The sequence below is a fragment of the Pongo pygmaeus genome, chromosome 22, assembly GCF_028885625.2.
Source record: "Pongo pygmaeus isolate AG05252 chromosome 22, NHGRI_mPonPyg2-v2.0_pri, whole genome shotgun sequence".
Lineage (NCBI taxonomy): Eukaryota > Metazoa > Chordata > Mammalia > Primates > Hominidae > Pongo > Pongo pygmaeus.
The window spans coordinates 39160360-39304538 of record NC_072395.2 but is presented as its reverse complement, the minus strand read 5'-3'; the positions used below and the strand labels follow the sequence as shown (position 1 = coordinate 39304538).

Below are 144179 nucleotides of genomic sequence, written 5' to 3'. Positions count from 1 at the left end.
AAAGTTTACTACTTCCCACGTTAACCTAACAGTACAGGTTTGTAACTTTTCTTGGATTTTGTAGGCTAAGCCTTTACGTTTTTGGAAAGCAGATTCCCAGTGAGATGTTCCAAATGCCGTGAAAACTCTAAATTGGTGGTGGTGGGGGTGTATTGTTAGCACAATAAAATGGTAATGTTCTTGATGGGAAGAGGTCAACAAACACGGTTAAAATAGCTCAGCTGACAGCAAAAAAATATAGGAATGTATGGATTTAGTCACATAAGGAGAAGATTACACAGAGGTACAGTTTCTCAGTTCCCAGAAATATCATGGAAAGAGCTAGGGAAACACAGCTGTTCATGCTTCCATCTGTGAAGAGAGAGAATACAACCAGATGCGAGAAGTTTCCCATGCATTTATTTAGAGGTTTTAGGTCACACACACACACACACACACACACACCACCCCTTCTTCTCATCACTGAATTTTTGGAAAAATTCAGACTTTTGGAAAGAGTCTACAAGCCCAACTAGTGCATAAATCAAGTGTAAAGTAACCACATAATGTTTCTAATGTTTCCTGACAGGCAGGGGTCAATATTCTGGGCTCTTTCCTAAACCCATCCAAGTTTAAGGCCTGCTTGAGTTTTACTCCTGAAGGCAGATTCACACTTTGTGGCAAGATTAAGATTTTAAATAACATGGAAAATACTGTGATTAAACCAGAGTTTTTGTCTTGTGTCTCATTACCTTTAGCTCAGCACACCAGCAACCGATAGTCATTAAGCGATGGTGTTTAATACGCAAACTTTTTCTTTAACCTCAGCTGAGACCTAGAAAGAGGATCCCAACTTTCTTTTTTTTTTAAAGTAAAACAGGATGAAAGCCTGTACCATGTGGTTTTACAAGATTCTTTTCCAACCCAATGCCCCAGCACTGAGGACATCCTTGGGAAGAGGAGCGAATGTTGGATTGAGAACTTTAGGGACCATATTCTTACCAATAACATTACTATGTCAGCTTCTTTGTTAAAGAATTAATATCAGATAAGTTTCTAAAATTTTCATTGGGAGTGTTCTGTAGCTGGCTAATGGTAAATATTGTTACATATATGGCTTTTTGAAAAACTTCAATTATTGCCACAGTGCCATAAAAATAAATCTTGCTGTTCTCACTGTTTAATAATAGATTTTTAATTACTGCTTATTTTTTCCTTGGGATTTGGGGTTTGTTTCACTTTCTGCCTACTTTATGAAGAAATAATATACTTGTGAATTATTTTTTCAAGGATTTATAAACACATTCAAGAATTTATTTCTTAAGTTGGTTCTAGGATCTCCCCAGCTATCAAGGCTATAAGGCATGTTTAATGCAAATAGTAATGCAAATAGTAATGCAAAAGAGAGCTGCTTTAGTATTTTTTCTCATTTTTATGCCCTCAACTAAAATGCCTTTTAAAATGTATTGTTTCAAAAATCTAAACTCTAATTCAAAATACTGTCTTAGGGACATCTGTTTAAGAATGGCAGATTGCACAGATATATTTTCCCATGCTGCCTTCAGAAATCTAACCATAATGACATCAAAGAGATTTAAAAAAAAGTAAAAGTCAGAATCTCACATAGATAAAGAGAGCAGTAAAGAGACAAGTGCAGACAGGTCAACACAATTTTAGAAGCGGGAGAACAGACAGATGAGTAATAATGGATTTAGCTGGCCAAAGAAAGATGAAAGCTACCTGACTGCCCAGAAAGCAAACCTGCTGGCCCTGCTGAACTGCTAAAAAAGTTAAGGAATTGAACATGATGGGCAGATTGAGCTCCAAACGTGAAGGATGCTTGAGATTCCCTATAAGAAGCAATTTAATAATCAATCTCTCCCAAACCCCATGCCCCAGTATTGAGCACATCCTTGAGAAGATGAGTGAATGTTGGATTGGGAATAGTGAGAACCATATTCTTACCATACTCCCTCCCAGACTCAGACAAGAAGGAGGAAGGGGGAGGAGGGAGAAAAATTTTACTTCCTTTTATACCACCCCATGGTGTAATAATGAAGCACTGAGGTCAGTAGTTGGATTTAAACAGGCATCTCTCTTGGGAGGCTGTGGCACATAACTCAAATGAGCATATAATTAAAAATCATTTTCTATTTAGCTTTGAACTGCATTATGAGGATTTCAGCTTTTTAATTTTTTACACATTTTCTTAATTATGTTTTGCCTTGCATAATATTAAAATTAGTTTTAATTTCCTGTTCACTTTCTGATGGAGAGAATGAGGAGACGCAGTCTAAAAGTAGAATGGGTGCTTAAAAACATATCCGCAAGGATGGACGTTGGCAAACACATACTTGCCTACAATGTCAATTAACTTAAATTTATACAGGGCCACTAAAATGAGCTAATAAAATCTCAGCCATCTTAAGAACCGATAACAGTCAGTTACGATTCTTGGAATCAAGATGATCATTAAGGGTAATGTTTATTCTAAGTGCATTTACTGAACAAAAGGCACATAACTTGAATCCAGAGCAAAATAGTCACAGAAAAACTTAAATGCAAGGAATGACTCATCTAAGCCAGCTTTGTTTCCTAGAATGGTGGCAGAAAGCACGAATGTAGTCAGCAATGTATGCAAAATATGTTATCCCCCGTCCTATTATTTGACAGATTAAAATATGCATATCCCTACACATTAATTTTGCACCATTGGTTTGATGTGAATATTTCTTATTAAAAAAACAAACAAACAAACAAATGCAGGTCACAGACTTTTACTGAATTTGCAGTAACAATCACTTGCCCCAGCTGGATCTTCAGCACGTTTTTGTGAATCGCCAGAGTGATTGGTCGTCTGAATTTTCCATGAGCTATTCTCATATTCTCTTTGCTGATTTATAAAACGTACCCTTTCACAAAATGTTTTATCCCAAACCAGCTTATGCCCAGAGAAAAACCACCACTCTCTTTCTCCTTGCCTCACTTTTTATTTATTTATTTATTTATTTATTTTAATTTGACGGAGTGGTGGGTTACTTCCGTTGGTGAGATGTCAACCACCATGAAAATAATTAAAACTACCATGGAAATAGATTGAGTTCCCCATCACACAGGGTTGCACTGACATTTGACTTCTGTCAAATATCTTCCTTTCAAACCTAATTCTTTATGTTTATTGTAAATTAATGGAGGAATAGAGTGTTTATAGAGAAAGATGTTATAATGTTTATTTAAATAAAGTAAATATGCTTTTCTTGACATTTTAATGATCAACCTATCAATGATTTAGAGATCATCTTTCTTGTTATACTCATAGATGTTAATGACTTTCAGTTAGGGTCGCTATTTACTTATTTGATGACTGGATTTATGTCAGAAACTCTAATGAAAGGATTACCGATAAACTAGGCCAGGTCATTTCATAAATCACAAACTTGAGTCTTACCACTGACCACATAGGAGAAAAAGAGACCCAAAAGACAACAGTGCCAGGGTTCCAGAGGGATGGCCATTCCAGTCTCAGTGGAGAACAAACACAACTAATTTTACCAAAAGATCTCAAGGAGAAAAGAAACTCAGTTCAGCTGGGTGAAGGAGCTCCTCCTGTAGGCATGAATCTATTGTAGTGCATCTCTTTTTGCCACCGGGGATAAGGGACAGAAGACAGAGCCATGACCATCTGTGCACCCATCTGTGCACAAGGTCACCTGCCCACTTGCAGAAGTGCCCCCAAGTAAGGTCTCATATTAACAGTCCATCTTCCTTGAGTGAGGAAGAAGCTTCCTCTCCATCCCCACCACTCTCAACTCAAAAAAAAACCTCTTAACCTCACTCAGGGCTGAAACCCAGCAGAGAACCGTTTATGCTTTTGAGATGAACAGAAATTTGGTCTTCACTAAAAAACTTCTTCCTTTTGCCATTGAGGATACTGACGGTCAAAGAGACTAAGCAACATCCCCAAAGGTACGGCTCTTTTCTACCAGTATAATCTCATATTAACACACGGGTAGTCATTTCTATGGTACTTTATATCACAACCTAAATATTCCTAAATTGTCCTCTCTTCATGCGGGTTCAAATAAAATCTTGGACTTTGATTATAATAAATGAATCAATGTTTTTAATATTTCATATTTTAATGTCATGAATTATGCCTTTATAATAGAGAATCAATCACAGCCAACATGTTCACACCTGGATTGAAGCTAAGTATTTTTTATGAATCAATAATTTTCTCTAATTATACCGTATCCAGAAAGAAAATGAGTGAATGGGCTAATTATTCTTCTGGTTGCCATTAGCTGGCATTAGGTTTCTGATTTGTCACTATACATTATTAATATACTTTAGGTTTTGCTAATTTGTTCAGCCTTAGAAAATTGTCTTATGATGTTGTTGTGGACCAAATGGTGTCCCTTCCAAAATTTATGTGTTGTAGGCCTAAACCCTCAATGTGTGTTTGGAGATAGGGCCTTTAAAGAGTAGTTAAAATTAAATCAGGTCATAGCATGGGATCTTAAGTCAATATGACTTGTGTCCTTATAAGAAGAGAAAGAGATGCCGGAGATGTGCACATGGTGGAAAGGCCGTGAGGGGACACAGTGAGAAGGCAGCCATCTGAAAGCCAAGGAGAGAGGCCTCAGGAGAGCCCAACCCTGCCAACATCTAAATCGTGGACTTCCAGCATCCAGAACTGTGAAAGTAAACACATTTGTGTTATTTAAGCTATCCAGTCTATGGCATTTGTTACAACAGCCCTAGCAGGCTAATGCAGATGGCTATTTTCATATATTTGCGACTACCTTCCAAACAAAAATTCTTTGCTCTGAAATTTTACCTTTTGCCAGACAGATGATTCCATATACACTTTATTATAGTGTGGCTAAGAAAATCCAGTAAAGGAATATGGAGCTGCAGCAATTGATGAACTGAAAATGCTTCTTTCTATAGATGACAATGCTTATTATTATTTTGTCTAAGTTCTCCAGGATAATAATATTGATTGCATAAAGTTTTAATTCTGGATTTTAAAAACCAAATGTACAATTGAAAATATTTTTATTCTAGTGTCTCAATATAATATGGAAAACGGCACATTAATTACTATTAATAGTTTTAAATATTTCTATATATGTCTAGCTTTCACAGAGTCAGGAATCATGATTTAAAGGGATGTAAGAGGCCATTGAGTGGTAGAAATAATAACATACGTGTGTATATCTTTTGCATATATCATTTAATTATTCTTACTATGATACCAGCAGAGAAGATATAAGTGTTGTCTTTGCACTATCAAAGAAATAAAAACTCAGAATGGTAAAATAATAGAAGAATCCACTGTTAGTGGGAAACTCTGTTTCCACTGTTAATGGGAAACTCTACTGTTTCCCATTATTGTAACCTGACTCACTATTTTTTCCGCTTTCATTCTAACCAAAATTTACCTAAAAATTGCTTTCTCAAATGTGGTCAAAAATCAACATCCAACTTACCACTTATAATTCCTGGGTTTATTTTTTAATTGATCACTCTTTCCCTGCCATTCCTCTGGCAGTTTCATCATCCCTCAGAGGTTACAAAGAGTACAATAATTATTTTTTCACTGCATATTTTCAGGGTTAGAGGCAATAGGTATTTTTTATTGTGAGGCAGGAGGGGAAATGAAGGACTATTGAAGATACTGTTGTGTTCTCTAATCTAAAAGGTAACGTGCCTGTGAATGCCATGACTCTGAGTCCATTTACTAATCTTCCAATTATATCTCTAAGTTTCCCAGGAGCCTTTTTCACATGTGCTGGCCTTCTCATGGAGTTGGTCACTGCTGCACTGACACTCTGCCAGGCCCAGCCTACCTGGACTGGTGCCCATCACTGCTATCATCATCCTAGGCACATCTGCCTATATTTTCAGTCATAGAGCCAAGAAAAGACTGAATATTTTAAGGCCTTACTGGAGTTTCAATGAAATTACAACACAGAGATTAACTATCAACTTCTGCTGTATACAGATGATCTCAGAGTTCCCAGGTTCAGGCCCATTCTCAGGGTCATACAATCTTTCTAGCCATATGGGATACACGGACTTATAGCCCCTTGATCATAAAATCCATGTCTCATATCATATATGTAAAGACTAGACAATCTTCAGTAAGAAACATGGCAATGCCAGGTCATACCTCTACAGAGTGCCATGACTATATCATACCCTTGAGTTTAATCTTCACTGCCCCAAGACCCTAAATGGGAAAAAAAAGTCTTCCTTTCACTACACCATGAGCTCTGACTTCTTGTTACAGGATGTTCATTTTTCCTAGTTGAATAGATGAAGAAATATCTTCTCCCTTAAAGAGAGACCTCACCTTCACAGAGATGTGGCTTTTCCTCTGGCCCCACCAGGACAGTCATATCTGAACACAACAGTTCTCAACAGAGTCATTTCCCAGCATCTAGGTCATTTCATCTTAGACAATGCCACTGGTAAGAAATCAAGAATTCCCTAAAATGTTCATACACACATGAAAATGTCCTTCCTTTTATGAGTTCTTTTCAGTATCAATTTAAAACTGTGCCTATATCTCTTTATTAAAGCCCTCTTCATTTGAGATCCTCATTCCAGAAAACAGCTGCTCAAGCAAGAATACATGCAATCTCAAAGAATAAATTACAGTATACAAGCAGACTACATTATAAGTATATTCATAAAACTGAAACATATCTCTCAAAGAAGCAACAAAATCTGTGGAGATATAGCTTTGCCAAAAACTTATGCACAACAGTTAAAATTACCAAAGATACTACATAGCTTCTCAGTTTATAACATCTGCAATCATGTTTACATACTGAAGAAAAGAGCCAAAGAAGAAAAAAAAGTGTAAAATATGGAATAAGAGATACATATATGGAAAAATATCTTAACGGGATAATAATTAAGAGATAGAAGGAGGTAGAAGTCAAAACAAAAGTGTATGGACCAACCTTGGATCATAAGAAAAGCTGATCTTGGTTTGGGAGTAGAAACCTGGGAGAAGATTCTACACTAAAACTGAAATCTCTAGTAAGATGTGGGAAATAGGCAGGATAATACATTAATTTTTCTAAGACAGAGTTTTGCTCTTGTTGCCCACACTGGAGTGCAATGGCATGCTCTCGACTCACTGCAACCTCTGCCTCCTGGCTTCAAGCTGTTCTCCTGCCTCAGCTTCCCACGTAGCTGGGATTACAGGCACATGCCACCATGCCCAGACAATTTTTTTTATTTTTAGTAGAGATGGGGTTTCACCACATTGGCCAGGCTGGCCTCAAACTCCTGAACCCTGGTGATCCACACTCCCTGGCCTCCCAAAGTGCTGGGATTATAGGTGTGAGCCACCGTACCCGGCCTAATATATTAAATTTGTTTGTTTCACAATTAACTTCTAAGTGGTTAGTAAACAAGCCACTTCACATCTCTAGGTTTGAATTTTCTTTATAAGAGAGAAGTGTTGCATCCCTGCTTACTTCTCACTTTAGGATACAGAAATATAAAATGTTTGATCATAGATAAATAGAAAATGGCAAACTCACATTAAGTTACATAATATCTTGTTCATAATCAAGATGAGATATATAAGAGAAGATTTATATGTTTATTTGATAACTATGGAGCAGAGGCATTAATATCAGTAGATAGGAGGTGAGTTCTTCCTTATCAGCTTGAACATCTTGTATTGAAGGTAGGTTGATCATTAGTCCTATGATATGAAACATCGATTGTATCAAATGTTATGAATAAGAGGCTCTTCATCCACTAAAGCAGAATATCGCCACATCTGGAACGTTCATTTGTAAAGGCTGCCATATCTCAGAATTGGCACGATGGGTTGCAGTGGAAAGAGAGTAAGTTTTGAAGTCCTCCGATCTTGCTTAACATTCTGGCTCTACTGTTTATTAGCTATGAGTAGGGAAGTCTATAATCCCGTTTAGTAAGATAGTAATACAAGCAGCGCCTCACGAGTCTGCTGTCCTTTTTATCTCTTCTCTCAGTAAGGCAGCAATGGTATGAGTCATTGTAAAAGACATAAGCACAAGGACAATACCAGGTGTGTTAGACCATCTGTGCATTGCTAGAAAGGAATATCTGAGACTGGGTAAGTTATAAAGAAAATAGGTTTAGTTGACTCACGGTTTTGCAGGCTGTACAAACATGGCACCAACATCTGCTCAGCTTCTGGGGCGGCCTCAGGGAGCTTTTACTTATGGCCGAAGGTAAAGGGGAAACCAGGGTCCTGGTGAGGATGGGAGCAATAGAGAGAGTGGAGGTTGCAGGGAGATGCCACACATTTTTAAGCAACCAGATCTTATGAGAATTGACTGACTATGGCAAGGACAGCACCAATGCAATAGTGCCAAACCATCCATTATTTATGAGCATGAAATTCTTCTTGAAACTCTCAGTATCTTCCTGCCATATTTGGAATGAATTTTGAGCTTCTCATCACGGTCTACCAGGACTAACAAGGCTTTAGTGCAATATCACCATCTCATACCACAACTCCCTCTGCTTACATTAGTGCAGTCATGCTTCCAGTCACTGATTTCAGAAAGTCTCTTGTTCAAATTATCCAGAGTCTAAACATGAGGTACTCATGGTGGTCAGAGAGAATTAGGAGTGGAGAAGGAGGGAGAGGAAAAGGGAAGCAACGTAATTGGCATTTCATGGCAGAGGAGATCTGGAATCTACCCACTTTTATATACCCATTTTAAATCGGTCCTTCTCTTTTCAGTCCCAATTCTTATTGCTGCCTTCCATTTTACCTGGTACCGCCAAGCTCTGAGCATTGCAATTGAAATACGTTTCACAAGTACTCAGATTAAATTCTCCATTCTTTTTTCTAGGTCAGGTACTATACCTTGACTGACTTTCTAGCTTCCAAAATTCACAGCAATCTCTCGTCAATAGTTTTCTTTTTCTCTCCTATTTCTTTGACCTTATGAACTGATACATTTTTAATTCTTCATTCTTATTCAGTGAAGTTCGGGAAAGTAGATATATGTATATTGTCGATCAGCCCAGTTAATAGGAAGTATCCTGTCTTAGATCATTCGTGCTGTGATAACAAAATACCTAAGACTATGTAATTTATAAAGAGAAGACATTTATTTTTCGCGGTTCTCAAGGCTGAGAAATCTGACATCAATTTGCCAGGAGGTTCCGTGTCTGGCCAGGGCACTGTCTCTTCTTCTAAGATGGCATTTTATTGTTGCATCCCCTGGATAAGACAAACATTGTGTCTTCACATGGCGGAAGGAACGAAAGAGCAAATAAGCCTAGCTAGCTCCCTCTCTTTTTTTTTTTTTTTTTTTTTTTTTTTGACAGGGTCTCACTCTGTCACCCAGACTGGAGTACAGTGGCAGGATCATGGCTCACTGCAATCTCAAACTCCTGGTCTCAAGTGATCCTCACCTCTCACCCTCCCAAGTAGTTAGGATTATAGGTGCGTGCCATCACTAATTTTTTAGCTCGGCTATTTTTTTATTTTTTGCAGAGACAAGGTCTCACTATGTTGCCCAGGCTGACCTCAAATTCCTGGCCTCAAGCAATCATCCTGCCTTAGCCTCCCAAAGTGCTGGGATCACAGGTGTAAACCACCATGCTTGGCCTGCCCTAGCTCTTTTAAAAGGCACTAACCCCATCCCTGAGAGCAGAGCCCTCATGTCCTAATCAACTTCCGAAGGCCCCACCTCTCAATATTGTTGCCCTCGGGATGCAGTTTTAACATGAATTTTAGAAGAGACCCAAACATTCAACCCATCGCACATCCCTAGGATTAACTTGATTTCTCCCAACGCTTCTATTATAAGTTGCAGAAAACCCTGGGACTTGAGGGCAAATCCTATATGAAATCCTATATCTGATACTATATCATCTGCTTAAGAACAATGATAGTTTAGTCAGTTTAGACAGCATGACACTTTAAAACAGGGTTTCTCAACCTCGGCGCTATTGATGTTTGGGACTGCAAAACTCTTTATTGTGGGGAGCTTTGCTGTGCATTGTAGAATAATCAGCAGCATCCTTGGTCCCTACCTCCTCTTCCCCGCCCAAGTTGTAACAACCAAAACATTCCCAGACATAGTCAAACGTGTCCTGGGGAGAAAGTGCCCCTGGTTGAGAACCAATGATTTAGAACTTGAGAGTATCGTTACCAGAGTGAGGAGGGGGGCAGGTGGCCAAAGCAAGAAATGTCTCTATTTTATTTGATCAACAAAAATATAACTTGCAAAACCTTACGGCAAGACACAGCCTAATACTTTTGACCCTGAATTACTACATAATCCCAGGAAAAAGAAATCATACTCCCAGGACAAGTGGAAAATGGAGTGAGCCAATGTGGTGCTAAGGAACTCAGTAGTAGAATTCTGTGATTAACTGTTTACAGCCTCACCGGCTTTGCAGCTCTTGGTATTTTTTTTTCAGTCTACCAATTTTCTGTTTCCTATGTCATCTGCAAATTTATATTTATTACATATTCTTTTAACAGATATTTCCCACTGAAAGTACATCAGGCACCACTGGAGACACTGCACATAGAGTGCTGTATGTGAGATATACTCTCCTAATTTCATGCTGTTTATATTCATGTGGGAGCAATTGACAGTAAATCATAAACCAATCAATACAAAAGTTAACTCAGATAGTGATAAGTGCTATATAGACAATAAGAATAATTGTGTTAGAAATGAAGGATGGGGCCAGGTACAGTGGCTGATGCCTATAATCCCAGCACTTTGGGAGGCCAAGGTGGGTGGGAGCTCCAGACCAGCCTGGTCAACATGGTGAAACCCCGGCTCTACTAAAAGTACAAAAATTAGCTCCGCATGGTTGCGGGCACCTGTAGTCCCAGCTACTCGGGGAGGCTAAGGCAGGAGAATTGCTTGAACCTGGGAGGCGGGGGTTGCAGTGAGCTGAGATCACACCACTGCGCTCCAGCCAAAGAAATAAAGGTTGGAGGGGAAGAGGTTGAGAAGGCAAGATTAGACTAGGAAGTTAGGGAAGACTCACTAAAAAGGAGACATCTGACCCAAAGCCAAAAACAAAAGTAGAAGACGTAATTAAAAGTTTCCCATATGAAAATTTAGAAATACAACTCCAGGAAAAGGGAACATTCAGTGCTGTGTGTGTGTATACATATATGTGTGTGCATGTGTATGGATACATATTTACATTTAAATTGACATTTTTCTCTACTTCCTTGTTTCTGTTTACCCATCGCCACTCCTCCCTCATTAATTTAGGCCAAAAATGGCTCGGTACAGCTGCATGCTCTCCCCTCTCTCACACGCTGCATTTTCAGCCCCCACTGTCACCTGCCTCATTATTTTGTTTTTTCCTAATTTTAATTCTCAACTATTCTAATATGATGGGCCAAGCTTATTGCTTTGTTCCAAGTAATGCTGTAAACTGCTTGCTAGTCTAAGGATTGACTACTCTGGGATCAGATGCCCTTCCCTAATCTAATCAACAAGGCTACAAGAGAAAAAGGTCATTTGGTACCAAAACATCTGCCTGCAGTTTCCCTTCGGTATGACTGCAGTCAAGTCAATTTTCCTTTAAAGAACGAGGGTAAGCAAGCTTCCTGATTGACATATCTTGTGAAATCACCAGCTGAATCATCCTTTGCTATGTACTCAAGGTCATCTTGCCCTTCAGCTCCGCTACCATTCATGTTTCATTTTTAATTTATCGTCCAGAGAAATCCCTGGAAGATATCAGAAAAATAGTCTTGGCAGTAGCAGAGGTTAAAAGCAAATAGATAAGTATATGTCTTCTCCACAACAGTGTAAGATTGAAACTAATTTTCCCCAGACACTGAAACGAACATATGTTTTATATTACTTAGTTCACTTTCCCTGGTGTAAATCATACATTCATTTATTAAAGCAAAAATCATTGCACGCTCATAGAAGCCAAACCATGTTTAAAGCTCTTGATAAAACAGCCATGAACAGAATGAATCCAGTCCTTGCCTTTGAAGGCTTACAAAATAGTAGGCACATACAGTGGATATAGGAAATATGTCTCTGAGTACCCAGCACTTTTTGAGTTTTTTTTTTTCCTGTGTTTTGCAAATTTTCCATGTAAGGAGGACTGCCACCCCCGTGAAGATTCCAGAAGCTCCTCATCTCAGAGTTCCAGTCAGAGCTCAGGCATGATTTTGGCTTTTCCTATCCAATGCATTGTTACAATATTAAGTGCAAATGAAAGGGCCATGAAGATGAAAGCATAAAGAGTTTACTTTTTGTGAGTGTGGAGTGGCATGGCGAAAAGTCATCTAGGCCCAAGAGGGAGGAGCAATAGGCATTCCCGTAATGATCTTTGGTACCTAAGATGTGGAGTCCTCACTTGAGCAGCCTCATGGCATAATCTTAGTATTACCTAGATTTGTACTGTCCAATATGGTCACTACTAGCCACATGCATCTTAAAATATGGCTTAAATCATGGCTACTTAAAATACGACTAGTGCAACTAATAAACTAAATTTTTCATTTTATTTCATTTTAATTAATTTAAATTTTAATTTAAAAATACTTCAGTTACTGGAAAACTGAAGTAGAATTGAAGCAATTTTGATATGTGAATCTACTTCTTCAACTGTACATTTTTTGAAATGTAAATATAGGTCAGGTATCTTTGATAAACATTTAGTGCCAAGTTGAGATGGGTTGTAAGTGTAAAAAGCACACAGGAGGGCCGGGAGCGGTGGCTCACGCCTGTAATCCCAGCGCTTTGGGAGGCTGAGATGGACACATCACGAGGTCAGGAGATTGAGACCATCCTGGTTAACATGGTGAAATTCCGTCTCTCCTAAAAATACAAAAAATTAGCCGGGCGTGGTGGTGGGCACCTGTAGTCCCAGCTACTTGGGAGGCTGAGGCAGGAGAATGGTGTGAACCTGAGAGGCGGAGCTTGCAGTGAGCCAAGATTGCGCCACTGCACTCCAGCCTGGGCGGCAGAGCGAGACCCCGTCTCAAAACAAACAAACAAACAAAAACAACAACAACAACAACAACAACAAACCCCCACAGGATTTTGAAGACTTTGTGTTAAAAAGCATGTAATATATTTCATCAATAATTATTTATATTAATTATATGTTGAAACTTGTTCCTCATTGGATCAGTAAAAAAAAGAAAGAAAAAAATTAATTACATGTTGAAATATTTCAGATTAATCAAGGTAAATACAAGACATTGTTAAATTAACTTCACTTCTTTTACCCTTTTAACGTGGCTATGAAAAATTTTAAATTACCTATGTGGCTCACATATTTTTATTAGACAGCAATTTTCTAGACTAGTGGTTCTCAAATTCTCATCAGAATTACCTAGAAGGCACGTTAAACCAATATAATGTTTTGATTGAGAATGAGAGAGCGTGAGCCAGGAAGTGATCTCTGACAAAAAGTGATAATTAAGATGAAATCTAAAGGTGAAGATTTGTGGGGAGGATTGCTACAGAGAAATGAAATAGCATGTGGCAAGGAAATGATCAGTACTTCTGAAAGGCTTTTGTGGTCAGATTTAGGGGGAAAAGAACTCAGAAAGGCAGAAGGGAACCAAATCATGTGTGACTCTTTAGGCCTTGGTAAAAAGTTTGAATTTTATTCAAAGTCTAATGAGAATGTTTGAAAAAGTTTCAGTCAGTGGAGGATTGGAATACATTTTCATTTTTAAGAGATTACACAAGTAATGTCTGGAAAACTATTTGGATATGAGCAAGAATGGAAATTGAGAGATAAGTAAGAAGGCTATTTCAACAGTGAAGGGGAGCTAAGCAAAATACTCTAAAACGACTTGGTGGAATACTAAGCAGCTATGGAAAATAGTAACTATGGAGTCTTCACAGATATGGGAAATGCTTAGGATACAATATTAACTTTAAAAAGAAGATAAAATTATACAAATATTATGTAAGCTTCAATTATGTGAAGTTATGTATGCATATAAAGTCTAAATAAGAAAGTAACCCACCTCCCTCAAAAAAGAAAAGAAAAATAGTGGTAAGATGGATGATACTTTTCCTTTTGCAAAATTCAAATTAATATAGTGTTATTTTACAAACATATAGAGTGGGAGACTTGCTTTAATTAAAGAGAGAATGTTTCCCGTTTTTTTCTTTTTGTATGGTGAAATACTTGTATGATCCAAAAAGACAAAATTGTCATAATATGAATGACATTTATATTTGTTTATTACTACAGAATAAATTTCCATTTTTTAAACAAACAGGCATTCCATTAGTTTTTCCATGTCCTTCTCTGTACTGCAAGCATAAATAAGATAGCATCCACTTGAAGAATTTCCAGTTGTATTAAAATCAATGCATCAGACCTTCAATTGGAAAACAATGATAGTCATCAGATTTCAAATCTCCATATAGAACCTCTCACCAACAAAAGAAACATATCTTTACCTAGTTATAATTCATCTATTTAAATGGTATTTGTTGTTACATGCTAATGTATATCCTGCTACCCTACTGAGTTATGCATCTAACAACACAGAAATCTAAATATATAATATGAAACTGCATAAGTATTATTATTGAGGGTAAGTTCCTCCACAATCTGAGAGTAGAAAAATACTTTCAAAAGTTTTAGAAAAAACTTCAAAACCCAGACACCACAAAAAGAAAATTATTACATTTGACCTCTTTAAAATTAAATCCTTTGTATGGCATGAACACCATAAGTGAAAGAAATTGCAACATATACCACTTTAAAAAATCCAACATCCCTAGGTGTATTGTTTAGTGTATTATTAAGAAAGATAGAATTCATCTATTATTCTACCACAATAATAGATCACGTTAATATTTTTCTTTCTCTTCTCATTTGCCTCACATATATATATTTTATAAGGCTGTAACTGTAAGATACATGCAATTTGTATTTGGTAATTTTTAACTTCACATTATACTCTATGTATTTCCAATGTTTCCATACAGTATTCACAATGAAAAAAAAAAAAAGAAATTTTTAAAATTGAGGGAAAAACACCAAAATCCTAAAGAAAAATGGGCAAAGATTTGAATAAGTAACTCACAAAAAGATTATAACAGTCCTGTGATGTTCAATTTCACTCATAATAAGAGAAATGCAAGAAAAATCAACTCTTCCATCAAATTGGCAATAAAGAAAAAACCAAAAGCTCAGCAATATATTATGTAGGCAAAGTTGTAAGGAATACATTATTGCTGGGAATGCAAAATGTCACAGTCCCTCTAGAGCAGGATTTGGCAATATTTAGCAAAATGCATTACCACTTCTGCAAATTTACCCTGAGATATAGCTCCAACAACAAGAAAATACATATTTTCAAGGTTATTAAGGTTATTCATTGCAGCATTATTTGCTATTGCAAATACCGATAAGTAAATATTCAAACATATGAGAAAACAATGGTACACATTTCGTGTAATACTATGGAGCAATAATAGATGAATGAGGACAATCTCTAGGAACTGATATGGAATGATCTCCTGGATATATCATTCAGTACAAACAAAAAACAAAAATAGTGCAGAAGAACATATACAGTATGCTATCTTCCGTGTAAGAAGGAAAGGGAAATAATGAAATCTATACCAATAACTCTAATTTCAATCCATCACCACGAGGTTCTTCCTTGCTGTTACCCATTCCACAATCCTATAATACATCTAAAATAATTTCAGAATTGCTTTGCATATATCACCACAAAAAGCTACCAAAAAATCTACTTATCTTTATTAAAAAAGAAACACATTAGAGAGAAACTAGAAAATCATGACCACTGGTTATGTTATAGGAATGGGGAGACTGGAATGGAGGCATACGCGAAGGATTAACACTTCCCTGAATATAGCCTTTGATTTTTTTTTTTTACTTTTAGAAGCTCTCTAATGGTCTACATATTCAAAAAACAAATCAAAAATGATGGGAAGAGAAAACAAAGCAAACAATAGCAGCACCAATAGCAGCAACCTAAGTAAAACCGAAAGCAAATGGAAATAAATGAGCCCAAATGCATTTCAAGTGAATTAAAGTTGGCAGGGGTAGGGGAGCACTAACTCAAGTAGGTGATGAACACAGTAATTGACTATATGCCCTCAGTCTTGGGTGAAGTTGGGGGGAGAATTAATTGAAAGCACAACCTAAATTCTTTTTAGTGTTTTTTTTTTTTGTATTGTTATTTTATGTTGTGGTATGGACAGAGCAATTCAATTCTGAAACTGTTTTAGATGTATTACAGGAGTGAGTGAAGAAACAGCAAGTATAAAAAGAGTTACAAATATGGAGTAAGAGAACTCAAGGAACAGCCCTATGGTGATGATATATATATATATATATATATATATATATACACACACATATATATATACACATCTACATATATACATATATATACATCTACATATATACATATATATCTACATATATACATATATATGATGATATATATATATCATCACCATATATATATCATCACTATATATATATATATCATCACTATATATATATATATATATCTCTGAGTGCCCGTGTGTGTGTGTGTGTGTGTAAAAACATGCATATATTTCTGAGCTCTTATACTGAAAGAGAAAAGATACAAAGGCACTCCAGCAGTAACTGCACTTTGATTTCTTTCTTTTCCCCATTCTTTTTTATTATTATTATTATTATTATTATTATTATTATACTTTAAGTTCTAGGGTACTTTGATTTCTAAGACCATTATCCACTAAAAGGAGCCAGAATTCCTCAGAGAAATGACTGATTTCAGGGCTGGAGCAGAGAAGGTTCAAAATGAACCTGGGATATCTTTTATGTCAAAAAGTTAAGAAATTCCCAAAACACTTGTGGAGTTGTGTCACAAGGACACAATAGCTAGCTTGAAGATGCTCCACTGGCCCAAAATGGGACATTTTAAGATTAGTGAATTATAAACTCTTGAAAAACTAGGAATTCTTAAGTCCATACTCATAATCAATCAATCATTGAGGGAGAGGCATTCTTATTTTGAATGACGAGCAACAATTGGTGAATAGAGAGAGGGAAAGCTGGAGTTCAAAACATGATAATTTGCATCCATAACAGTAAAGATTGCTTCAAGCAAAAATTACTAATGTGTGTTAAACCTAAAGGAGGAAAATTTGCTGAAGAGCAGGATATTTGCATGGCTTAATGTCTCCCTGTAGATTGCATATTGGTAGGAAAGGAAAAATTAGCAAATATAGGTTGGAAGTTTCCAACAGATTAACACACATACTGAAACATTTAGGGGGAAAGAGCTACAATGTGTGCAACTTACTCTTGAATGATTCAGAAAAACAGTAATATGTGCACAGATAGAGAAAAAGAACAAATGGCAAAAGAGACAAAACACTAATAGGTAAAATGGAGTAAAAAATATGTGAGTGCTTTATACCACTCTTTCAAATTTTGTATTTGAGATTTCCAAATAAAAAGTAATAAACAAAATAAAAAAACAAGCTTATACAAATGCCATTGTTTCATTGTCCTTGGAGCAAATGCAAATGTCACAATTAATAGGATACACAGAAAAATATTCTAACAGTGAAGCTTCCATCTTGTCCTTTTTCTTTGAATTAGGGACAGATTTTGGAGTGTTTTTCCAGAAGCAAACAAACAAACAAAAAATGATGAAGCAGCTGATTAAAATAATTAAATAAAATAGGACACATCATATACTTAGTAGTAATTGTAGTATATTTCCTGAAAAAATATGAAGTTCTTAAGCTAAAATCTTTAAGAGCATTTATGCCACCAAGATTGATAATGAAAACAAAATTATTTCCCTATAGATAGACTTTTTCAACAAAATTAATATATCAAAGCACATGGTTTGAATATGAACTATCTCCCAAATTTCCTTTGAAAAGCTAATATGGCCATATTTAAAAGAAAAAGTAGCCACAAACTCAAAGCCACCTTTTGATTTTAAGATCATCATCATAAATCCTTGTTAGGCTTAGGACATTGAGAGGATAATTTTAAGAACAATTTTGAGGCCTTAAGAGCAAAACCTTGGTGAAAAGGCAAAGGTGAGAAACAGTGGTATGCTAAAGTGGACATGAGATCTAAATAAATAAATAAGTAAAACCTGGATTTAAAAGTTGCTTTTTCCTCTTAGCAGTAGCTAGAGACAAGGGATAATATTCCCAAAGTCAGAATTTTCTAAATCAGTGGTTCTCATTACGGTACTTGGCCAGCAGCATCTGCATCAACTGATAATTTATTAGAAATGCAAATTATTTGGTGCCAACTGAATCAGGGACAGGGTCTGGTGATCTCTATTTTAACACACCCCACAGGTGATTTTGATGTACACTAAACTTTCAGAATGATACTTCCAACCATAGTGTAACAACAATGGTAATATAGCACATTTTAGGATTGTTAGAATGATTAAGAATATTACACATGTGAAGATGATTTTTCTAAACTGTATTTAAAAATCATTGTTAATGGTTGATTGTTGTGTGACATAGAGTTGTGGGAGAAAAAATGCTAAATCAATAGTTACTTTGTGATTTTATCAAAACCATCTTCAAAGAAACTTTAAAGAAGTTTATTTCAAATGAAAAAAGAGACACTACATACCAAAATCTCCTGGATGCAGCAAAAGCAGCGTTAAGAGGAACATTTATAGCACCTAATACCTACCTCAAAAAGTTAGAGCGATCTCAAATTAACGATCTAACATCACACCTAGAGGAACTAGAAAAACAAGAACAAACCAACCCAAAGCTAGCAGAAGAAAAAGAAATAACTAAAATTAGATCAGGACTAAATGAAATTGAGACCCAAAAATCCGTACAAAGAATCAATGAAACCAAAAGTTGGTTTTTTAAAGGATAAATAAGATCAATAGACCACTAGCTAAGTTAAAGAAAAAGAGAAGATCCAAATAAGCACAATCAGAAATGACAAAGGTAACATTACAACTGATCCCACAGAAATACAAAAGATTCTTGGAGACTATTATGAACAAAAATGGATAAACTTCTGGAAACACACAACCATCCAAGATTGAATTAGGAAGAAATCAAAACCCTGAACACGCCTATATCAAGTTCTGAAATTGAATCAGTAATAAAAAATTTGCCAAACAAACAAACAAAAAACCCCTGGTGTATTAGTCTATTCTCACGCTGCTAATAAAGACATACCCAAGACTGGGTAACTTATAAAAGAAAGAGGTTTAATGTACTCACAGTTCCACATGGCTAGGGGGTGGGGTCTCACAATCATGGTGGAAGGCAAAGGAGAAGCAAAAGCATGTCTTATGTGGTGGCTGGCAAGAGAGCTTGTGCAGGGGAACTCCCATTTCTAAAACCATCAGATCTCCTGAGACTTATTCACTACCACGAGAATGGTATGAGGAAAACTGCTCTCATGATTCAATTATCTCCACTAGGCCCCACCCACCCTTGACACATCGGGATTATTACAATTCAAAGTGAGATTTGAGTGGGGAAACAGCCAAACCATATCACCTGGACCAGACGAATTCACAGCCAAATTCTACCAGATGTGCAAAGAAGAGCTGGTACCAATTGTACTGAAACAATTCAAAAAAATCCAGGAGGAGAGACTCCTCCCTATCTCATTCTGTGAAGCCAATATCACCCTGATACTAAAACCAGGCAAAGACACAATGAAAAAAGAAAACTATAGGTCACACTCTCTCTGATGAACATAGATACAAGAATCCACAACAAAATAGTAGAAAACCACATGGAGCAGCACATCAAAAAGTTAATTCACCACAATCAAGTAGGCTTCATTCCTGGGAAGCAAGGATGGGTCTATGTATGCAAATCAATAACTATGATTCACTGCATAAACAGAACTAAAAACAAAAACCATATGAGCAGCTCAACAGGGGTGAAAAAAGCCTTCAATGAAATCCAACATCCCTTTGTGATAAAAACCCTCAACAAACTAGGGATCAAGGGAATATATCTCAAAATAAGAGCCATATATAACAAATCCATGGCCAATATCACTGAATTGGCAAAAGCTGGAAGCATACCCCTTGACAACTGGAACAAGGCAAGGATGCCCATTCTCACCAATCTTATCCAACATACTACTGGAAGTCCTTGCCAGAGCAATCAAGCAAGAGAAAGAAATAAAAGACATCCAAAGAGAAAAAGAAGTCAAACTACCTCTCTTCACTGATGATATGATTCTATACTTTAAAAAGCCTAAAGACTCCACCAAAACGTTCCTAGAACTAACTGATAAATGACTTCAACAAAGTTTCAGGATACAAAATCAATGTATGAAAATCAGTAGCATTTCTGTACACCAATTAAGTTCAAGCTGAGAGCCAAATCAAGAACATAATCCAAATTACCATAGTGACAAAAGGAATAAAATGCCTAGGAATACATCTAACCAAGGAGGTGAAGAATCTCTACAAGGAGAACTACAAAACGTTGCTGAAAGAAATCATAGATGACACGAGCAAATGGGAACACATTCTGTGTTCATGGTTTGGAAGACTCAATACCAGTAAAATGACGATTCTCCCCAAAACAATCTGCAGATTCAATCCTATTTCTACCAAACTACCAATGTCATTTTTCGCAGAATTAGAAAGAAACTATTGTCAAATTCATATGGAACCAAAAAAGAACCCAAACAGCCAAAATAATTCTAAGAAAAAAGAACAAAGCCAGAGGCCTCACATTACCGAACTTCAAACTACACTATAAGGCTACCAGTAGCCAAAACAGCATGGTACCAGTACAAAGACAGACACATAGACCAATGAAACAGCATAGAGAACCCAGAAATAAAGCTGCATAGCTACAGCCATCTGATCGTTGACAAAGTCAACACAAATAGGCAATGGGGAAATGACTCCCTATTCAATATATGGGGCTGAGATAACTGGCTAGCCATATGCAGAAGACACAAACAGACACTTCTCAAAAGATGACACACAAGCAGCAAAAAAGCATATAAAAAATGCTCAACGTCACTAACCACCACAGGAATGCAAGTCAACACCATAATGAGATATCATCTTACACCAGTCAGAAGGGCTATTACTGAAAAATCAAAAAACAACATTGTGATGAGACTGCAGAGAAAAAGGAACACTTATACACTGTTGATGGGAATGAAATTAGTTCAGTCCCTGTGGAAAGCAATTTGGAGATTTCTCAAAGGACTTAAAAAATAAGCCAGGTGCAGTGGCTTACACCTGTAATCCCAGCACTTTGGGAGGCCGAGGTGGGCAGATCACCTGAGGTCAGCCTGGCCAACACGGTGAAACCTCGTCTCTACTAAAAATACAAAAATTAGCCAGGCGTGGTGATGGGCACCTGTAGTCCCAGCTACTCTGGAGGCTGAGGCAGGAGAATCGCATGAACCTGGGAGGCAGAGGTTGCAGTGAGCTGACATTGTGCCACTGCACTCCAGCCTGGGTGACAAGAGCAAGACTCCATCTCAAAAGAAAAAAAAAAAAGACTTAAAACATAACTACCATTGACCCAGCAATCTCATTACTGGGAATATATACAAGCCAAAAGAAAATAAATCATTTTACCAAAAGACACATGCATTCATATGTTCATTGCAGCATTATTCACCATAGCAAAGTCATGAAATAAACGTAGGTGCCCTTCAATGGACGATTGGAAAAACAAAATGTGGAACTTATACACCATGGATTACTACACAGCCATAAAAAATTGAAAAAGAACAAAATCATGTCCTTTGCAGCAACATGGATGTCTCTGGAGGCCATAATTAAAAGTGAATCAATGCAGGAATAGAAAACCAAACAGCACATAGTCTCACTTATAAGTGGGAGGTAAATATTGGGTACTCATGAACATAAAGATGGCAACAATGGACTCTGGGGACTTATAGAAGGTGGAGGCAAGGGGTGAAAAATATGAGTACTTTGTTCACTACTACCTGGGTGATGGGATCACTCATATCCCAAACCTCAGCACCATACAATATACCCATTTAACAAACCTGCACATGTACCCACTGAATCTAAAATAAAAGTTGAAATCACTTTTTAAAAAGAAAGTTATTTCCTCAAACCATCCCACACTTGATGCTAGGTCTTGCACAGAGGAGGTGCCTCAGTAAAGCATTATTGATGCTAATAAAAACATTGCTGTTGAGAAAGGTCATAGGAACGTATTATCTTGTTTTTTACATAGTCAAAACCAAGCAAAGCTATTTTGAAAAACAGTTTACATTTGATGGGTGCAGGTAGAAGCTCTGCTCTGGAGACACACTCTCATGGCACTTAGATGTGTGACCTTGGGCAGAGTTACTTAACCACTCTCAATCTCAATACCTTTATTCATCCAAATAGAGGTGATAATAATAGTATCTACCTCACTGAGATTTTGGGAGTATTCATGAATAAACTTAAAGAACTTAGAAATGGACTTGGTACATAATAAGCATTTAATATTCCTTCCATACCTTAAATGCAACACTTAAATCATCTCCCCTTTTCTTCATAGTTTTTCTTCTTGTTTTCTTCTGGGGTTTTTGCATGTTTCTGTATAAGCACCTTTTTTTCCTTGGCATTCACACATCATCAAATGAAGATGAAGAACAGACACAAGTAGAGCCCTTGTGTGTACATAAAATGTTTTTGTTGTATTTATTAAAAGGTAATTAATTGTAAGACATTATACTAATCTGTTTGATTCTATGGTGAAATAAATTATTGGAAGAGAGAAATGTGGGTCAGGGAACTCCAAAGGTGATTATCATCAAACTTGAACACACTCTATCACATCAAGGCAAAATCTGCTATGTGGCCTCTTGCCATGGGATGTAGCCTGCCTCTAACTGACTTGGTAATTTGGCCTTAGTCTTCTTACGTAAGAAACTGGGAAACTGACCTAGACAATCTGTGGAGTCCTGTCCTATTCTAACTTTTTGGTCCTAAATAAAACTATAAGTTAAAACTACTTACTTGTCATATTTCACCTATAGCTTTTTAATCATCTTCAAGCATTTAAAATTTCAGCATATACATCATTCAGAGGTACTTTTTTTTTTTTTTAAAGAGATACCCAGGAAGAAAGTGGGGAAAAAGAAAGTTCAATAAAAGATTAAAACATTAGCTGCATTTTTCCACTGTTGAGATCATTTTGTATTCCATTTCTTATTTAACTATATATCTTAAAGATCTTTTCAATAATTTTAAACATTAGATATGAGTTCATCATGTGCCTATACCCTAATTTACTTAACTGTTTTACCTCTGTTGTACATGTAAACTATTTTTTAAAATTGTAATAAACATTGTTCTAGATGTCATAGTGGATCAGAAATATTAATAAAATCTGATTTAGAAGAGGATTCTTGGATTGCATTCTTTACCTTTCAGTGGGTTAAAAATAGTTTCACTCTCTTCAATTCCAGGGTTGCAGATGAGAAGTCTGATGCCTGTCAGATTCTCTTTTTCAAGGAAACATAAAAATTATATATGAAAATGTATATGATTTTAAATTTATACTTGTTGAAATTGGTCTCTAAGATATGTACATATTTGTGCTTCTTTTCAAAAAAAATTTCTCGGAACTAACTCACCATTTTAAATCTGAAAATTCAAATTTTATTACAGCTCAGAATTTTAAAACATTATTTCTTTGATGTTTGCTTTTTCACTTTTTGTTCCTCTGGAAACTATTAGCCTGCACATTATTCCCATTCTTTGGGTTTTTATATTTTTATTCGTGGTTTCTATTTCTTTGTGTTTTTTTTCCCTCTGTTATATGAAAAATACTCCTTATTTGATCTAACAATTTTTTTTCTTTTTTTGAGACAGACTCTCACTCTGGAGTGCAGTGGCATGATCTTACCTCACTGTAACCTCTGCCTCCTGATTCTCCTGCCTCAGCTACCCAAATAGCTGAGAGCTGAGAATACTGGTGCGCACCACCACACCCAGTTAATTTTTTGTATTTTTAGTACAGACAAAGTTTCACCATGTTGGCTAGGCTGCTCTTGAACTCTTAGCCTCAAGTGATACCCACCTCGGCCTCCCAAAGTGCTGGGATTACAGGCGTGATCCACCGCACCTGGCCTGATCTAACAATCTAAGTTGTTTTTTTTCTTTATGTGACTATTTTATAATTTTTTTCTGTAAATTTTAAAACCTCAAATCACATTTATTTTAATTTCCAGAAACTCTTTTAATTCCTCTGATGTCGTATTCTTAAGGTTTCTCATTCCATACATATTTGTGTATACATTTTTTTTTCCTTCAAGTCCTTTCTTTTAACTACCACAATTTCTTAAATGGCTTGCCATCTTTCTTTGCCTTTCCATGTCAGTTGAGTTTGGTTTCCTGAGCATCTGCATACTTCAAGGTAGCAGCTCTGGAAGGCAGACTTGCAGGCAAGCTTGCTCGACCAATCTGTTGAACTGTATGAGAAGTCTTTCTGTTCTCAAAAGTAAGCTGAAAGAGACTATCCTGACCAACACTGCAACTTCCTACGGGCCTCAATGGCAACAGCCAGCCTCTTCCGGATCTGTGTCAACAAGTGGGCGGGAGAAGTCCCTTCTTCTATCACAGCTATCAGCCTCCCATCAAGGATCTGTATTCAGTCTCATCTGCAAAGACAATCATTTTTCTATTCCAAGCAGGCTGGATACCATTCTTCAGCTCTGCAAACGCTGACTTCCATCTGTATCTTCTTCCTTCAAGACTCAAAGGGCTTGTATGCCTGGGATTTTCTCTAGGTTCCAACCGTTGTCCCAGTTATTTAGAAATTGTGCTTCCTGGTGGAATGTTTTGATCAGGCTACAAAAATGACAGGACCTAGTGAAGAAGTTCTTGAACACCCTGGATTAAATGTTTGAATTTTAACCTAAGGGCAACAGGATGCTACTGAGTGAGTGAACATGATTAAAACTGTAGTTTAAGAAGAAATATTCCAGCTTCAGTCTGGCAAACATCTCTGAAGGCAGGGAGGCTGAATATAATAAAGACTATAAAAGTCTAGATTAGGGCAGAAATAGAGGATAATTTAAAATGCATTTGAGTGGTGTTTAGGTGGACAGATTAGGTGAACTTGGTGATAGATTGGCCAGTGAGGATGAGAAAAAAGGTGGAACTGATCAGCTTTCTTTAGAATGTGGTGGATGGTTGGGCCTTCACCAACGTGTAAAACACAGTAAAGAGCTTAGCTTATGTTTATTTTGGGGGTGAAGTTTCCTCCCACTCTCTTAGGCCCTTGCAGCAGTGCATTTATAGGAAAAAATTCCTGGAAGAGAACTGACTAAATTAAGTACATGTGTATTTGAATTTTCGTACATATAACCACATTGCTTCCCTTAAGAGTTCATTTGGTTTTGTGTTTGGTTGGTTTGATACATGAAAAGTGATGTCTTGCTGTCAATTTGATTTCTGTATTTATATTTATATTTATATTTATTTGTTTTGTATGAAGTGTCTATTAATATCCTTCCTCAGTTATCTCTTGGTTGTTTTTCCTATTGATTTTTTTAAGCTCAGTATAATAATGAGATTAGGACTTTGCATTGCAAATATTTTTGCCAGTTAAATGTTTGCCAACTGGAAGTATAAATTCTTATTTAGTCAAGTTGGTCAATATTTTCTTTTACGGTTTCTGGGTTTTTTATAATGCTTAGAAAAGGCTTCCCTATTCCACAATTATTTGAATGTTATCCTCTTATTCTTTAATCTAATATTTTCATAGTTGTATCTTAAATATGTAATTCATATAGAACTGATTTTGATGTAAAAAGATAAGGCTCCACAGATGGCTATTCATGGCCTCAACACTTTTCACTGAGTAACTCATCATTTCCCCTACTACTTTATATTGATACTTCTTTAAACCATAAATTAAATTGTTGTACATACTCATGTCTACTTTTAGGTTACCTTTTCTCTTTCATTGAGCCTATCTATTCCAATGTTAATCTAAACTGTTTTAATTATTGTGATATTATATGTAATATCCCATTCATTATTCCCACTCATTATTCTTGTTTTAAATAGATATTCTTACATATTTATTTTCCACATAAACTTTAGAATCAGATTGGTTTGAAAAAAATCATGTTATTTTTAAAATTGAGATCAATTTTATTTCCAATGTATATAATAATTTGGGGAATCTTGTTGTCTTTATCCTACTAAATTTTCTTAGTGAAAAAGAGTATCTCTTTACTTATTCGTATCTTTTTTTTTCCTTCATGCATAACATTGAGAACTTTCTGATTTTTCTTAGCAGGAAAGAAAACTATTGGTTTTCTAAACAAGAGCTTTATAGTTGATTAACTTTGATTTTCCACGTATACACGTATTTCATTTGCTAATGACAATTTAGCTTTCATTTTTTATAAATCTTTTTCTTTCTCTTGTTTAATTGCCTAGGCCAGTAACTCCAAAACATTGTCAAAATCATAACGATAGTGTGCACTGTTGTGTTGTGTTTTTTTTCTGAATTTACAGGAAAAAATAATAAACATTTTATCAGCTTTCAGCAGAGATGCCATACATTTTCTGTACTTCCCAATCCTGAGTTTTCTTCACTGTCACTCTTTGTCCAATACCTTCAACCCTGAAAATTCCTTCCCTTTGTTTAAAGATAAAAAGCAAAGTTGTTCATCCATTGCTTAGAAAGGAAAAATTGTAGTGAGGGCAAGGCTAAAAAGGAGCAGGCTGAACTCCGTAGCAATCGCCAAAGCAAGGGGTTAGGAAAAGTTTCTTGGTTCCCTAGTCACTCTTTAGAAGGAAGAACACCGGCGTGGGGAGGAGTCGGGGCCACCCCCGCCCCCTGCCCGCAGCCGTTGCCACCCGCGGAGATGAAATGTGAGCCTGGGTGGCCAAGGACGCCGGAGTGGCCGCCTTCCCCGCGCCTGAGCGCAGTGGGGCGAGACAAAGAGACCTGGGCCCTCAGCGCACCCCGTCTCGGGCTAGGGGCGCCCCAGCTCCGCGGAGTCCCGCACTCGCTGGCCCGGGACGCGCCCGGCCCGGGCTCCCTTGGAAGGCTCCCTAGGCAATGGCCGGGTCTCTGCTCCACCCGGCTCTCAGGAGCGCTGCTCTCTCCATCTGATCGCCCTCCATCCTCCCCATTCCCTCTGGTTCCGGGCTCTCCCTTCGCTCCAAGCCTCTCTCTGGCGCGCAACCTCAGGCCACCGGCTTGGATGGACGCTCCGAGGCTGCCCGTGAGTCCAGGGGTCTTGCTTCCGAAGTTGGTCCTGCTCTTTGTCTACGCAGGTCAGTGACAGAGGGCGGCGGAGAGGGTCAGAGGCTCGGGACTGCTCTTGGGTCACGGTCCGGGCTAACGTGGGTTGAGCTGGACGGACCGGGACCTTTGCAGAAGGACATTTGCAGACGCTTCTGCCTTTTCCGCGAGGCGACGGCAGAAACCCGCGCACTTCCACCCGCGCGCGGTTTTGTTTTGTTCCTTTTCCTTTAACTTTTACTTTTTGCATTTCTTTTCTTTCCCTTTCCACCTTGGAAATAGCAGTCTCGTGTTTAGGGGATTTGACTCTCTGGATAAACTATATCCAAATAAACTTATCTGGATAGGCTAGGCAGTGGCCTCTCCATCTTCTGCTTTCTAAACAGTCCTGGTTTTCCCTCTTATGAATGAAAAAAACTTAGAGCTTTGTTTTTGTTCTTTGGGAGATTCACAAGTGTGGTAGACTGAGCTATTGGATTGAAGTCAAACACAAGGTTTTTGAGAAGCATGAATTCACCCAGGGTCTAATCTGTGTTCGCTGATTTAGATAGACACTTGTTTATAAGAGAAGGGCATCTCATTTCCCTTCTAATTATTCGTAGTGAGAACTGCTAATAATTAATGAAGCAAAGTGGGTTTTCTTGTTCTGTGATTAATATGGAGCCCCAAATGGCCTTTCATTGGTTATTCAAGTATAAAGTGTCTTACACATGTGGTCTTTGCATCAGTTCATATTCACAAAACAATGCAAGCTAAAAGCAAAGTTCTTTGTAAAATGTTTTTGTGTCTCTAACGTCCTATGACAAAAATCGCAGGCTCACCCATGAGCCTCCAATACTAAATGTACATATAGCACTGAAATTTACCTTTGATACTCAAAAAGGTGTTGCAACTGAAATGATGTTCTTCAGTGTTGCACCTGAGTATTAAAAGAATTGAATTTCTCATTCAACCTTGCTAGAAAAGAGCCACCATAACTTCTGTAGACATTTTTAGTCTGTTTATTGAAATGCAAATTAGTGGCTGTCTAGGAGTTACCATTTTAAAGATGTTTTATGGCAGGAAGAATGCTGACTTTCTAATATGAAAATTCGTAAAAGTAGGATAAGTTCTTCCTATTTAATGAAGAGAATTTACATTTAATCTGTTTACAACATTTATTTCTTTTATTAAATTTATATAAGGTTTTCAGAATTTGAGGGATTAACAGAGTCAATTGCATTAATATTCATTTTCTATTGAAAAAATCTCTTTATTAGTTCTTTCGAAGCAATTATGCTTTTCACCTCCTCTGCTCGACAATGTTTAATACTTTCACTGACACTTACTCAACCACTCCATTGAACCACAATTTTGTTTGTTTGTTTATTATATTCCCTGTGGTAAACTGAAAGCTTCTGCTTTACACATCGGCCCCCTCCTCCTGTTTCCCCAGTGCTAGGTGCCCAGCTCCTCAGGACTCAGGAAATCAACGAAGCTGGCCAGCAACAAGGGTGGTTAGTTTAGAAAGTTTTCAGTCCATTCATTTCTCTTCTTTGGAATCCCTCTCTCGTAAGCTACAAAGTAGTTGTAAGCCAGTGTGCTAAGTTGACTTATTATCTTTGCTAAGAAGTGTTTAGCTAATAAGCTCTTTGGTGTCAGTTCCTGGACTTCTTATTCAGAGGCCTTTTTATGCTTTTCATATTCATTCAACTATTACTTACTGAGTGAGATATGTTGAGCCATAAGAGGTCATGTTCTTATCAGTCTTCTCTGGGAACTACGGTATGATCATAAATTACTTTAAGATATAAAAGGTTGTGTCATAGGAGAGGTAAAATCATGTGCTATAGATGTTCAAAGAAGAAAATCTTACTGCTGGCTTAAAAGAGTAAGCTTCATGAGGACAATGTCTATTTTGTTCAGCAAAAAGATCAATCAATATTTGCTCAGGAAAACTGAATTGAAGAAGACTTGAAGGAACTAGACGTTTGAAAAATAGAGACGCCCTGAACCCAACGAGGCGGAGTGGGATATAGCAGGATATCGTGTGATCAAAGGCAAAAATCAAGATCTGTACATGCAACAAAGGATATTTCAGTTTGGTTGGAACTAAGAGGTATGGCTAGAAGTAAGGGTTGAGGTTAGATGCTGGAACACCACAGAAGTCAAAATAGTTCATACTATTAAATGAATTGCCAGCTTTATGGGACAAAAATCTAAGTAGATGCACTGCTCATAATCTAAATTATTTTCCCCAAAGCAAATGCATTCGATTCACATTTCATTTGGCTAAACAAGTAAGAACAAGGTTTCTATACCTGAAGCATCATGTTGTACTACAGAGTTACTTTTGGAAGGAGACCCAGTGAAGTGTTGATATTATTGTCTGACTCCCACTGCAGGCTACAAAGACAGGATTCGGTCAAGGTTTTACCTTCCGGGCCTCAGCCAGTAACTTCTGTCCCCTCCCTTTCCTTCCTCTCTTATCTTAGCTATAGCTTGCAAGGGCCATTTCTAAGCAAGTGCTTCAAGCCAGATACTGCTTTTCCTGTTCTGCACATTCCTTAAGGTGGGAGGCAGGGTGAGTTGGGAGGCAGGGGTGAGTTGGGGAACCTTCTTCCAGACCACACCTTTCAGCAAAAAGTCATTGAAGAAAGTTTAAGTTGGCTGATTTTCAGGGATACTAACTTGGACATTAGAAGTAATATTATTTATCTTCTGAAGACAAATTGGAATGATCTGTTCTTTCTCCAGTGAGAAAAAGCTCCTGTATGGCGCAAACACTGTTCTTTGTCAAATTATTCTCAAATATCCCAGAGAAAGCAACCAACATAAAAAAGGCTTTGAAGTGTGGTTGAAATTTCATTTTGGAGAGGTTGTGATTGTAAATGTATTTGCCATTCTGTTAAATCTCCCCTTTTGGGTAGTTTAATTCTGGGAAGTAGACAAGAGCACTGGAAAATGCCATAAAAACAATGACCAATGTGTAACATGATCCAGATGTTTGCTGCAGGTATAATCCAGCTTCTTGGCTACAAGATTTTGGGCTTGGTTTCCTGTAACGTTGGCTCAAAATGTTTTGATAACACCATGTCTTTATAACAGTAGTCACCGGAATGCAATGGTAGCAATTGAATATTTGATATTGATGGAGAGTTTAATAAGATATCACTGTCCTGGACATGGCTCAAAAGGCACCCATGAAGTTGCTTACACATTGGTTGTCCTACTCTAACAGAAGAGTGGGGACATTAGCTCTCTCACGATCAGAATGGCTTTTATTTATTTATTTTTTAAATAATTTCAACTTCTTTAATTTTAGACTCAGGGAGTACGTGTGCAGATTTGTTATCCGGGTATATTTTGTGATGCTGAGGGTTGAGGTACAATCGATCCCGTCACCCAGGTATTGAATATAGTACCCAATAGTTGGTTTTTCAACCCCTCCCCACTCCCTTTCCTCCCTGCTCTAGAAGTCCCCAGTGTCTATTGTTGCCATCTTTATGTTCGTGAGTACCCAGTGTTTAGCTCCCACTTGTAAGTGAGAACATGCGGTATTTGGTTTTCTGTTCCTGAATTAATTTGTATAGGATGATGGCCTCCAGCTTCATCCATGTTGCTGCAGAGGACATGATTTTATTCTTTTTTTTCTGGCTGCATAGTATTCCATGGTGTATATGTACCACATTTTCTTTACTGAGTCCACTGTTAATGAACACTTAGGATGAATCAGTCTCTTTACTATTTTGAATAGTGCTGTGACGAATGTACAACTGCATTTGTCTTTTTGATGGAATGATTTATTTCCCTTTAGATAGATACCCCAGCAATGGGATCACTGAGTCAAATGGTAGTTTAGATTTAAATTCTTTGAGAAATCTCCAAACTGCTTTCCACAGTGGTTGAACTAATTTACATCTCCAATAACAGTGTATAAGTATTCCCTTTTCTCCACAGGCTCACCAGCATCTGTTGTTTTTTTGACTTTTCAATAATAGCCTTCTATTTTGATTTGCATTTCTCTGATGATTGGTGACTTGTTGAACATTTTTTTGTTGTATTTGTTGGCTGCTTGTACGTCTTCTTTTGAGAAGTGTCTGGTTCATGTCCTTTGCCCATTTTTTAATGAGATTATTTGGTTTTTGCTTGTTCAATTATTTAAGTTCCTTATAGATTCTGAATATTAGGCTTTTGTCAGATGCATAGCTTACACATATTTTCTCCCATTCTGTAGATTGTTTACTCTGTTGATAGTTTATTTTGCTGTGCAGAAGCTCTTTAGTTTAATTAAATCCCGCTTGTCAACTGCTTTTGTTGCAATTGCTATTGAGGACTTAGTTATAAATTCCTTCCCAAGGCTGATGTCAGGAGTGGTGTTTCCTAGCTTTTCTTCACGAGCCTTACAGTTTGAGGTCTTTCATTTAAATCTTTAATCCATTTTCAGTTAATTTTTGTATGTGGTAAAAGATAGGAGTCCAGTTTCATTCTTCTGTGTATGGCTAACTGGTTATCCAGCACCATTTATTGAATAGGGAGTCCTTTCCCCATTGCTTATTTTTGCTGACTTTGTCAAAGATCAGATGGCTGTAGGTGTACATTGAATGGCTTTTAAGAACATGAAGCAAAACATCCCCACTAAGCCCTTCGGATAACTGACCAGTCTAAATATTTGAACAAATTAAACAGCACTAAAAATGAGAGCTATGGAAATTCACCAAGAAAACTGTAAAATAAATAGCCTTTAAAAGTCTGTTGTACTCTGCAAAAAGCATCTATTGTCAATATATTGGCTTCTCCCTTGTGTCTAAATCATTAGATTTTGTTTCTGTTTTCAAATTTTAAAAGTGGACTTAAGTACTTACTGAATCTCACAAAGGTAATTATTTTTCGCTTTCATTCCTTCATACCACAATCCAGAGGTAAGCCTCAAGGGTCATGTTTGACAATCTATAATGTAAAAATAAAATTGAGGAGAAGAAAATATGAACTTTTCCATTTGTTCCACAAAAGCCATGCATAATTGTTAATGGTGACTGAACTTTGCTACCTTTTAATCACATCTCTTTGTAAAGTATCATCTTAGCAGGGAAGTGATTTAAAAGCAATGTAAAATTTCCTTTCTGGATAAATCAATTACATGGACATGCAGACATAAATATAATATTTTGTACTTTTAATGTTATAGCTTTGATAGGGAAACAAAAGTTTTATATAATTTATATAATAATTAATATTACCTTCAGGAATTGAGCTGCAAATGGATTATTTTGTGACTCTTAAATGTACAACCTAAATTATCAGACTGCACTTAATGTTTTCCTAATCATGTGTCTGAAACTATATACCCATCATAACTTATATGACTAACTCAGTGACAACCTTTGCTTGTTAAACATAAATCATTTAGGTGGAATAAAGAATACTTAAAAGCTAGAGTAATTTTTATCCAACATTTTTAGTATAATTTTTCTTGCTGCAAAATATATGGAAAAAATAGTAATTTCTGATCCTTTATGCAGAAAATAACTCTTCCGCCTTCACGTAGTACTGTTTTATGTCTTACTGATTCCTCAATCTGACATTAAGTAAACTCTTAATTATTTACAAAATAATTGTCTATGGAGATTTCTTCCCATAACCAATAATCTTTTAATCCAGATGAATTTACAGGATGCAGACTCATTGTGTTACCACACATATGCAAACCGTAATTATACAGGTAAAAAAAGTCACAAAAGGAAAAGCATACAATGTACTATCATGGAAAATATACATCATTTTTGAAATTATTCCTTTTTGGTATTATCCATGCCACTAAACCTTCTATTGATTGAGCTCAGTTGAGAATACAAGACCCTGAAGTTAGAAGACTCTTTTTTTTTTTTTTTGAGACAGAGCCTCACTGTGTCGCCCAGGCTGGAGTGCAGTGGCATGATCTCGGCTCATTGCAACCTCCATCTCCTGGGTTCAAGCAATTCTCCTGCCTCAGCCTCCTGAGTAGCTGAGATTACAGGTGTGCACCACCACACCCAGCTACTTTTTGTATTTTTAGTAGATACGGGATTTTATCATGTTGGCCAGCCTGGTCTCGGACTCCTGACCTCAAGTGATCCACCCGCCTCAGCCTCCCAAAGTGCTGGGATTACATGCGTGAGCTATTTTGCCTGGCCAAGAAGACTTTATCATTTAAAAATTATTATAAAAACTCTATGGACAAATCCAGTGACTGAGTAGTTTAAGTTCTTTCATTCCTTCCTTCATTATCTCATTCAACTAACCCTGACTAGCAATTATGGTGCTTAGTGTAGAAGATTCAAGAATTGTCTTTGTCATTACAGCTTAGAGTCTAATGGGGAAGAGAGGCTGATTTAGATCCTTACAAATGTTTTTGAATTCTGAGGACAAAAATGAAGATTTAAAACCACTAAAGGGTGGTCATTGGCTGATTAAGATGTGAAATAGAATAATTTTTCCCTGAAACTTTGATTTTACAACTGTAACTGCTCACAAGTGGTTTTTGTTTTGTAGATGATTGCCTTGCTCAGTGTGGCAAAGATTGCAAATCTTACTGCTGTGATGGAACCACGCCCTACTGTTGCTCCTACTATGCTTATATTGGGAATATCCTCTCGTGAGTATTAGTCAAATTTGGCAATATTGATGCTCTTCCTCTTGTCCAGTTGTCCAGTTATGTCTTTTAAAAGTACTAAGTGATAGCTGTGGGCAAGAGATTTCAAGATTGATTATTAACATGAAATCTTTACTGGAGATATTAACACATCGCTATCTAATGGACTATATTGTTTGACAAAATATGCAAAATAATATACAAAATAAATTGCCTTCATTATAAAGGAACTAAAAAGAGTTATTCTTTTATTGTTTTACTTTGTGTACTATAATAATGTTTTAAGTAGCCATCATTTTATTGATAATTTTATAACATCATCAGTGATATGGTTTCATCCGTTTTGTGCAAGTTAAGATTTGTTGTTTAATTACAGCCAGTTTATTTTGTCATCATGTATTAATTTAATACATTCAGTAGATGTCAGGAAAAAGAGAGTTATGAATAAAAAACAGTTGAGACATGAAATGTCAGTTCTCACATAATACACATACAGCAACTTCAGGAAACAAGTTTAGAGCCTAAGACAAGCTAGGTATGAGTAATGCAAAGTGATAAACAACAAGGCACAAAAACACAAATGAAATATATACATGTAGACTCTGTGAAGCATTTCCTTGTAACAAATTAGAATTTATTTTAGAGCCGATTCTGGACAAAGGGAAATATAGAAGCTGGACCTGCCTCCAGGGCTGTGTGGCTGGAAAAGTGTGCACTTGTCAGTTCCTCAAGAGAGGAACCCACAACTGAGAAATAAGGGTTGAGAATTGGGAACATAAGAATTTCTTGAGTCAAAATCCCCATGGCTTTCAGAGAGCAGCAACGGTTGTGCCTCTGTCTTCTGTTCTTGTTTTTCAAGTCAGTATCATGATGATTTGGGAAATGTTCTGTTTAACTCATGCCCTACAAAGGCTCAAGTGGAAACGGGAAACATTAGGTGCTAAGTCATATGTGCCCGGCTGTTTTAGGGACATGTCCATTGAGACGGCTTGTTACACATCCTCCATTTCCCGAGAATAGAAAACCTGGCACCACATAAACTTTCTAGAATCAGTGTGGAGGCTCCTATTAGAGATCATGACTCTGAGAATACAAAATAAAAAATCATACATTGGGATACTCTTGAACACTATAATAGATGTGAAAGAAATGTCAAGCTATAATAAAAAAACATGTATGGAATTTAAGCCTTCTTTGAAATGCAAATAAGCTCCAATGAAATGTTTGAATTTTTCTTCATGGATGGTTTGGTAGAAAAGAGATTAAGCCCACTTTTTACGTTAGAAACCTGTCAGGATGATTTTTTACAGTAACTTATCAGCTCAAATATAAATATATAATGATGTTTACGGTGGCATATTAATTTGCAGTATTTAAAGTAACAAAATATATTATTAATAAATTTACATTTTTTTTTTCTCAAACGGTCTCCACATGCCAGATGCTGCTGTCCCAGGTAGAGGTGTGAGTATAGATTTGGAGAATGTGAAGTCAAACTAATTCTGTGGTTCCTTGGTCATCTGACTCCTAGCTTATTTCTTGATTCGCTAACTATATCATGGAGTGTGCTGTGCCCTTTTTCTTATTCCATAGCTACCTCTACCCTGGTAAATACATATGACTCATAACTACTTATTAATCAGAATATTTTTAAATATTTGAATTTATAGATGTACTTGATATGATTTACATTTGCAATGAAGTTCACATTTTTATGGTACATGTTCTATATCTTTAATTTCACCGCTGGTTAAGTGAAGAATTGGTTGAGTTGATACATGTATCTAGGTTTTTAGGACCAGGTACTTGTTATGTTTGGGGGAAAAAATCGTGTTTCAGAAGGGAAAATAAACACAGATGGCATCATATTTCAGGCAGTTATAACTGAACTTTCTGTTCAAAATAGAAACCACTGAGTAAATATCACGCTAAACAATTCTTAGCAAAAAGAAAGGTGGCAGTGGTGGGGGGAGACTTTAAAGTGTTTTCCCACTTGATAAAAGAGAATACATTTTCAGGATTTCCAGTTATTGTTTAACATTTGAAAAGAGTTCTTAACTCCACCCAAAGTGTTTTGTTTTGTTTTTTCTAATTGGTGGTCGGGGATGCAGGAGGTAGGAAAAAAATTAATTCCAAGAATGCTTACAAGGGTTTCTTCATATACAGGTTGTCAAATATTTCTGTTTTGAAATTCATAAATGATGTTTCCTCTTTTTCAAGCATCCAGGCACATTCTTAGTGAAATCATTTTAATAGTTGTAACAGAAAGTTAAACCCTTGTGGTTATTAGAAAAATAATAAGGAACAAAGCAGTAACACAATGAAATATTAGGTAAGTTAAATGAATATTTTTATAATTTGGTTTATATTTTTGTTTGTTTTTAAAATAAAAATATTTGCTCAGTTTAAAATGAGCTAAAAAGAGAGCAAAATATAATTTGGGCATTTTAGAGTGTTTGTAAATTGGTTGGGTTAGGGCCACTTGACTGTCCTTGCTGAGGTCTTCCTCTAGTCACCCACTGAAATAATCAGAGTTGCTGTTTAGCCCTTAATTCTGCTAACTTCAATTGCCCTTGCTGTTTTGCAAGCTAACCATTAAGATTTGTTTATAAAGCAGTCACAGGAGCTAATTTAGTTGAAAAGTCTTATTTTATTCAGTTTGCTCTCCTTATTTATTTATTTATTTATTTTTGAGACAGAGTCTCATTCTGTCACCCAGGCTGGAGTGCTGTGGCACAATCCCAGCTCACTGCAGCCTCCGCCTCCTGAGTTCAAGCAATTCTCATGCCTCAACCTCCCAAGTAGCTGGGATTACAGGCAGGCACCACCATGCTTGGCTAATTTTTGTATTTTTAGTAGAGAGCGGTTTTCACCATGTTGTCCAGGCGGGTGTTAGACTCCTGGCCTCAAGTGATCTGCCCAACTCGGCTTTCCAAAGTGCTGACAGGCAAAAGCCACTGTGCCCTGCCCTCTCATTTTTTTTTTTTTTTTTTTTAGATTCTTTCTATTCTAAATATGAGTGAATTTTGGCAAATAAATTTAGGTGCCCTTTTTCTTTCTTGCTTCTGTTAGGAATTTTAAGATTTACTTCTGTCTTATGAAAAACTTTAAAATTGAACTTAAAACATAGCCTATCTACTTCTGGTCATTATAGTCACAGATACTGGCTTCAGTATAGGAGAACCAGGATTTAATAATAATTTTTACAGTATTCAGCAAGTTTAATTCAATCGATTATTTATAAATGCACATTGAGTGCCTGCTACCATGGCAGTGGCAGCTTAGGTCCTGGGATCCAAAGATGAAAAAACGATGGACTCTGACTTCCAAGACCTCAAAATCTGATAAGAAAAGAGAGCATAGACAAATAATTCTAATTCAAAGAGCTAATCTCCAAAGTATTATTGGAGGACTGGAAAGCTAAGTCTGTCCGTGTGTGTGTGTCTGTGTGTGTGTCTGTGTGTGTGTGTGTGTGTGTGTTTAGGAGGAGATGTTTAGGGAACACATCATCAACATGGAATCTGATCAGAGTTTTGAAGGAAAAGTAGACATTTACATAAATAGTGAAGAAAGGGACATGCTTTTTAGACAGACTCTTGCATACAAAGTCAAAGATACAAGAACGGAAATGATCCAGTTGAGAAAGTCCTTATTGTTCAGTGTGGCTAGGGGGGAAAGGGGACCTTTGAATATAATGTAGAAATAAGTAGGTCAGACAAAAGACAGATCCTTTAATGATGTGCTTTTGTTGGTCATGCCTAGCAAAACTGAAACAAAATAATTCAATACTTTTCTGGAAATCAGATATCTGATTTTATAAAGAACAGACACATTCTTACGCATCATTAAGACAATAGACAAAGATAAGAAGGCTCCAAATGAAGTGTCTTTTTATTTATTCCATAAATGAAATATTTGGAATGCAAACTTTGAGATGTTACACTATTTGAAACCATTTATGACAAATTATGTGACCTTGTAATTATTTCTCCATTTAAGAGATTTTTGACCATGAGGGCAACTACCTGAAGATAGAAGCCTCAGAATATTTAAAAATGAGAATTGGGCCAATTCGAGAAATAAACAATTTCCCACCAGATTGATTCTCAAACACTTGATTCAGCAACTCTGCTTCATGGGAGATAGATCTGTGATGAATATGGAAAAGGATGTTTGAACTTTTTGCTGCTAATGAAATTTAATTGGCATTCCCCAGAAAGTAGATCCAGTGTAAAAATGTGGTTTATAGAGTCCTCTCTGGAGTTGGTAGAATTTAAGGGAATAGAGGGTGCAATTAAGTGGCTAATTACTGTTATCCAGTAGAACAAGCTAAACACAGAACTGAAGTAAAGTTGAGGAAAATGAAGGTATTCTCTTTTGTAAGAGAATAATTGTTCAATACTGAATATGAACAAAATATTGACTAGTTTGGACATAGTGAGCTAGATGACAATATATCGCATTTAATTTCCTAACTCAAAAATAGATTTTGCTTTTCTACTTTGCCATTGTAAAGCACTCATCGGTCTGTGGATTCTTCAGAGCCCCATCTGGCCAACATAAAATCCCCACAGGAAAAAAAACCAAGAGGGAGAACTAATAATGGAGATCCTGGTGAGATTAAATTTCTTTTCTTCTCAATGAAATGTGAAAGATGTATTACCCGCAGTTTGGCAAAGACAGCTAATAAATATCACAACTGTGATTTGAGAGCTATGCTGTGCATGAAAGCAAAACTGAGTTAAAAGATAAAGGTTTCATATTTTCAAATGGCATTTGAGGTCCTATGATCATTAAGTATCTTAGTGTTCTAGATTAATCAGGTAAGGCTATTCAAACACTGACAAACGTAATGCATTTAAAAAGGCCTTTGGCGTTAGTAAAAAAAAGCCATTTAAATTAATTAAGTTAAAATAATCTTAGTAATTAGATATGAAAAGACCTCTAGGAAATACATACTGAACAAATCAAAGTTTGTGGGAGTCTTATTTTTGTTTTAATAATGACACAGATAAGTGACTAATATGATGTTAAAATAAATATGAATTTGAGTTAGAATGTAGCAACAACTTATGTTTGCTATAAGAAGTCAGTGATTTTCAAATGTATATTTGCATTCTATGAGTTATTGTATTAAAAGAAAATATAAATGTGTAGATAACTAAAACTTTTCTCAGTCCAATTTCTATGCTGTTATAATTGTCTTTGTAAATTAAGCCTAATTGTCAGAAACAGAATTGGTTTTGAGGAAGGAAAAATAAAGTTTCTAGAACATGTTTTCCACAATCTATCTTGTAGCTATGTACAGTTTTTAGTGATCTACATCAGGTGCCGGAAGATATAGCCATGAATCAAACCTCAGGTTCCTGCCCTTGAGTTGCTTAGAAGCTACTGAGGAACACAGACACATCAGCAGATGAACTTGCCGCTGGAAGCACAAAATGTAGTGGGATCAGAGATGAGGAGCTTTTATTCCAACTTTAGATTGCTGGAAAGGCCTCTTAAAGCAGGGTAATTCTAAGATCAGTTTTAAAAGGAAAAGCAATTAAAGTCTCACTCAGAGTTAAAACGCTTAGCAAACCAGGGATATAGAAGAAAAATGTTTAACCTAATAAATATATATTGTAAAAACCATCACCCTGTCTCAGGCACCATAATCAATGGTATGTTGTTATAACCCTTGCCTTTAAAGGCAAAAATATGACAAATTAGTGCCTTCTACCACTTCTAGTCAGTATTGTACTGGAAGTCCTGGCCAGTGCAATCAGCAAGACACATTTTCAAAAAGGTAATAAAAATTGGAAAGGAAGAAAGTAAATTGCTCTATTTACAAATGAGATGATTGTCAGTATTTCTCAGACTATAAAAAATAACGGAATTCACCAAAATTGCAGGATAGAAGATCAGTGTCCAAAGTGGTTTATTCCTACATACCATCAACAATCAATAAGAAAATGTAATAGATATGTGCATAAATAAATCTAAAATACAATATTTAAAACTATAATGTATCCAGTAAGAAATCCAGTAATAATATATGCATTTAGTGAGTATTATAACCATGTAAAAATTACAAGGGATAAAGAGAGACCTAATGAAATTAAGAGACATATCAAATTGTGGATGCAAGTATTGTAAAGATGTCAATATTTGAATATGGCAGTTCTTCCTGAACTATCTGTAAATTCAGTGCAATTCCAATCAGAACCCACAAGAACATTTTATGCTGAATTTGAAAGAATGGGCCTAAAATTCATGTGGGACAGTGAAGATCGTGGGAAGAGAAGAGAGTTATGAAAAAGAATAAGGTCAGAAGATATGCCTTACAGACACCAAGATTTATTATAAAGTTACAAAAAATAAATTGTGTGATACTGGTTCATGGATAAACCAAAAGAATATGGAGCTTAGAAACTGACTGATGTATATATGGAAACTTGATGGATAACAGAAATGGCATTACAAACTAGCGGAGGTGGATAGATTATGTAACAAATGTTGCTAAAATAACTAGCTATCCATATGCATAAACATTAAATGAGATCAATTCATCACTCCACAATAAAAAATCCACTCTTATCAGACTAAATACGTAAAAACAAAAAGCAAACAATTACATTTTTTTAATGGGAGGAGAATAGCGTTTATGGTATCAGGATAGAAAAAATGTCTAAAATAAAAGATTAAAAAACACAAGAGAAAAGATTACTAAAAAACACTGATCTGTACACTTTAAAATGGTGAGTTTTATGGGACGTGAATTATATCTTGATTTTTAAAATTTTTAATATAGAGAGCAACAGAATTCCTAGATAAAAATGTAAGGCAAATCCTCACTTGGAGAAGATATTTGCAATTCATATGATTCACAGGAGATTAGTATCCACAATGCCTGAATAGGATAATGGGCAATGTGTGTGCACAAAAAAAGGCATAGAGCAGAAAACTGGATGGTCCATACACAAGTGAAAGATGATCCACCTGGCTAACTAAAGCAGGACAAACCAACTTAAAACATTGAAATACTGTCTCATACCCATTGGGCTCGAATACTGCGTAAGTCTGATAGTGCCAAGCAATGTGAGCAAAGATAAAAGGGCTCTCACATTGTTGATGGGAGAACAACAACTGTTCCACATAGAGAGCAATCAGACCCCATGTAGTAAAGCTGAAGATAGACATACTTTAGGATTTAGCAGTAACACCTCTTCAAGATATATTCCCTAGGAAATTTCCAGATATGCCCAAGGAGACATTTTACTGTTGGTTGACGTATTATTTAAAAAATAACAAAACATTGGAAGCAACCCACACCTCCATCAGAAGACCAAGTGGATAGAGTATATTTGTGCAAAGGATACAGCAATTAAAATAACTCAATTCATGTTAACATAACATTAGAGTAAATCTCAAAACAAATAATGCTGTGTGAAGAGCTAACTGAAGAGCAATGTGTACTACATGATGCTATTTGCATAAACACATAAAATAATTCTGTGTATTATTTATGAAAACAAACACATGTCATGAATGTGTAAATATCTGAGGGAGAGAAGAGTACCAGTGAATTTCAGGATTGCCCAGGACTGAGAAATTTCCGGGGATTCAAGACTTTCAATGCAGCAATCTGGATGGTCCCTGGCAAACTGAGACACATTGGTCACCCTAGGGAGGAGTGTTGGGAAGTGGCCTTCAACTCTGACATTTCATTGCTTAATCATGGTGAAGTGCATCTGCATTCATAGCTACACGGGAGGCTGAGGTGGGAAGATTGCCTGAGCCAAGGAATTTGAGACCAGCCTGGACAACATAGCAAGACCCTGTCTCAAAAAATTGTTTTAAATTAAATATCTCAAGAAAGTATAATTATTAACAGGTAATAAATCCAGGTAGTGGCATATGGGTGTTTTATATTATCTATGATTCTTATATGTTTGAAAATTCTTATAATTAAAAAAAGGCAATGAAAAAGTTTGATCATAGTTGTAATGGAGTCTCCCAGACACCTTTTTAACATGCTGATTTGGATTTGGTAGGTCTGGATGGGGCCTGAAATTCTGCACTTGTAACCAACTCCCAGGCATTACTGCCACTACCAGTACACCTGGAAAGTGAAGGTTGGTGGTATTTGACAGTGTCTTGTGCTACAGGATGAAAGGACAGAAGAGATTAGTACTTGAGGACTGATAGGATGTGGGCCTAAGGATTGGGGCTAAATGAGAGGAACATGTCTGAATTAATTCTGAAGTTTCTGCTTTGGATAAGAGGCTGGATGATGTGCTGGGAACTAATGGGGAATATTCAGGAAGGTTCAGAAATGGGAATGAATTCTACTTTTAGTACATTAAACAAGGAAAAGCCTATAGGGTATGAACCAAACTCAGTGAGCTTCAGATGGTAGAATGTTCCATTCTGAAGCCCAGTGGAGAGCATGAAGCATCACATATAGGTCTGGGAGTAAAAAGCCTGGAGATGCTGGGGTTGAAAGGTGTGTGGGAATGAATGAGATATTCTGAAGAGAGGTATAAGAAATAGAACAGCAAGCCAACAACGGAGCCTTAGGGAAATTCAGGAATACACTGAGATTTCTCCCCTCTTTACATTCGGATGCTATTTTAGCCCTCTTTACCTCTATCAAAACTGATCTGTCCTTCACTAATCAACCTGAATACACTCCTTGTGGTGGTGGGGACAATGAATGCCTTTATTTTCTTCTATTTGCTTCTTGCGTTTTATGTTATATAAAATATAGGATTTGTGATATTTCAGTTCATTCTGAATTGAATATGTTACCATAACAAAGCAGTCTATGTGAGCGCCCATTTTTATTGACTTGGATTGTATCCAAATCAGATTACCTCATATCTGTTCATATAATCTAGGTTTAGGAGCTGCCTTAATTAGATAGACATCACAGTTGGATATTATAAAAGAAAGTGTGTTTGGTGGCAGCAGGAATTGTTGGAAGAAAGAGAACTACCATTTATTTAATGCGTTCTCTGTCACCGATGTTTAAAACATATAAGTTAATTAACCTTCAGAATAGTCCTTGTGACCTATGTATTATTCCTGTCTGTTCAGATGAGGAGGATGAGGCTCAGAATAAGTCATTTCATATAGGTGCTAAGTAAAGGGCTGGCATTTAAAATGAGACATACTTGGCCTGTTTCTGCTAGTCCTCACTGGCTCTTGAAGATCTGAAGAAGGTTTCAAGATGCCATGAGTGAAAATGATTCATTGCTATCCTTATGAAGACCTAAACGGTATATTTTGGAGGGAACCTTTTCTTACCCACTATATCTGGATTTGATTCCCTGCTGTTTGCTGCTGTAGCATTATCCCTTCTCTATTTGAGAGGTTTGGATTTGTGTCTCTACCCAAATTTCATGTCGAATTGCAATCGTCAGTGTTGTAGGAGGGGGCTGGTGGAAGGTGAATGGGTCATGGGCGTGGATTTCTCCCTTGCTGTTCTTGTGATAGTGAGTGAGTCCTCATGAGATCTGGTTGTTTAAAAGTGTGTAGCCCGTCCCCCTTCACTCTCTTTCCTGCTCCGGCCGTGTGAGGATGTGCCTGATTCCCCTTCACCTTCTGCCATGATTGAAAGTTTTCTGAGGTCTCCCCAGTCATGCTACCTCTACAACCTATGGAACCATGAGTCAATTAAGCCTCTTTTCTTTATAAATTACCCAGTCTCAGGTATTTCTCCCTAGCAGTGTGAAGACAGACTAATACACTATCCTGTTACTATTTATCAGTTTATTTATGTTCCTTAATTATCTATCTGCCCTTCCACATTCCAGACCTAAGAGGATGAGAAGCTAGTCTGCCAACTCACTATCAAAGCCACAGGGCCTAATAGATCGAAGGATCCAGAATAGATTATTTAAACACAGATCAATTCTTCGTTTAAACATGAAAAATCTGACATTTTGTGGGTTCTATACTAATATGCATCATCTGGAAAAATATTTGCTTAGCAAAATCAAACCATCATTTGAATGTGCTATTGGTTTCAAATAATATCTTTTCATGGAATACAGATTAGGTGTCATTACAGAGTAAAAGGAATGATAGAATCAATTGTTACTTTCTAATCACACTGTTTATGATAAATTATAATCAGATGATAGAGACTAGAATTGAAAAGCCAATTTGATTGTAATAATTTAACCTCCTGTCATGTTTCTGGGTTGAATGTGCTCTATCAATGAGGCAATATGATCTGCCAGCCTATGACTGTTAAGACAACAGGCTCCTGTGCAACTCACCTTCATAATTTTTGGAGACAAAATGTTTTGTTGATAAAATTGAGGAGGGAAGAATTACACACACCCAGTGATTTTTATTCCGTTATATTGGAAGAATTCTGATGGGCAGCTGCAACCCAGAACACAGTGTCTCCCAGCTGTCTCCCAACTGCAAAATGTTAGGATGTACACACCCATAACTAATGAAAATTTCAGAGGGTGATGATAACCTCATAAGGTGTAATATAAGATTCCATCTGAAAGTGCTATGGGTGAAAGCCTCAGCTATTTAGCCGATGGTAACTCTGTGACTCAGAAACAAAGAGAATTTTTAATTTCAATATTCATGGTTACAGAAAGGAGAGGAAGAAAAAGACCCTACAGTAATAAAAAAAATTTATGCCTTTGCATAAATCTGGCAAAAATAGAGAAAAACATGACAAATTACTTTAAACATATTTCCGTATAAATTCACACTGTCAAAAACATAAGCAAAACTATATCTTTCTATGCTGCATTTTGCAAAAAATAAGAGCTACCTGTGGTTGCAAATAGCCAACTCTACTGCGTGGATACAACACTTTTTTTTTAACAAACATCAGGCATAAGGTAGGATCAGCCTCTGAAGTATTACACATAGAAATATATTAGAATTTAAGTTTATCAAATAAATGCTGAAAACTCTGAGTTTGCAGTCTCAAGTAATATTCATTCTTATATTAAGTAAATAGACCCTCTTGGCCTTTGCCAAGTAGAATTAAACAGGAAACAATGCTTTGTAATTCTATTCTTGATTAACAGTAGTTTTAGTGATAGGAAGTTGTAGGAGAAAGACCACAAATGTTTGGATTCAGAAAAATCGGGCTTGGGTTCCTGATGCTGTGTGAACTTAGATCTCCTAATATCACCGAGCCTCAGTTTGTTCATGTGTAAACAGGGAATAGTAACTTGCCCCTCTGACATATATATTTATACAAAGGAGCACTTAGAAGGGCTTTACAAATTTTTCCTGTCATTAATGAAAACATTGGGCTTTGAAAACATCTAGGTTTTAAGCCGGGCATGGAAATGCATGCCTTTCATCCCAGCTACTTGGAAGGTTGAGGTGGGAAGATTGCTTGAGTCCAGGAGTTCAAGTCCAGCCTGAGCAACAGAGTGATCAAAAAGAATCATAATAATAATTTTAAAAATAAAATAAATGAAACATGATGGGGAGAAAAATGACTTCTGCAAGGGCATTTGGAAAGTCTGTGACTGAGCTGCAGAGTGTCACTTCTGGTGACAGGCTCTCTCTCTGGCTCTCTGGACTTCATCAACAGGAGAGTACCACCTGCCTCTCCCCAGGAGAGCACTCTCGGCCTTGAGTGAAATAAATGGTGCCCTTAATCAAATGTGATTGCAGTCTGATAACTGCAAAAGCAGCTAATTAAGTATGGTGTCCTGCTGCCCAGTGGTTGCTGAAGGCATAATACTGCCTGAAAAGTCATGTACATTAGATACACAAGTCTGCCATGTTACCCTAGGCTGGCTCGTGAATTAATTAGAGGGAGAAACCCACTCAGAAACTAGGAAATCAAATCTAAATAAAAATATATAAACCTGATTTATAGAAAAAAATTACATATATAATATCAAAAATCAGTGGGTAATGATTTGCTTTAAAAATGATTCACTAAAGAATTCCAGTGGCTCATCTCCATTGATAATATGTCAATAAATAATGCACACAATGGTGTTCTAACTGCCGGCTCTTTTGGCAGAGTGATCCTAGTGCTGTATAGATTGAGTGTTCCTTTGTATGTAACAGTTGAGAATTTCCCTGATTAAGCTCTTTAAAAAATTGTGTTAATCAGCAGTTCTCTCCATTTAAGTCAAGACTTGTAAGACTTAAAAGAACAAAAAGCACAACAACTTGCCTCCGATGATATTGTGCATAACCTACATTTGGAACAATCTCCAGACGGAATGTATTTTCAGTGGAAGCAAATAAATGCCAGATGGCATGCCAAATAAAAAGTCATTGATCATAGTGAGGATCAGCTGAGGTCTATCAATTCTAAAATGAGTTTCTTTTTATTCAGCCTGTTGGCTTTACACCACCAGCTTAATATACATGTTATATATTTTATTTAGTGTTTGTGGTAAAATAGCTTTTGTCTCATTATATTTAGTTGGGAGGGTTGGTTCCAGTTCTGAGTAAGATGAAGAAAACAAGCTCCATGCTCTGCCTCCCACTGAGCATAACTATGGAGCGTGGACAGAATGCATGAAGCAGCTACTTCAGGACTGTGGAAAGTAAATACTAGCAGGTGGATTGGGGAACCAGACAACATTGGAAATCCTGCCCAACTAGCCATAAATTTACCAGTTGTTTCCTTCTGTTACTCGACTCTGGACTAAATGCTGCCCAAAACATAGAAATAGGCTTCAGGACATGGACAGAGAGCTGCAGGAGAAGCCCTCTAGTTCTGTCTAAGTAAGCAAGCATAATATTGACAGGGTTTAGCATCTGTGCCATCAGAATCCCAGAAGAAAGGAGAAAGAGTATGGGGCTAAAAAATCCCAAGTTTGATGAAAGAAATAAATTATAGATCTAAGAAGCTGAGGAAATTCCAAACTGGATAAACCCAATTAAATTCACACCCAGATACATCATAATCAAATTGGTTAAAAGCTAAAGAAAAAAAAACTTGGAAGCAGCCAGAGAAAAACAAAACATTACCTATAGGGGAGCTGTGATTTGAATGACTTCATTTTCTCATCAGAAACTTTAGAGGCCAGGAAAGTGGCATATTTTTTAAGTGCCAAAAGAATAGAATTGTCAACCTCTATATCAAGTAAAAAATATTCTCCAAGAATAGAGATAAAATAAAGACATTCTTAAATTAAGAAAAATTAAGAAAATATTAATCCAGCAGACCTGATGTAAAAGTTCTTCAGAAAGAAAGCAAATGATACCAGAGAAAACTTGGAATATCATAAAGGGAAAAGAAGAGTAAAAAATCAAAGTCCTGCCCAACTAGCAGTACTAGTTGGTAAATATGGTAGGCTGTTTTTCTCCTCTTGAGTTTGTTAAAATGCAGTCAACTATTTAATGCGAAAACATATGATATGTATGATAGCACATTCAATGGTTTAGATGTAATATTTAACATGACTAGCATAGGAGCGGAAAGGTTAATGGATCAATAAGATGATAAGGTTTCTATATTCCAACTAAAATGATACAAAATTGATTCTAGGTGATGATGAAGAGTTAAGTATATATCCTGTAATCCCTAGAGCACCCACTAAAAAGAACAATAAAGAACTACAGAGTAATATAGTCAAAATCATAGTAGATAAATTAAAATGGATACTAATAAATATTCTTATAACTGAAAAGAAGGCAGAAAAGGGAAGTTGAAGGAATGAAAAACAGAGGGAACAAACAGAAAGCAAATCATAAAATGATATACCTAAATTCAAACCTATCAATAATTACATTAATGGTCTAAACATACCAGTAAAAACAGCAAATGGATTTTGTTTTGAACTTACTCAAATATATGTTATTCATTTCAACTGTACTGAAACAGGTAACTTAAGTAAAACGATGGAAAAAGATATACCATGCAAATATTAACCAAAAGAAAGCTGGAGTGGCTGACAAAGTACAGTTACACCTTGCAGACATTGTAGGTTCCATTCTGGACTACCAAAATAAGTCACATATGGCAACAAAGCGAGTCACATGAATTTTTTGGTTTCTTGGTACATATAAAAGTTGTTTATAGTGTAGTCTATTAAGGGTGCAGTAGCATTACACCCAAAAAACAATGTACATACCTTAATTTTAAAATAGTTTGTTGCTAAAAATCATCCGAGCCTTCAGCAAGTTGTTGTAATTTTTTGCTGGAAGAGGGTCTTCCTTTGATGCTGATGGCTGCTGACTGATCAAGGTGGTGGTTGCTGAAAATTGGGGTGGCTGTGGAAATTTTTAAAAATAAGACAACAGTGAAGTCGGCTACATCAGTTGACTCCTCCTTTCATGAAAGATTTCTCTATAGCATGCAACGCTCTTTGGTAGCATTTGACCCACCGTAGAACTTCTTTCAAAATTGGAGTCAATCCTTCTAAACCCTACTGCTGCTTTATCAACTAAGTTTATGTAATATTCTAAATCCTTTGTTGTCATTTCCACAGTGTTCACAGCATTTTCATCAGGAATAGAGTCCATCTCACAAAACCACTTTTTTGCTAATCCATAGGAATTAACTCCCGTTATGTTCAAGTTTTATTATGAGACTGAAGCAATTCAGTCACATCTTCAGGCTCCACTTTTAGTTCTAGTTTCCTTGATATTATCACTATATCTGCAGTTACTTCCTCTACCAAAGTCTTGAACCCATCAAAGTCATCCACGAGGGCTGGAATAAATTTCTTTCAAACTTCTATTAATGTTGATAATTTAATCTCCTCCCATGAATCACAAATGTTCTTAGTGACATCTAGAATGGTGAATCTTTTCTAGGTTTTCAATTTACTTTGCCCGGATCCATCACAGGAATAACTATGTGTGGCAGCTATAGCCTTACAAAATTTATTTCTCAAATAAGACTTGAAAGTCAAAATTACTCTGTGATGCATGGAGTACAGAATGGATGTTGTGTTAGCAGGCATGAACACAGTGTTAATCTCCTTGCACACCTCCATCAGAGCTCTTGGGTGACCAGGTCCATTGTCAAAAAGCAGTAATATTTTGAAAAGTATCTTTTTTCCTGAGCAGTAGTTCTCAGTAGTAGGCTTCAAATATTCAGTAAATGATATTGTAAACAGACATGCTGCCGTAAGGGCTTTGTTGCGCATAGGCAGAGTAGATTTAGCACAGTTCTTAAGGATCCTTAAGTTTTCAGAATGTGCAGTGAGCACTGGCTTCAACTTCAAGTCAGCAGCTGTATTAGTGCCTGACAAGAGAGTCACCCTGTTCTTTGAAGCTTTGAAGCCAGACATTGACTTTTCCCTGTAGCTATGAAAGTCCTAGATGGTGTCTTCTTCCAATAGGACTCTGTTTCATCCACATTGAAAATATGTTGTTTAATGTAGCCACGTTTATCAATGATCTGAGCTAGCTCTTCTGGAAAACTTGCCACAGCTTCTACATCAGCATTTGCTGCTTCGCGTTGTATGTTTATTTGTGGAGATGGTTTTTTCCTTAAACCTCATGAACCGGCTCTTCTAGCATTTAACTTTCCTTCTGCACTTTCCTTACCTCTCTCAGTCTTCACAAACTTGAAAAGACTTAAAGCCTTGCTCTGGATTAGGCTTTGGCTTAAGGGCATGTTGTGGCTGGTTTGATCTTCTATCCAGATCACTTTTGCTTTCTTATCATTCATGTGTCCACTGGAGCAGCACTTTTAATTTCCTTCAAGAACTTTTCCTTTGCCTGCACAACTTGGCTTCCTGGTGCAGAAGTCAGCTTTTGGCTGTCTCAGCTTTCAACTTGCCTTCCTTACGAAGCTTAATCATTTCTAGCTTTTGATTTCAAGTGAGAAACGTTTTACACTTCCTTTCATTTTAACTCTTAGAGGCCATTGTAGAGTGATTAATTGGCCTAATTTCAATATTTTTGTGTTTCAGGGAAGAGGGAGGCCTGAGGGGAGAGAGAAAGATTGGGAACAGCTGGTCAATGGAGCAGTGAGAACACACACAACATTTATCAATTAAGTTCACCATCTTATACAGGTGCAGTTTGTGGTGGCCGAAAATAATTACAATAGTAACATCGTCAAAGATCACTGATCACAATTACCATAACAGATGTAATGAAAAAGATATAGTGAAAAACAGATATAATGAAAAAGTTTGAAATATGGTGAAAATTACCAGAATGTGACACAGAAACACAAAGTGAGCATATGCTGTTGGAAAAATTGTGCCAATAGACTTGCTCAGTGAAGGGTTGCCACAGATCTTCAATTTATAAATAACATAATATCTGTGAGACTCAATAAAGAAAATACAATAAAATGAGGTATGCCTGTAGTTTCTTGAAACTCACCTGACAAGGGAAAATGAACAATCTGTTTATATTGACTTACATAGAGGGTAAAATGAAGTTATTTGCATTTTTTCTTATTCTTTTTAAATTTTATTTATGAGGCGTGTCAGTGGATTACAAATAATACCATGGAAGCTTAGATTTACTTTACTGTAATTCTAAATCATTTAAAAGCTTGACAGTCCCTGGCATTTTGTACATGTATAAACACCACAATTCGGATTTGAGATCTTTGAGGATCTGGCCCACACTTTACGCTTTTCTGTAGCGCATCAAATACGCACTGCAGCAATGTTAGAAATATTAATTTAACATACAGCATACAGAATGTGCCCTGTTGGTGACATGACATGAAAACAAAGACACAGAAATAGAAAATTAAGAAGGTTGATCATTAAATTTTGTGATGAAAATGACTAAAATAATTCATTTTAAATTAGGTTTACTAAGAGAAATGTACAGTCGGATGAGGTGTGGGAAAGAATTTGGGAAGGGAAAAGAATGTAATATTAAAATGAACACTCTTTAATCACTGGCAGGCTTCCCAACAATGTTCATACATTTAAAAAAATTCATTAAACTTTTTAAAAGAATGATCCTGGCTCTTTTCTTCTAGTCTAAATATTTATGAGACGGGAGTGCTCACATAGAACTGCAGAACCCCAAAATTTATTGTTTTCTAGGTACACGAAAAAAGTAGCACATGAGAGAAAAGAGCTTATCCTGGAACGATTTATCCTAAGCCAGTAAAACCTGCTCTATTTTTCAGATTATGCCTCTAGGAAGGCTAACCCCTATGTGTTTCAGTTAGTCAACGGTCTGATTTAAAGGTCTGTAAAACTTGTAGTTTCTTTTTTTTTTCTTTTACTGCATCATTTGTTTCAAACAACACTTTTAAGCCTATATTTGCACACAAGGAACAAAAACATATTTATCATGTATTCCTGTCTTAAATCACATTCAAGCTTTTAAATGTCTTGCAGTTGTAAACACTAGACCTTAATTATGTCTATTCAGTGAAAAGTAGAGATTTCACAGAATTTAAATTTGTTTAAATTAGAGATTCTCAAACTTTATTATGCACTAAAATCACCTAGGAGTACTTTCTAAAAATAACACTTTTCCAGAATCTAATCTAGAAATTCAGATCCAGTGGGTAGAAAATTAGGGTAGAAAATCTATATTATTATTAATTATCCCTCACTGGGAGATTCTGTAACAAATGGCCCTTTGACCACACTGGTCTAAATAACCCATACTGGCTGGGCTTGGTGGCTCATGCCTGTAATCCCAGCACTTTGGGATGTTGAGGTGGGAGGGTAGTTTGAGGCTAGACGTTTTTAAGACCAACCTGGACAACATAGCAAGACTTCATCTCTATAAAAAATGAGAAAATTAGCCAGATGTGATGACACACGTCTGTAATCTCAACTACTCAGGAGGCTGAGACAGGAGAATTGCTTGAGCCCAGGAGTTCGAGGCTGTAATGAGCCATACTCATGCCACTGCACTGCATCCTGGGCACAGAGCACAACCCTGTCTCTTAAAAATAATAATCATTAGACAAATAAATAAACCTTACCAAAAAACATTTGTCTACTCCTATTATCCTATGTAATTATCAATTAAAGGATGTAATCAAACCATCATTTCATAAACGAATTTCTTCACACTTATATAGACTTACATAAAGGGTTACTTTAAATTACCATGGTTAATATATTCAGAAGTATTGAAAATAAAATGCTATAAAATTCATTTTTGTTTGATCAAAGTGATGGAATAGCTAACAGAGACCCATGGGTTCTCAGTAAGACCACAAACAAATTTACAAAGATTTGCCTGTGCCAAAAATAAGTGATAAAATAGTGTAATGTAATAGATGTAAAATAGTGATAACAGTAGAATCTGCCCGATAGGTTGCTACAAGGTTTAAATGAATTAATACTTATGAAACACTGAGAACATCAGCTGGTACTCAGTAATGTTTAGCTACTTTCTATTCTCAACGTATGCTTCCGTTATTCAGACATGATGGGTAAATCAGGGAATGGTATTAGTATAACAGGAAAGGTGTATTGGTTGAAATCGAGTTTTCCTTGGCAATGGGAGCCAGAAAAAAAGAAAAAAAAAGTAGAAATAGAATTACAACTTTCAGCAGGAAGGAACAAAACCCGTAACCTGAATGCTGCTCTAGGTGCCAAGGAAAAGCTTTTCCTTTGCCCTCTGAAGGTTCGTTGAAAATCATCTGACAAAAGTCACATTAATAGATGGCATATAAAATTATTAATGTGAATGAAAGAGAATCATAGAGTGGTTGCCCCACCACACATTGGGGTACAGATAGTTATATACCCTTATTTTCAGGGGAAAGGGAGATGGGGAAGTGTGGATGATCTTAGGGGGATAGCAAATTGTTTTCAGGCAAATTAAATGGGCTTGAAGAACATACAATGGCCTGGGACAAAGTCTCTTGGGCCCACAGAACAGACAATGGTTTGTGACAAGTCTGTCCAGGTGTGTTGACAGACTTCAGTCTTTGTTCCTCCCATATGACCTCAGTTAGTGAAAAATCAGGGAGGGGATCATAGGTAATTGTTTTTCTCTTTGGCGAGTCTGGACTTTAGCCAGATGAGGGAACTTCAGGGAACAACTTCATCCTGTGCTTGGAGAGAGACAGGGAATTGAGAGACAGGAGTGGGGAGAAGGTCAGAGTGACCTTGAAGATCCTTCAGTTGAGTATGTCAAAACACCGTATTTCAGGCAATCAGTTTCTGAGCCTGAACACCGCACAACCTGGACCCCTGTGTGCTTGATTTTAAGAAAAATAAAAATGAGTCCTTGCACCCTGGCTCCCTAACCAGAAAAATGCACCTTCAACCTTGCTCAGCTCTTGACTCGTGGCAAGTTGCACTTCCTCCTGTGCTCAGGGGCCACTTCCGCCTTCATTGTCTAGATGCTGGGAAGCTGGCATTTCCACTGGGTTGTTTTTGTGCCTTTTAAATGTCCTCTGAAGCAGCGTTGAGCCACAATGAACTTCCTCCCTGAGCTGGGCAAGTTATTTCCTGACGTATCCACTATTGTTGCTGTAGGGCTGTAAGCAGAGTAGAATCTATCCCAACGTTAATAAAGCTTTCTCTCTCGGGTTGCTGTATTGCAAGGGCTTCTTCCTTACACCTAAGACGGTGCATTCCCGTGGTCATGCATTTTGCAGCAGTTGCAAAAGTAAGATATTTAAATGATCTCTTTCAAGACTATGATCTCTTTCTACTTCAATTTCCTCTCCCTAGAGGCTTTAAAATGACTTCACCATTTGGGGGTTCCAGTTGGGGGAAGTGGAATTGTGAGTAAATGTAGTCTGCATTTAGTACATAGGTCATAATCACTTCCATGTATACTTAAATTATTGCTAGCCATTCCAATATAGGAATAGCTCCCAAGCATGATCAACAGTCCACCACACCAACTCATTCAGTATTCTGATGCCTAGGGGCAAAGCAAGGTCAGATGCCAACATGAATGTGTGATCAAAGTGACTCCTACAACTAAGCAAAATGGAAGTGATTAGGTGGTGATGAAGAAACAAAGTTTCAAAATAGGAGTCAGAAGAGAATCTGTGGCACAATTCTTCCAAATACAATATTACTACTTGTATTTGAAAGAAATCCAACAGAAGTTTTCTCAAATTTGCTAACAGTTCTAAATATTTACACATTACCACTAACATGCAGTGAGACTAAAATAATTTTTTAAACCAAGAATAACCAAAAGCCAATCACAATCCATCATGTTAGAGGAAATACTATGTTATCTTTCTCTTCCCTGTTTGGAAAAAGTTACCACAACGTTGTAGTCACATGAAAAGGAGCTAAAAAAGTAAAGTTATTTTATTCTTCATTTATTTTGCTTCAGAAATCTCTGATATTCAACCTGGACAGCCAGGTTCATGTCTCACCTAAGAAAACACCATATTTACGTGCTTAATTATCTGTTTAATCTCCCAATTATTGAGAAGTGGGTAATTTAAACGATCTTATTTAATTAAGAATAAGCTGTAATCTCAGCACTTTGGGAGGCTGAGGCGGGCAGATCACGAGGTCGGGAGATCGAGACCATCCTGGCTAACACGGTGAAACCCCGTCTGTACTAAAAAAATACAAAAAAATTAGTCGGGTGTGGTGGCAGGCGCCTGTAGTCCCAGCTACTGGGGAGGCTGAGGTGGGCCTTCTTACAGGAGATTGGCGTGAACCTGGGAGGCGGAGCTTGCAGTGAGCCGAGATCGCACCTCTGCACTCCAGCCTGGGAGAGACTCCGGAAGGTAGAAACCATTACACAGTGCAGCTGTAAGCCTGTACTAGCACTCATTAACCTTGCCACCTTGGAATTAAACTTTCAGGTTGCTTATTATTATCATTCTATGAGAAAAGAAGAGGAAGAAGCCTGAGGATAGGGTGATGTGGATGCTGCTTCCCACTGGATGGTCAGGGATGAACACAGAAGAGACCCTGAGGAGGTGACATTTGAGTAGAGAACAGAACAAAATGACTAAGTCAGCCACGTGAATATTTAGAACAATTCCATTCTGCCAAGTGGGAGGCAAACCCAGAGACTCTAAACAGGCCATGATACATGAGAAAATTGAACCTTAAAAATAAAATAATTCAAATTAACACAAATATTTTGCATTTGTAATAAAATACATTATATAATTTTAATAAAAAATAATATGTTTGTCAAATTAGGAATTAAAAAGGGACTGGTATATCTAGTAGAGAAATTTTGTCATTTAATATGTTCTGAAACATTTAGTCTACTCTGAAATGATTTGGGAGTTGAGGTAAAATTATCCTTTACATGTCATTTTATACTCAAATAATAATTTATCTTTTTCTTTTTTGTTTTTGTTGAGATAGGGTCTCTGTTGTCCAGGCTGGAGGGCAGTGGGGTAATCACAGTTTCTTTGCCCAGGCTGGTCTGGAACTCCTAGGATCCACCTCAACCTCCCAAAGTGCTGGGATTACAGGCATGAGCCACCACTCTCTGCCTTTCTTATTATTTAAATATTTAAACCCATATATTCACAATTCAAAAATATAGAGATAGATGTTGTTTTTACTTACAAGATCATCCTTTAGAATTTCTTTAAATAATGTTTAATAATTTTAATACAATTATCTTTACTCTGACATTATCATTGATCCATGTCTCTTCAGGGTCACCAGGATGTATACCCTTCAAAAGTGTCATTAGAGATGGGCCCTGACTGTAGAGTTTATGAAATTTAGTTCTGTAAGTCAAAAGAGATTTATAAACATGGCATTCTTATGGTAGACATTTAGCTAATAAATTCTAAATAAGTTTTGATTTATAAATCCTTTTATTGCCCTTGGGATTCAGGTGACTGATTTATGAGTCAGTATGCTAAAATCTATAATTTGACCAGGCATAAATCTTATTCTACAATTTCTGTTTTAACATATGATTCATAAATCCTGGTCAGGTTCTGTGTTTGGTTTTCTAAGTGCTCTGCATTTAACAGCGAGTCTCGTAAGTTCATATTTTAGGATTTTGACGACTAAAAGTGATTATTTGTACAGAATTCAAGTAAATAAAAACAGCAGCTGAACAGTTTTCCTGTATTCTGATGGGTGGATTAGTAGAAGTGAGCTTTAAATTCATTAATGATCTCAAAATGTTTTAGCCTTAAGAACGGTAAAATATCACAATTAAAATTCTTCTTCACTGTATCTGTCAGACAGTTAGAAATGGTATGTTAGTGACAACAAGTTGTCTTCTAATGTCCAGTCTCCCTTATCTAATATTGATATAAATTTAATAGAGCACAATAGCTTTCCAGGGTAAGCACTACAATCCCAGCCCTCCTTGCAGCTATGTGTGACCATTTATTTTATTTTATTTATTTTTTATTATTATTATTTTTTGAGATGAAGTCTCACTCCGTAGCCCAGGCTGGAGTGCAGTGCCATGATTTCGGTTCGCTGCAAACTCCGCCTCCCGGGTTCAAGCGATTCTCCTCCCTCAGCCTCCTGAGTAGCTGGGCTTACAGACATCCACAACCACGCCCCCTAATTTTTGTATTTTTTAGTAGAGACGGGGTTTTACCTTGTTGGCAGGCTGGTCTCGAACTCCGGACCTCAGGTGATCCACCCGCCTCGGCCTCCCAAAGCGCTGGGATTACAGGCGTGAGCCACCACGCCCAGCTATATGTGACCATTTAACTAACTTCAGCCAATGGTGCGTGAGCAGAGATGATTATGTGCAACTTCAGTACATGATTTGGCTGGGGTGCCAAAGTAGCACAGGTCCCAGTGTGGAAGGAAAGGAGCACAGGCCCCTGACATGTGGGTGCCATTCTTTGAGCCCTGCTGCACGTAAACTTGGACAGAGAGATGAAGGAAAAAACAACCTATAATTTTTTTTGAAAAAGATTATTTTACTGTCTCTTTCTACATTGAATTGAATATCATAACTTTTTTAAATTTGATTTTTAAGTTCTGGGGTACATGTGCAGGTTTGTTACATAGGTAAACATGTGCCATGGTGGTTTGCTGCACCTGTCAACCCACCACTTAGGTATTAAGCCCAGCATGCATTAGCTATTTTTCCTGCTGCTTTTCCTCCCCGCATCTACCCCTCAACAGACTCCACTGTGTGCTGTTCCCCTTCCTGTGTCCCTGTGTTCTCGTTGTTCAGCTCCTACTTATAAGTAAGAACATGCAGGGTTTGGTTTTCTGTTCCTGTGTTAGTTTGCTAAGGAATTTTTAAAGACTTTAACTTGAATCTTTTTATAGCAGACAAACATTCTTTAGCTTTTCAAAAAATTGTGTTGAATATATCATTTAGGCATTGTGCTAAACATTGTGAAAATGAAGGTAAATGTGAGTCAGTCCTTGCCTTTGTTAAATTTCCTAAATGGTAATTTGTTTCTTAACACCCTAATACGTGGAATTGTTATTCATTTTGTTTTCTAGTTGTTTGTTGCTGCAGAGTATGAAAATACAATTGGTGTTAGTGCATTGATCATATATATAACAACATTGCTAAATTCACTTTGTACTTCTGGTAATTACTTTATACATTGATTAGGATTTTCTATGTAAAAAAAATCTTATCTGCAAATAGAGTTTTACTTCTTTCTGATCTGTATGCTTTTTATTCTTTTTGGTTTTTACTTTATGTCCCTGGAAATATTGAATAGAAGTGTTGGAGTAGGTATCTTTGCCTTGTTCTGGAACATAGGAAAAAAACAATTAAGCTTAACACTAATCGTAATGTTTTTCATTGATTCTTTTTATCAGATTGAGGAAATCTCTTTCTGTTCCTAATTTGCTGAGAGTTCTGTAATGAATGGTGGTTGAATTTCATCAAACACTTTTTGCATCTGTTGAAATGATCGCATGTTTAGCTGTCTTGTAAGGTGAAATATATTGATAAATTTTCAAAATTTAAACCATGTTTGCATTCCTGGGAAAATATGTCTCTGTCTCACACACACACACACACACACACACACACACACACACACACACACACAGTCTTTCTCTCTCTCTCTCTCTCTTTCTCTCTCTCTCTCCCGCCCCACCCTCACCCCCCATCTTCTTATGCTGCTTATGTTGCATGGTATAATAGTATATCTTCCCAGCCCTTAAGGGAGTTTCTGTATTCAGAAGCATCTACTTGAATTTTTTGTATTCAAAGTACCTTTCCTGTAGACAACAAATAGTTCATGCTTTTTAAGTAATTCTGACAATCTCTGCCTTTTAAAATACTTCATTTCCTATTGATGCGGTGGGATTTAGTCTTTTGGTTACTGTTATCTTTTCTGTTTGTCCCACTTGCTTTGTGTTTCCTTCATGCTCCTCTCCTGCTCCTTTTGAGTTAATTGAAATTGCTTTTAGAATTCCATTTTAATTTTAATTTCTCTTGGCTTTTTAGCTTACCTCTTTATTTTATTATTTCAGTGGTGCTCTAAAGATTGCAATATGCACCCTTAATTTTTCTATTGAAAGTTAAGCACCCCTTCTCATAAAATGTAATAACTTTGCAATCCTATAGGTCTTTTACCTCCTATAATTTATTCTGTATTTTCATGTTTATTACATAAGATGCTATGCAAACTATTATTTTTATTTTAAACAATCATAAGTATTTTAAGGAAATTAAAATCTGAATTTTTATCTGATCTCATTTCACTTTTGCTTGAAGAACTTCTGTTAGCTTTTCTTGTAGGGCAAGTCTACTTGAGAAGAGTTATCACTGTTTCTGTTCATCTGAAATGCCTTTATGTCATCTTTATTTCTGAAAGCTATTTTTGCTTCACATAAAATTTTAGGTTTTCAGCGTGTTGCTTTCATTTGGCACTTTTAAAGATGTCATTACACTGTATTCCGGCCTCATTGTTTCTGCTGTCAGTGGTGATTTGTATTTTTGTTCTTATATATGTAATCTGTCTTTTTTCTCTGGATGCTTTCAAGATTCTCTTTATCTTTTGTTTTTATCTATCGAATTGTGATATTTTCAAGGTGTCTTTTCTCTATTTATACTACATAGGATACGTGAGGTTTTTGAGTCTGTAAAATGGGGGAAATTTTTAAACATTCTTTCTTCAGATGTTGGGTTTTACCTGTTCCTGCCTCTTATCTCCTTCTAAAACTCCACATATATTAGATTTTCATATAGTCCCACAATCACTGAGATTCTAATTTTTTAAATAGTTTTTCTCTCTGCTCTCTAGATTGTATAGTTTTGATTGAGATACCTTCACGTCGCTGACTCTTCTTTCATCCTTAACATCTTGTTAAGCCCATACAATTAGTTTTCTTTTGTTTCAGATATTTTATTCCTCATTTCTAGAATTTCCATTTGGTTCTTTTTTAAAGTTGCAATCTCTCTGCTGAGATTTTCTGTATATCCATTCATCACAAACATATTTTACCTTCTACCCTTGAGCATAGTTATGGTATCTATGTTAAAATCCTTGCTAGCCTGTTCTAACATCTGGTTCATTTCAGGATCAGTTTATTTAATTGCCTTTCCTCTTGACTATGTATGGAATAATTTGGAATTATACCCTGGACATTTTTTTTTTAAAGAATACACTGTAGAGACTGGATTCTGCTATTTATCTGAATGTTGATTTTTATTTTTCTGTTTTATTTGTAGTTAATTTAGAAGAACTCAAATCCATTTTTTGTCACTCCTGCAGTGGGTAACTTCTAAAATCTTTGTTCGGTTCTTTTTAGCCTTAGATGGGCTGCTGGGAGTATGCCCCACACATGCATAGTGTAGAGGTCATCCTAAGATTTTCCGCAGAGTTTATATGCAAAATGTGATGCTCCACCCTGTATGGTTTCTCCTTTGCATTATTTCCCCTCTCACTTTTTGTCTGTTTTTGTAGTTCTAAACTCTGTCCTCTGGTTTTTTAAAAGAAATACACCCCAAGGGTTTCTGTTCAGGATTTAGCTAACTAGCTTATTCTGACTGGGGCATGCCATTAGCCAAAAAGCCTTATCAATGGAACACTTACTCAGTTCCATTTCCTTCTTCCCAGTTTTGATTCACTTCCAATTTATGGTGGCTTTGGGTTTCTCTCCAGGGATTTCAGGGAGTTTTTATACTTTCTTAAGAGCTTGCAGTTGTGATCTGTGGTAGGGTTATACCAATAAGAGCTATTCCACTTCTACCACTCTACCAAAAAAGAAACTACATACATCCTTTTGAAGAACTCATAGTCTAATGTCTTAAACAAAAATGCTGAAAGCATCTAGAGAGTCTGAGAAAAGTTCTTTTAAGAAATGGTTTCCTTAAAACACAAAAAAAGAAGGCTTCCTTAAAGTGACATTGCGCATCAACCTTGTTTCTCCTCTTACTTTTATATTAAATCAGAGAAAAGGAGATATGCTATTATGAGAGGGAAAAAGATGTGAACCCAAACATATTAAAATGCTACTTATGAATGCATCAAAGCTTCTGGTTAAATAACATAGGTTGAATGCAAATGTCTATCTGTACTTCCTCCTGAGTCTTCACAAAGCAATGACAGTAAAGGAACTTAGGGGGAAAAAAAAAAAAAACTCAAAAAGAAGATACCAGACAAAAGAAGCAACATTTTGAAATCTGGGAAATAGTTTAACCACTGGGAACTGTTTTAGACTAGAGAACATAGAGATCTGAGTATGTTGAGGCAGAATATCAAAAAGCTAATCATTTCAACACAAAGCTACAGAAATCCTCAGGGAATGGAGACAACTGCTGCTTTAAAGGCAGGTGTGCAAAAATGGGAATGAAAACTGGAGTATGGATTAAATATCCTTAAAATAGGAATTAGACTTCTCATATTCTCTCTCCAACTCTGATGCATCAAGAGAAAACCTAGGGTCTATTTTTGGAGAGGTTTTATCAGACAGTATTTGAATTTGGAAAACAGCGAATAAATATATTTGAGGCTGGAGTGTGAGTTACTGTGTTGAAATCAGAGGGATTATGGGAAAAGTCTTCCCACTGAAGAGAGATTTGTCCCCTGCTTGGCTCATGAAAGGCTCACAGCCACACTTACGTACTTAAGGTTGGAGATGGGTGAACTGATTTCTAGAAAAATCCATTCACCCAGAAGTAAAGACCTACAGCAGGAATTTTTTAACCAGTGGGTCTGTGAACTTGAATGAGAACAATCATTCATTTATATTTTAAACTAACTTCTGAAAGTTAGCATTTCTGGCATCTTTGAATATAGGCAACAAACCATAGTAGTATAATTGGTACCTGTGACTGTGTGACCAATAAAAATCACAATTGTTTTCGTATCACATTATTCGTTGCCTGTATCTCCAAATTGCATTTTCACTCATTATTTCAAAATTATAGTAGTTATTAGATACAACTCTAAAATTTATTAGATGGTGCATTAATTAAAAGCACATATTACTATATCACAAATTTAATGGTTTAATAGTTTGATAACCAGATTGTGATATAATTGGTTTCATGCATAGGACATAATTCTAAAACAGGATCCTAGACTTTACCAGGCTGCCATGACACCAAAAAGTTTAAGAACTTCTGAACTAGACACAGGTATTTGGATAGTTCCCCAATTAAAAATATTATACCACAGTAGCAAACCTACAGTGAGATTCACAAATTAATAAGTCACATTCATGCTTCCAAATGGGGTTTTTCTGAGTCTTACTTTTAAATGCATATGACAGCTAAAGACCTGATATTTGATGAAAGCCTCTATTATGGAAGATGGAGACAGAGCAAAACAAAATAGAATCAAATAAAGAAAAAAGAGTGGTAAAAAAGTGGTGGAAAAATAAGCACATGAAAGAAACACCATAATTAACATATTGAGAGAAATAAAAGACTATATTGCATTCATAAAACAAAACCAGTACGCTACATGCAGAAGAACAAAGAATAAGGAGCTCTTGGAAATTAAATTAAGATAGATTCAATTAAAAAAATCAACAGATAATTGGAAAATAATATTAAGGGCCCATTACCCTTTTCCTTCTTCCAGAAAGTAGATAAAAAACTCAAAGATTGGAAGTGGAATTTTATCCACTATACCACCTCTTAGTAAATACTTTCCAACTTCCACTTCTGCACACTATGACTTCGCTACAATGTCATCACCCACACACGTTTACCTGTGCAGTGACAAATTGTTGGAATTAAGAAAAGGTTAGAAACAAGTTAGTTGCAGTCAGAGCACCAGTAATGTGCTCTTGCCATAGACTGCAATACCTGATGAAGGTTCATCTCTGTGGTGATCACTACTCTTGCTCACTGTCTTAGTCCATTCAGGCTGCTATAATAAAACAACATAGACTGATTGCTTATAAATGATAGAAATTTTCTTCTTGCAGTTCCCTAGCTGAGAAGTCCAAGATCAAGGCATGGGCAGATTTGCTGTCTGGGGAGATTCCTTTTTCTTATAGATGGTGTCTTCTCCTCACATGGTGGAAGATGGATAAGGCAGTTTTTTGAGGCCTATTTTATAAGGGTGCTAATCCCATTCTAATCATCTCCCAACAGACACAACCTCCTGATATCATCAAATGGGTCATTAGGGGTCAACATATGAATTTTAGGTGGACCTAAATATTCGGACTACAGCATTCACCAAATATTTCTAGCTTTCTATTTACCAGCCTGAAACATCAGGCTGGCTCCATCCTGCTGTAGTTGGAGGTTAAGCATCACCCTTGATTTGCTTTGGCCAGTGAAAGGTGCAACACTTCTAGAGAGAAGTTCTCAGAGCTGATTAATTATTTGGCATGTGCTCTTCTCTGTAACAGTAAAGCCTCTGCCAGCCAGAATCACTGAGTACCAATAAAGAATGAAAGCTCCCTTTCTGCCTAGCCAAGGTGGACATAAAACTTGAGCAATAGATAAACCTTGATTGGCCCAAGCACTGAGAGCTTTTTAGTATTGCAAAAAAAGCCAGAATCTCCACCATCTACCTCCCTCCATCATCCCTTTATGTGTTCTGAGTTGTGAAGCAAAAAAGGATTGTTACACGAAAGAACAGGATAGGTAAAGCAGACTTGGATCCCTTAAGGTCTGAGCTTTTACCTTATGTATGAGTTCACTGGAGTACAGTGGTTTAAGTCAAATCCATACCTGATTTCAGCACCACATAGTCTCTGAGTCCCTGCATATGCCATGCTTTCTATCTAACCCCTTTCCTATACCTACTCCTATGCTCCTCAGTTAATTAACCTAGGCTCATCAATCACAACTCTCCTCCAACATCATAACCTAGAAAAACTCTGAACCCACACACCAGATAAGATTCCTTACCTTATGCCCCTGCACTTAATGCTTTTCCATCACAGAATGTACCAGTATTTATAATTGCACATTCTTGGCCCTTTTGTTTGACTGGAATTTCCATGAGTGCAGGATCTCTATCTGGGCCTGGCACACAGTAGGTGCTCAGTAAATGTTTATTGAATCAGTGAACAGGCAAATTTAGCATCCAGAAAGCTGAGAATAAGTCTAAAGAGTATAGAAATGATGTCGCTTGGTGAGGGAGAATGCAGAAGATCAAGGAACAGATGAAAACAGACCCGGTTAAAGGACTGTGATGCAGTGGTGCCCAGGTAACATCAAGAGGCATAGATATTTCCAATCCGGTGTCTCAGGGCTGCTAGTGTTATAAAAATAGTGAATAAAAATCAAAGGGAAAAAGTTATCATTTTCTTTCTACCTAAGTACTGAATTTTAAAAGCAAAGCTTCGGGCCCTTTATAGTCACGTTAGAATGACTCTTGTTATGCTTTCCTGAAATGAAAACCTCTGAAGAATGGAGGAAATGGTGTTTAAAATGTACTCAGGTAACTTTCTTAGACCTTCCAAAAAAAGTCTGAAGTTCCTGCCTTACCTGATTTTGAAATGTTATAATTTGACATCACCTCCCTTTGATATACCATTTCTTAAATCACATAGACTATAAACATACCCATTTATTAAAAGCATAATAAAGCATCTCATGGAAAAGCAGGGCTTAATGCCTGTGTAGCTTTCAATAGTAAGTTATGTCTACCCTCTTGATATGGTTTTGCTCTGTGTCTCCACCAAATATCATGTCAAATTGTAATCCCCATGTGTCAGGGAAGGGGGCTGGTGGGAGATGATTGAATCATGGGGGTGGACTTTGCCCTTGCTTTTCTCATGATAGAGTTCTCATGAGATCTGGTTGTTTGCAAGTGCATAGCAACTCCCCCATCACTGTCCCTCTCCTGCCACCATGTGAAGACATGCTTGCTTCCCCTTCACCTTTCACCATGGTTGTAAGCATCTCAAAGCCTCCCAGCCATGCTTCTTGTACAGCCTGCCAAACTGTGAGTCAATTAAACTTCTTTTCTTTATAAACTACCCAGTCTTAGGTTGTTCTGTATATCAACATGAAAACAGACTAATACACCTCTTTCTCATGCTTCTCTGGCAACTTAGAGCGTTAAGTGGCAAAGGGAACATACAAACTCACTGAGTTTCACGCATAAGTAAGATACAAACATCTTCCCATGGAGGTGGCTCAGAATTCACTCCACTCTTGAGCCTGATAGAAAAACTGGAGTAGATCTTAGAGGATGGAGATCTAAGAGTGGCCACCGACTCACTGTGGCAGCACAGGTATGGAAAAGAACTCTCAGAGTGCAGAGATTGCATACAAAACAAGTAAAATTGGAGAGAGCCCCTAGTTTTTAGAGGGTACTGTAATAATATCTGGTTTAGAATTCACTGACTTAACCCCATAGCTATTAGGCTAGGTATTAATAAAAATATCACAAGCCTTCCTTGCTCCATTCAAATGAATAGAAGGAGCAAAACTTTATTAGTACTGTTGTTTATAATAGCAAAATTATTCTGAGCTGAGCCTCTTCCATTCATTCCTTCTTTTATAACTTTCCCTCTCCCCCTTTTTGCCCACATTCAACGATGAGCCCTCTTAAAGCGGCCTACTCTTTTATCCAGTGGAGACACTTCCTTTGTGCCAGGTTGTCTCTGTACCACCCTGCTCTAGCAGTTGTATCAAGAGATAAATTTCCTCTTATTTAATTTTTTAAAATAATTTCCACTTTCATTTTCGATTCAGGAGTACATATGCAGGTTTGTTACATGGGTATATTGTATGATGCTGACGTTTGGGATACAATTGATCCTACCACCTGGGTAGTGAGCATAGTACCTAATAGTTAGTTTTTCAACATTTGCTTCCTTCCCCCAAACACCCCCACAGTAGTCCCCAGTGTATATTCTTGCCAAGAGATGAATTTCCAATGACCTGTGGGAAATAAAAATGAATGAATAAGTTAAGTAAATAAATAAATAATAAAATAAGAATTCCAGGTAGAATACATTTGTATCATAGGTATTCTGTAAAATGGGAATAGTTATATTTACTTTGCAAACTCAAGGAGTCAAATTAATTACATAAGATCGTACATGCAACTATTACAGTACCTGTCTGTATCTGTCAATCCCAGCAGGAAACAAATAGCATACTCAGAAATTGAAGAGAGTTTAACAAATGCATCTTTTATAACAGTGCAGGCAGGATTAAGGAAATCAAGAAAATATGGTGCAATATTCTGGGTTATTAACAACAGATATCCTTTGCCATTTCTAAGCCTGAAAGGGAGGGAACAGTTACACCAAAATGCAGAGACTGTAGGTATATGAAAAGGATGTCCGTGAGAGTCATGGCCGTCTATAGTGCAAGGTGGTTAAGTGGCAACGATACTGAGAGGGAGCTGAAGGATCAAAGGTTTTATTCTCCCTTTCCTCTCAATCTCTAGTCTCCTGCACCAGGCTTTCATCGGGCAAATCCAAACAGAAGACAAAGGAGAAGTTGGTCTCTTGATATATAGTCACCATGCATCAGCCTCCCTGATGACTGAGCAAGATGGAGCAAGGTAGAGAGTGGATCAGGAGGGGCAAGAAAAGATTCAGCACATTAACACATAACAGAGATGCAATAGAGCGGCCACTGCCTCTGAAGCTGAGTGTGGAGAAGTTGAGAAAGCAGTAATTCATTCATTAACTCACTCATTTAACAGTAATCCTTTATTAAGCCCTTATTACGCAAATAAAATGCTAGTTTCTGAAGATATAACAAAATAAGACATCATTTCTGTCCTCAAAGTGTTGCAGTTGAGAAACTGGACAGGTAAACAAACAATGCAAATATATCATACCAGTATTAGTGAAATATTGACAAATATTTTTGCGAGGCCATTATTAGATTCTGGTTGACAAATGGCTTAAACTGATTTGAATTAACTGCTAACATAGTACCAGAAATAATGGTGAGTGGCATGCTATGTGTGCTTGGTGCTCTGTTTCTGTGGTGCAGCTAAACTCGAATACTGAATTTTATGTCATTTGAATTAATCTTAGATACACCTGTGTCCTCAATTCCTAACAAAAGCTTCTAGGTCTTCTGCCATGAAAGAATAAGTGGCTTTGGTGGGTTTTTACGTAAATTTGTGTTTGCTAACATTCACTTTTATAATCTTTTCACTCTCAGACGAACATCAAGCATTACACATAAAATACATACACACGCACACCAACAACAGCAGCAATAACAACAGCAATAGCAACAACCTAATTGTGATGGTTAATTTTACGTGTCAACTTCACTGGGCTAAGGGATACTCACATAGCTGGTAAACATTATGTCTGGGTGTGACTGTGAGGGTGTTTCTGAAAGAGATTAGCATTTGAATTTGTAGACTGGGGAAAGAAGATCACCCTCACCAATGTGAGTGGGCATCATCCAATCAATTGACAGCACAGCTGGAACAAAAAGGCAGAGGAGGGGTGAATTTGCTTTATCTGAGCTGGGACATTCATCTTCTTCTACCCTTGGACTTCAGTGTTCTTTGTTCTCAGATCTTTGAGCTCCAGAACTTATACCAGAGAGCCCTGGTTCTCAGGCCTTCAGACTCAGACTGTATTAAGTCACCAGCTTTCCTGGTTCTGCAGCTTGCAAATGACATATTGTGAATCCTCATAATTATCAGTCCTCATAATTCCATAAGCCAATTCCTATAATAGTAAATATATATAAATATTTATAAGTATTTATAAACTATGAATATAATATATATGTATAAATTAGTAAACCGTAAAAATATGTATTTACTATAGTAAATAGTAAATAATATTTACTACAATAAATATTTCTTATAATAAATAAATATGTTTGCCATTATGGGAATTGGCTCATGAGATTCTAGGTTGAGTATCCCTTATCCAAAATGCGTGGGACCAGAAGTATCTCAGACTTAAGAATTTTTTGGATTTTGGAATATTTGCATATACATAATAAGATACCTTGGGTATAGAACCCAAGTCTAAACACAAAATTTGTTTATGTTTTATACATACCTTATAAACATAACATAAAGATAATTTTATACGATATTTTTTAATAATTTTGTGCATGAAACAAAGTTTGTGTACATTGAACCATCAGAAAGCAAAGGTGTCACTATCTTAGCCACCCATATGGAAAATCTGTGGTTGTTTGGCGTCACCATCATTCCCGACTCTGAATTTATATGCCACCAATAAACAAGCATTTTCTTATCCTTATTTGTTATATAAGTACTTAGTTGAAAATATGGAAAACCATTAATAAAGTGAAAAATGAACATGTTCAGAGTAGCTAAGCAGCACAGTAACAGAATACCTGTATCAGCTGTTAAACAACAGCAGGAACAAACAATGGCAGGCTTTCCATTTCCACCTACTATGCTATGTTTTAATTAAAAGGTTTCTGTACACTGTATTTTATTTCTTTAGATGAGAAGAAATGTCAGAAGCAGTTGAGGGACCAGGAAATGGGTCTTCTAGGGATAAGAGCATTCTGCTGGATGGCTTTTTAAAATGTTTCCTCCAGAGTCATCTGCCTCCTTAACAATAGCTTTTGTCTTAGAAGCCTCTCACTGATTTTATAAACTGACATGATTTCCTGTCCCGTTACAAATGCATGCTGCTTTAGTCCTTCAATAAGGCCATCACACGTTTTCACCATGTTGTCTATAGGCACTTTTTCTGCAGTGTTGACATCATCTTCATTGTTGCTATTTTCATGATCACCTTGATTCAGAACCATTTCAGCTATTTCATCATCAGTGAATGAACTAGAGCCTCATTATTGATATTAAAAATGTCTTCGATATTCACCTCTTCCAGCTTACTAATGAACTCTGAAGATATATTTTTTGCGTATGTAAGAAAATCAGACATTCTTTTTTTCTCACTTTACATAATCCTTCAAATTACAGAATCCTTCAAAGTCACCACCTTGTTCATCATCATCACTGAACTTAGTTGCAGGCCAGAGGTTGTGTCAGGCATGCACAACTGTGTCTTTAATCACTATGTTTCAAGCATTGGCAACAGTATGTATGGCATTCTTCATGCTAAACTTTTTTCAGACCTTAAAGGTTTGAAAACTTTCCACATTCACACCTCTGTTCACTGCTGGCTAGCATGCTGTTCAAGAAAATGTTTTTATATTTACGCTTTATCGATCTAAGGATACCCTGGTCACATGAGTAAGTTAATAAAGTCATTGTCATAGCCCGTTCTCACACTGCTATAAAGAACTACCTGAGACTGGGTAATTTATGAAGAAATGAGGTTTCATTGACTCGAGAGTTCCACAGGCTGTACAGGAAGAGTTCCACAGCTGGGGAGGCCTCAGGAAACTTCCAGTCATAGTGGAAAGTGAAGGAGAAGCAAGCATGACTTCCCATGTTGGAGCAGGAGAGAGAAAGTGAAGGGAAAAATGCTGCACACTTTTAAACAACCGGATCTCATGAGAACTCTATCATGATAACAGCAAGGAGGAAGTCCAGTGATTCAATCCCCTCCCACCAGGATTCTCCTTCAACACGTGGGGATTATAGTTTGACATGAGATTTGGGTGGGGACACAGAGCCTAACCATATCAGTCATATTTAGGGGAAAGTACATGACATAGACATTATTTTTATGGGAATTTCAGCTGCAAGATGAGAAGAACGGTTGTCAAGGAATAACACAGTCTTGCAATAGTCATCCAATCCAGCTTCCCTGTGGTGAGCACGAGCCACTGATGCAAAATGTTTGTGAAACCAATCAGACGAGATGTCCCTGGTGATCCATGTCTTTTTATTAGCGTAATAATGGACTGGTTAAAAAAATTACTCCTTGAAAACCAGGAGGATGCAAGCTTTTGACTATTACAGCAAGTTTACACTTATGCATGCCTGCTGCATTAGCACATCTCAGCACAGTTATTCTCTCTTTGGCATTCTTACTTCCTGTAGGAGCTGTCTGATTGGCTGTAGTCAGTGTCTTTCTGGGCCACTAACACTAAAACGGTCACGTTGCATCATCATTATAGATTTGTCCTAGTGTCACATTTTTATCAGTGATGACCTTGGCAAACTTGTCATCACTGATAAATTTCTCTGATAGACTGGATAAAGAAAATGTGGCACATATACACCGTGGAATACTATGTGGCCATAAAAAAGAATGAGTTCATGTCCTTTGCAGGCACATGGATGAAGCTGGAAACTATCATTCTCAGCAAAATAACACAAGAACAGAAAACCAAACACTGCATGTTCTCACTCATAAGTGGGAGTTGAACAATAAGAACACATGGGCACAGGGAGGGGAACATCACACACCAGGGCTTGTCGAGGGGTTGTGGGATAGGGGAGGGATAGCATTAAGAGAAATACCTAATTTAGATGACAGGTTGATGGGTGCAGCAAACCACCATGGCACGTGTATACATATGTAACAAACCTGCACGTTCTGCACATGTATCCCAGAACTTAAAGTATAATAAAATGAATAAAATTAATATTAAAAAATGCCCAATAAACTCACATTTTAAGGCTAAATTTAAAACAAAATCCTAACAATTAAAAGAAAAACTATAACTGGAGGCAACATTTGCAGAAAATGCTGCAGACAAAAATGATTTTTATAGTTATTTATATTATACTTACAACTTTCTCTTTAAGTTTAGGATTACTTCAAAATTAAAAAGTATATATTTATGAATAAAAAATAATCTTATTATGGGCAAAACAATCATTCAGGCTGCTGGAGCAGATTGAGTTCTGTAAGTAGTTTCTCAACTCAGTTGGCTTTCAGAACATACAAATACAAGCAAAATTGGCTGGCAAAACTAAGCTTCTCAGTAATATCCAAAGTCATATAGCTTAGGTTTGCCCTAGTCTCTGATAGAAGAATGGTTTATTCATTTACTATAGTTGTAGAGTTGTTTACCAACACTTATGTATGTCAACATATGTCAGTATTTCTGTTGATATATGTTAATGTTTCAACACATTTCATCATTGTCACTAGAAAAGATGGGATGGGTAGCCATAACATAAAGTTTTCAAGAAAGGAGCTTTTGAGGATAAACTATTCAATGTTACCAAAGGTCTAAGGGCTAACTCTGTAACCTCTCTGAATACACAGCTCTGCCCCTCAATCATTCCAGCAAACAGCTAAGTGCTTAATAAGATAAAATCCAATAGCATTGAACCACAGCGACCTGTGTCAAAAATAGCACTATGTACAGCTGATAATTTTTAATTAAATGAAATAGAGACTGATGATATCATTCTTGGCTGTTGCAAACCACGCTCCCCTATGTTTTCAGGATCTGCATTTATATGCACTATGCTACTGGTTCAGCTAGGCTTCAAGTCTGCAAGAGGGCACCTATTCCCAAACCATGCTAATGAGTGCTGCTGGATCCAGCAAAAGCACACTTTGTACAGATTTAATCCATTTTAGGCAAAGCTAAGAGTTATCATTTGTAGTTGAAATTTATATAAAATTGTGGTTACCCGTTTTCTTCATGAATTACTTTATAAATGCATTGCATGGCATTTGTTGAATGAGTGAGTGCTTCTGATATATATTAATTTGTGACTCTGTTTATAAAAGGTAATTTATAGCCAGTTTATCAGAAATGCAATTATTTCATAAAACTCTGTATATCATTCCAAAAAATGCAAAAGAAACATATGTAAGATTATCTAATGTGATAAACATAGAATGGACTTTGAGCTAGACATGCTTCTATTCAAATTGCCACCCTAAATGCCACTTACTGAGTGACCTTAGGCAAGTTACTAACCTTATGTGACCCTCACTTTCATTGTATCTTAGGAAACAGTGGTAACACACATCTACTGGGTGGTTGTGACTAATAAGTACTATATATAAAGTATCAGTGTAACAGCCATCACAAGGAAGAACTGAGTAATTATTTTAATCTCAACTGCGGCCCTTTGTTTGCTTCTAATAATGGACTGTGTTTGCATGAAACATACTAAACCAACAAAATTTTGTAGTGTTAGCCCACCTGATCCAGAGAAATCTTTGTTGAAAAGGCTTATAAGAGATCTTTTTGAATGTTCCTCCATCTCTTACATGTTTTCTTCTCTGATGGCCACATATAATCAGTAATTAAGCTCCCGTAACCGTAGGTCAAATTGATTTCTGATCAAGAAGTTGCTCCTCTTTAAATATATAAATAATCGTACCATCCAGTAGATTGAACTGAGTCTTAGACTTTCCTTTTTCCCTCATTTTAAGTGCTTTACAAAGTTGCTGTGTTAGTTCATTCTTACATTTCTGTAAAGACTTGAGGCAGGGTAATTTATGAAGGAAAGAAGTTTATTGTGGCTCATGGTTCTACAGGCTGTACAGGAAGCGTGGCACTGGCACCCGGTTCTGACGAGGGCCTCAGGAAGCTTCCACTTATGGCAAAAGGCAAATGAGGAGCAGGTACATCACATGGTGACAGAAGGGGCAAAAGAGAGAGAGGAGGAAGGAGCCAGTCTCCTTTAAACAACCAGCTCTTGCTTGAACTACCAGAGCAAGAACTCCCTCCTTACCATGAGAATGGCACCAAGCCGTTCCTGAGGAACCTGCTCCATGAACTAAACACCTCTCACTAGGACCACCTCCAACACTAAGGATCACATTTCAACATGAGATTTGGAGGGGACACATATCCAAATCATATCAGTTGCATTAACAAATTTCTGGAAAATAGTATTTAATAGGAATTTCTAAAAGAAATCAAAGCTTTAAAAGGTAAACCTTTTGAACTAAAAGAAGATATTTAGCTATTAACAAAAATGATGTTATTTTTTGGAATACAATGAATATTTTTATTTCTATTCTGTCAAAATCGTTTTTCTGTAGTGATATTTGCTTCTTTTTGATTGACTGTGGACCAAGATTTCTACCAGGATGTCTCTGGATTTTTACTCGTTTTAAGTGTTGCTGAATTTTTTTCCTTTACCCTTTATTTATAGAATTCCTATAGTTTATTTTTGAAGTTTCTGTATGACACTTTTATGAAACAGTTCATTCCTTTGTCTTTTTTAAAAAGGTAATGATGCCTTAGCCTTCATTATCTCTGACTTTGCAGAATATTATATTTCTAGAAAATCAACAGGTGCACACACCCTCAAGTCACTGGACTATTATTTGAACAAAATATTCTCCTGGGACCTATAAAAGATTCTGATACCTCAAACCTGAATTTAGCTTTGAATTTGGCAGCAGTGCTCTTTATACAATAGCAGTGTTCTGGAGGAGCTGAGCTTTCTTTATATATGATTCATCTGGCCATATTCAGGCGAAATAAAAGAAATGTACAAAAGTAGCAATGAAATGGAGTATATTCATGCCACATAAGCCATTTTTACTGGATGATAAAAACACATCTTTTCAATAATAATTGTCCATGTAATGAAAGATTTCTAAATTCAGGAAAAATATAAAAAGCTGCCTATTCTGCATTTTTTTTTTTGGTTGGCTTTCTAACCTTTGAGGTTTGTACAGCATTCAATAAGTAAAATTAAAAGTGATTTGACTTTATTTGGTTATGTAAGTTGGGTTATATTTTACCTAATTAAAAGGTATCAATTTTACACAACTTCATGCCTTTAAAAAAGAGGCCATAATACTTGAGAAATTATGGCTGGTTAATTCCAAATTCCAAACCCTAGTTTATTGATGAGACTACTTATTTTGGAAATATTTTGGCCTGGGAGAAAGCAAGAGGGAAACTGGCAGTGTTTCTGGCCTTTGCTGTAGCTCTAATTTGTTCCAGATGTCCAAATGCCTTTATATGTGTTTCTTGTGCAGAATAGAGTTACGTGGGATAGCCCAGCATCCCCTGACTTCTGATCACTCATGTTGTGAACACACTTGCATATTGGGAAGAAAAAAAGGTCCAGATCCTTTTCACCTTTGGGGTCAACTTTATTTTCTAATTCATTACAAGTGCTTAACATAGCTTGTGCCTGCTCTGAGTCAGGTGTTGAGAATTAACAAGACCATAGTGTTTGGAGGACACATCATGTGCTCCCAAGTGGGGTTCTTGAATGTTTAAATGCTTTCACCTTCCTTATTTCCTTTGACACCTAAAACCCTGAAGTAACAGCAGAAATTATTATACAACTTAGAAAAGCTTTTACCCAAAAGGTAAAGAGGGAAAGAGGCTTACACAGTGTTCACAAAGTCACTTAGCTAATACCTGGTTGACCTGAGATTGGAACTTGGATTTTCTGAATATTATAGCAGGATACCAAGGTGGAAGAAAGATATGTTCCTGGAATCCTTATTCAGCATTAGAATTCATTCATTATTTCTTTTGAAACAGTTAATTATTTTAAATACTTTTGAAATTATCATATTTATAAAATAATTCAAATGGTTGTCATAATCTTAACATGGAATAGTTTCTATTTTACAAGTAAGAGGTTTAAAATGGAACTTTTGTAAAATGGTTAATTTTTTTGACTTTTTTGTTGGTGGTGATGGAGGAGGGGGCCAGAATTTTGCTCTGTCGCCCAGGCTGGAGTGCAGTGGCACAATCTCAGCTCACTGCAAACTCCACCTCCCAGTTTCAAGCGAATCTCCTGCCACAGCCTCCAGATTAGCTGGGATTACAGGCCCCCATCACCATGCCCAGCTATTTTTTGTATTTTTAGTAGAGACGGGATTTCACCATGTTGGCCAGGCTGGTTTCGAACTCCTGACCTCAAGTGGTCCACCCACCTTTGCCTCCCAAAGTGCTGGGATTACAGGCGTGAGCCACCGCTCCCGGCCTTTTTTAACTTTTAAGTTCAGGGGTACATGTTTAGGTTTGTTACATAAGTAAATTTGTGTCATGGGGGTTTGTTGTACAGATTATTTCCTCATCCATGTATTAAGCCTAGTATCCATTAGTTATTTTTCGTGATCTGTCCCACACTCTCAACCCTCCAAAAGGCCCCAGTGTCCATTGTTCCTGTCTTTGTGTCCATGTGTTCTCATCGTTTAGCTTCCATTTATAACTGAGAACATGCAGTATTTGGTTTATTGTTCCTTGCTAGTTTGCTAAGGATAATGGCTTCTGGCTCCATCCATGTCAATAAATTAGGAACTGCCTGTAACTAACTTTCAGCAAGCTAAAAAATAATAATAATAAATAGCAATAATTCTTCATTCAATGGGAACCATCCATAAAGTTAGCACAGTAAAATGATTCACATGTAGGCAATGACTATAGGGATTTGGGGGGGTCACATAGCCCAGCATACCTTTATTTAATAAGTGGATCCTTTCAGAAAACAGATAAACTTCCATTTAACGTAGTGCTATAAATTTACTTATTAAATATCCTGAATACACATAAGAATAACATCTTTTTAGTTACAAAGTTACAGGGATCAAAAATAAGATAAATATCTCCATGGGCCAAAAATAGGAATAGAAATATAAAGGTGTTAGTGCTGAAGCCTCTGGGGAAGGAAGGTGGCAGGGGCAGCAGAAACTAAATTCCAAAGTCCTCAGCTCAAAGTGGGAGGCCCTCATGGTTGGGGGCTGGAACCACACTCACTGCTTGGACCTTTGAGCTATTATGGGGCTGAGGTCAGCTCACCCATGTATCCAAGAGGATGAAATGACTGCAATAAAATAATACAATGGAGCCATTGAAAATTAGTTCAAAATAATATTTTTTAATATTCTTAAAGACATAAAAGAAGAAACTCACTGAAAAAAATTTGAAAGAGCAATGAAGAAAAATAGGCAGAAATGAAAAAAGTGTAGGATAAAAGGGAAGAGAAGAGAGAGGAGGAGGAAAAGGAATTAGAAAGACTAAAAGTAAAAAAAAAAATGTGGCACTGAAATCTTTTTAATTGCATAGAATTCGATCTGTAGAGAGATTTAATGAATTGGAAGATGGTACTGAGGGTTTCATGTAGGGCATCAGAATGGGGATGACGGAGGGAATGTTCTACGACTCCCATTCCAGTAATCAATTTATTGCCTCTTAGCTCCAAATTCACCCTTCAATATATGCTCTGTGAGAACAGATGGATTCCTTTCAGCATTTCTCTTATAAAGTGGGCATGATGTTGACATTTCTCAGTCAAGGGCACTGGAAATAAGGCCGTAGAGGGGAATATTACAAACATCATCTTTACCTGTAGTCATTTATTTTCTTAAAAAACAAAATATGTGGAGGAAAGTGACAAAATGCTCATGGCAGTTTATTCTTGATAATGGGTACATGGTTATTTGCTAAGTGATCTTTTGTATGTGTACACAAAAATGTTAAATTAACAAAATTTTTTAAAAAGTCAGTTACAAAGAGCGAGAAGGGCAGGACATTACTAAGTGGTTGGCTTCCAGGTTGATGACCAAGCATGTTCAGCTTCCAGGCATCTGAATCCAACAAAACTGCCTAAAGCAAGGCTAAGCCTTTATTGCTCTACCACAAGGTAATTTGTTTTTAAATGTCTTGTACAGTTTGTTGCTGAGGAAAGAGAATTAGGATTTCAGACGTACAGGCCAAATATATTTTCCTGCTTTCCACAACATCAACTTTGATTGGAGTGGCCAAAACATTCAGTGTAAGCAATTTAATCCAACAATGTTTAAAATTGTTGGATTAAATTCAAGAGTAGCAAATTTGGATAGCCTAGTTGCTTTAAGATGAGAGTAAGCACTTTTTAATGATATAGAATTGAATTTAATGTCAGAGCAAACATATATTTTCAGAAATAAAATAATTAAGGAATAAGAAATACAAATATCTAAATACATATACCTACATGGTTCAAGCTCTAATACCAACATGCAAAACAACCCCCAGCATATGAAATGTTTAAATGTAGCAAGTATAGGCCACCCTTAACCTACAAATTAAATACATAGACATATAAATATATTTGTCTTAATGGTAAACCTGGACCTTCTAACATGTTTTTCTAATGGAAATTATGTAATCTCTGGTGGCCAGGATGCTAACTGTCTCACAAAAGCTCATTCATTGAGCCACAAATTTATCAAAACTCTGAATTTTTACTTTGTTCTTATGGGGAAACAGTCCCAGTTCCAGTTGGTGGAATTGGGCCACATGCCCATCTACTCTAATCTTCCCTACTTTTTGATCATTACTCCAGAGAGGAGTAATGCCTATTGTTTGTGGCTCAGAAAATGTATTGAAGGCAAGATGGTGTGATGAGTTTGGGTAGCCTACATTAGGTTGAGTGGTCACAAAGGCTTCTCTGAGAAGGTGACATTTGATCTAGAGCCTGAAAAGGTCCCAGAAATGAAGGAGAAGAGGATTTCAGGCCAAAGATTTAGGACAGGAAAGAATTCGAGGTGGTCCAATAACAGGAAGAACACTGGAGTGGCTGGAGCATCATAACTGAGTGAATGAGTGGTAGAAAATGAGATAGTAGGCAAAAAGAAGTTGACAGGTCAGATGACACAGAGTCTGGCAGACTACAATGCAGAGGTTAGATATGACTCCTAAGCATAGCAGAAAGCCATGGGAGTTTTAAATAAGGGAATGGAATGATCTGATTTGTATTTTATTTTAAAAGGTCACTTGCTGCCATGTGGTGAACAGATTGTGAGGGGGAAGAAAAGAAGCAGAGACACAACTTTGGAATTATCTCAGGGGAGCAAAAGAGAGAGAAAAGGGGCATTTCCTCAAATAATAGCACAGGCATAAAGACAAATGAGTAGATTCAGAATATGTTTTGGAGGTAGCATCAATAGTAATTGCTGACAGATTAGAAGGACAAAGTTAGACAAAGAAAAGTAGGATAACTTCTAGAAAAGAGGCCAGAACTATATTATGTTATTAATTCAAAAAATTGCCTTTTTTTGGCAGCTTCCTATTATACTTTCAATCTGTCCTCATCTCGTTCACCACAGTTAAACTTCAAAAATAATTCAGATTATATCTTTCCTCTGTCTTACCATTTTCAATATTTCCTCATCACCTAACATGCACAAGATCCTTTGCCTCCTGACAAAGTCTGGACTTCCCTTCAGCCATGTCTTCCTCAAAGCCTGGGCTCCCACCAAGCTGAACATTCACACTTTCATGCCTATTGTTTGTTGTGTTCAGAACACTCTTGATTTCTTCCTGTGTCTGGAAAAACGTATTCACCTTTCCAGTCTTAATAACCTCTGGCAGAATTCAATTATCCTGAGAACAAAACTGCCCTTGAATTCATTTCCTTCGTTGGGTTTTTTCACTGTATATGATCATTAGCTGTGTCTCCATCTCTCTTGATAGACTGTAGATTTTCAAGGGCAGGAACTTCATGTTTTATCTTTGTGGCATCATCATATTCTCCAGTGTAGAGTGAGTGCTCATAAATGTGGTTGAAATAAATTAAGGTTTATCCTACTATGGAACATTATAATTGGTAAAATAAAATATTTTCTCTGGAAATTTAAGATGTGAAAGCAAAAAGTCCATTTTAATCAAAACAGAACTAAATTTTGCAAGCAAACTGTCCATAATTTGGGAGAGCATTCTCCCTAAATATAAATAACCCTTAAAAATACCATCTTTGCATATTTCTATGTCAGTGTTTTTTTTAAGTTTTTTAAAAAAATTTTTGAGGGGAAGTGCCATTACAGATGCCTTTGAAGTTCTGATAAAAGCTACTGGATCATTTAACAGATTCACAACTTTGCGAATAATTTTAGGGACTTTCAAGTCCACTTAAACCCATTTATGGAGTAGATCAAGACTAGGTCAAGGTACCTTCTGTAAGCTTCTAAAAAATATATGGCAAATCTTCTCTACGATGGGAATATTGTCCATATTGCCAATTTTCATTAACCTCCTAGTGGAAGTGTCTGATACTGTGGTTGGTTGAAATGTGCTTAAAAATAAAGATGAAATCTTTGTTCAAGAAGGCACATAGTTTTGAAAGAATACCACATGGAACAACACAACATCAATGTAAAACTGTTGGTGACTTTTCACTTCAGATAGAATTCATTTGTAAGGTGATGACAGAGTCAACTTTTCAATCCATACCACCACAGGTCCTTTCTTGAAGGACAGAACAGCTACAAAGGAGACAGTACGGCTCCAAAACAAAGAGAAAAACATTGAAAATACTACCTTTGACTGATAAAGAAGTGCCCTGAATTTTCTTTATAAAACATCAGCAAATATTTTATCTGTCTTTTCATATTTTCTTCTTTGATATATAATTGTCCTGCCTCTATCTAGAGACCCTGTCATGAGTAACCTATGGGTGGGTGGACTGGAATGTACAGCATGTATCCATGACCCAAATGAAACAATGTTTTGCTGACCATTCTCTTTGCAATGGGATATACTCAAGAGTTCAGTAGAGGTAGAAGTGCATCATGAATTCTTTAAAAGAAAGAAATGGAAATATCATTCCTTAGTCAAGATGAGTACAAGATAAAGTAGGTCATTATTTGCTATTACTGATTGATATTAATTTGAATGTTCCTTTTGGATAAATTAGTCCTGATGTTTCTTATGGGAATTTGTTATTGAATTTGATGTCCATTCAGCGTACCACCTATTTACAAAATGTAAGAACTAAGAAAATACCTGAGCATATCTCTAGGTGAAAACTGATTGACAGTGCTATTTAATTTAACCAGATGTCTTTCATATACATATAAAGCAATATCAGTCTGGGCTGGTTAGCATGATGGGGAAACCAAGGATGCGTATTTAATCTCTTAAAACTGTTTCACCTGGATTACTGCAATTGCCTCGTAATTCATCTCCCTACTTTATTCTCTTTTAAAATTTTTTAATTTTATTTTATTTTAAGTTCCAAGATACATGTGCAGGATGTGCAGGTTTGTTACATACGTAAACAGGTAAACGTGTGCCATGGTGGTTTGCTGAACCTATCAACCCATCACCCAGGTAGTAAGCCCCGCATGCTTAGCTATTTATCCTGATGCTCTCCCTCCCTCTGCACCCCCTGACGGGCCCCAGTGTGTGTTGTTCCCCTCCTTGTGTTCATGTGTTCTCTTTGTTCAGTTCCCACTTACAAGTGAGAATGCACAGTGTTTGGTTTTCTGTTCCTGCATCAGTTTGCTGAGGATAATGGCTTCCAGCTCCATCCATGTCCCTGCAAAAGACATGATCTCATATGTTTGTTGGCTGCATAAAGCTCAACATCAATGATCATCAGAGAAATACAAATCAAAACCACAAAGAAATACCATCTCATGCCAGTCAGAATGGCGATTATTAAAAAATCAGGAAACAATAGATGCTGGCGAGGCTGTGGAGAAATAGGAAAGCTTTTACACTGTTGGTGGGAATGTAAATTAGTTCAACCACTGTGGAAGATAGTATGGTGATTCCTCAAGGATCTAGAACCAGAAATACCATTTCACTCAGCAATCCCATTACTGGGTATATACCCAAAGGAACATAAATCATTCTACTATAAAGACACATGCACACATATGTTTATTGCAGCACTATTTACAATAGCAAAGACACAGAACCTACCCAAATGCTCATCAATGATAGGCTGGATAAAGAAAATGTGGTACATATACACCATGGAATACTATGCAGCCATAAAAAGGAATGAGATCATGTCCTTTGCAGGGACATGGATGAAGCTGGAAGCCATCATCATCAGGAACAGAAAACCAAACACCACATGTTCTCATTTATAAGTAGGAGTTGAACATTGAAAACTCATGGACACAGAGAGGGGAACAACACATACCAGGGCCTGTTGGGGGGTGGGGGTTGAGGGGAGGGAACTTAGAGGATGGGTCAATAGGTGCAGCAAACCACCATGGCACACGGATACCTGTGTAACAAACCTGCACTTTCTGCATATATATATATATATATATATATATATATATATATATGTTTTTTTCTTTTTAGAAGAAGAAATAAAGAAAAAGAAGACATGATTTCATTCCTTTTTATGGCTTCACAGTATTCCATGGTGTATATGTACCGCATTTTCTTTCTCCAATCCATCATTGATGGACATTTGGGTTGATTCCATGTCTTTGCTATTATGAATAGTGCTGCAGTGAACATACAAGAGCATGTATCTTTATAACAGAATGATTTATATTACTTTGGGTATATACCTAGTAATGGGATTTCTGGGTGAAATGATCCTTGGTTCTAGATCCTTGAGGAATCACCATACTATCTTCCACAACGGTTGAACTAATTTACATCCCCACCAATAGTGTAAAAGCATTCTTTTTTCTCCACAGCCTCACCAACATCTGTTGCTTCTTTTTAATATCCCTACTTTATTCTCAATTTAGATAGTCTGTTCTCAGCCCAGCAACCAGGGTTATTTCTTTCAAAAACCTGAGATAGGATTATGCCACTGCTCTGCTCAAAATGCTCCAGTACTTTCCCTTTTTCACACAGAGTAAGAGCCAAAGTCTTAAATGGCCTACAAGTTACTCCATGACCTGGCCCCTTAACCTCTGACCTCATGTCCTGCCATTTTTCCCATATGCACTTTCCTTCAGCCACATTGACTTCACTGCTTGAGTATGTCAGATTCCCTTCAGGTCCCTCCCCTAGCTGTGCCATTTGTCTGGAATGCTGTTATCCAGATGTCTCTTTGGCCAACTCCTTCACCACTTTCAAGTCTTTGTTTCCCAATTCTTCTACATACCTTCCTCTGATCCTGGCTGACTCATTCTTTTATACCTTGTACAATTTTATGGCTTCTGACAATATTTATACTTATTTATTACGTGCATTGCCTGTTCCCCCGCCCCTCCAGGATATAATCTCTTCAAGGACAGTTATCTTACTTAATGATATATTCCAAACATCTGAAATAGTATTTGGCACATAGTAAGCTCTCAATAAATATTTGTTGAATCAAATGAATGAATGGATTGGCTATACAGCCTAAGATTTTCTTATTAGTTCATTCTAGGGATACAAAAATGTATAAGACTTAGAACTGTCTTCCAAAAACAACCTCTAACCTTAGGAAACACATTAAATTGTTTGCAATGTTTCACAAACAGGCCTGAGTGAAGAAGCAAGGATGGTTTACCCAAAGCTATTCTACTTCAGGAAAAAAGTTGTAAGGATTCCAGTGATACTCCAAAAATGTAAATTACTGCCTAATTTCAGAACTCAGAGTGATACCCTGATCCTGAGCCCCATCCCTTTCTTGAGGTAGTCAATTGTTAAAGAATGGGGATCAAAATTTATTGCAGCATTTGTTAAGTGTCAGAAGGCTGAGCTTTAGGATGATATTGGTCAGGCAGCATCATAAATGATGGAGCTACCATCAATAAAAGTAGCATAATTTCTGCATTTCACAAATGAGATTAAAGCAGCATGTCTTAGCCTGTCTGCTGCAGCTATGACAGAATACCACAGACTGGGTAATTTATAAAGAAAAGAGGTTATTTGGCTCATGATTCTAGAAGCTGGGAAGTCCAAGAGCCTGGTGCCAACATCTGGCAAGGGTCATCCCAAGGCAGAAGGCAGGAGGCAGAAGTGAGCACAGGAGAGAGAGAGAGAAATCGGGTCAAACTCATCCTTTTGTCAAGAGCTCACCACTGCAATAACTAATCCACACCTGGGATAATAACTTTAATTCATTCATCAGGGCAGCACATTCATGACCTCCTCATCTCTTAAAGCCCCAACCTCCCAATACCATTACATTGCCAATTAAATTTCAACATGAGTTGTGGAACAGACGTTCAAACCAGAACACATAGGGCAAAGATGTTAGTGTCTTAGACAACCAATGGCAGTGGTCTAAGTTTGGAATTTCAGGTGGTCACATACACATAGCGGCTGATTTCTACTTTCATAACCAAGACACTGTCTCTGCATTGCCTTCCCAAATCCTCAGGGAGTGATCACACCCAAGTTTGAAATCACTCCTTTCTTAACAATCCAACCTCTTCAACATGGCTGCGTTCAGTCAATCAGTGTGAGTGCTGAGAAACAAAGGTTCGTTGATATTGTGGGCCAAGACCTCAGGGTCAGGTGAGAGGAATACTGATAAGCCTTCAAGTCACAGACAAGCGCTGAGGTTCCCCAAGAAATACCTGTATGTTCTTGTGTGGAAATCTTCTGGCATCTCTTACAGGTTTAATAAAGAATTGTCTGGGGCTGGGCATGGTGACTCACACTTGTAATCCTAGCACTTTGGGAAGCCGAGGTGGGAGGATAGCCTGAACTCAAGAGTTCGAGACCAGCCTGGGCAGCATGGTGAAACCCTGTCTCTACTAAAAATACAAAAATTAGCCAGGCATGGTGGTGTGTGCCTGTAATCCCAGCTACTCGGGAGGCTGAGGCAGGAAAATCGCTTGAATCCGGGAGATGGAGGTTGCAGTGAGCCGAGACCGCACCACTGCACTCCAGCCTGGGCAACAAAGCAAGACTCTGTCTCCAAAAAAGAATTGTCTGGGCTCTCTTGAATTTTGGAATTCTCCTCTCCATTCCAGGAAGGTTTTTTTTTTTTTTTTTTTTTTTTAATTTATTTATTTATTTATTTATTTTTCTTTTATTATTATTATTATTATTATTATTATACTTTAGGTTTTATGGTACATGTGCACAATGTGCAGGTAAGTTACATATGTATACCCCAACTCGTCATCTAGCATTAGGTATATCTCCCATTGCTATCCCTCCCCCCTCCCCCCACCCCACAACAGTCCCCGAAGTGTGATGTTCCCCTCCAGGAAGTTTTAATATACCCCATTCCCCATCTGAGTCTTCTTTTAGATAGAAGAAAAAAGAGGATTTTGTTTTTTTTTACAAACTAAATATAGCTAGATAGACAAATAAGTTTTTCTGCTACATTTTTCTCTCAGTTGCAAGCCACTTCTCAGAAATTAGATTTATCTGACAAAATACTTGAAAGATTAGAAGTAATACCATATTAAAACTGTCCAATAATATGAAGTAAACAATGGATTGTAGAAGGACAGGCTTGACTAATCCTACTATAGAGCTGCTATATTTCTTTCACAGTAACTCACTTTATTGATAGGTACATTATTTTTAACCTTGATTATAGTCAAAATTATAATTTGACAGATTATCCCAGTGAATTCTTAAATCCTGGCTAAACATTGCTTTTATTATTCCCTAGCATCCTTTCATTACTTGCTAGCTTATAGTTGAATTTTAATATTCAGTTAAGCAAAGGATTTTGAAGCAAATCAATTATCACACATTCCTTAAAATATATCAAACATTCTAGAGGCCAATACAAGTGAATCTGAGTTTGACCATTATCATACATAATATGTACAGATACTATTGCCTATTTAAACAGACAATTAAAAATTGATTATATTTTGGGAGATCTCTGTAAACTTATCAAAACTAGAGAACTTGTCATGTAACAGAATCATTCAGCTTGATATTCTGCAATCAATATTTTTAGAGTGCAACTTTCAGAAGAATGTATTTCAGATTTTTAACTTCAGTAGCAGTGGATTTCCTTGTAGTCACGAAATCTCAAACTTTTTTCATAATTTAGCAGCCATTGGTCATCTATTAATAAATGCATGAATATTTATCAAATGACAAGTCTTTTTTAATGTGCTTTTAAAATATGCTAAATACATTTTGCCCTACAGTTCAAGTTGGCTTTTAAAGGGCCCTTATAAACTATCAAATTGTCACAATGCAAATTACGTAGTAAGAGAAATTACAGAGTGATTTAAATAGAACTTCTTGGAAGGATGCATGATCCTAGGATGCAATCAGTACTTTTCATTAAATACTGGCAATCAGATTATACACCAAAAAGCCTACTCTGTACATGTGATTGGCAGTGAAAAGTATTTTTAGACTCAGGTACTCACATTGGCTTTGCAAGTGGTATAAAGCAAAGAGCCATAGTCTACCTTAAATATGCCAACTTCTTACATTTCATACAACTGCTTCATTCTATACAATTTCAGGGACCAGAAAGAATTGCATTGACTGGAAAGAACCAAGTCAAAAAAGGTGGGGAGGGCTAGTGTGGAAACAAACTTCTGAGGGAAAAATTGCCCATATGAAAGAGCCTAAGAAAGTGAAATTTCACTTATGCCTTTTTTTAGTACTTAAAACATATTTTAAGCATGTCTTTTGTGTGAATGACAGTATAAGCATTGTGGGAGAAAAAGGATAAGTGCAAACTCTTTTGGAGATTTATAGTATAGTTATTGGGTTTTTAGTATTACTTCAGATCAAGCATAGAACCATATAAATGCTCCATGAGTTGGGGAGAAAGATATCAGTTCTGAATAAAGAGATCAGGGAAGCCGACACGGGTGGATCACTTGAACTCAGGAGTTCAGGACCAGCCTGGGCAACATGACGAAACCCCATCTCTACAAAAAGTACAAAAAATTAGCCGGGCATGATGGTGTGTGACTATAGTTTCCAGCTACCTGGGGAGCTGAGGCAGGAGGATCACTTGAACGCCAGTGGTTGAGGCTGCAGTGAGCCAAGATTGTGCAACTGCACTCCAGCCTTGGGTGACAAAGTGAGACTCTCTCCCAAAAAAAAAGAAGAGAAAAGAAAAAGAAAAAGAGATCAGGGTGGATTTTACTGAAAAAGTAGCATTTAATATGGAGGAGACAAGGTGTACAAGAGTTGATTGGAAAACAGTAAGTGGCCTAAGAGGGCTGAACAAAATAAAATAAGCCTGGAAAGGAAGTTTGGACTAGTTTGTGGAAGGCATTGAAGGCCAGAGATCCAAAGCAATTCCCTAGGGCAACTAGTATGTTCTTAGATTACTTAATGTGCCTGTTGGCACATAGGACACAGAGTATGCATGAGTTATTAGTTCACTGGACCAGTGATAAAAGAGACAAAAGGTCTTTAACTTACAAGAGAAAACTAGAGAAAACATGGGGAAAAAAGATTAGTACTTTCATGCATACCACGTTGAATTGTGAAAAGCATGTCCAGTTATAATTTTTCTATCCTCATTATTCATTTAATAAATATTTATTGAAGAAGTGTGATATAGTGGTGGGGAACATGTGGAGGAATTGCCTGCCTTCAGATCTCATGTCCATCAATTGCTTAGTCTAAGCCTCAATTTTCTCATCTGTTAAATGGGCATAATGCTGCTTCCTTGCAGAGTTACTGTGCACATTAAGTGAGATACTGTGAGTAAAAGCCTTATTACATGGCCTGACATATGGTTAGTGCTCAAAAAAAGTTAGTTCCCTCCCACTCTGGCCCTTTTTATACACTCTTTCTCTTCCTGTAGTCTACTGTCTCCCTGCACTAGGAAACTAGGGCCACTTTTGTGTTGCTCTAAAGGAATAGCTGAGGCTGAGTAATTTATAAAGAAAATAGGTTTATTTGGCTCACGGTTCTGCAGGCAATAAAAGAAGCATGACAGCAGCATCTGCTTCTGATGAGGGCCTCTGGCTGCCTCCATTTACAGTGGAAGGCAGAAGGGAGCTGCTATGTACTGAGATCACATGGTGATAGAGGAAGCAAGAGCAGGGGAAGTGTGAGGCTCTTTTTGACAACCAGGTCTTGGGAGAACTAACAGAGTAAAAACTCATTACTGCCAGTACCAAGGCATTCATGAACCATCATCCCCCACAACCAAAACACCTCCCATTAGGCTCCACCTCTAACACTGGGGATCAAATTTCAACATGAGATTGGGAGATTTGGAGGGGGGTCAAACAAACCAAATTAGAGCAATAATTTTCTCTATTCTGCAGACCCTAGGATTACATCTAAACATAAGCAAGAGTAATTTCTGGAGCCCCCACCCAACGTCTGGGACTCAGCTCAGGTCATCCTCTCTATAGTAGTTTCTTTCTTACCTTGGGCATATTTTTTTCTTTTTTTATACTTTAAGTTTTAGGGTACATGTGGACAACGTGCAGGTTTGTTACATATGTATACCTGCACCATGTTGGTGTGCTGCACCCATTAACTCATCATTTACATTAGGTATATCTCCTAATGCTATCCCTCCCCCGTCCCCCACCCCACGACAGGCCCCGGTGTGTGATGTTCCCCTCCCTGTGTCCATGTGTTCTCATTGTTCAATTCCCACCTATGAGTGAGAACATGTGGTGTTTGGTTTTTTTGTCCTTGCGATAGTTTGCTGAGCATGCATGGTTTTTTCCTCTTTGGACTTTTGCCCCAGTTGCCCTTTTAGAGCCCTGGTCTTTCTAAGACCAAGCCTCTGTCCTCTCCTTGCTAAACTCCACAACTCCCACTTTATTCCCTTTTCTTACTGGCTGTGCTGCCCTGGAACTTGGTCTGGTCAATAGGTTTTTGCTACTAATGAACTTCACGGATAGTTAGGGTTTGACCAGTCTCCACAGTATTGCCTACTTCTGGATTGGGTCCTGGGCTTCTGTCTTTCAAAACCCTTGCTTTTTATGGAACTAAGCCACCTCTCCCCACAGCAGCTTTATGGGAGCACTAACTTGGATCTTTTGCCACACCACTGGAATTTCCCCTGGACCCTGCAACTAAGGAAGTGACTGTGTGTGTAGTGAGGGTTGGCATGGCTCCTAGTCCTAGTCTCAGCCTCCAGGGATCTGTGCCAGGCCTGCCCATGTCTGCAGCATTCTTAGAGGTACAAAGATGACCAAGCCCAGTTCTTAGACTTAAGGATCATATAATATAGTAGGCAATATGAAATGAGTGCAAGACTAAGGATTGTGCAAGGCAGAATATGGTAAGTGTGTTAGGGAAGTACAAAGCACCCTCTGAATTCACAGAAGCAAGATTTCAATCACATTGTTGAACTTCCAAGGTGAAAGCAACATTTCAGCTAGGCTTTCAATGATAGATATCAACAGACAGATAAATGAAAAGACATGGCTAGGACAGGGAATCAGCATGAACAAAGACACAGAGGTAGGTAAATGATACCAAGGGAAGAATATGCAGTAGGTGGGGGAGCTGGAGAGAATCAGGTCTGCATCCAGATTGTGAAAAATGTTAAACACCTGGCTAGGATAAAAGCACTTACTTTGATGACTATTTGAGACCAGGGCTATAGTATACAGCCACACAGGTTATGCATGGCCAACTCCAGGGGTCCCATTCATATGCATTAGGGGTTGGTCAACCTTTTCTGTTTTATCTAGCCTGATAGTAAATATTTTAGGCTTTGCAGGCCACGTGGTCTATGTTGCAACTACTCAACTCTGCCTTTGGAGCTCAGAAAAAGTTATAGACAATGCGTAAACACATGAATTTGGATGTGTCCCAATAAAATTTTATTTGTAGACACTGAAATTTGAATTTCACAAAATGTTACTCTTTCCACTTTTTAAGCCACTTAAGAATGTAAAAACAGAATGTTCTTAGCTAACAGGTCATACAGAAACAGGCAGCAGACCAGATCTGGCCCCCAGGATGTAGTGTGCTGACACCTGATAAAGACTTAGTGTGGGCCGGGCACGGTGGCTCAAGCCTATAATCCCAGCACTTTGGGAGACCAAGGCAGGTGGATCACTTGAGATCAGGAGTTCAAGATCAGCCAGGCCAACATAGTGAAACCCCATTTCTACTAAAAGTACAAAAAAATTAGCCAGGCATGGTGGCATGCGCCTATACTCCCAGCTACTTGGGAGGCTGAGGCAGGAGAATCGCTTGGACCCTGAAGACGGAGGTTGCAGTGAGCCAAGCTCGCACCATTGCACTCCAGCCTGAGTGACAGAGTGAGACTCTGTCTCAAAAATAAATAAATAAATAAATAAAGAGGGACTGAATATGAATGATACTCCTAAGTTGTAAGACCCATGGACCATGGTGGAAATCCATTGATGGTGGTTATTAAAGACCAGCATGATGCAGTTTTGTCTGTATAAGAAATAGACGAGAGGAAAAAGAGATGTGAAAAGGGAATCCCATTCTGATGGTACTGCCGTGGTTCAAGCAGAGTGTGTGTGTGTGTGTGTGTGTGTGTGTGTGATATTGTTGATGTATTTCTGAACTGCCATATAGAAAGTGACATTTGAACTAGGGCTTCTATTTGAATACAGCTATTTTTCTATACTTTTTCCTCTAAATTGTCTACACAATGTGTCATCAACTTGGCACCATGACCAGCTCTCTGGATGTCTTTTATAAAAGTGAATGGCAGAAGTGTCTTAAAAGAATAAAAGGAGAAAAGCAATCATTCTCAAGGTTATAATCTTTGGGGGTAAAGGGGAAGAAACTCAAACCCTTGGGTGGAGGCAGTAGTATAAATTTTCAGCAAAATAAAACAAAGAAGCCTTCACTTTGCAATCACTTGCTTCTCTTTTATCACAACATCATATAAAACATCTTATAAAATTCACTGTGCTTTCTGTTACCCTCCATTTTAAAAGCCAGCACTTGGGAATGTTTCAGAATATCGATTCAGTGAACTTCTGTTGTACAAAGCTTTATCTCATTGTTGATATGCTGTCTGCATTCCAGCATATGACTATGGGTATCTTTTTGTGTCTGATCTTATTGGATCCATCTTCTTTTGTTCATCACAGTAGAACTATGTGAGCCAATGACTAGGCAGGAAAATTCCATGACAAAATTCGATTAGAAAATTATCATCTAGATTTTTATGTGTTTGTTACCCAAGTGCTAACTGTTTTATCATCTTTAATACTTTAGTCTCTGAATCTACTATTTTTAAATGAACTGTAAAGATGTTACTAATATTTAGTATGTGTGTATAACACAGACACCAGTGGCAAGAAACATCTTCCAATCTAAAATAATGGGTGAAGTGTCTACTGAGGCAAATATCTGTTTACTATATGAAATACTTATCTATCACATATGGATACACACAAAGGGTAAACTTTCTCACAGATAATAAATGGCATGCTACAATAACGTCAGTTAGCAAGAAATTCCCCATAGGGATAATGTGTTCATTGGCAAGGAATTGAAACAGATAATTTGGATTCCTTCTACCCTAATGTTGTGAAAGTCTGCTGAGGAATTCTAGAAGACCCAAATCACTAGTAAAATAATAGAGAAATCCACATATTTGAGTATTTTGTATTAAATGTATTTAAAAGATTAGATTTGTTATTTATAATACCTCTTTGAATAGATAACACTGACAAATAGGATATCATTATTAATGCTAATATTTTACCATCCTCAACAAACTTGAAATGACTAACAAAATTATTATATATAAATTCAATATTTTTGAAGTCTGACAACAAATGTACTCAGTACTCAAATCTATAAAATCTAATATTATCAAAAGATTTTAATATATCCTTAAATACATTCTAATGAGACTTTTCAAATAGCTGATATTTTGTCAGTATCATACGTTGTGCTAAATACACATGAATCCTTGCAACAATAGACTACGTTGGACAATAGCCAATGTCCTCCAGCAACAGAACAGAAGATACCACACAAGTTGCCAGTATTGGATTCATTCACAGTTGAATGAATTTTGCTTTCAGTAATCTTAAGTGTTTGTTATATATCTGAATTTCCTTGGCATTTTCTTAATGCTCCATACATAGAAAATAAAGCAATGCTGATACATAAACAGCTCCCTACTTCACTGGCTAGGTATCACAGCTGTTAAGCCAGCAGGTCTGGAAATGATACCATTCTCTATGGCTCTAACAATGAGATAATTTTATAAATATTGATGTAAAATAGGAATGTAATTCATTTTATCTTATGTGGGCAGGTTTTCTATGCTCCATACTGCATTATTCATGTACTGGCATTTGAACGGTTGCCTACATTTGGAAATTCTGTTTACAGACTTTTATATTTGGGACTTACAAACCTTTCTGATATAAGCAGGGTAAGTATTTTTCCCCATTTCATGAGTTTGAAAATAGAGTTCCAGAGCGGATACCTAAATTGAAGCCATGTGAACAGTGATTAGTTCAATGAGATCTTACATCCAGCCCTGCTGAATCCTGTTCTGTGCTCCCTACATTGCATTACAATGCATCTTAAGAAGATCATTCCAGAGTTGGTTGCTGTGAAAACCTGAGGAGTGCTCACCAATAGCCAAGTCTCCTCTCCTTCCAGAGCACTTAGAAGATCATACTTCCCAGTCAGCCCTAACCCCCAGTTGGGTGAGATCATGGTACTAGATCTGACCAATAGGCTATGAGCAGGAATGAGGTGTGTCACTTCTGGAATGAGTTGGATAAAAGCCTTCGTGAGATCCTCAGTAGCAAACATGGAAGCCATAGATTGAGATGGTAGAGCTATAGGATGAAAAATCCTGGATCACTGAGTCACTGCATAGAGGAGAGCTACCCTGGAGAGTCATCTGACTTAAGCAGGCTTTGACTGAGGAAGAAATAAACTTTTTCAGTAAAGCCACTGAGATCTGAGGGCCAGTTGTCACTGCAGCATAAGCTCAGCTTATTCTAATAAAACTCATCCACATCCTTTCTACAGCTGCTATCAGCATTATACCATTATTATCTCCTAATATATCATCTCCAGTTAAGATGTTAAAGGAAGTACAAAAACTGGTCTTTGGTTCTGTGGAGAAAATAAAATAGTAAAAAGGGATAGGAAGTTATTAAGGTTTAGGTGCCACAATTTTAAATCAATGGTCAAGAAAGAACTCACATAAAATGTAACATTTGACCAATGACTTAACAGCATACAGATATCTGCAAGAAATACATTCTAGGAAAAAGGGAATTGTCGAGCATTTGATGTTTTAGGAGCAGCAAAGAGGTCAGTATAGCTGAATACAGTGACTGAGAGGAAGGAGTGTAAAGAGCAATGAGGTTAGAGAGACAAGGAGAACAAGGCATATCATGGAGGGGTTTGTAGACTATTGTAAGGACTTTGCCTTTTACTCTGAGTGAAATCAGAAGCCTTTGAGTGTGATGCAGTGTAGCAATATGGTTTGATTTCTATTTTTAGAGGGCTGTTTTCTAAAAGCAGATTTATGGCATTGAACAGTTATTTACAATGGAGAGTGTTGCAATATAATGTGGATTCGATCATATGTTATTTTGATGCATGGGCTAATCCTCACTAAACCAATGCTGGTGGTCTTAGTTCACAATGCACATTATATTGATGATAATCAGGCTTCTATCTAAGTTCCTTAATACCTTAAGCTGCAATCCTCTGATTTGAAACATTTGCCATAAAGTTATCAAATAGATCCTTGCAAGGATCTTTATTCTCCAGAATCTCTATAGTAAATCATCAAAAATAGTTGGATATAATTTCATGGCATATGAAACCATCACTTGGAGTGTCCTAAGTGATGATAGAATGAATCATTGATCTTACAAACTATTTACTTTGTCATTTCCACCTCAGTACCCAAAAGACAACATCTCCAAAAAGTAAAATCGTTCTTCATTCCTAACTACCTGTTCTAGAACTTGTGCCCATTGTATTCTTTACTCCATTCAAAAGCCCCCATTGCCACAATAGCTTAAGTCAGAAACCCCAAAGATTGGTAACCATTTCTAAAAGTTTTTTTCTTTTACCTACCCCCTCAAATTCAGCTTTCCCACAATCCAGCCCAACCTCAAATCTAGTCCTTATTCCCTTTCATGTGAATTGCTAGAACAAACCCCACGGGTCTCTGTGGCCTTCTGGTTGTGTCACTCTCCTTTCTGCAAGAATGTGCTAAACTCTTTGGGCTTAAGGACCCCTCATGATCCAGTTTCTGCCTGCATTTTTAGCAACAACTCTTGCCACTTATGGATTGCAACATTTGCTGCAGCCACACAAAGCTGCTTGTTGTTTTCCAAGCATCCTAAGCTATTTCACACATCTGTGACTTTGCAAATGCCATGCCTTCTCATGGGATATTTTCTTGCCTTCTCTAACTGACAACTTTCTCTTGCTTTCAGCCTCTGTTTATACGTTGTGTCATTTATAGTCTTCCTTGACCTCACCTTCAGGATCCCTCATAGGTAATTTTATTTCAAAGGTGACTATGAGCTTACATCTGTCATCTCCACAAGACAACTCTCTGTATGTCACATCCCCAAAACAAAGGCACATACATAATAGGTGTTCATATGTGTTGAATGAATTGATAACTCTAAATACCATTCTGGCTCCAATGCCCGGTATTACCATAATTGGGAGGATGTCATATCTGTATCTCAACACCCATCCTGTGATGCCCAATGGGTAGAAAATGGCATTTATTGTCATTTCCTTCATGAGGGAAAATGTAATTTCTTTCAGCAGTTTGTTGGGTAACTTGAAAATAAAACAGTATTTTAATATCGAACTTGTTCTTACTTGAGGTGGCTGCCTGTTTTTTGGCATTTTATCACCCCAGATTGATTTATCTTTGTTATTCTTCTTTGGCTCACAACCATTGCTATTAAATAATTGCCTTGCTTCTTAATGCTGACCTCATCAGATGCTATGAGTATAAAGGAGAAACCCATTGAGAAAAACCAGCCCCTAGTTTCTTGGTTCTTCTGGAAATCTGAATTTTTAAATTTGTGTAAAGATAGATTGCATTAAAAAGAGCATATTCTAAAATTAATAATAGAATAATGAGAAATGTAAAGACATCTAATGTTTTAAAGGGATTACATTTCAGCAATGCAACATTGTTTAGTGTTTATATTTGGCTCTTTTTTCCTTACCATAGTATAGCATATGTTCTGAGATGGGACATTGCTGTTTCTGCCTCATCAACTTGAAACCTCTCTCTAGTCAGCATAAGGCATGTTTTGTTGAATACTGCAATAATATGCTGTTGTAACTGGTGGCTGAGTCATCTGTTTTTACAGGATTGGTACTGTAAGGAGCGGAGACATATGTCTCGTGTGTCAAAATCGAGTGTGAATTTTAAAGTCGAAAATAAAATGAACCCTTGAGCATACTCAAGTGCAAATCACAGCAACCTGTGGGCTGAGGGCTTTCACAGCTACTATTTGATTTTTTCGAAGTTGCATTATTACACTTGGTATTTTCATGCAGTGAGTGGAAAAATACAAGCTCAAAGCTGATAAGTACTGCTGTGAAAAGGATGATATTATGGATTTTTCTACTTTCTCTGTGATCAGCTTTTTAAACCTGGGATCCTATGTTTCTGGTCACTGAGGGCTTCTTTGCTTGTAGAGTTACCAGTGGTCAAGTGGCCAAAGGAGGGATCAGGGTCATTTTAGCAAGTGGGCACCCACCTAGATTGGCTAGGAACCTTAGCCATGAGAGGTCCATACATCTTTTGTACCTGTTTCTCTTTCCTACAATGAAAGAATTCACAGCATGGGCACCTGGGTCAAGTATCCAGGGTAAGATTAAGAGCACAGGAGATGCTGATGATGGAAACACATGGAGATCTTCTTCATACCAAAAACACTGAGTTCACTCTGCTGTTGCATCATGATTTGACACTGAAACTAGAACCAGAAAACCATCTTCAGGAAAGTTGAGTTTGAGAGTGTAGCTGCCCCTAGCGTTCACCTCCATGTCTCCTGAAAGCTCCTCTGTCTCCTTACTTAGCCTTGGCCCAGGATGCCTTGTAAAACACAATACAGTGACAGTCAAAAATAATAGTATTTATGGGATTCGTGAATCCAAAAGTGCAGCGAAACCTCATTAACATAATAGCTAAGAGAAAGCCCCCTAAATGTCAGAAGAATGTCACAATGCAGATAAATTAAGCAGGGGCATTTCGATGAGAGCATGACTGTAGGCTAGAGGCATGATGACCTAGAATTAAAGTAAAATTAAATGAGAATTAATTTGAGAATTAAAGTCTAGCTAGGGAAAAGAAAGAGGACTTCAAAATTCTCAAGGGCCCTTTTTCTAGATTAAGAGGGAAATCTGAACCTTCCTATCATCTGAACCTTTGGGAAATGGGTGGTCGATTGACCGTAATGGGCACAAGGGGCCTATTGAGATGACGGATGCGTGCTATATGTTGGTGTGGTCACGGTTCCATGGGCATATACATAAAATCATAAAATTCATCATGCAGCATATTTAATATGTATATATTGTACTGGTGTGAATTATATCTCAATAAAGGATTAACAAAGCAGGGAAAGGGTAAAAGTGGGCCAGTACTTTGATTTTTTGTATCTCCCAAGACTAAATAGTTCCTTAATGCAACGTTATCTCAATTTCTTCTCTCGCGCTTACGAAAAGCATTAAAAACCTTTTTTTTTATATTAACCTAGTTTCTCCAAAATGTCCTCTTTGTGTGGTGTTATGTAAACAATAACTTCCTTTCATTTTGTTAAACAGCAGCTCATGATTAGCTAGGTGGCTTTGCCACTGCCCTCATAAACTCAGCTTCCAACTTTATGATTATATTGGCTTAATTTAACTTGATAATAATGATAAGGGTAATAGCTAATATGCATTAAGCATTTAATGTTCCAGGCACTCTGGTTATATACACTCACTCATTTAATTCTTTTAACAACCTTTAGGTAAAATAAATACGTATATTTTTCTTACACAAAAATATTGAAGCTTAGCAAGGTTGAGCAGCCAATGCACAGTCACATTGTGAAATGTGGCAGAAATTTGGGTCTGTCTGTTATCAAAGCTCAGTCTTAAGCTCTCTGGAATGCACCACCTTCCAGCAGCCTCCAAATGCTCTTGTAGAAGCACATCTTTCTTTGCAACTTGGGCTTTTATTGCTTTTTACTTTTTACATGCTTGGGGATAACAATTTTTGGAGGGAATATTAATTCAAAATAATTTACCTTACTTTGGTCACCATGAGGCATCATATGAAAAACAAAGTGTAATTAACAGCATCAAAACTATGAAGTTTAGCAAAGAGGGGCCATGTTTTCTTTCAGATTTCATCTCTGAGCTACGTTTTAATTCATGTAAATGTTCTAGTTCACAGAACTTTTTCCTTTCAGCATAAACATTTTTAAAATATTTTGACCATCTTTCAAAAATGCAAAATATAGCCTGAATATGTTCCTAACTTCTTAAACAGAGCACAGCTTCTACCATGTATTAATTTGTATTCGGGGACATGGATGGAACTGGAGATCATTATGTTCAGTGAAATAAGCCAGGCACAGAAAGACAAACATTGCATGTTCTCATTTTTTGTGGGATCTAAAAATCAAATCAATTGAACTCATGGACACAGAGAGTAGAAGGGTGTTTACCAGAGGCTGGGAAGGGTAGTCAGGGAATTGGATGGAGGTGAGGATGGTTAAAGGGTACAAAACAACAGAAAGAATGAATAAGACCTACTATATGATAGCACAATATGGTGACTATAGTCAATAATAACTTAATTGTACATTTTAAAACAACTTAAAGAATGTAATTGGATTATTTGTAACTGAAAGGATAAATGCTTGAGGGGATGGATACTTCATTCTTCATGATGTACTTATTTCACATTGCATGCCTGTATCAAAACACCTCATGTACTCCATAAATATATACACCTACTATGTACTCACAAAAAATTTTTAAATCATTTTTTAAATAATAAGAATTTCAGCCTAACCTATATGGTTAAACTCCATCTCTACTAAAGATACAAAAAATTAGCCAGGCGTGGTGGCACACACCTGTAATCCCAACTACTCAGGAGGCTGAGGCAGGAGAATCGCTTGAACCCGGGAGGCAGAGGTTGCAGTGAGCCAAGATGGCACCATTGCACTCCAGCCTGGGTGACAGGGCGAGACTCTGTCTCAAAAATAAATAAATAAATAAATGTATGTGACAGGGCAAGACTCTGACTCAAAAATAAGTAAATAAATAAATCACAAAGAGTAAAATAAAATAATAATAATTTGTACTCGGTGTCTGTTACTGGTGACAAATTCTGCCATCATATTGTGAGATACTTGGACATTGTTAAGATATGCTGGATTCTTGAACCCTCTCCAGAATGCCTCAAGTTGATATGGAATTCTTTTGGCTGCATCATGTCTCCTTTCATCTACTTTTCCAGTATCCTTATGCCATTTATTGAATTTCTGCTTCAAAATTCCTTTGGGCTACAGAGAACGATAATACACAATAGAGTTCAAAATATAAGTAAAGCCTTTTTGAATAGTTTTTAAAATCTGAATAAATAATTAATAGCAGGACCTGACAGCGTCTTCCATGAAGAAAATGCATATTTTATTTTTGTCCCATCTCTCCTTTGTATGGATTTGTACAATTCAAATTTTTCAAAGGTATTTTTCCCCTTTGCATCCTATACTTGAGATGTTATGATTATCTGAATAAATAATATCCAGGTAAGTGTTTTATTGTGACTTAAAAATATTACTTACTGAGGAGCAAATTGATGATTTCTGTCAGCTCTTCATTAGATGTCTTAAATCTTTAAGAGGCCACAGCAGTGGATGTTCTTCAAGAGTGGTCTCCAGGCAACAGGGTTTCCAGGCAGATACTCTGTGGACACAAAAGTGAACAGAAATGAGATAGTAAATTTGGAATAGGGAAGAATTTCACGTACATACAAATATTATAGTGTGTTGAAGAGAGGATTTCAAAGGAAAATTTTCACTCTATAATTAATTTATTAAATATGGGATTTTTAGTTATTTATTCAAGATTTGTTTCATAATACTTTAATTTTTTACCAAGAAAATATAATACTCAGTAATATACTCTTTAAATAGAGTTTTTATTTAATTTTGATCATATACCTCAAATTGCTATTTTCTTTTTTTAAAGAATGAAACAAGTGACTAAAGAAGGCAGGATTTAAATATTTGCAAGTATGGCCCCCACTCAGGAACAGGTTCCAAATTATCTCACTAATATCCTACATAAATGAAGTCTCTCCAAGTACTTTTAGCAGTGTTAAAATTATTCTACCAAAATTAGAATTATTGTCATAGAGACTGATTGTTTTGTGGACTACAGCACAGCTCTAAAATTGAGCCTTGTTTAAAGAAGAAATGATAACATTAAGACCACCATGAGTTCCATCTACTTGCATTTTCCTTGTCCCACCTAGCTCCAAAATCAAGTATAAAACAGAGACTTTTGACTACAGCAAATACACTCAGACCACATCTATAGGGTAGAATGTAAACACTTTGGCAAAAATAAATTAGCTTATGTGAATAAGAAATAAAAAGAAAAAATTCATCACAGAAATATTCGTCTATGAGAGCAGACTACCACCTGTTTCACATATGGTATGAAAGATAAGAGATCTTAAAAAAAGTCTCTTCTCCAACATTACCTATAGCTCATTGGCATATTACAACATAGAAACAAACAATAGAAAACAGAAAATGTATGTGAAGCTAAACATAGTATATAATGAGACTTATGGACACCTGCTTATATATACAACAAATTGGAGTCCTCTAGAAGAAATAGACACTGTCATATCTTGCCCTTGTGTGCATCAAGACCAAGATAAATTGTAAAAGCCAAATAATTTATTATTTACTTGCTGGAGAGTTCATAGCCTGAAATAATTTGTGTACAGGAAGGAAACAACTACCTTAATTTTCTTTAAATTTATTTAACTTCATAAGTGACTTATTATTCTCTTATTGCTTTGTAAATATAACTAACCAAAGTAATTATTAGTTACTCTTCCTGTCAAATTTGCTGTGCATTTTTGCCCGCTCCCAGACTGTCCTCCTAAGCAAGCAACATTCACATATCTATTTCATCTCCTTTGCAAGATCAAAAAAAAAAAAAGCAGTTCTCACTTCTATACATAGCAAATAAATTCTGTCCATGCTGCCTTTTGCATTGGGGAGCAGAGTATCTTTGATCTGTTTGGCTTGACTCAATTTCTGAACATCTTTGTCTTTAGTACTTTGCCTTCCTATATAGACTGTTCTAAATTTCCAAGACATATTGCTTGATTTCATTAGATTTGAGGTGCATAAATCAGTGCTTTATTTTTAAAATTTAGGATGAAATATTTTAGGATGTAAAAATGATTTCACTACTAATGTCCTGGATGGACAGATTTTTTTTTACTGCTTTTATTTTTCTACTCAGATATTATACATGTTTCTTTCTACCCTAAGGCACTGAGGCACTAGGACAAGCAAGCCAAGATCCTTTGGTGTATGTGTTTATCCATATTCATTAAGATACACTTATCCTTTGACACTTTTAATAATACTCATCACCTCTCTTTCTCTCATGGTGTGTTCTTCATCGTCAGTACACTTTGCAGGCTGTCATTAATTCTTACAGCACTTCAGAGGTAGATAAGTGGGTATTACTGGTCAGGTTTTCATTCAGTCTAACTGTGGGAATCCTTCCATCGAGAAAACATAAAATGAAATTGGGACCCATTATCTCCACCGTACAGATGACGAAAATGAGACCAAAAGATTAAGTGGTGAACCAAGGGGGAAAAGAAGGTCCTTGTGAACAGAATAGAAAAGTCTTTTCAATTCCAGTTTTCAATTCTGAGTCTTTTGTGTTTACCATGTTACAGACCTCTCTTGGCTAGGGAAAACAAATGGAATGTGAATGTGATGCTTTAGAAATTTCTGTATAAAACCTGTAAGAATTAGAAGTGATAACATTAACCAAATACATTGCACAACATGATTTGTCTAAGTTTAGCACTAGAGAACTAGGGAAGCATCTATTCAGAACAGGCCTTTGCCATCTTACTGATTTTATTTTATTTTATTTATTTATTTAGACGAAGTCTCGCTCTGTCACCAGGCTGGAGTGCAGTGGCGCAATCTCGGCTCACTGCAACCTCCAACTCCCTGGTTCAAGCGATTCTCCTGCTTCAGCCTCCTGAGTAGCTAGGATTACAGGCATGTGCCGCCACACCCAGCTAATTTTTGTATTTTTAGTAGAGATGGGGTTTCACCATGTTGGCCAGGATGGTCTCGATCTCCTGACTTCATGATCTGCCCGCCTTGGCCTCCCAAAGTGCTGGGATTACAGGCATAAGCCACTGCGCCCGGCCTTACTGATTTTATTCTAAGGAAATATGTCACTCACTAGGATTTCTTGGATGAAATGTCCATCCTTTTCTTTGAAAATCTAAATGGTACATGGTACAAGTATGATGCTTAATAGATAAGCAAAACACAACTCTGTCCCACTACTGTTTTACAGGAAAGTTTCTACTCTGATCGCTGAAAGTTTGGTACATCTATGACTTTCCTGCTTACTCTTAGTCCTTAAGTCTTCTATGTCTCAAAACACTCTAACTCAGAAATTTTAAATGTCTAATCTGTCAGTAAACATCTTAGACTTCATGCAAGGCTTATCCCCATCTTCCAGCTGACACCAGCAGTCAGTGGGTCACCTGCCCTTGGGGAGAGGGGTGTGGCCAATTGCTCTCTCTTCCCACTCATTTCCCACCCAGAAGTCCTCCCCACCCCCAATGCAGGCCCACCAGTGTGAGATCTGTGGTTGGGGAGAGAGTAAAAGAGGAAAGTTCTTGTTCAGCTCCTGATAAGTACTGTCCTAAGCCACTGGGCCTCTCTAATAGCAGCCTCCAGTACTTAGACACAGCCTCTCCCCTGCTAAGCCTGGAAGCCTTGCTGGCATCTGCTACAAGTGTCTGCTTTCCCTTCCTCCTTGCACCACTTCCTGGCCTTCCCTCATCCGCTCCACAAAGACTCAGACTCTCCTATTGTAGCCCATTGCCCTTCCAGGTGGTACTCCCAGGACCTAGAAGAGCTCCAGGCTGACCGTCTTTCCTATGTGGCCCACATCTGATGCATGGATAGTTTAATTTCTTGCCTGTTATGGACTGAATGTTTGTGCCACCGTAAAATTCATATATTGCAGCCCTAATCCCCAACATGATGGCATTAGGATGGTGGGGCCTTTAACAGAGAATTAGGTTTAGATGAGGTTAGGAGGGTGGATCCCCCACTATGATGGGATTAGGATCCTTATAAAAAGAGGAAGAACCACCAAAGCTGCTTCTCTCTGCAATGTGAAGACACAGCAAGATGGTGGCCAGAAAGTAAGTCCTCACCAAGAACCAAATTTGCCAGCACCTTGATCTTGGACTTTCCAGCCTCCAGAACTATGAGAAATAGATTTCTATTGTTTGAATCACCTAGCCTGTGGTATTTGTCATAGTAGCCCAAGGTAATTAAGACATTGCCCTATTTGGGGTAGGGTATAAATTTCCCCAATCAAGCCCTTTCCAGTTCTCTCCCTGCACTACCATAGACCCCTTCTCTGAAAAAAAAAAAAAAAAAAGTGTTCTGTTCATTGCTCCTCCCTTTCCCTTTCCAGTTTTCCTTTCCACTGCTCAAAAATGTAATCCTCTTCCAGCCAGTCTGATCCACTCACTGATCTTCTGGCATTTCATGTGCAATCAGACCCAGCAGCCTTTCACAAACATAACCTCCTGCTTATCTGTCCAACCTCATTTCCAGCTTCTCACTCACAGATATTGTTAGGTCCTGCACTACTGGACTTGTACAGTGACCCAAATGGACCAGGTTTTCTCCTTTTCTTCTGCCTGTGTTTTGCTTTTGCCTTGCTGTGTTAGTTACCTGTGGCTGCCATAACAAATTACCAAAAAAAATTAACTAAAAACAACAGAAATTTGTTCTCTTGACATTCTGGAGACCAGAAGTCTGAAAACAGTGTGTCAGCAGAGCCATACTCCCTCTGGAATCCCTAGAGGAAAAACCTTCCTTACCTCTCCCAGTTTCTGGTGCTGTCAACATTCCTCAGCTCATGCTGAAATCTCTGCCTCTACAGTCACATGGCCTTCTCTTTTTCTGTCTGTCACATCTCCCCTGTATGTCTCTTACAAAAATACTCACCATTGTATTTAGGGCTGACCCAGGTAATCCAGTATGAACCCTACACCTCAGGATCCTCAATGTAATTACACCTGCAAAGACCCTTTCCAAATACAGTTCTGGGAATTAGAACATGGACATATCTTTTTGGGGACCATTCCTTTCCTCACATCAGTTACCATAGCAGCCTCCCAATTAGTGTCCCTGTTTCCATTCTTGACTTTTATTATCTAATTTTCATTCTACGAATATCATTTTGAAACACAACTGATATGGTTTGGCTGTGTCCCCAACCAAATCTCATCTTGAATTGTAGTTCCCATAATCCCCATGTGTTGTGGGAGGGACCCAGCAGGAGGTAATTACATTTTGGGGGCAGTTACTCGCATGCTGTTCTCATGGTAATGAGTGAATTCTCATGAGATCTGAGGGTTTTATAAGGGGCTTTTCCCCCTTTCTCAGCACTTCTGTCTCCTGCCGCCATGTGAAGAAGAACATGTTTGCTTCCCCTTCCCCATGATTGTAAGTTTCCTGAGGCCTCCCCAGTCATGCGGAAGTGTGAGTCAATTAAACCCCTTTGCTTTATAAATTTCCCAGTCTTGGGTATGTCCGTATAGCAATATGAGAATAGACTAATACAACAGCTCTACTCTTGCCACAGTTATTCTTATGTTCCAGTTTTCATGTTAGCCTGGCTCATAAGGCCCTTCACAAGCTAGACTTAATTCTCCAAGCACATTCACAACCATTAGTCAAACACTCTCCTACCATCAAAACTGAATACAGACTTGCCGTATTGAACTTTTCTCTCTTAAAACAGGCCTGTGCTCTTTTGCCTTCCTACTGGTTGTTTCCTCTCCTTGAATACTCTTTCTCTTCTTCCTTGACTGACTGATCTTTCAAATCTCATTTTAATTGCTTCTTCCTTAACATCTTTACAACTTGGACATGATTCTATAAGAAAGACAAGGTCATTTTTAAGAAGCAAATCAGCTAGCAAGAATGCTTTGAGAAGCATGCCAACAAAGAAAAATGGCTATAGGGCCTTCAAATAAGATGTTATTTTTGTTGTCTGTCTTTCTCCCTGAGAGAGGCCAAATATGACACCTTCTAGATCACTGTTGTATCCACAGCTCCTAGAAAAATACTGACTAGGTACTTCATCTGTAGTAAGTGAATATATGAAGAGATGTGTTCCTTACTGTTTTTCAAGAACTTAGCAAATGTAAAAGGTAGAAATCTTGGAAAGCTGACATCAAATTTAGCTTCTTGAAATTTCAAACCAAATAAAAACATATGATACAAATGAAATATGTCACCCAAATAAGATACACAGTTCAAACTTTAATTCAATAGAGGGCATAAGATCAATATTTACACATATTGATCTTACAATAGGAGTCTGCTGAAGGGAAATGGTCACTTGTCTTTCAATGTAGAAAAGAATGTGCATTCTGTAGGCATTTTGTTACATAACAGAGGGGCTTTGATTCTAAATTGATTGGTTCCCCAAAAATTAATTATTAGTTTTACATTATTAGGATATCATTGTACGAGGCAGTGTGTATGGCTCCTTCTAAGGTGGGTCATATGGATATGAGTCATACTTCACTGAGTCCATGGTACTTTAATAACTTGAATTTCAAATAGTAAAAGAGCAAATTATATTTCTTAGCCCCATGTAGTACTGGAACTTCCCTTAGGGAACCATATAAGAAGCAAACTATCTCCTAGAAGCAGAAGGGAAAAATATAAGTCAAGATTTATGGAATAGGGCTGAAGGCTCTATAACCATTTTTCTTTGCAGGCATTCTTCTCATAGCACTCTTGGTAGCTGATTTGCTTTTTAAAAATGACCTTGTCTTTCTTATAGAATGAAATCCAAATTCTTGTTAAAGGGCTTATTTTATGTTCTATGACATGAATGATACAAGACTGATGAAACAATCTTTGAAATCATGGACTGGTGAATTGATTGGCATAATCCAAAACTGTTTCTATAAAATAAGTTATTGATGTTGTTCCCTGGAATTTTTATGATCTGGATTTCCTGCTGAGGGTACATTAGTAGGAAAGTGCCCCTTATCGAATTAAATCTGACCAAATATGACGATGTTTTAAGGACCAAAGTTACTAAGAAAGTTGACTCTGATTCCAAGTAAAGAAAATTTTAAAACTTTGGCACAAGTGCAACTTAGTGTAGCAAAGTTGTGTGTTGTTTGGTAACCTTTTTAAATTGTTAAAACTAAATAATAAGTTACTGTTCAATAAATATCTTTCATTACCAGCAGATATTTTCAAGTTTGTCACCCTACTAGATGTTAATGGTCCAAAAACAAAGAAAATTTTTGAGTAAAAGTTATAAATGACTAAATGAAATTAATGTATACCTTTCCATTAAGATTCACTCACATCTGGTGGGAAACTGATCTTCCTTGCTGAACGTGGATTAGATCAGCAATAGGATATTGCATAAATATTCTATAAATATTGGATAAATATCAATAAATATTCTATTTATCTGGGTCTACACAAATTTGGAAATTTCTAGCTTGCTAGAGTATTCTCCCCATTTGGGATGCACTGACCTGTCTATTCTCATATAATCAAACATATCCTTCAATGGCTATATATAAACAGAAAAGATTGCCAGCAATTGTTCAGTGTCTGTATTTCTGTAACATCTTGTTAATGTTTACTAGTTTTGTATATTTACCAGAAAAAAAATGATTCTATATTAAATATTCATTCTGTACACCGATGATTTCTTCCCATATTTTAAATGCATTTAGTAGACTGAGAAGAAAATAATAGTAATATTCATTAACAGTATTTATTTCATATAATCTCTGTTGATGGAAGTACTTTGACTGAAGTCACTACCTCTTTTTGTCTTGAGAGACTGATGCTAAAATATTCTTCTTTTCCAGTTCCTCATATCTGAATCTAGCTGATATTTCTTTCCTTTGGGATCTAGGCTTCCTAAAGCAATTTCTATTGAGACAAAGCTCTTAAGCAGCTTCAGACCCCTTTGTGAAAATATTTGCCTCTAGTTACATCAACTCAGGGATTCCCAATCTAGCTACGTATCAGCACTACTAGGATAACTTTAAAAATATAACAATATCGTGATCTCATCTCCAGAGATTCTGATTTAATTGATTTGACTTAAAGCCCAAACATCAGCATTTTTGTGATTTAATTGAAACATAACTTGAAGCCAGAGTTGAGGATCACAGCCTTCACTCCAAGACAAAATGGGTTTGGCCCTCAAATTCTTTACCACATCTTGCGCCCTGCTCTGCCCATTCAGCTAAATAACTGGGGAAGCCTAACTGCCACACCCAAGTCCTTGGAAGTTTCATCTGCCTTCTAATGTGGTACTTCCAGAGATTCACCGTAGTAGTGCTTCCATTTTGTTTCCTGAGTTTAAACCCCTTTGATATCCCATTTTGATAAGATTCTGGAATCCATATCCTCTTCTTTTAATCGTGAAGTTGATTATGCTGCTGAAACAAATAAACCCTGGAATCTCCGTGGCTTAGCCCAATACACTTTCATTTCTTGATCACGTCAACAATTCACCCGTGTGGCTCTCCCCCAAGTCATGGCTGTGTGACTCCGCCTCCTTCCATATTGTGGGCTGGCCCTCCCAGAATCCTTCTCTCCCAGTCACGCAGACCTGCTCCGGGAGCACAGGGGTGAAGTGGAAACAGGTCTTTGTGCAGTCGGAGTCTAATTGGATCACACAATGCCCAATTAGACAATGCTCCAATGCAGTTGGAGGTGACAGGAAGCAAACGTGACTTTACTAAAGTGACAGGAAGTAAACATCACTTCCTTTAAGTCTGCTGGGAAAAGTTAGTTACGTGGCCCTTCTGAGACGCGTGGGAAGCTGGGAAATGTAGAGCCTCACGCAGATATTTGGCAATCCCTAACTGTTGCAAGCTTGCTGCTAGCACTCACTTGATTTGGATGGATCTGTGGACCTAAATATTATTACCCCTTTAATTCCTGTCGCTGTTAGATCTACCTCTCTCTGCCCAATCTGCATTAATGTGATCAGAAGAATCTCTATCTGAAGTGATAGCCCAGACTGTGATTCTCCTTATTCCGCCTGTCCATGTAGGCAATATAAGTTATGTGAATAACTGCAGGTTGCCTAATTCTCCCAGTCTACACAGCTTATATTGACTAACTTTCTGCTCCTTTGGTAGAAAAACAGTCATTTCTCAGGCTGTTCCTCTTTCCTTTTGCCTGTCCTGGTACATGAAACAGAATTCAGTTTCTCTGACTTCTGGGACATAGAAAAGAAACAAAGTTGTGGTGTAAGAACCATCACTCCGATGGCTCAACCCTGGCGTAAATCTTCTCTCTGGGAAGTTCCCTGTAACATGTTACTCTTACAAGAGTAAGTAGCACCCTGGCCTATGGGAATTTCAAAGAATACAGTTAAACATTCAAACACATTATAGTAACTGCTTCTAAAAATACATCTGATTTTTAAATCTTTTTTTCTCTTTTTAAAATTGACGAATAGTAATTACATATATTTATGGGGCACAATGTGATGTCCCAGTTCGTGTATACATGCATAAAATATTCTGAAACTGTCACTCTTTTAAGGGGGAAAAAATCACAGAAGATAACCTTCCACACCAGCTACTGCGTCTTGGTGTAGCCATCTTTTGCCAAGGTTTTTGAGGCAAAAGTATATCTTTCCAAATTAGAAATAAGTAATTAAAATTTAGCTAGATAATGAGTACATGCAGTTATAATTACTTATATATTTAATATTACCTTGATAATTATTACATCTCCACAGACTTGAGATTGTTGCTTATCTTGACAATACATAAGAATTCTTGAAAGAAGATATTCTCTTTCTCCCCCCTCAGAAGTGGAGGTGATGTTGGAGATAATTGTGTGAATAAATATAGCTTAATTACAGCTAGTCAATATTCATAGAATTTTGTTCTTGTTGGACTGTAATTAATTATCACACCGAAATTTAACTCACTTCTAATCTTTTTTCAATGTTCATTAAGCTGAGATTTCCATTTCTGCTTTGCTTTTCTTTCTTGACCTGCAGCAACTGTATTATTAAAGTAGAATTTCTGCTAATTAGTTGTGGTACTAGGGAGCTGGAGGGAACCTCGGGCATTGTCTGATCCAATTAGATTCCAACTGCACGAAAACCTGGATGGAAAGATCAGACTGCAGGAAGCAATCTAAGAATAACTAAAAGATTATTATTTTTAATTTATGTTTAACCGAAGTTTAAGAACATTAGTTTCAGAGAAGGACAGTTAAGAGTCCATTGATAATACAAGTAAAGCAAACTTCCTATCTATGCATGCTCATTATGCTGAAAGTTTATGTAATGCAGTATTAAAGAGTAGATGTGCATTTTACAAACATGTTCATCTTTGGAAAACATGGTCATCTTTAACCAAAGGTGGTTAAAGTCAGACCAGTAAGCAACAACAGTAAGCAAAGTTTACCTCCTGCACTCTTTGTGATACCTTTCTGGGCCTGATCCATCCCTTCTTTCCTACAAGGTGTCAGAAACTTCCCTTTCCAGAGGTCACTCCTTTGGGAGCAGTAAGAGATCTAGTAGACCAAATTTACCTTAAAATTTCACACACATTCAGGGTATTATTCCACAATGGAATAAACTTCCTCCAGACTTAGTTACTTTTAAATATTAGGAGTGTCCAATAGCTTTGGGTGACTTGGAATAGGATAGAGTTATAATAGTCCTTTAGGAGTTTGAACTTGGTAACTTTAGGACACAACTAACTTTACCTTCAATGTTTTTCCTGAATTCTTTTCTCCCCACCTTCTTTCCTGTCCCACTGTCATTGCAAAGTTAAGTCTTTTACCATCTTTTGTCCAGATATTTACAACAGTCTTTTAATTAGAATGCCTGGATACAGTCTGGTAGCCATCAAATCCACTCTCCATGTTACCCTTAAACTTATCCGTGTTTAGACAATTTCACTTGTTTCCCATGAACTCCAATAGAAAGTTCAAGTTCTTTACAGTATTATTAAAGACGTTCCTTATCTAGAAGACCCCACCCAAACCTCTGCTTATTCTCCAGCCTTACCTCTCTGTTTTTTATTCCAGCAACTGTCGACTTTTCATGGTCCCTTAAGCACATCATGATATATTACATTCCTATGGCATTTCTGTGTTCTTTTGATCTGAAATGTGCTTCTGCTCTAATCCCGTCAACCCTTTAGGATTCGGAAAGGGTTAACTCCCTCAGTTACCCTTTCACACACATATACACACAACCTCTCTCTCACACAACCAATCTCTACTCACACACACTCTCACACATGCTAACATATTTGATAGATGCCGTCCTCTCTGCTCTCATAGAACCTAGTTTGCACTTCCCCGTTTGCATTTAATCCTATGCATTGTAATTACATGCATATGCGTGTGTCTTTCCCAGTCTTAGTCTTCCTTAAATTTCCAACATCATATGTAGGCTAGAGATATTTAAAATTGTTTCATTCTGCAGAATTTATTATTCTCTTCGACCTTGAGATTAATTTTTTTTTGGAAATATGATCTGCCAGAACAGATGGCCACTAGAACTCTTCATAGCCTCACTCCTGCAAACTTGCTCAAAGTTATGTTTCTGACTTTGTGGTACCACTTATATGTTTAGATGAAAGGTAAATGGAACTGAGATTTGGAGACATCTGTTTCTGTCATTCATTCTTTATAATTCTAGCTCACATCTGTAGGTTCAAACTTGAACCTAGAATTCAAATAATGCCAACCATACGTAGTTGCAGTGTGTGTGAATGTCTGTGTCGTTGTTTGCCAATTCCCCTGCCTCTGCTAGTAAACTGAGCACCTCTATTTCCTTCATGTCTTTCTCAGCAGTTACAAATGGCAGTTCTAAGGACAGGTATCTAATTAAAGCTAGGCCAATTACAGTATCTCTGGCCTGGCCATGTGAATTGATACAAAGGTAGTTCCCCAACTCTAGCTAGGCCAATCAGGTTCCTTCTCTGGGATTGTATATACTGGAATAAGATGAGATTGAGATCTAATGGATAGACATAAAACTCAGAAACTATTTGGAGCTGTGTATTAGCAGCATCTATAGTGAAAGAGAATGATATTGATGCTATGATGAAAATAGGTTGCTTGTGAATTTTAATGAACACGAAGCTAGACCCTAAGAGGAAGCCAAAGTATGACAGCTCCAATCAATCACATCAGGCTGACACAGGTAAGGTTGTGAGCAAGACATTTGAGGATGTGTGACTGGGCAGGAGCTGTTGAGTCTGGGCAGCCTCAGGCTTGTGAGAGTTGTGTGCAGATAATAAATGTCAGAACCAGGCAAATCACTGACAGCCCTAGAACAGGAGATCTCCCCAGCAGACAGCGATCAGTCACAGGCTTGTCTCAGCAGAGAATGGGAACTTTCGAGGGCCCAGGCAAAGGATCACAGTGGCCTGGGTGGGCAGGCCAGCTTGTAATGTGTAGACAAAAGCAATCAGTAGAGCCACAGGAGAAGACACCGGGTTAAGCACGTGGACTCATTGTCCGGGGTCTACTTGCCATCAAAGTTTATTACCTCCTTCAGCAGTTACTTTGGAAAGGTTTACAATCTCCAATATCAACATGAGTTTTATTAGAATCTTTAAATATTTTTAATCCTTATTAAATATTTAAATATCCTGCTGCCCCCAAAAAGCAGATGCTGTTCTGCCAGGTCATTGACTGTGTGAGCCTCCATATTTATTTGAAACTCTCCAGCTTCGAGTCAATGGAAAGCAAAGAGTATTAGCTCTGAATTTTCATATCGCATTCAATCTTTTAAGTCTTATACGCTCTCAGGACTTAAATCTCAACAAATGGACTTTCAATAGAAATCCTTGTAGTCACTATTAAAAAACTAGTTTGTGACTTTTTATTTCCACTCAAAGCATAACAAAAAGGTACAGAAAGAAAAAGAAGAAAGTCATGTCTAACGTAATCACCACAAGCAAATTAAGATAATTAGCTCAGTGGGAAGTTTCAGCAAAGGTTACTTCAAAAGGGTGAACCATGCCAATGTATTATAAATGAGAGTATTGTATCTGGAAGCAATTGAAGATTTTTTAGGTTTGGAATGAGAAAAGCAGGAAAGCCTGTGTGCAGTGGCTGTATCTATTTGACTCTATAATTCCATGTTTCATATTTTTCTTTTCAACACATTTTGATAGACTGTATTGTGTGGCAGAATGCAATCACCCACAGGGAAAGCATTCTACACCCTTGCCTTTCACTCACTCCCCCGTTGGATCAGTCATCAGGTCTTAGAGCTTAAATTTCACAGACATTCCAGGAATTCTTCTCTCTTTCTCTACTTCCCAAGTAGAATTTTTTCATCTTTGCATGCCTAGTGCTTATTAGAGTGTCTGGCACAAAGAAGACACTCCATAGCATTTGTTGAGTGGATGAGAAAATGAGAGCAAGGCAGGCCATTGCAATCTACTCAGCTCTGTGGTGGAAATTAGGACTGCCAAGCTCCAGTTTGAACTCTACCACAAAACTAGCTGGAAGAACTTTGGCAACTATTTTATTTTAGGTCCTCACGTATTTGGTTTTCTTACCTTCAAAACATGTGAGTTGTGGTCAATGTCCCAAAAGTACTCTCTGGTTCAAAAATCTGTTACATGTAACCAAGAAATAGCATTAAGAAATTATTACTATTCTCTTTAGTGTATTATATTTATACTTTAAAAAGAAAACCAACTCTCTTTTGCTGAGTATGATCAAATTATTTCATTGTTGTCTTGTCATAGTCTTCTATGTCTGGAGATAGTTGACCTTCAAAATCTCTTTGTTTACTATCTAGTATATGGCTCTAAAATCCTTAAAGTCAAGTATTATGTGTCATTCAACTTTGTATCGTAGTACCCAGAATAGTGCTAGCACATAGTGATGCTCAATATATATTTCTTTTTTTTTTTTTTTTTTTTTTTTTGAGACAGAGTCTCACTCTGTCACCCGGGTTGGAGTGCAGCGAGGCTGTCTTGGCTCACTGCAACCTCTGCCTCCCAGGTTTAAGCGATTCTCGTGCCTCATCCTACCAAGTAGATGAGACTATAGGTGTGTGTCACACACCGGCTAATTTTTGTATTTTTTGTAGAGGCAGGGTTTCATCATGTGGCCAGGCTTGTGTTGAACTCCTGGCTCAAGGGATCAGCGCTCCTCAGCCTCCCAAAGTGCTGGGATTACAGGTGTGAGCCACTGCCCCCAGCCGCTCAATATATATTTAATGAGTGAAGTCGTGAATGTTGCTATCTAGTGGTAGTCATTTAGAATTGTAGGAAAAATGACTGAGGGATAAATCAAACATCTAAGGTGTTTTGTTTTTCAAAAACGAGTTTGTTTCTCCCTCATGTAAAGGGAACAGGAGTTGATATAGCATCTCCATGTTGTTATTAGGGATACAATTATACCTGTTTCAGTACTACTGAGTCAATACTGCTTTTCCAAATATTGGTGTTAAATAAACAGTTAAATGAATCACTTTCGTGTACATAGCATTAAAATGTTCTAGAAACTTCTGTAACTATGATTTACTGCATTTAGATTTTGACATATAGTATGCTGTGTTGTGCAGTCTCAAAGCTGTACTGACAACTAACCAAATAATGACATTTGGTATCCACACAGTTAAATATATATCTTATATATATTATATATACATAAAACAATATGTATGTGCATGTGTATAAAACCTTATAGAAAACTGAAAAATCGTGTTTGATTTTTTTAATATGACCATTTTTGAATCATATGTATTTGACTCTCATTAAATCTATATTGGCACAAAATCAGGTAGGAATTTGGCATTTGTTCAGATAATTTGGTCAGTGCAAATAAGTGCTAACCAGGCAGTTCTTAAAGGGTACTTTTTGTTTATCAATCAAAGCATTTATGATTGAACTCTAGTGATAAAGTGTTATTCTGTAGATCACCCTACAATCTACAACATATGCAAGAGCACTTTTTATTCTCATTTTGTATACTACTTTGACATTGAAGTAATGTATAGATTTCTTGAAGATCTCTCACTGAGCCGTAAAATTTAATTCTACATAAGATATGAGGAACAATCCCAATTAATGAAATTGAATGCAGTCTCTTGCTTTCCTGGTTCTGATATGCTTTTTTAGAACTTTTCTACAGGATCCCAGAGTACCTGTATGTTCCTTAAAACTGCCATTTCCACATTAAATATTTGCTTTTGTTTAAACTGTATAGCAATTTTGGCAAAGGAATTGTATTAGGTAAGATTAGGTTGGGTACCATATCACACACACATACATTCACACTCAAACTAGAATAACAGAGACTTCAATAATTTTTTTTAAACTAGTTTGTTTCTCATGCAAAGGAAACGGGAGTTGATACAGCATCTCCATGTTATTAAGGATACAAACTCCATCAAACTCATACCTCTTCCAACCCTAGGATATGGCTTTTGTCTTCATGGTCCACCTTGGAGACTAGAGCTCAGCCATTACACTCCTATTTCAGAAAGCTGAAAGGAAGGTAAGATAGAAAACGGGAGAAAAGTCCCATTCCAGCCATCTTTTAAGGAGGTTTCCTGAGAATTGACACAAAATATTTTATTATAACTTATTTTCCAAAACTCAAGATGTTAAAAAAAAAAAACACTAGCTTTAAGGCTACCTGGAAGATGTAGTGTTGGCCAGGCATGGTGGCTCATGCCTGTAATCCCAGCACTTTGGGAGGCTGAGGCAGGCAGATTGCTTTACCTCAGGAGTTGGAGACCAGCCTGGCAACATAGTGAAATCCTGTCTCTACAAAAATTACAGAATTAGCTGGTAATGGTGACATGTGCCCATAGTGCCAGCTACTAGGGAGGCTGAGGTGGGAGAATCACTTGAGCCCAGAGGTTGAGACTTCAGTGAGCCACTGCACTCCAGCCTGGGTGACGCAGTTAGACCTTGTCTGGAAGGAAGGAAGGAAGGTAGGTAGGGGAAGATGTAGTCTTTATTTTAGTCAACCCTCAGACATCTTTTATCAAGGAAAATGTAGAAAATGAATATTGGGTTACACAATTGTCTCTGTCACGGTGCTTGAGTCAATAAATCACGTAAATGTATTCATTCAAAGTGATATTAGTTTCTAGTTTTATTATCATGAGGCTAACAGAAAGAAGTTATCTATAAAGCCCCAAGAAAGAGGATATGTTGAGTGAAGTCATTAAGGGGAGTCACCAGAATGAAAAAAAAAGGCAAAATAAACATTTTTGGCATATTTGGATTTTACGGTTTTGTTTTTTTTTTACAAGTAATGTAGACTTACTAAAAAATTACATGGATTGGTCTTCCTACCCTCCTAAGCGTTTTACACTTGGTGTAGTAACAATATTTAATAGCAATTTAACTATTTGATATTATAGTCTTCTTATCTGATACACGTATACATAGATGTACATGTAACCAGACTCATAGAGACAAAAATAGAAAGAGAAATAGTTCTCAGATCCTATGATTAATATAAGTAAATACTGTTAATAGTGAAAATGATACTCCATTGAGTTTGTTTTTCTATTATTTTCTGTAATTATTTATTTAAGCAACAGAGAAGAAAATGCATTATTTTTAAGTTAAGCAAGTCAAAGTGTTACTAAAATTGCCAATGATTTTATAACAAAATATTGTATTCAAGGGTATTACAATATTTTAATGAATTGGCCAAAAAGAATGAATTATTGAGGAAGTAGGATGATCTGATATAGAATTTTGCCAAGATTTATTCTCATGTATGTAGTCGACTTTCAGCCCTATAGTCAGAATAGGATTTTTATTATTGCTTAATTCATCTCATGTATATCATCACAAATAAATAAGTCCACTAAATATTACCTTCTTTAACAAAAGGTAAAAATGCTTTAGCTTCACTTATAATTTTTTTATTTTAATAAGAAATAAACCTATTTTAAGTTTATTCTTTTGAAGTTATGGTTACTTTTTCCAGAAAACTCTCTGTTCTGATATTTTTACCTTTGACTTATTTCAAAAGTAAAGGTATTTTATTTCAAACTCCTATTTCCGTGTGGAAGTTTAGCCTAACAAAAATATTCTAGAATTTTCTCCACTTTTTGTATAGGTATAAAATATCTGTATGATATTAAATATAGATATCAAATATCTGCATGGCCTTTTTAATTTTTCTACTTTATTGGGACTGCTGTTACTAAATTATTACATAGAATATTCATAAGCCCTTTGATTTCCAGTTTTTTAAAATGCATTTGTAAATTGGGTCGTATCCAAGAAGAAGATAAATATTACCCTGGTGTGCTTTTCATATCTGCTATTTTCATTAAGTATTATTTAATATTAATAGTGAAACCACATCAAGATAACTAGTAAGCTGCTGTACAGCAGTGCTAAGCCTAAAAGTGTTACTGTAACATGGCAACATTATCAGAATCTTTTTTTACTCATGAAAAGCGATTTATGGAATAAAATATATTATCTCTGAGCTTTGTTATAAAAGACAGTTTCATATTATTATTTCAGCCACCATAGATACATTTAATATCTTCATTATAAAATCTCATTTTGCAAAAAAAGAAAAAAAAATTAGCTAAATTAGAACCTAGAAACAGTCCTGCACAGGCCAACTGATTTTTGACAAAGGTGCAAAAACCATGCGATGGGGAAATGAGGAGTGCTTTTAATAAATGGTACTGAAGTAGTTGGCTATCCACAGGCAAAATAATCTATTAATAATGAACCTCAACCTAAATCTAATACCTGTACAGAAATTAAACAAAAATAGATCATAGGTTTAAATATCAAATGTAAAACAATCAGTCTTTTAGAAAGAAACATAGAAGAAAGTCTTCAGGACCTAGGGCTTGGTGAAAAGTTCCCACATATGACCCCAAAGCACAATCCATAAAAGAAAAAAAATGATAGATTGGACTTTATTTAAAAACTTTTGTTCTGTGAATGACCCTGTTGAGAGGATGAAAAGATGTGCTACAGACCAGTAAAAATATTCGCAAACTACATATTTTGTAAAGGACTCAAATAATTCTCAAAAACTCAATAGTAAAATAACCAAGCAATCCAATTAGAATATGGGCAAAAGACTTGGGTAGACATTTCATTGAAGAAGATGAATGGCAAATAAGCTTTCGAAAAGATGTTCAACCTTGCTAGCCATTACGGGAATGCAAATTAAGGCTATGATGAAATACCACTACACTTAATGCTTTATCTGTTAAAACAGCTAAAAAATAAAGTATAAAACTAGATACCGGCAAGGACGCAGAGAGGATCTCTCATACCTTGCTGGTAGGAATGTAAATAACTTGGAAGTTTCTTTAAAACTCAAACATACATTTATCATACATCCCAGTAATTGCACTTCTGGGCATTTATTGCAGAGAAATGAATACTTGTGTCCACACAAAAATCTGTACATGATTGTTTATAGCAACTTTATTTGTCAAACCAAAATGCCCTACAATAAATAATGGTTAAACAAACTGTGTTATACCATATCATGGACTACTACTCATCTAGGAAAGAACTACTGATACATGCAGAAACTGGAATGGATTCCAAAGGCATTACGCTGAGGGAAAAAAAGACTATCTCCAAAACTCACATGCTGTATGATTCCATTTGTATAATCTTCTTGAAATGACTAAATTACAGAAATGGAGAACAGATTGCTGATGCCCGGGGTTATTGATGGCAGAGAGAAGGCATGTTGGATATGACCATAAAGCAAAGTAATAGCAAAAGGGAAATATCTTGTGATGATGGAATAGTTTTGTACCTTGCTTGCTGTAGTGGTTATATGACTCTGTGCCTGTGTTAAAATGACATAGAACTATACATACACCTGATAGTAATGTCAATTTCCTGCTTTTCATGTTGTGCCATTGTTACTTAAGATGTAACCATTTGGGGAAACTGGGTGAAGGGTACATGAGCTCTCTCTGTACTCTTTTTACACTTCCTGTGAATTTATAATTATTTTAAAATAAAAGTTTACAAGGAGAGAGGAAAATGTGCAAACCCTGCAAAGCGTTGTTTAAAAAAAATACATTCTCTGAAATTTTTTCAAGGTTTTAATGATGCCAGATTTTTCAAATTAATAGCTTCTCACTTTCCAGCAGTTGACTGAGCCAATTATTTATATGCAGGAAAGTTACTATTTGTTTATTGTTTCTTTTTATTAATTACAAAGTAAATAATGCTGTAAATTTTATACTTGCCATGTCTTAAATAACTAATTTACGATTGCTAATGGGTATGAAAGGATCAAGGGCACCAACTTCATGATTTAATCAAAAAAACTAATTTAATACATTAGTTGCAACCTCATTATTGACCTCAAGAGCAGGCACTTTTGCTAGAGCTGCCAACAAGGAAACAAGATGTGACTAATTTTCTACTTTCCTTTATTTAAGAAAAGAATTAATGAATATAAATATGTCCCAATTTGATATCGTAACAGCTTCCATAACACATAGTTTGGAAACTCTATGCCTGAATAACTGGGCCATTGATTATTTCTGGAACATAAATTAAGTCCTCCAGTTTAATCTTATTTGGACCTGAAACTTACAATAAAGGAAGTTTCTAGATCACTTTTAATCTTCTCACTTCAAATTATCTCCTTTCATAGATCTTTTTTTCTTGAAAAGGTTTATTTATTAAACTACTGGACTCTGCTATTATTTAATTACTAATAGCAACACATCTAAATATGTCTCACATTCTGCCATCTTAATAACAAAGTAAAAATGCCTATAGAAGTATTTTAAAGGAGTTTATTTATATTCTTAATGGCATTCTATTTTTATATGTAGGTGGGGAAAAGTGTTAGAGAGAAAATATCCTCTGGAAAGTATAAATACAGCTTCACAATCCCTTATGTGCACTTTCACTTTTCAGAGTTTTCTGAGGATTTCAGAATTGCAGATAAAGGTCAGTTGGTGGCCAGACTTGACCTGAACAAACCTCTGGCTTTTGTCTAGTCCCCATATAATCTAACAGCGTTAATATTCCCACCTTCACTGTAGGAATATAAATGTTCTCAACATGCTACCCTAGCTGCCCCTGGGAATATTTCACAATGTGTAGTGTATGTATTTTCTTTACAAAATCTGAAAATTTCTGACTATGAGACAGATCTGGCCCCAGTGGTTTGGGGTAAGAAATTATGGCCAGTCCCAGAAAAGTATAGGATAGATGTTCAGGTACCACTGAGAATAAGGACCTATTTACCCAACAGATAAGTCCAGGAACACAAGACTCATGACAAGAAATTTGACAGGAGAGTCAAATGAGCACCAAACTGACCTTCACTTTATAAATGAGGAAACTGAGGCACAGAGAGGTTGAGCAACATGCCCAAGGTTCCCCAGCTGTAGTTGGTACCTAGGTGATCTGCCTTCAGAGATCATGCTTTTACACCACAAAGAATGGTTTGTGAAGACTTAAACCCGTAAGCCTCCAGAGTGAAACCCAAAAGACAGCAGGCAAAGCGGAGCCAGAGACTGGGTCTCTGAGATGAAAGCGTAAGGATTTCATGAAAGTTCATATCCTTATGAGTACAACTCCAAGCTCCGGGATATTGGCAGTGAGGCTGATGCTCCCCAAGTATGAAATTGGAGAATCCTTTCATGGAGAAAAATGAATAGCCCCAAGGAAAAGATCTATGGGGACTGATCTCAGTTTGTCCTGTTCTTTGGAGTTCACCTGTCAAATTCTGGCTTGCAAACTAAACTTCCAAGTAGCCACTTCAAGCTTTTTTTTTTTTTAATAGGAGAGAATTCAAGGATCACCAGACATTTGAAGAAAACATCAAACATGAATGAGATCAAAATGAACAATCAGTAAAAAAGAACCTAGACAGGACGAGGAAATACAAACAGTAGAGAAAGTATCAAAGAATATATCATTGGTGCTTTCAAAGATTAAGAGACTGCATCAATGGAAGAAACACAGACACTAGAAACAGGGAAGGGAGTGCAATAGAGGATGAGATAAAGCACCAGAAAATTAAAAATAAGATAACTGTAATTTAAAGTTTAATACAACTTTGAAAGATAAAGTCAATGAAATTCTCCAGACAGTAGTTTTTTAAAAAGGATTTTTAAAAAGAATTAGAGAATCGATCCAGAAAGTTCAAAAGCTTATTTCAGAATGGGTTTCCAGAAAGAAGAACACAGAAAATAGTGAAGAAAAAATTAACATTGTATGGAAAAGTTTCAACAACTGAAGGACATGAGCCTCCAAACATAAAGAACCAAAAGGACCTGGCAAAATATATATATTTTAAATCCAGGCACATTACAAAATTTTAGAATAACAAGAGTAAAAAGAAAATGCTAAGAACTTCCAGAAAGAAAGAAAAGGAAAACACGGTATCACACAAAGAAAAGTAATTATAATGCCACGGGAATTCTTTACAGCAGCTCCAAATTCTAGAAGACAATGAGCAATGCCCTCATATTTCTAAGAAATAATGTCTTTCAGTTTAGAACTTCATACATAGATGAATTATCAATCACGTGAGAGTGAAGGATTAAGTCATTTTCAGGCATTCAAAGACTTGAAAAATCTACTTTCCTTTGAATGCATTTTTAAGAAGCCATTCAGGAACATGCTTCAACAAACAATGCAGTTCACCAAGAATTAGCAAGAATTGGGTCCAGAAACTAAATGTGAGGACCACCAAACAGGGCTCAAGGGGAAGAGTTCCAGGTTCGGAACAACCAGTAGTCTTAGTTGCTGTAAGAAGGAAATCATCAGGGGAGCAGAACAGAACTGATAAGCTATTTAACTATGTTTGAGTATGAAAAAGCTACTGATAATGTGGGAAAGATTTCTAGGAATTTTTGCAAGGAGCAGATATCAATATGTATATGGAAAAATAAAACTTCATGGAAATTGTTTAAAAATAATAAGTTGTAAAATAAATGCGATAATAATTTGTAAAAGGTAACTATGGTACATTGCTTGGCTCAGCAGATAGCAAAGTTATGGCAATGTAAATACTGAAGACTGATTTAACCAAGGATAAAGCTTGTCTGAGAGATCTGCATTCCCAAATACTATAAGAGGAGCCAATAAATAATGTGTAAAAACAAAAAACATAAAATAATGTAATAATAATATTGAGAAATAGGAGAAAGGGCATTAGAAAAAATAACTGAAAGGTTTGAAGTGGTTGCTTTTGGGGAATATGCAAATGAGGAAGTGAATATTTTTACTTTTCACATTTACAAGATAATCACTGTAGATAATAAAAAACTTGATACACAGAAATGCAGTTTTACCTCATGGCAATTATTCTGTTATTACTGGTGGTATCCTGTTAATACTTGCTTTTCCATTCAATACTAATTACTATCAGTACTAATTACTAGTATTCAATACTAATAAGTATTGAAAATACTGATTAATTGAATTAGTAGTCAATTAATACTGATTAATTGAATTAGTAGTCAATTAATACTGATTAATTGAATTAGTAGTCAATTAATACTACTTCATTCCCAGAGGAAAATAAAGCATTCTACCATAAAGACACATGCATGCAAATGTTCATTGCAGCACTGTTCACAATAGAAAAGACATGGAATCCACCTAAATGCCCATCAGTGACAGACTGGATAAAGAAAATGTAGTACATATACACCATGGAATATTATGCAGCCATAAAAAAGAACAAGATCATGTCTTTTGCAGGCACATGGATGGTGCTGGAAGCTAACACTAATTAATTGAATGAATACGAATTACTATCAATAGTAATAGTATTACTATTAAGTTAACCATGTATCATAAACATTTCACTTCAATCCATGTGGATCTCTTGACCCTTTTTAATCAATATGTAAGATTCATTTTCTGATGAATTTTTTTCTGTCAGTCCTCTTTTTACGGACATTAGGATGTTTCTCCTATTTTGCTATTAGTCACAACACTGATGAACATCCTTGTTATAGTATTTATGCTCATGTGCTACATTTCCTTAGGGAGCACTGCTAAAAATGATGCTTCTTGGTTAAAATTTATATTTTGATAAAGATTTCCCCATTGCTTTTCAAAATAACGGAAAAATGTAGTTACCTACAAATTATATTCCACACAAACAATCATAATGTTGACTCTTTTATGCTATTCGGCTTTTTTTCTATTTATGGTTTTGTTGCATGAGCTAAAACTTTCTGGGGGAAAGAAACCATTAACATTAGTAGAAATCAAAGTTTTATTTACATTCTTCCTGAATTAATGGGATACTTATTTGTCATAATTGTTCTCTGGGTAGTTTAAAAATATGAAGTTTGGTTTGGTTTTCATTAAGAAACAAATATTCTTGTTCTATGAAGAGTGTTAATCAGGAATGAGTGTTAAATTTCACTTAATATTCTGACATCTACCAAGTTGTTTTCATTAAACACATACATGCTATGCCCAATAGATAAATTCTTTGCTGTTTAGATACACAGCAGAATGGTTTTTTAAATTATTATTTTGGAGAGCCTATCTAGAGAATTGTGCTTTGTATCAAAACATGAATTTTAAGAACAGAATCTAAATGATGAATTGGTCAACGGTGCTAGAGAGGATTTTTATAACTTTCTCATATCTATTGAAATACAGACTATTTGCTTTATCAATTCAGGGAACTTATGGGGTTTTTTTAAAAAAAAAAAAGAAAAAAACACACACACATTATCCTTAAGAACATTTGTAAAAAAACACTTGTCCTATAATCATGGAGCTCTACTAGAAAGTCTAAAGAATGCTTACAAGTCTTTTGAGTAAACTTACTTGTTTTTCCTTTTAGGGGCACTGCAATTGCGGGCATTGTTTTTGGAATAGTATTTATCATGGGGGTCATTGCTGGGATTGCCATATGTATCTGCATGTGCATGAAGAACCACAGGGCGACCCGCGTGGGCATCCTCAGGACGACTCACATCAACACCGTCTCCTCCTATCCTGGTGAGCAAAACTGTTGACGCTCAAAGGCTCAGATTTGTTAGTTATCCTCTGCTCCTCACAGAGAGAAGGAAACATTCTAGATGGTCACTGAAACCACCTCCAATTTCATAGAGTATTTCTAGGTACATGTAGATTGAAGTTCTAGCTGAATCAAGATTACTTAGATCCAAGTAATACAATCCATTTCTTTTTTTGAAGGTATTCATATTTTTAATGTCTGTCTCATTGACTACAATTGCCAGTCAGCCAGAATTAAGATAAATAAGCAATTCACACCCACTGTGTCTACCTGCCGGTGAGTACTGACAAGTAATTATAAAGTATAATGTATGTCTCAATAAACTGGCATCTGATCCAATAGATATAGATGTCTTGAGAAAAAGCATTCAAGAAAATTTTCATATATCTTCATTATGTCAAGAGAACGGCTTTAAACACAATATTAAAATTCTCAACAGGCCAGGCACAGTGGCTCACGCCTGTAATTCCAGCACTTTGGTAGGCCAAGGTGGGTGGATCACTTGAGGGCAAGGGTTCATGACTAGCCTGGCCAGCTTGGAGAAACTCAGTCTCTACTAAAAATACAAAAGAAAAAAAAAGTTCAACAAAGAGCAAGGGTAATATATTAATAATTTGACAAATATTTATTGAGAATATGCTAGAAGTTCCACATATAAAAATATATTGAGTACATGTGACTTCATAAACAAAATACTGCATTTTGCATTAGAGGATTTCAATAATGCTTTCTAAGTCAATCTGTGCATGTACAATTTGACATATAAAAGGCAGGCAAGTTCTAAATTTAACACACCCTTAGGAAGTTAATTTCCCATCCACACTCATGTCTTTTCTTTCTCTGTCTCTAAGGAAAAGAACAGGGTACCTTCTACATGCAACTGTGCTTTGTATTTGTGTTAATTCCCTGTTCTGTCCTTCCTCTGTCAACCTTTTTTTTTTTTCCTCTATCATCTTCAACTTGAGGGAGCAAATTTCAGATCAATAAGGGTATGATAATTCCTCTTGTTCCTCTTTGGTCAGTTCCTCTATAGTATTTTCATACTGGAGTATCTGAAGGCTCAGTCTTGTCTTTTCTTCCATATTGTATCTACACTTACTTCTTTGCTTGTATTAAGAGTATTACAACCTCAGGGTAGTAAGTGCCATTTATATGCTAATGCCTCCCATGTATCTCCAGTCCAAACCAATTCATTTTATCCCAGTGCCTATTGAACATCTCCACTTGAGTGTCTCATAAATATCCCAAATTTGACATGTCTAAACTTGGATTTCTGATCCAAGTTTTGGATTTCCCCCAAAACCCCTCTCCACTCACAGCCTTTACCATTTCTCTTGATGGCATCTCTATTCTAGTTGCTCAGGCCAGAAGCCATGCACTCTACCACGAAAACTTCTTGGCTCTACCTTCAAAATATATACAGTATTTTGACTACTTCTCATAGTGAGAAGTAGATATTGTTACCCCCCCAGTGGGAGAACTTCATCAGCTCTCACTTCTTTTACTCTAATAACATCCTGGCTGGTCTCCCAGCATCCACCCTTTGCCCCCTGGGATCTATTCTCAACACAGTAGCCAGAGTGAACCTTTTAAAGTAGATGTCAGATTGTATTACTCCTGTGCTCAAAATCTTCCAGCGGTTCCCCATTTCCCGCAGAGGAGGCACTAAAACATGTGGTTCTTCATTTTATCCAAAGTAAAAGGCAGATACTTTACTGAGGCCTTCAAGGTACTGCATGAATTGGCTGCTCTTTTTATTTCCCAGGCCTCCTTTTTTTCTACTCTCTCCCTGGCCACTCTGTCTCCAGTCACATTTTTTTTTCCCTTGCTGTTCCATGAACTCACAAGGCGACACTTCCACCATAGGGCTTTGCCTAGAAAACTGACTCCCTCACTTCATTTAAGTCTTTAACCAAAGGTCACCTCCTGAATGAAGTCTGCCCTGATTTAATACACCCTATTTAAGAGTGTAATGTGTCCCTTCTGACAGCATCCCAATTCTCTTTGTGCTGCTCTGCTTTTTATCCAGAGTGCTTTTAATCTTCTAAGATATCGTATAGTTTAGCTAATCATTATGTTGATTGTTTATTGTTCATCTCCTCTTCCTAGAATATGAACTCCATGAGGCAGAGATCTTGGTCTCTTTTGTTCAACACTCTATTCCAAGCATGTAAGACCAGGCCTGGTATATAATGGGCACTCAGCTGAATGAATGATGAACACAACTCATGAAAAGACCTGAATTAATCATATATCAATACCCTAGGGAATTGACTTTAAGTTTCACCCTGGAGTGTACTCACTACAAAAGTAACATGCAATTTCAAATATTCCCAACTTGCAAGAATATTGGTAGGGTTACTGTAAAGATGTTGGAATATAAGGAAAAAAGTAGATGGAATTATTTTTATTATTATTTGTACCTCTCAATTTTTTCCCTTGGTTAAACTATAACCCAACAGAAAAACAGAGAAAGTCAAGCAAAGACATTCATTGTAGAGAAGGTATGAAGAACTGCTTTGCAGATAATGTTCTAGATACTCATTAGCTTGATCAAAAAAGTTTAATTGAAAGTAATGTTTAAATATTTTTATAAAATGTTCAATATTTTATTTTACCCTTCTGTAAGTTCAAACTTTGAATAAAGTTAGAAAATACTAAATGTCACGATAGTAATGTAAGGTCACATGTTTTCTTGGGTTTGAAATTTCAGTTAGCAGATGGAAATATGTTTTTAAAACTTTATAGTAGCATCATTTATACTTTCAGGTCACAGGAATGTGTTGCATTTTTATTAAATGCATTGTTCTCAGAACTGAATAATGGAAGAAAGATAATGAACCTCATGCTGAAAGCATTTTTACTGCAAAAAAGACTAGGTCTTCGAAAACATAATGTGCATGATTACTTCTCATTTCCTTCTCAAAGTCTCTAATTAAGATTTTACTTAAAGGTTTAGGAAGCAACACATAATAGTATTGAATACTTTTCAAAATCTTTCATCTATGGAAACACAAAATGCTTTTACCCACACTAATTAATTAACCCTATGATAATTGAGATAACAACCCAACTTATTGTATAGTCCTACAGCTCACAGATCAGATAAATGCAGAGAGCACAATTTAGCAAAGGTGAAAGTGTACAGTGGGGAGCCCTAGAGTGAACATTATTACTCTACATGAGGTGAAAACAGTGTCATTCAGCTGTCATACCTGACCCTATGTTGGACAGTGACCTTCCAAAAGTTTTTCATTCTTGCCATATTGGGTAGAATGAACAGACGTCCTCTTTCATTGCAATTATTTTTTAAATTGTCCACATGAAAGCAAGAATTTTCAAATTTTACATTTCCACTACTTTTCAGAACTTCAGTGCTAACAAAGGAAAGTGATCATATTAACCCTTTTTTTTAAAAGCAGGTTTGGGATATACACATCTGAAAGAAAATAATGTAGTAAAACTGTAACAAAAGGCTTGGCAAAGATATAAAAGTCAAATACTAACAAAAGGAAAGCAAGAGATTTCAGTGCCATCAAGAAAATTGAGATTTGAGGTATATTATTGAGTCCTGTGAAATGATTTATAGATAGATAGACAGACAGACAGATGATAGAAAGATAGATAGATAGATAGATAGATAGATAGATAGATAGATAGATAGATAGATAGATAGATGGATGATAGATAGGATAGGCAAACAATTGGAGAGGGGAATGGGGCTCTTCCTAACAGAAGAATGTCAAAGAATAAATGTAGAAGGGAGTTATAGAATTGAAAAGAATTATTTTAAGACCATCATAAAGAAAGAGTTAGCCAAAAATCAACAGATGCTAAATCTAGAGGAGAATGTGCTGAGAAGGATATTTGCAGGTCTTAAAGTGTCCACCAGATTTCTTGTCAGTTATCAAGTGAAAAAAAGTAACTTTATGGTTACTAAAGGACAGATAAAGATCATGGACCTTTGAGTACGTTACTCTGAGGACAACACAATTTCATGTATGTAGGTCCCACCTGGAAGATCACAGCCTAAATCTTAGCATGAGAAAATATCTGACAAACCTAAGTTGAGGAACATTCAATAAAACAACTGGCCTGTAGTCTTTCAAGTCTCTTGGAAATACTTCATTAAGAAATAAATACCCCATTTGCATCACTGAATTCACACATGACAGAAACCTTATTAGAATCTGCACTGACATGAGAAGACTTTTGAGTACTCGTCAAACCTTTTTAGAGATCACAAGCTCATGTTCATACTAAAGAAAACGTCTGTGTTTGTACTGAATATTAAAAACAATCTTCATCAGATGTGTAACTTCTTTACACATCAAAAATTCATACTGGAAAGATTCTCTATAATAATATTGTGACTATGAAAATGCCTTCACCTTGAAGACACTGGAAGGAAACAAAGTGGATACATTAATGTCATCAAGTCTTCGCCCAGGCAAACGTTTTTAGTACAAATCAGAGAATTCAAACATGAACTGAGAAAACCTTCTTTGATGTCATATTAACTGTGGTTACAGAATTAATGCTACAGACAAAATTTATGGGTATGATGAAGTAGAGCTAGCAAGTACAAAATTTTTCTATAAAATGGGTAGAGAAAACTGAGATGGACATGAAGTCAAGAGGTTTTCTTGTTGTTGTTGTTGTTGTTTTTCTTATTGAGAAATCCAGATGGTAGTGCCCTGTATTTTGCTAGTACACTGATGGTAAACATAAAGGGGGAAACTGATGAATACAGAAGATAGAAGGGATTATTGGAAATCAGTGTCCTTAAGTCTGAGGAAGAAATTCGGTACACAAGTATAGGGGCTAGCCTTTGATGGGATCACAGACAATTCATTATGTACAGCATGATCAGAGACAATTTATTTATGTACAGCATATGTAAGGCAATAAGTACATAAACACAGTTTCAATGAGTTGTAGACTTGGTGGTCAAAGGATCTTCTCTTTTGCTCATGCCAATTTTCTCAGTGAAATAAGAAGCAAGTCTTCTGCTGAGAGTGAAGAAAGCTGAGGAGGTATTTGAGGTTAAGAAGAAAAAAAAGCATGAAACAGGAATCTCAGAAAATGAAGAATGTGAAATGTCTAAAGAAATGTATAGCTTCCGAGCAAGGCCAAAGGCCACAACACTTATAAAAATGGTCATTTACTCAAAGTGAAATCATTCAGCATGATTGTGCATTTTTCTCTAGTCACATTAAGCTCCTAGATATTGATCCAGGATAACCAAAGTGTTGGGTTTAATAAGGGTTGGGGTTCTGCCAGGCAATGGTGAAAGAGATAAGAACATTGACAATAGGTGCAAAAGAGTAATTTTAGTGATGGCCCATAAATCAATGCTGAATAACAAAGGACACCATGACAGGAAAGAGGTGACATCAGTTTGAATTCCTTTAAAATTGCCATTAGTAAATTGGAAATCCAGGTGAGGTCCAAGATGCGGTGGAATGAGTATTCTAAAAAGATACTAAAGGGTGGTGGTCAGATTTATAATTAAGATTTACAAAATAGCACTATTATTGCCAACAACAAGGGTGAAGAGACTTTTGAAGGAAAAATAGTCAAGGGACTTGAGAGGCAGGGTTAGGTGGATGTTGAAATCACAAGAATGATAAGAGAAGTTGTGAAGGAAAGACAGACCATGGGCCAGATGTTAAGTCTTCAGTGAATGAAAGTTAGGGGTAAGGCAGACCACAGATATTGATAACAAGAAAGAGTAGAAAGTAGTATAAGATCACCCCAGCTGCTACTGAGGCTAAGGCAGGAAGATCTCAAGTTTGATCCTGGCTTGGGCAAAATAGCAAGGCACCTACTCCGTTAAAAAAAAAAAAAAAAAAGGCATGGTATGTGCTTCTTTTTTCATGGCATATGTGCTAGAAAAGAACACATGGTAGGCTGGGTGTGGTGGCTCACGCCTGTAATCCCAGCACTTTGGGAGGCCGAGGTGGGAGGATCATGAGGTCAGAAGTTCGAGACCAGCCTGACCAACATGGTGAAACACTGTCTCTACTAAAAATACAAAAATTAGCCGGGCATGGTGGTGGGTGCCTGTAGGCCTGTAGTCCCAGCTACTCAGGAGGCTGAGGCAGGAGAATCACTTGCACCCGGGAGGTGGAGGTTGCAGTGAGCCAAGATCGCGCCATTGCACTCCAGCCTGGGCAACAGAGCAAGACTCCATCTCAAAAAAAAAAAAAAAAAAAACCAACATGGCATATATGCTACAAAACGTTTTAAAGAGTAAGAATAGATAATAGCTTGAAAAGCGGCTATGAAGATTATGAACAGCCTGAGCACCTCCTGGCCCTATAGGTGGTAGGATGTGGAAGAAAAAGAATAGCTGTGCTTTGGTAGTGCTGCTAAGGAAGCCATCCTCTCCTGGAAAATCAGATTTTAATTAGAGTAAAAAGGTGATGTGACTGTTCCTTTCCACTTCCTGAGTTAACCATCTCATGCATTCTTCTTTCATCTCAAAACTCAAAAATCCCCTCAGCCTTCTCACTCTCAGCAGGTGATTTCTCAACAGATCTCATTTCTCGAGAAAACAGACAGGGTCAGAAGATAACTTTCATTCTGAAAGCAGGAGTTACATGGTGAAGGCAGGGAAAGAGGGTGAGGTGACAGACTGTGTTCCACTGAGCACAGTGAAGGGGGTGGGGAACTTTTGGAAAATTAATAAATCGATGTGCAAAGCCTTCCAGAATTAAAGGTCTACAATAAGGAAACCTGTCTTTCTCATGGTGACAGAGGAATGTGAGACTTGATGGAATTTTTTTTCTTTTTTTATTATTATTATTATTATTATTATTATTATACTTTAGGCTCTATGGTACATGTGCGCAACGTGCAGGTAAGTTACATATGTATACATGTGCCATGCTGGTGCGCTGCACCCACCAACTCGTCATCTAGCATTAGGTATATCTCCCAATGCTATCCCTCCCCCCTCCCCCCACCCCACAACAGTCCCCGAAGTCTGATGTTCCCCTTCCTGTGTCCATGTGTTCTCATTGTTCAATTCCCACCTATGAGTGAGAATATGCGGTGTTTGGTTTTTTGTTCTTGCGATAGTTTACTGAGAATGATGATTTCCAGTTTCATCCATGTCCCTACAAAGGACGTGAACTCATCATTTTTTATGGCTGCATAGTATTCCATGGTGTATATGTGCCACATTTTCTTAATCCAGTCTATCATTGTTGGACATTTGGGTTGGTTCCAGAGACTTGATGGAATTTGTCTTGATGCTATCTGAGTGGAAGGGGAACAATAGGTTATACTATATCTTCGCATGTTAGGCCATTGTAGAGGATAAATGGGCAGTATTGAGTTTATATGGCTGGGGATGGGGGTAATGGAGGTCTTGCCAGGAGCTGTGTGGGCCTTTATTTAAACCCTCTGTTCTGGGTGGGGTTAAGGAAAATTGTGAGTAGTGGGGTTTGGGGGAGAGTAGATGAGAAGGTTTGCAATAAGAAATAGTCTTTAAATATAAGGCATGAGATTCATCCGTTCTACCAGGTATCAAAACTATTTAAAATCAGTAATAATTAAATTGAGGTGTGTCTGGTACAAAAAGATATACGTTGGGCATTGGAATAGAACAGGTATATTAGAATTTTGTATACTGTAAAGGAGACATAGCAAAAGGATATAAAAATTGAGGACTATTTAATAAGCCACATTTAGATAATTTGGCCTAACCAAAATTTAAAACTTAGAAAAAATAAACTTTGATGCAAAAATATACCAAATAAAATAACAGATGTAGAGAAGCATTAAATATATAAATTTAAATGGGTAAACTCAGAAATAGGATAGTTATGTATCAACTATCTGAAAAAGAAGACTAATTTTTAAACTTGGAAATAACACAGAAGGGATTTTTTAAATGAATAACTACATATTTTGTTATGGTTTTAAACTTCAGAATGTCAGTAAGGTAAAAATCATATAATAAACCATTTTGACAAAGAGTTTTTATTAAAAGATATATAATTTTGTGTACTTTTTTATATCTTACTTATATCTTCATTGAAATTAAGATCCTCATTTAGAAACTATCACCAGTCCAGAACAACAACAAAAAATTCACTCTATATGAATAACAAACAGTGGACAAGATGTAAAACAGTGTCAAACCTAGCTATTATCAAAGAAATTATCAAGTAAAATAAAAACCTAAATTTTTCACTTAATTTACTAAAATATTAAATGATAATCTAGTTGTATACCCTTACAAGATGAAATAATTCTTTTTGAAAGTAGTTTTATAATGTGTTCTAAGCAATAAAATGTATGTGTTATTTAAGCCAGCTAATTCATTCCTGGAATTTTATTCTTAAAAAAAACAAAATAATTAAAAAGTCTATGTGTAAGAAGATATTCATCACTACATTAATTATAATAAAAAATTAACCTCAAAATAGTGAATGGTGGATGGAATAACTGCCAAGGCAGCCATTAATAAAGCTTATGAAGAATACGCAGCAGAATGAAAAGACTTGCATTACAATTCAAAGTGAAAAAGTATAGGCTATACTCTGTGACTGCAAGGATGCAACTACACACAAATGACTAAGAGACAGTATATAAACATATTATTTGTTAAATTGGGGTGACAAAATTATGGATGATTTTCTTCTGTTTCCAAATTTTCTGAAATAATTGTGAAGAGTTTGGGTAACACCACGCATCTTCCCATCAGCTTTAGAAATATTGGCCTGAGTGGGTAGAAAACATTACATTTCTTCTCCGAATTTCATGGCGTTGCTGGATGTTTTAATATTGTAGACAGCTATATCAGACGTTGAGGATAAATGGCCTATTTACCCTACTTAAATAGGAGATTAGAATATTGGTTATGAAAGGATTTCAAAGGCACATATCTCCAGCTGCATACATACAACTTTTAAGTATGATTTGACCTGTAAAAAAAGAACAAAACCACTTAGGATTAATCAGGAATTCTAAAATTGATACTTTGAAAAGTTTACTTCCAGTGAAACTTTATTATGTTCAAGAAAGAAAGATAATACAGCCCACAATTATACAAATATTATTTCAAATGTCTTCCAGTGGCTGATATTATAAAAGATGTGCCATGTTTATATCTTGATGGGTAGTCCTCAAAATACCACTCTTTAACATTACATCAGAACTTTACCAAAATTCAAAGGTTGTATGAATGAAAGACCACTGTCATATCTTAGATTTTCATGTTCAGCATGCAGCTGCATAAACCATAGGGATTCTTGCTGAAATGTCCTTCAGCAGTTTTTATGCAGATGGCAGAATATAAACGCTTTGTTACAGACGCATAAACACATGCCATGGCTTCATGACAGAGAATGATGTAGAGTCAATCTGCAGAATCAGCTGGTGTATGCTCCTCAAGTGGGAGGCAGGGAAAAGCTTTGGCAGAAAAACAACATAGAACCACATGCTTATAAGAAACAGTTCAATGGGTTTCCTGCTGCAACTTCCTATTTTCCATGGAGGCTGCAGTGTTTCATTCTTGGCTTGGATGAAGTTTATTATAAATCTCTTTGTCTCAGTGCTCCTAGATATAATGAAGTTGAGGAGTGGGTATAATGCAGAGGGAATGTGTATTTAGACTCCACAGAACTTACTCCATTTTTTTGCAGGAAACAGAGCTTGGAGTAGCCCAGCCTCCCAGGGTCTGAGGGAGCACTGGGGAAACTGTATATATGCATCCTCGCTGATGTATTTACAGAGCTGTGTTCTCGGCTGAACCCCCTCAGCCTGCCCAGCGCACTAGAGACTTGCAAGACTTTTGCTCCACCAAGGAGTGCTCAGGGGACATCCCACTCAGTACCGTGGCTCCGTCTTCCTCTTCTATTGAGTGGCTCAATTCTGCTTACTCACATCCTCCAAGTACAGGGCAGTCAGTCAGTGGTTCAAATCATCAAGCTCTTGGTAAAGATAGGCAAACTAAAAAGATCCAGAAGAAAATTGTATTAGTCCATTCTCACACTGCTATAAAGACATACCTGAGTCCGGGTAATTTATGGAGAAAAGAGGTTTAACTGACTCACAGTACCACTGGATGTACGGGAAGCATGGCTGGCGAGTCCTCAGGAAATTTACCATCATGGCGGAAGGTGAAGGGGAAGCAAGCACATCTTCACGTGGCCAGCACAAGAGAGAAAGAAGAGGGAAGTGCTACACACTTTGAAACAACCAGATCTTGTAAAAACTATCATGAGAACAGCAAGGGGGAAATCCACCCCCATGATCCAATCACCTCCCACCAAGTCCCTCCCCCAACATTGGGAATTACAATTTGACATGACATTTGGGTGGGGACACAGAGCCAAACCATATCAAAAACATAGTTTTTGTCTGCATATCGGTGGAAGCCCTATGTATGTCTATGTCTGTTTATCAGAACACTGTCAAATTCTTATTGGAAAGAGTACAAATTAAGGTTCGTTTGCAAGCAACTGCAGTTTTTGCAATTACTTTAATGGCAAAAACTGCACTTACTTTTGCATCAACCTAATAGAAGACGTTTAGAAAAGTTTGTTGAAATGTTGTCTGTTCCTTTCTGCCATTCTAGTATTAAAAGCATGCCCACTTATTTGCATTATTATGACCCTGGTCTTGTGATTTGGGTTACATTCACAATAGGCAATTAAGGCATGTCAGTTTCCAAGCAGAATCAGGATCCTGATGATGATTCAGCTTCTGGCAATTCATCAGATTGGTTGCTGAGGGAGTTGCTCAGATGTTGCAAAATGATTCAGTTCTTGGAAACATGGATAAATTTCAGCTCAAGGAGTACTTCTTTTTCAACACTAGAGAAAGGAAGTGAGACCACTACAAAATAGACATTTATGTATAGTCATCATAAAATATATTAAAAGGTAGAACAGAGGATACTAGAGGCTGGGAAGGGTAGGAAAAAAGGATGGATAGGGAGAAATTTATTAAAGGATATAAAATTACAGCTAGATAGGAGGAATAAGTTCCAGTGTTCTATACCACTGGATGACTATAGTCAACAATAATATATAGTTTCAAATGCGTAGAAGGAGGATACTAAATGTTCCCAGCATAAAGAAATGATAAATGTTTGAGATGATGGGTATGCCAGTTACCCTGATCTGATTATTATACATTATGCATATCAAAACATCACTATGTACCCCATGAATATGTACAATTATTATTTGTCAAGTCAAAAAAATAAAATAATTTAAAATTTAAAAACTTTTTTAAAACACTGACATAGGGTGTAGTAACAAAATGAAGAAAAATTTTCAAATAAGATTCAGAAAATTAAATTTTTCATCTTCATCTTCTAACCTATTTGCCCTCCTTTTTTGTCTTCTTCTTCATATTTCCGTAATGGTTCCATCCCCCTCCAATTATAGGAGTCCTGTACTGGGTACCCAATACCTCAACCCCTTCTTTCACTTTCTCCTGTCTTTCTCCACACACCCAGTCATCACCTAAAGACTTGGCTACTCAAGGACTGTTAGGATGTTTTTCCCTCACTGTCATGAGTCCCTTATCATCCCTTACATATGCCATTACATTGTTGCAGCTTTTCTTTTATCTACCTCTGCCTCTGTTGACTGCTGAGAGTGGTCTTCTCAAAGCATATTCACTACCATGTTCAAAGAATCTCTGATAGCTACATGATAGCTACATGTTATACATTCTACATTGCATTCAGAGCCCACCATGGTGATAACAACCAGACTCCTTATTGTCTTTTCCCATTCTCCATTTCGTGTACTTTTTGCTTGAGCTGAAGGGCTCTCCTGCTTCAGTGCTTTTGATCAACCTGAATTGTCCCTCAGCTTCTCTTTCTGCCCCTTCAGCACCATATTTTCAAGAAACTTTCTCTAAACAACCAATTCTTAACACTTTGACCCATGATACCACATTTTAGAGCACTTACCCTTTCATGCATATGTGGTCTTGACCTAATAAAACTAAGATTTTTGCAGCCACAATTTATGTCCCCTCCCAAAGTATCTACCCCAGTGGCTTCAACACAGTAGAAATGCAAATATTTGCTAACTCCTTGATGTTCTCCTCCCCTTCTTTTTCAGGAGGACCACCACCCTACGGTTACGACCACGAGATGGAATACTGTGCAGACTTGCCTCCTCCATACTCCCCCACCCCACAGGGTTCAGCACAGCGTTCTCCACCCCCTCCTTATCCTGGAAACTCAAGGAAATAATCTATCTCCCAGAACAGAACATGTGCCAGTGGGTGATCTTGCCTGGAATAAAATGCCTCTACTCAGAAACAGGCAGGAAAGAATTGCTCCAAGGAATACTTTTTGGGGTCAGATAATGTGTCAGGTGGAATATCCCTGCTAGGAGATATAAGGTTTCTACCCTGCTCAAAGCTGACCCCATCTGGAGTATTAATGTTTGGTTCTATGGAACCACATTTTAAGAGATCTGCTGATCCACCTAAGCACATTCAGAGAAGAGTAATGTAATTGACAAAATATCTGATAATCATGTTTAAGGGCTAGGTGACGAAAGTTTCAGTATTGATCCTGGAAATAAAGAAGACCTAAGCAGGATGGGAAAATGATTTGGCCCACACAAGGAAGCAACTTTATTCTATATAGCTTTAAAAGTCAGAACTAGAATTGTTCATTCTTTCATTCATCAGTAAATGTATTTTGAGTGCCTAAGAGTTTACTATGTGCCTAGCACTGTTTGAGGTCCTGATGGAAGTTACAGGATGGGTACTCTGGTTTTAGTACAAGAAAGAGCAATGACTAGATTGCTTTGTGAAGGTCTTGGTAGAGACATGCTCCAGAAGGGATAACAAAATCAAATAGTAGATGGGTCCATTGGGCCTCAGAAGTTCTGCTCGTGTTTTAGGTGGGTGTGAAGTGAATTTCTATGTGTCCAGGAGTGAATAAAACCGGAAGAGTTGGATCTTATTTATTTAATTAGGGAGTTAAAACAAGACCAAAAAGACTCAACAGCCGCTTGAAGCCAAGAACTCTTCAATGCCAGCTACTGCCACCTAAAAATCAACTGGCTGTATAGTGGATCAGAATAAAGGTTATTCCAACTGTGGGGAGAAAAAAAAATTGTATCAAGTTCCACAGGTAGCAGACACTTCACTTCCAAGTAAAGATGAGAAATCAAGTATTCCCACAGGATTTTAGGTCAGGGAGCAAAAATCTCAGAACTTGACCTTGAAGATACACAACAGGCTTGCAAAAATAAAGTGAGAAATGAAGTTCAGATTCCCTTCTGTGGAATTCCTTAAAACTATTATTTTTTTTTCTTTGTAAAATTTTGATAATCTATTCTCTTAAAAAAGTTAATGACACAATTAAGATACTGACATCAAATTGTTGCCTTTTACCAAAATGCAAATTTTATGAAGTGCCTACCTTTATATGTATAAGCATTTAATAAATAATTCTAATGTGCCATATTTTGCTGTGAGTGACCTTAACATTTATATTTTTATATGAGTTGTTTCATGTATTTATAAAGATTGTATATTGAACATTGGAAATAGATGATTAGATTTTTGTGTCATTTTACAATTAAATCTAAAATGTTTAATCCAATATCATCATCAAAATTCAGTGAAATCCCAAAACAGTGCCAAGAATTTTGCTGAATGAAACAATCAAATGAAGCATTTTAAGGTTTAAGTTATAGTACCTGTACTTGCAGATAAGAAGCTTACCATATCATTATTATAAGTAACTTATATTACTTTCAAATACCTATATTAGAAAGATATGGATCTGACTGAAATATAACCTACCTGCCAGTAAGGTCCAAAGGCTGAATTTGTTTTGAATGACTTCCTTGATTTTTAAGCACTGATGATTTTCTTATATATGAGGATGCAAAGCATTCAAGAGTTTCAGCCTGTGCTGGTGAGGGGCTCCCTGACTTACATAAAGTTTTCAGCACAATTTTAATAGTGCATATGCTTTAATTTATTTTTCTTCTGCATGTGGTCAGACCCAATTACACTGCAGCTATGACTCTCAAAGTGCCAGGGTTTCTGTGATGATTCTGAGAATGCTGAATACAAATATACCATATATTCTTTAAGGAAAATGGAAAGGAAAGATCAGCAGAAATAGGGTTTTATCATCTTCACCATCAATAAACATTTATTGCATACCTCCTATGTTCTGCAAATTTTCCCCAAATAGAAGCCAGTTCAGTCCACACCATCTCTTCTTTGAGTTGTTTATGGCCTCCCTTAAGGCATTTTACAAACTCATAAGCCTACAATAGATGAGTATTTTTACTATTTGTATTAAGTGTCATAATAGCATAAATGTGCACATTACCATTATAGACTGTTGGAGTTCACTGATTGTTTTCATAGATGATGCTTCTTGGAGAAAAATAGTATAGGATGTGAAAGCTTTGAATTATGGTTATTTAAAAACTAACATTTGCTGTGGCCAAAGTGTTTACAATAAGCAATAAAATGAAAGAACCTATTCTAACACAGATTATATTTTCATTGTCTTGTGTCCATTTTTTTCACCCTCTATTTCTGCTGACTTTGCCTCATTCTTCTATACAGGAAACACAGGGCTGGAGCCAGACAGACTTTATTTTGAATCCTGTCTCCTGCCTGTGTGATTTGAAGCAGGCTACTTCATCTCTGAGATTCAACTTTCTGCTCTGGAAAATGTAAATAATATTATCAGTCTCATCGTGTTCTGCAAAAACTGGATGAATAGATAACAAAATTCTAAGTATAGTGCCTGGCACATAGAAAATGTCCAATAAATATTAGCCCAAAATAAATTAACAAAACAACAATATAATGAGAACAACCTCTAGAATTGTATTATCCAACACAGCAATAATCAGCTACATATGGTCATTTAAGTTTAAATTAATTGAAATGAAATTAAATGAAAAATTTACTTCATCTGTCTCACTAACCTCATTGCAAATGCTGCATGGCCTTATGTGGCTAGGGGCTACCTACGTTATTGGGTAGTGCTGCTCTAGAGAAATCTATGCAAAAATGCAGTGAGATAGCAGGAAGTCATTGAAAAAGAGACCACTCCAATCACCTCCTCCAGGAGAAACTATGGACTTTGTCAGCTAATTGTGATGTCTCTCACTTATTTGTGTGGAGAGTCCATTCCCATGGAAGCAAGGCAATAACTTGCATGAGAACCATGAGCAGCGAGAGGCTTATCTGGCCCTCTCCAGAGCCATGGGCAGGAAAGCTGTTGCAAGAGCTGAAGGGCTGATGATAGGAGAGAGACCTTAGACCTGATGTTAGAGCTGGTGAAACAGAGCCACAGCCTGTTCTCAGAGTCTAATCAGTTCTGCAGCTGCCTACCCAGCTTCAGAAGCCACTACAGGAGCATGCGGAGCTACCTACATCTTCCTAAGGTGCAGGGCTGTAGGCTACCCTTCTGTTTTTTCATAATCTTGTTCCCACCACCAAATGAAGGCAGCACTCATCATACATCCGCTCTACTTCCAACTTGTCCTTGTTTAATCAAACTCATTTTGCCAACTTTTGGTTGTAGGTGAGGTAGGGACTGGGACACATAAGACTGTATATTAAGCTCATCAAATAGTGGAGCTCTGGGTACTATTGTTTTAATTTTTCACTTAATTAAAACAACCTAACACCAGAATGCCAAAGTCACATGGTCACCTTGTTAATCACCACAGAGGCATCCAAGGACTACCATATTCTCAATCAAAACCTATCTGAAATGCATAGTTTTTATTCTCTGATTTGGGGCCAAGCTGCATGGGATATGGCTGAACTTGTGCAAGAGCAAAACTCTACAGTGCAACTGTACTGTGTAGTGTGGTTCAGTTTAAACAGTGTCAGGACCTCCAGAAAAGGAAAGTGACATGATTAACTATAAAGCAACCCACAGGTGATTCTGATTTCCAGCCTACTTAACCCCACTCAGGCCTCTAACACCCCTCTAATGCAGGGGACAGAACCAAGGCTTCAGAGTAAGGGAGACTTTGTTTCCCCTCTCATCTCTGTCATCTTCTAACTACATGTATGGAGCCAAATAACAACATTTCCATAACCTCAGTTTCATTCAAAATATATGAATAACACCATCCTTGCCATGTGGTTGCAATGATTATAAACAGTATATGTAAAACACCTGTTACAAAGATCCTACCTGGGCTGGTGACTCTGATAGATGCAACTGAATATACATATTCTCTTTCCTTTATGCCCCACTCCCAAGCCTTACCACTTCTATAAACAGGTGCATTCGTTATCCATTGCTGTGTAACAAATTAACTCAAAACTTAGTGGCTTGAAACGTGTATTATCTCAGTTTGTATGGATCAGGAATCTGAGGGTGGCTTAGCTGGGTCTTCTGGCTCAGGGACTGTCACAGGCTGCTGTCATCTCAACGTACAACTAAGAAAGTATCTGATTCCAAGCTCACTCCCATGCATGGTCATTGACGAGATTCAGTCCCTCCAAGGCTTTTGTGCCAGAGACTTCATTTTCTCACTAGATATTGGCCAGAAATCACCCTCAATTCCTTGGCATATGGGCCTCTCTGTAGGACAACTTTAAATGTGTCAGCTTGTTCCCCCAGAGCAAGCAAGAAGCGCCATGGAGTGGAAGAGAGTGCTAGGAAGACAGAAGTCACAGACTTACGAAATCTAATACTGGAAGTGATATCCCATCACATTTGCCGTAATCTGTTCTTTAGAATCGGGACACTAAGTTCATCTCACATAAAAGAGGAGGGAATTACACAAGGTCACAGAAACCAAGAGGCAGAGAGCTTTGAGAGCCATCTTAGTAGTTGGTGTACCATAGCAAAGATATTTTATCTTATTCTCCTTAAGTTGATTATTTAGAGTTTAGGCAATGTAGAAAATAATACCTTCCCTCTAACAAGAACGTACCAACTCAACAGCTGAAAGAATCCCAAGCCATGCTTGGCTGTGATCAAATTGCTTTTATTGAACCAACAGGAGCAGAATGGAGCTGGCAATATTCAAGGACCACATTAACTAGATAAGTGCTACATTCCTAAGAAATATTGAAAAGATACACACAAGGCTTGTGTTTCTCATGAACTTCATTTATGAGCTGCACTAAAGCCCATCGTATTAGGCAGGGAATGAAGTACAGCACATACCACATACCTTTATGGACGAGTCTTAAAATAGTCCCAGTTCTAACCTTTGTTTCAACTCTGTTCCAAGATATTTAATCTTCATCAAGAAAATAATTCCAAGACAAGTTCCCAGATGAGTGTTCAGTGGATCAAGTTGCTACCTAAGCTAATCCTGAATGCCTTCTGTAAAAATGAGCATCCAATCCAAGGAAATGTTTGGAACTGGGGGAACATGTGTTAGGAATATTTGCCTTCTCTGGAAGCATGAAGGAGAAATTGTTTTTTAAAAAATTTAGACTTTGATTTCCATTTCTGCTCTGCTCTCCTTTTTTTTTTTTGATGGAGTTTTGCTCTTGTTGACCAGGCTGGAGGGCAATGCCATGATCTCAGCTGACTGCAACCTCCGCCTCCCGGGTTCAAGCAATTCTCCTGCCCCAGGCTCCCGAGTAGCTGAGATTACAGGCACGAGCCACCACACTCAGCTAATTTTTGTATTTTTAGTAGAGATGGGGTTTCACCATCTTGGCCAGACTGGTCTCAAACTCCTGACCCTCAGGTGATCCAACTGCTTCGGCCTCCCAGACGCTGGGATTACAGACGTGAGTCACCGTGCCCAGCCTCTGTTCTCCTTTTTCCAACCCAGTCATGAATAGCTTTTGAGTGTGTATCACCTGTCATTTCTTTTTTAATTGTTGTTTGTTTTTTCTTTAGAGACAGGGTTTCATTCTGTCGCCCAGGCTAGAGTGCAGGGAAATGATCATGGCTCACTGCAGCCTCAACTCCTGAGCTCAAATGATCCTCCCACCTCAGGCTCCCCAGTAGCTGGGAATACAGGTGCATGTCATGAAACCTGGCTAATTTGTTTATTTTTTTATAAAGACAGGGTCTTGCTATGTTGCTCAGACTGATCTCGAACTCCTGGCCTCAAGCAATCCTCCTGCCTTGGCCTCCCAAAGTGCTGAAATTACAGGTGTGAGCCACCATGCCTGAACCATACCTGCCATTTCTAGGCATGAGGAAGAAGCAAGGGAATCATTTTCTGAATCTCATCTAGTCATGGCTAATAAATGAATAAGATATCTTGCATTGTTTCCATGGTCTGCAAGATGAATAATTTTCTCTGACTAAAATCCGAAGAGATCCGAGCGATCTGATTCCCCATTTTTGTACCTTATCAGTGAATTAGCACTGAACACACAGTGCTAATTCCCTTACCTCCTTGCCTGAGGATAGATAAACCCTCACTTAAGCTGCAGAAACCCTCATCTTTCCAGATCTAGGTAAAGAGCTGATACCCGGAGAAGAGGACCCTGGCAAATTTTCCAATCAGAATTAATCGTTTCCCACCTCCAGCCATTTTTATACCTAATCCAATACCCCTCTTGTAGCCTTGTAATAGATTTGTGTAAATGTCTGTCTCCTCCATTAGACTCTAAGCTCTTTGAGAGCCAAGACTGTCCCTTGGATATTTGTAGTCCTCAAGGAGTACCTACATGATATTTGGGACATGGTAAAAATGATTGAATATATTAAGTAAGCAACTAATATTTGAAATGAAGGAATATTAAAACAACTTTAAGAATTAGAGGAAGTGAGTTTATAGTCAGTAACATATTCTAAGTGTAGTCCATAATCTAAAATATGAGTCAGACAACTGAACAAAGGCTGTAGCTTCATCGTTTTTAATTGATGATACATGTCAATCCAGATAGTTAGATCGTGCCTTTAAGTGCAGTATTAACACATGCCCCTTCATATGAGGAATGTGCTCATCTTGAATGACTCACTTAGTGGGAACAGGACAACATGTCAGTTTGGGAGAGGCACTTTTATAATTCTTAAAATTAAGCTTCTCGTTTCTTACATAAAAAGAATACCAAATGAATATCAGAAAATAATTGCTTCATGAATTCTATATCCATAGAATAGATTCTAATGTAATTTAGACTTCAGAAGCAATGTCCAAAGAATACACTAAGATATTTTACTAAAATAAGATGCCATAGTTTTCACATTACCATTTCTCCAGGGTATGTTGAAAAACTACTGAATTTTCTGAAAAGAAACAAAAACACTAAAATTGGCTGAAAACGGGTTATAAAATTGCAACCAGCTTTTGTGCTATTATTATTTAATATGTATGGATAGAAATAGTGCATTTATCCACGTTCTGAGAAGCAGTAATACCACTGTAAAAACATTGATTCTCAATGGAATCATCCCTAGAAATGTGTTACCTTAAATAATAATAACAGTAAGTGTGTGTGTGTGTGTGTGTGTGTGCGCACCAAGCACTGTTCTAAGCAATTTACATTTAATTTACATTTAATCCTCTCAAACCCATAGCATAGGTATTATTATTATCCCCATTTTACAGTTTTGGATATTGTAAATGTGTGAATTCATAATCTTTAGGCAAATTCTAGTGATAGGTATTGTGCTTTTATTATATTAAAACAATTATATTCTCCTCTGAAAACCAGGACATTTTTATGGGAACATAATTCTAACTCTTTCTTCCCCTAGGATGAACCTTGCCTAAGAGACTTCTTAGTCTCTCGTGCAAAGAAAATCTTGGTAGAGACGCTCCCCGAGCTCAGTCCTTTAAATGCTGAGAGTGAGCAGTTAAGCTCAACTTGGGCTCCTGCCTTCTGTATTACATGCAGAATACAATGATTTCAATGACTAATCCTTTTCTCCTAGTACAGCATAAGTAGCCTTAAAGTAGTACTTACCTGAAACTATTGTTTTGCCAAACCCAAATGAATTAATAGAATAACTATATTGAACAATTTAGATGAACGCATTATTTAATTTTTATGTGAATTGACCATCATATTGGCACAAGTTCTTTACAATATGTCAGCAGAAATAAAAATGAGAACCACACGTCTCATTACATAATGATTTTTTGAGCAAATATCTGGCATGACATAAGATATCTAAAAGTGTTGGATGAACAAAATGTCCAATAGAAATAAAAGGTAAGATGACCATTGACATTAAACTTTTTTTGTACTGTGTACACATCCCCCTTCCCTTTACAAATCCACCCTCCACACCCTCCCCTCTATTTCTGCCCAGGAGTCTACACTGCTTGGACTGCACCAAGGACTTCCCTTGACAGTTGTGCTTCTGGTTGAATTTGGCCAATGGGGAGGCCATTCAGGAGAGCAGAAAGAAAAAGGAGAGTGAGGATGGAATACTTACTTGAAGTATTTATCTGGATGGTGCCTCTCAAACAGAAGTCCAATTCTCATGGGATGCCTTCTCCAAACAGCTATATTTCTTAGCTTCTGTCCTTCCCCTTTTAGACCTAGGGCTGCCAAAGCTTCCCTATTGCTGCTAGTCATGGAGTACTGCACTACTGCCTGTAGTTTCCCTTCACTCTATCCACGCATTTCATGAACTCTCCAAATTACTCAATATGGGTAGCCGTCTACTTCTTACCAAGGCCCTGATTGAGACGCTTTCATTCTTTTAAAAATATCCGAGTCAACTAATATATTAAAATAGACCAGCATCTCTTCTCAACTGTTCTGTGTTTGCATTATGTATTTATTTCAGAAAACAAGCAGGAGACCTGGGTTCTAGTCTCAACTCTACCACTAACCAGCTTTCAGATGATGAAGACTTCTGCAAGGCCACTGTCTTCTTAAGAACAAAATGACTAGGTGCAGTAGCTCACACCTGTAATCACAACACTTTGGGAAGCTGAGGCAAGAGGGTTGCTTGAGGCCATGAGTTCAAGACTAGTCTGGGCAACATAGTGGGATGCCATCTCCACACACACAAAAAGTTTTTAATTAGGCATGGTGGTGTGAATCTGTAGCCCTAGCTACTCTGGAGACTGAGGCAGGAGGATTATTTAAGCTCAGGAGTTGGAGGCTGCAGTGAGTTATGATTGCACCCAGCCTGGGTGACAGAGAAAGAATCTGTCTTTTTAAAAAAAATTTTAAAAAGAGACATTTATGCTGCCAACAAACATACGAGAAAAAGCTCATCATCACTGGTCATTGAAGAAATGCAAATCAAAACCACAATGGGATACCATCTCATGCCAGTTAGAATGGCGATCATTAAAAAGTCAGGAAACAACAGATGCTCCTACTGTTGGTGGGTGTATAAATTAGTTCAACCATTGTGGAAGACAGTGTGGCGATTCCTCAAGGATCTACAACCAGAAATACCATTTGACCCAGCAAGCCCATTACTGGGTATAAGCCCAAAGGATTATAAATCATTCTACTATAAAGATACATGCACACATATGTTTATTGCAGCACTATTCACAATAGCAAAGACTTGGAACCAACCCAAATGCCCATCAGTGATAGACTGGATAGAGAAAATGTGGCACACCATGGAATACTATGCAGCCATAAAAAAGGATGAGTTCGTGTCCTTTGCAGGGACATGGATGAAGCTGGAAACCATCATTCTCAGCAAACTAACACAGAAACAGAAAACCAAACACTACATGTTCTCACTCATAAGTGGGAGTTGCACAATGAGAATGAGAACACGTGGATACAGGGAGGGGAACATCACATGTTGGGGCCTGTCGGGGGGTGGGGGGTTAGGGGAGGGATAGCATTAGGAGAAACACCTAATGTAGATGACGGGTTGATGGGTGCAGCAAACCACCATGGCACATATATACCTATGTAATAAACCTGCACGTTCTGCACATGTATCCCAGAACTTAAAGTATAATAAAAAATTAAGATTAAAAAAAGAATAAAATGCACATGGCAGCAGTCAAGAATGAACAAACCAATAAAAAAAGAATCACATAGACTCTTAGAGACAGCATAGGAATATTTTTGTGTAACACTTAAAAGTAAGAAAACAGACACAGAAGAGATGAGAGATTTGTTCAAAGTTACTGCTGATGGGACAGCTTTTTGATAGCAATCCTTGGATACAGACTCCAGTTGGCTTGACACTTCTTTCCACTCTCCTACTTATTATTTTTTAATTTAACAAACACATAGCACTTAGTGTGTATCAAGCACTATTTTAAGCTCTTCACAAATGTTACCTCATACAATTATGTTATCTGCATTTAACAGGTGAAGAAACTGATTTTTAGAGAGGTTAAGTACCTTCTGCAAGGTCACACATCTAACCATAACATGTGAAGTTGAGCAGGGAGACTGCAGCATCCTTGCTGTTATCCACTGCGCTGTGCCAGTTCTCTACACAATTGTTGGTTTGGGTTATTGTTGACATGCTCTTTCCAAACTCAGGGCCTTTGCACATTATGATTCCTATCTGGAACACAGCTGACTCTCTCTCATTCCTCAGGTCTTACTTTTTTTTAATTTTTCTTTTTAGAGGCACAGTCTCACTCTGTTGCCTAAGCTGGAGTGCAGTGATGCAATAATGACTTACTGCAGCTTCCAACTCTTTGGCTCAAGCAATCCTTTCGCCTCAGCCTCTGGAGTAGCTAAGGCAATAGGTGCTCACCACCATGGCTGGCTAATTTTTTTATTTATTTTTTGTAGAGATGGGAGCTCGCATTGTTTCCCAGGCTGGTCTCCAACTCCAGGCCCCAAGCGATACTCCTGCCCAGGCATTCGAAAGTGCTAGGATTACAGACAACAGCCACTATGTAGGCCAGGTCACATGTTAAATACCAAACCATAAAATAAGCCTTCTCTGACAACCTGATCTGAGCAGGTCTCCAACAACACCTTATTCATTTTTCTGCATCAACACTCCCTATACGCTGCCTTCATAGCACTTACCCCAAGATGTAGTTAAATAAATGTGTGTTTACTACTTTCTGCTCTGTGCCCTTCCTCTACTAGACTGTAAACTCCCTGAGAACAGGAGTAAGTCTGCTCAATGCATGACTCTATACCTAGCACCCAGAGTAGGCACTGAATAAGAAGTATATGTTGAATCGATTATCAAATGTGTTTTATAGAGCTATAATCTACAGTGTAGAATGTAGTTGCACAAATACTCTAATAAGGGCAAAATTGGATATAAGTCCAAAGTTCTTAAATTCAAAGTGATTATAAGAAGCAGCTCTCCTCCTCCCCTTCTATCCCTTTTCTGTGCTTGCTTTTTAAATGGGTATGATTCACAATGAGTAATGGTATCATCGCTGTCACGCCAGGCCAAGGGGTTTTTGAAACAGTGTAGTAGGACCCCAGGTGATGCAATGTCTAGGGAGATGCTACTGGTATTTAGTGAACCACAATAGACAATTGCATTAAAAAAGAATTGGCCTGCCCTAAATTTTTCTCAAGATTTCACTTCCTCAGTTACCTCACTCTCAACCCCAAAGAAAAAATAACCTATAAGTACAGAAGTATCATTACTTCTAAAATATTTTGAATATTTAATGATGCTAAAATGCCATTAGCAATGAATCGCTTAGTTGACTGTGCTGATCTGAAGAGCAGTTGGGTTTAAGAAATGTTCTACTTCCATTATCTTCTTCAAACTTTAGAGACTGGTGTTTCAATAGCAAGAATATCTCAAGTTGTACTTTGGCCTCTCTTGCCGCAGTTCTGTTTTGGCAGTTCTGTTTTGGCAGTTCTGTTTTACCCAAGTAATGGCCTTGTGTCCGTGCCTCCCAGGGATGGCTGCAAATATCCATTGTTCAAGTCAAGATATATTTTTACCTGACAGCAACCTGCATTCTGTTCAGAGAAAAGATGCATTTTATTGTTGGTAAAGAGGTTTACCTATAACTTGCGGATGCACAAGTTGTTGGAGTATGAATAACTGATACTAGACATAAGTCTTTTTTATGGTCTCCATTTGTTAGGGGGAAAATCCAATCAGGCAGCACTGTGTTCGTGCCACTGGGTTTGAAATATGTCTTTGGAAATTAAGACATTGGCTTTTTACATGCGCTGAGCATGGATTTAAGTAAGTTGGACCCCTGTACCTGTAAGATAGCATTAACATTAAAATATTAAAGGCAAGATTTCTACTTAAGAAGAATGAAACAGAAAATAACTAAAATGAGTCAGTTGATATCATGACATCTCAAAGCCCAAGTTTAAAAATAAAATAAGATTGGTAGTAGATTTCATAGGAAGAAGATGATAACTTCTTCCCGCAAGTTATCAAAAAGTAAGCTTGGTATATTTGTGAACACCCTTTTTAGAATCACTTTCATTCATTTATTTCATTCATGCAGGCATTTATTCAATCAACACATTTTTACTGGGAACTTATTGTGTCAGACACTAAATGCTGGGGTATAGCAATGAAGAAAATTGGCCTGATCCTTTAACTCATAGAGAATACAG

General features: G+C 37.0%; 1 protein-coding gene across 2 annotated transcripts; it reads left to right on the top strand.

The window, feature by feature from the left end:
• The first annotated feature begins 26726 nt into the window (after positions 1 to 26726).
• Positions 26727 to 134274, top strand: CYYR1 (cysteine and tyrosine rich 1). Of its 2 annotated transcripts, XM_054468912.2 has the most exons (4): positions 26727 to 27277; positions 33756 to 33858; positions 119583 to 119740; positions 131858 to 134274. In XM_054468912.2, exons 1-4 carry the CDS (start codon positions 26863 to 26865, stop codon positions 131989 to 131991), a joined length of 810 nt encoding a protein of 269 aa, XP_054324887.2. In that variant the 5' UTR covers positions 26727 to 26862; the 3' UTR covers positions 131992 to 134274. The 2 variants fall into 2 exon arrangements, with proteins under 2 accessions (XP_054324887.2, XP_063515789.1); XM_063659719.1 differs by lacking the exon at positions 119583 to 119740 and having other exon boundaries at positions 26789 to 27277.
• Positions 134275 to 144179: the final 9905 nt, after the last annotated feature.

Coding starts and splice junctions, on each gene's coding strand:
- CYYR1 (XM_054468912.2), top strand. CDS start 26,863: ATGAAATGTGAGCCTGGGTGGCCAAGGACGCCGGAGTGGCCGCCTTCC. Junction 33,859..119,582: donor TATATTGGGAATATCCTCTC/GTGAGTATTAGT, acceptor TTTTCCTTTTAG/GGGCACTGCAATTGCGGGCA. Junction 119,741..131,857: donor CACCGTCTCCTCCTATCCTG/GTGAGCAAAACT, acceptor CTTCTTTTTCAG/GAGGACCACCACCCTACGGT.